Below are 144,179 nucleotides of genomic sequence, written 5' to 3' on the forward strand. Positions count from 1 at the left end.
ACACACACACACACACACACACACACACACACACACACACATGTATTTCAGCTCTGTGTTGAAGTCTCGATTTTGATCGAGGATCCTGGAATGATGTGTGGGCTGGAGACCGAGGCTGTGTGATGGTTGATCTAGGTGGGAGATTGGTTCCAACAGCAGCCATGTGTGTCACAGCATCCCCCGATGGAGACAGGCTGTTCTCCCTCTCCCCCACGCCATCGGCATGTGCTCTCCTTTGCTCTGTGCAGCTTCCAGGCTGGGTGGTCAACCACTGCAGAAGGGGAGGTGGGTCTTCTCTCCTGGTCCACAAAGCAGAGACTGCAGATCCCCTTCTTATCTCCTTTCCCATCTTCTCTACAGGAACCTGTGGGTGTCCGAGTACAAGGACAACTACAGCATTTTCTTGCGGAAGCTGAACCGCTCACCTCAAATCCCCGGTGCAGGGCTGGGCTTGGAGCTGTCCCTTGGGACGGACACAGCCCAGTGAGTGGTGCTACAGGTGGCCATGGTAAGTACCAGGATTACCCATTTTTGTGCTGAGAGCTGATGGGATTTCAGGGACTGAGCTAGTGGGAAAATGTACAAACAGTTGTGAGACCTGGTACGAACTATTTCAAGACCTGAGATAAAATTATAAGAGCTTTACTACTGGAATAATCTTCTGAGTAGCATCATTTGTCCCTGCTCATTGCAAGGTGGGGTAGGACTAGATGACCTTCAAAGGTGCCTTCCAACCCAAACCCTTTTATGATTTTCTGTGCTCCTAGAAAGTGATTTCCCAACCAGATCTTATTAGGGGAATATTTTTTGCCACGAGAGTGCTCAAACACTGGAGACCAGAGAGGTAGGGGAATTGCAGGGAGATGTTCACAAGGTGATGAGACAAAGTCCCAGAAACCTCATCTGAACTGGCCCTGCTGGGTCAGGACAACTACATTATTCTATGATTTTTTGATTTATTTTAGGATGTGTTACCTTTGCTGTTCTATCCTTACAGCTTCTTGGCCCTCCAAGATATTGTCCATCATCCTGGAAGCCTGGAAGCCTCTTCCAAACCCACCACCATATCTACCAAATACCTGGCACAGACCTTTTTAAACAGATGTTATCGTTAAAATCTCCCAAAAACCTGAGCTTTTATCATTGACAGAAAAAGGGTTGGTTTGTTTTTGGTTTTGTGGACAATGCAGGCTACAGAGCTTAAAACACTCAGGCAGTTTCAATTTATGTACTTTAAAGAAAACATACCATTAAACTTTGTCTCATAGCAAGGAGCAGCGTGTGTTAAGCAGCATTGCTTGTGTTAATTTACTCTCTCTATATCCTTGTGTTCTTGCAGGGAAGCTATCCAGGGCAGCTGAGTACCAGCTTTGCAGAGTTTCTTACCCTCCTTCATATTTAACACCTTTTTACAGGGTTTGGCTACCAATTTCAGCTAATGCTGCATAAGCCAGAAGTGAGTTTGATGTGTCTGTTTGGGAGATTTCTAGGATTTCTGGAAGGAGCAAGGCTGCTCCCAGCCTGAAGATGGCAATGAAGAACCACCTATCTGAGACCTGGGAAGGGCTGATGTCCCTGGCCCATTACAACCTTTCTGCTGAGCCCTGTGGCTTTAGTGACCTGGCTCTGTGTCTTCTGAATTGATGCCAAAATTCACTTGGAGTAGATAGTGTAGGGAACTCTCCCTAGCACCTAAAATGTATTGCTTTTAATGAGACATTCTTGTGGCATTCAGCAGTAAGAGATTCTTAATAGATACAGACGAAATATCAAAAGATAATATTAGTGACAACAAAGAACTTATTTTACAGTAATATCAAGCATACCCAGACCTGATGGTGACAGGGATTATATAGGGACTATATATACACAGCAGCACACTTATTGCTACCCCAAGGAGTTTATCGTCAAAGAGAATCACCTCTCCTGCTTCCTTCTACTCCGCAGGTGTTTCAACCCATCACCACTTACCAGTGGCAAATTTGAGCATTAACTTGCCGCAGGGCCTTAGGAAAGTCACCTGCATGGCTGTGTTTCCCTGCAGGCAGAGAAGCTTTGGGGGATTTAGCAAAATTACATCTGGTAAGGCCAAGCTCTAAGCAGGGTATACAGGGAGATACAAGGTTCTGGCATTTCTGCCAAGCTGCCTCCTCTCCCTGCTCCATCATGGAACGTTACTGACCACAGCCCATGGACATTTGGGTGACATACGGTATTTCTTCTGTAGCTAAGTATAGTGGACTAGCGACTGCAGATTTTGTAGGTCAGAAACAATGAAGCTGCCTTTAACTTAAAAATAGGGAAAAATGATACAGCACCAGCTCCTGAGATACAGTTTGTTTTTTTGAAGAATGAGACCATGAGAACAGAGATGTTCTTAACGGGACAAGCACTTTTGCACCACTTAAAATGCATCCCATTGCCTCACTGATAGTTTTCTCTTATGAAAAAATGTCGTTATCCTGCCTTGCTATGCTGGGGAAATGTTCCTCAAATTGATTTTGACATTGCTCCGCTGCAATGGTTTGTTACACTGACAGGGGCTGTGTGTAGATGAATGCTTAGGGCACATATACAAGGCAATTTCAAGTTATCTTCACTAGGAAAAAGTATGTTGCTAAATGCTAATCAAAACAGGCAATGATGGTGGAAACAAATGGCTGAATGAGAATATATGGTTGTGATACACCCTGTCAGGCCCATTAATGAAGATACTCAATCAGGCAGACGGATGCTGGATTTGCTAATGTCGTCCTTTAACTGCGTGCCAGGGAGAAGGAAGGAAGCTGCTGATACTGAAGATAAATGTCCTTCCTGGATATTCTGGCAGGACACTTATTTATGTGCTGTCCAGCTTTGCAGACCAGCCTTAGGGACGAGGCTTTGAAACCTGCACTCGCACGTTTTGGCCCCCGCACCCGGAATCCAGCCTGTTGCATCCCCGTCTCCTGCCATTTCTCTTCCCAGAATGACATTTCTTTTCTTTCATACCTTTGTTTTCCCAGCCCTTGTTGCCTCTTCCCAATATTGGTCTGTCTGATGTTGGCAGTGATCTCTATTAATGATTTTTTTTCCCCTCCAGCTCCCTGCTATGGGAATGAAGATGGCCCCAAGCCAGTTCAAGCACGCAAAAGGGTGGGCAGTGGTCAACACAGTATGAAGTGTGGCTTCAGCAAGCCCTTGCATCACCCCAGGGAGTCACAGCTATGTTGTAACGGGGCACATTCGTGCTACATGCAGATATATCCAAATCACAGCCACAGAGACAGTGTCCCAGTCTCCCCACAGTGCCCCCAGTGATGCTCCCCTTACCTGGTGGATGGAGGCTCTTCACATGAGTGACACAGGCTTAAAACAGGAGGGTGCTGGGGTTGAAAAGAGGTGAGAAGCTCTTAGTAATGCTGGCATTACCTCAAAACCGTCTGTTTTCAGTCCTTTTTCTGCACAGCCCTGAATTACCTGCTTGGGCTCATGGCAGCAGACACCACCAGCCATGAGCTCAACAGGATTGAAAAAGGGGTGAGACATTTGTATTAACATCAGCTTTTACACTAGCAACAAAGTCCAAGGGAAAAAAAATAACAGCACAGAGAAACGAGCTGGATGTGAGTCAGGTTGTGGCTGTTGCAGATCACGAGGTATTTTCCAGGAGCACGTTGCCCCATTATTGCTGTGGTTGACCCTGTGCATATTTCTACAAATCATTTGGTGGTGCCTTGTGTCAGAAACAGAGGAACAGGCTGCTCCGATCCACTAGTTCCCTGGTGGGAAACTTACTGGAGTCACGAGAAGGACAATCCACTTCAGATCCAAGTGATGGCATCACAGAGCAGTCAGAAATGCGTTCACTTTTACGACACTCAGTCGTATCACAAGATGCACAAGCCAGTGAATGCAAATTTTGCAGGTTTCTCTCCCCAACACACAACTTTGAGGAAAATGGGTTTTGGGTAAGGCAGAAGTGATGCTTTTTGTGTGAGTGCCTTAGTGCCATCTCCTGGGTGGAAGGGGAAATTCTCATTTTGGAGGTGCAACGTGTGGTCCGGACACTCTTCGCTGTGTAGGTTCAATCATTTAGCAACTGGGTGTGTGAGTATGGTGCCAGGATACCACACTCTGCCCCATCCCACTACATTGCTAAATAAATATCATCCTCAGGATATATAATGGAGATGTCTGTTCAGGGAAAAGGATGGTCATCATCATAATGAATTTTCAAGTAGCGTTTTCCATCTTTAATTTTGTCTTTTATATTTCCCAGCATGGAAAAACAGACCGAATGCTAAACTCACTTTGTGCATCCTTAATAGGAGAATTAATTCAACAGCATCAGAGGTTAATCCCATGATGACTATTTCTCTGCTTCGAGGCTTTCTAGATCTCTCCGCAAATCACCTCATTGGACATTAGAGGTGTAAAACCTCCTTGTTCAATAGTTTAATGAATTACACAGTGCTGAAAGACAGGCTAAAATATGTCTGTGGCCATACTGGTTCTCACTACAGAACATCTACTTCATCAAGGAGTGACCGAACCCTCAAATGTGGTTGCTGCTGTCTGCAGCTTACAGGGTAACAGGCAGAAATCCCACCGCAACAGATTCCTTGGAAGAGCGCAGTTAAGAAGAACTAGTGGTTTGTGACAGAACAAGGCAAAAATTTTCAGAGGTGTTTGCACAAACATAATTAGAAGCTTAATTTAGCCCAGCAGAGTCAAATCATCAGTGCTTGGGATTTCATTGGTATAACGTGAAATTCACAAAAGAAAAGCACCTGCAGTAACATTGCTTGGGCACCTACACTGCTCTGCAAACAGCATTGCTCACCATTTCTTGGAAGCCTGCAAGGACATTCAAGGGTTGATCCTCAGCCCCATGACCGAGCAATCAACTTTTCCTCCTGTTTCCAAGAAAATTCTTCCCACGGCCACCACCCAACCTGCAATTATGCAATAAATCAGCATGTGCTTAACATTAGACCTTGTAAATAGTCCCACTACCCTGTTTGGCAATTAATAGCGAGAGCAAAACAACTCTGAGCACATCTGTAGTCACACGGCTTCCATGGGCGGAAAAGCAGAGTTCCCATGGGTCACCGTGGAGAAGTCCTTCCCTGAAGAAGATTCCACCAATTCCAATGCAGCATCTCTGAATCACAAGATGAGTGACCTCATGCTTAAAGCTACTAGGTGTTTAAGAGTGTTGTTGAAACATGTTCTTCATGTAATGTTTTATAATGTAGTGGTCATGGAGAAGGTGGGAAATGCTCTTCTTCAGAGGGGGATGAAGTAGCGGGAGTTAACAATGCAAAACCACCATTTGCTGCAGCCAGGTCTCCGTTGGTAAGTCCTGCCCACCGCTCAGCCACCAACCTGAGCAGAAATTATAAGCAAAGGGAAAGAACTTGTCAAACTAACATGTTTCCCCAAACTATGATTTTTGTCAAGGTGTGATGATTAAACAAAGCTTTGGGAGTAGTATAGTTTTAATGAAACTTCCTTGGGCCAATGATGGAGTTCAAAAGAGATGGAGAGAAAGAGAGAGGAGAAGCGAGAAAGACTTATTGTGAAGTAACCGATGGCTTGGCAATCAAAAGCAAAAGCAACTGGCAGCTTCCAATTATCCTAAAATCAAGGCTTTTGCTTTCCAACCAGCCTCATGCCTGTTTCCATGTTGTCTTTCTGTGGCAGCTCAGGTTCTGTTAGTGTTCAGGACCACGTCTGCTGGGCTTGAATGCAGGACTCTACCTTCATAGAAATCTATAAGCACTTAAGTGGTCTTCACCACCTTTATTTGAGCTTGCTCAAATGAAGAGAGGTTCTTTGGTTTGGTTAAAAACTATGTGAATCATCCAGTAGAAAATGAAAGTGAATGTATTGCTGAGATGTAATGACTCCATTTATGGTGTACAGTTCTCCTTGATGCTGCCACAAGACAAAAAGAAATGACTACACGATGATGGCAAGTCCTCTACATGCAACTGCTTGGCCTGTGCTCAGCTTGGAGGCTGGTACCAAGTGCTTTGCCTCAGTTCTCTCTCTTTTGGAAGAAAACACCTGTGGCCGCTGTGGGGCTTGGCACTGGCACCTCTGCACGCTTCGTGGTCAGCTTGAGCATTGCTTGCTGGATTTGCCTCCATCAGATATAAGCCACCCTGGTAAAGCTTTTGGAATTTTTCACTGATTTTTTTAATTTGGAAACAACATGTTCTGCAATACTAATATTTTCATTTTGCCCATATTTTTTCAGTTCTCCTTCGGTGAGATCAAAATGAAATGTTTCAACCAAGGCCTGGGTTGACCACAATGTTTTATTTTTCTCTTTAGCTGCTCAGTCACTGGACTTTGAGAAAATTGTGGTTTGGGTGGCCCAAGCCTTCCCTTTACATTGCAGGTCACACCTGGTGCTGAGGACACATCTCAGGTACTTTGGGATCATATGGTCTTTGTAAGACCTAAGCATTGCCATGCTCCCAGCAAACTGATCTTACATTGAATTAAGCATATCTGAAACATTTTCCTCCACACTTTTTTTTTAACATTATCAAATTGAAATGTGCTCTAATATTTGTGAATTTAGTTCTCATCCTTCCCTGGCCAGCTGGAGACACACAGCTCCATGTGTTACTCAACAGTAAAATGAGATACCAAAGCAATAGGAAAAAGAAATTGATTTTTTTTTTTTCTCTATATAGGCTGTATATCTGGGGAAAATATTCCCATGGATGATACATAGCTCCTGGCTGGGTTGTTGATAATGAGCCAATTAATTAAATAGGTCATCAGGGCAAATGGGCACATCAGAAAGCCCCTGCTGTAACCAACACCTGAGAGTCTTTAAGCCTGGAAATACCCACTGCTCCTACTTTTAATCCTGGATCACAGTATGATATTTCACTGTATTTACCCAAGGAATGTGCATAGAAAAGGCATAAATAAACACAAAAAGTGAAACCAAGCACTGAAGTATTTTATTTCAATCAAGCTCTCTCAAGTGTCATGTAGAAGAACAGATAAAGGTTGAGATTTGCTATCGTGCATAAGTAGCTACACACTCTTCAATTCAGCTATGACACCTTATAGCAAAAAAGTAATTTACCTGGAAGGCCAGGTAAATTGCACCGCATGTGACAGAGAGTGTCCCAAAATCAGGTTGCATTTCTCACCATGGCGTAACCGCTCTTGCACATTCTTGCAGGGACAGGTGGGCTCACGCACCAGGAAAGCTGCACCCAAAGGCCATTTAATTCCTTAGAAAGATTTCCACTTATTTTGAGAGGCTCAGACTTTACAGTACTTAAAGAAAATTAGTGAGAAGAGCCTCCAGCTATGGCTCTTTCCTTGCAGTCCCACAGCTGAAAGGACTTCACCTTCCCCATCACCCTGCCCTGGTGCCTGCAGTGGTCACAGCTCCCTCTGATAAAACCAATAAAACCAGTATAGCTGCTACTAATACCAGCCTGGAGGTTTTATGCCAACTGTGCCTCATGCTAGCTTTGCAAGATGCTGGTGCTATGGTAGGCTTATTTACACGATCCTGCTGCATGGACTGGTGCTGGGTACCAGGTGTGATGGGGCATTAAGGTTGGGATAATAGCAGAACCCTTAAAAATAGGGGCGTTGGCTGACAACAGAGATTCTGGACCTACAAACAACCCCTTGGAGAAGTACAGCCTTGAGAGCTGGGAGAAACTGCTTCAAGCCTAATGAAGAAATGAAAAATTAGTGAAAGAAAAGGAAAATAGTTGAGCAGGAGCTGGTGTGCCTAGAGAATAAGATGCTCTCTGAGTCTATGCAGCACATAGGATTGGGGCAAATGTCAACAGCTGAGGGCTGCATAGAGACTTGGACATCTTATACAAGGGTGAGACCTTAAGCTTGGAGGAGGATGAAGGGCTGATTACAGGGGATGAAGGTCCTTGTGTGGTCACTAGAGCAGGAGCATGCTGCCTGACTCAGGGACTCTGATGTTTCTAGGAGTTTTTGATGTGAGGGAGGATGACGGAGGACATGGTGGGGTGGTACATGTGCCTGAGTCAGATGCTGGTGGTGAAACCCTTTGTTACATCAGTGTATTTATGCCTGTACAGGGCTGCCTTGAAACCCAGCCAGCACACATACCAGGAATGGTAGGTGTTCAGCAGTCATGTTGCTTGCATCAGCTTCCTCTTTGCCTAATACAAAGTAAATGGTTTTTATTCCAAATGGAGCTCTGCAGCCAGCCTGAGAAATACCAGCTCTGATGCTTTGGTTTTACATCCAATTCTCTCTCAGTCCAGCATCGTGTTGGCAGGAGAAACATCAAAGCAGTGTTTCTGCAGTACTTGGAAGTTCTCTAGCTCCATTCCTCTCTGGAGGTCACACTGGAAGAGGTGAGAAATACATGAAAGAGACTATAGGAAGACCACATGGAGTCACTCTCTTGACTAAGAAAGGGCTGGAGGGCTTAGGAGAAGGGGATGGTGGTGCAGATTTGTGGCATGAAGAACAACTTAGAAATCCCCAGGCAGCCAGGAGTAATTGAGGGGTGTAGGACCAGCCCATACTGGTTGGGATTGGGGCACAGGGTGTCAGGTGAGTGCAAGGATGGGGCATTTTGTAGTTTTGAGTGCAAATTGATATAGTTTAAAAGAAGTTTGAGAATAGTCTTTGAGCTGGAATCAGGCTTTCTCCTTTCACTGGTGCCTTTCTAGCTTTTAAGGAGGACCACAGGAAATAAGAAGAACTTGAGGAAAGGCAATACTTAGTCTTTTGGAAAATTATAACTGTCTCCATTTGTTTTTGACCTAGTCTGCTCATCTACCTTCCCCAAGGCAGAGGCAGCTGTCCTTAAAGTCAGCACCATCCTAACCATGCCACCACACAGTGTTTGGTGAAACCCATCTGAATTTTTAAGTGGCTTTGTGGCCAAACCAGGTTTTAATTCCGAACAAACGCTGCATTGAAAGGGACTCTCCCTTTCCCCAAATTTCACCTCTGGGAAGACAGGGGAAAGTTCCCAAGTGTGAGTCCCGCACTCACAGCCATGCAGCTGCTGAGGGAAGAAGGGCTGGATGGATTTGGGATGCTCCTGGGGATGGGGCATTCATGGCAAGACAAAAATCCCAGAGGCTGGACACAAAAATCTCTTGCTGAATCACCTCAGTTCTGCAACGCTGGTGCCTTCCCACAACTGAATTCCCGACTGTTTTGACCACTCTTCTGGGGATGACCAATGCCTGAGTCATCCCCTCATAAAGCTGCTCCTGGGTTTGTGTTTCACATGGTGTAGCAGGCACACTTCCCCACACCTTGAAAGAACCAGAAACTTCTAGATCAACGGACCACCATTGTCATGCACATGCCCCTTGGTTGACTGACAGGTGCCTTGACCAATGAAATGCCTCAGCTGAGAGAATTTTCCAGACCACTACCATAAATGACCACAGCTCAGCTTCAGCTGGGGTATAAATGGAGCTTCTGGGGACACCATTGAGTTGTTTTTTTTTTGGAGCAGTGGGTTTGAAGTGGAAGACTCTTCTCCTCGGACTGGGACACCATCTAAAGAAACTTCTTTAAGGAATGAGACACTTTCTTTGTTGGTGAGTTGTTATATATTATGGGTACCCTTGAGAGTCTTTCTTTTTTTTGTGGGTGAGTAGATGTGCATTTTGAGTCATCATTGTGAAGTTTTGGGGATCCCTTCAGTGTGAATTTGCAACGTAGCAATTGAACTTCCAACTAGTATCAGAATCTGTGTTTCGTAATGTTGTTAGAGTACTGAATGAATGTGGATAAACCATGTTTCCAGATGGTTCTCTGCTAAACAATTCTGGTTAGAATTAAGTCTGTTTGGAGCTTATCACCTGCCTAAATTCATTTTTGGGGCAATTCCATGATATTATACATGGTTACTGCACATCCTATAATGAATGTTCTCCTATTCAACCACTGGTTGGTTTGTTTTTCCCTTAGAGATGGCAGGAACCCACTCCTTTGTCCCTTGCTCACTCAAAACCTTGATCAATATGAGTAATTAATAGTCTTATCTGGAGGATGGCATTAAAAAAATGTATTTCTAGTTGTTGTTTTTGCATTTAAACTGTGGAGAATGGGTTTTAAAGGAATCCTGAAGGCACATTTGTGCTGCTAATTGAGAGGGCCAGGGAAATCCACTGAAACCCTGGACCACCATGGTCCACAGAGCTGAACTGGTGACTTACTCTATTGCTCTCCAAGATGAACCTGCTATAGAGCATTAGCCTTAGTTAATGTGAATGAAAGCCAGTTTTGACTGCTCAGCCTTGTGGCCAGGATTTGGTCTTGACCATTTTTTATTTAGCACTCTGTATGTACACTTGTGTGTATATATGCGTGTGTCTCAACCTAATTGTAGGCACAATACTGTATGTACAGCAAGAATAGCATGTGCACCCTGCACTCCAGATGTTCGGCATCCTAAGTGTCCCAGTTATAGTTCCTCGTACTCAGTCCCTTGTGCATCACACCATACCTCCTGCACCCAGTTACCATCTGCCATTTATCTATCGTGAACCATTCATTAATACAAGTCTTTTATCTCCTTGTGAAGCCCCCAGGAAAACTCCAGTAATTATCAGTTTTGAGAGTTCAATTCAAACTCGTAATGCCATACCCAGATATTTTCTGGCTGCACTCCTTTCTCCGTAACTGTTCCACTTGCTGTGGACCAACCTTTGCTCATCCTGTGATGCTCTATATATTTATTAATACATATGCAACAAGGACAAGCATTTATCTCTTGGGGCCTGCATGTAGTGCCATCATAATTCAGTTTTTCTGGCAGCAAAGATTGCAGAGATCTGAAAATGGATGGTTACACATCTGACACAGCATGGGAAGGAAGCGTATGTAACTGTCAGATCAGAAATGATAAGTGGTGATACTCATTGATGCCAGAAGCATCATGGAGGTCCCTGCACGCCCTTCACCGCCCAATTAGCACTAATTGCATTGCCAGGGTTGGCCACACAGCACAACACGTAGTGACAGCTAAAATCACTTTTATTGTGAAGAAAGCTCAGAGATATTAGCCAGCTGAATATATATCTCTACTGCAAACTCCTGAAACCTGCATTTTTCCTGCAGTTCTGTGGCCAGAAATACAGTGCCCATATGCTGCTGAAGCCTATTATGGGTCAGTGGGCATCTTGCAATTATAAAGTAGGGTAGGCACTTGCTTCAGTCAGTTTATTGTGTCAAGGACAAGATGAAACTTCACGTTTTCATGTTGGAAATAAAATATTACATTCTCAGGGTTTTGATTTGTTTCATGAGGATCTCATGTGGCAAGGGATAACAAGATAATTGGTTTGGTCTAACACTGAGCTGGGAACTACAGCACAGCTCTGACAATAGTATTCTCAGCTTTCTTCTGACCTTCAGATTTTCTTGTTTTACTGCAGAAAAACTTGCTCACAAGCATGGGCCCCTGATGACCACTGACACAGGTGTCTCACCGCTGTGGGGTTTGGAATTCAAATGGTCGTACTGTAGCGGTGATAGTTTGTCAAAGCAGCAGCAGACCAGCAGTTGAGGTCCCATGGGGCACAGCTTGAAAACCAGTATGGCCATAGATCTCACCAGGGTCTTCGGCTTTTATCAGGTATCTCAGGAACGTTTACAGGGCAGGCAGTGGTAGGTGCAATCCTTTGTGCATCCCTGTTCATACTCGTGACTTCCTCCAGGTATTTTGAAGCTGCAGTGAGCACCTTGGCTGTTGCTCGTAAGGCTGATGATAGAATGTGCTGCATACAGCTCTGTAATGTGTATCACAGGCAGGCTGTACATACCATGGAGGAGCAGGTATTCCCCTTTGGAGGGCTCAGAAAGCTGTAGGTCAGTCGTGCTGTGGGGATACGTGTTGTGTTTGTGCAGAGATCTCAGAGCGCCTACAGAAACCCTGTAGACTCCAGCAGATTCCTCCCACAAATTTGTTCATCCACAGCTGACACCCCAGCTGACCATGCTTGGCAGGCACTGTCTGATGTGTTTGCTAAAGAATTCCTTTAGGAAAAAAGGAAAACCTTTTTTCCAGTGTTGAAAATGTGTTTTCTATATGGGTCACTTCCCAAAGAGTTCCAGGGACTTAGAGATCAGTGGCTGTGTCATAAGGGGATTTAGGTACACAAGTCCAAATTACAGCTCTGAAAGCTACCATTAGCCAGTACTAGAAGTCCATGTGTCTCTGTGGGTTTGGTAGGAAGGTCTTTAGAGTTTTGTTTGTCTGACAAAGAGGATCCTGATTCTTCTTCAGGCATGCTCCAAGTCCATCTATAATTCTCATTTAGGGTATTATCCGAATTTTCTCATTTGGGGTTGATGCTCTAAACAAGTCTTTCAAACAATACCTCATTTGAACATGTGCTGAGAAGGCAGAGGCTGAGAGCCGAGTTGGGATGGGGGATGCTTTCCAAACCCTTCTGCTTGGGTGCAGTTCAAACCACATTCCCACCGCTTTTCAGGGCTGGCAGGGACCTGTGGGTCTAGGCACTTTTAAAACACTGTGAAATTGCTGAGTGTTGCAGCAAGGTGCTCTTAGGTGAGGGTGACCAGAAATGCTGAGAGTGTTCATCTCACATCATCGTTCTCTTTTAGGCACTCTTCTGCCTGAGTTTGGTGCCTCCAGCTCCGCTGTAATGCAAGGGGGGAACGGGCCATGTGGGAAACATGATCCAGAGAGAGTGGGAAGGTGGGAAGGGGAAGCTGCTGGACATGCCCATGGGGAGATGCTGATGCCATCTGAAAAACTTACTCCGTTCATTTGTTCTCCAAACCCAGGTTCAACCTGCTATCAGAATAAAAATGAAAACACTTGTTTCTCAGTTTAGAAACAAAAATTCTTCAGGTTTCCCATTTCCCACTGTTTTTGCCGATTGAAAAAAGGTGCCAACAGACCCCATTTAAAGGGATAAAATATGATGAATAACAGGGAACTAAATCTTTAAAAAGCAAACAGGTGCGCTTTTTTTTGTTTCTTAAACACAGAACTGAAGGGGTAAATCTAAAATCTCAGCACTAAGTCAAAACAGGCCATTTTTCATGTGTCAGAGTTAAACAGAAAATGCAGATTGGCTCCAGCTGCAGTTTTTTAATACCACATTTATTCTTGCTATGGATGAAGGTAAATCACAGGAGATGGAACAACTAAGTGTGACGTTGTCACCAGTAACCTATGAATTACACACAGAGAATTGCTGCTTGTTTAATCTCATACTCAAAACCAATCGATACATTCTCTGGGTTGCACTGATGGAAGTTCACAGGCTCTCCTGGGCACCTTGACAGTGTGTTTTGGGTGGGTGTTGCCTCTGCTGCTAATTCCCTCCCTCAGATGACCCACTTCTGCCTCTGCAATTAATTTTCATATCACTGCAGTAACATATTTTCATTATTTTATGTTACACAAGCCAGTGAAGAGGTGCTGCTGGGTATGTCCATCTAAGGAATCTTCCAAAATCTTCCAAGTCTGACATTTTTCTTCTTTGAAAAGATATGAGCCCCGCATTTTCTCTTTATTACTTTCATATAGATTCGGTCTTACAGAAAAGTAATTTTACCGGAGATGAATTTATCTTTATAAAATGTTCCCGTCTTCACTTCAGAGCTGGTTGTTTTTCACCGTACATGATTTATTTTTCAACCAAACTAAAAAGATTTTTGCATTTTAGTGGGATTTTTCATTTTCTAACTAAATATATCAGCAGCCTACGTGCCATCAAGTTTATGAGGATTCAGAAATAAGTTTCCCGTTCCCTGCTACCAAGCACGACAAGCTGGGTTTCAGACTCATCTGCTGACAGGAATGTTTTCTGTAACCTACTGTTGCATTGGTATGGGATTTTGTGTGGTTTTGTGTGTTTTTTGGGGTGAGCACAAAGCAATAAGTAGACTGATGTCTTCTTTTAGACCAACCTCATCAACCACCTCTTCTGGACACCAAATGTCTAAAAACCCTCTCAAGACATTGCACAGAGGAGACTCTGCAGCAATTTATTTTATCAGAGCTTTATTTTTTTCTTATATCTCCTGGCATTTTTTTTGCCAGGCTCATTCTAGTTTTGAAGACCAATCTGTTTCAAACCTATTGTCATTCAAGTGGCGGAGGATGCTGACGCAGATCAGTTACTGAACATGCTCTTACTTTAACAGCCTGGCTGCAAAATCGCATAGATTGGCTTTGCAAGTCACAGAAGCACGGTGCCCACAAATGAAATGCTGCTTATTTTCTTTTTTTTTTTTTTTAAATTACAGCTTTTCCATCAGAGGAACCGGGGCATATGATCAATACATAAATCAACACACTGGGAGGAAGAAATAGAGTTGCAGGGTTCTGCTCTGAGATCTTCAATTTTGTGAGTCATGTAATTCACAAGCGAAAGTTGAAAGTGCTCTTGGGTTTTAACTTGCTGTAAATCATGGGTTGCCAAGCTTTACTGATTGTTGTGTCTCTTACAAAAAGGATATGGAGAAATTTCATATGCAAGGTTCTCCTCCTAATGCATGTTTAATTAGAAATTTAATTGGCTTGAGCTAAGTATTTCTGAACTCTGGCAAAGTAATTGAACATTTAAAGCTCCCTTGGGGCCATTATAACAAGCACTATCCAGAAAAACAGGATTCGTTGTACCAAAAATAAAGGCTTTAACATGACACGATGTAACACCAAGACATGTCAAACAGCCAAAAGGGCGGTGGGCAGGAAAGCCGGGTCTGAACTGGGCACTGTGGGGTGACCCTCGATTATTACAGGATTTCTTTTATTTTGCCAGAAACTCCTTGTTCTGTTTTGTTTTTCTGTTCCCTAACATTTTTTTCTATGCTCTAATTTTTTGGGGGGTGTTGTGGTGTATATTTCTGTAGTATCTTCTTTTCAATGGAGTAGCATTTCCCGAGCAGTCACCTCACTTGAAGGCATTTGAATTGCTCTAATTAGAGCGGCTTTTGAGGACATCTTGTGTTTTGATTACAAAAGGAACAGCACAGGGTACTATCCATTAATGGTCTGTGCAATGTGAACTATATTAAAAAAAAAAAATCAGAAAAAAACATTTTCATATGCCTCTTGGTATTCTGCAGTAATCTAGAAAGACATGTAACAGCCTGACATCTGATGAGACCCATTCCCTGGGAGGGGGCTTTGAGAATTGCAGCATTTTGTATTCGGGGACTTGACTTGTAGCTAAATCTCTGTTGGGTTTTCCCACAAACCTCAGATATTTGGAGACCACCCAGACCAGAGGGATGGGAAGATGCTCCAGAGAGGAGGGCAGAGACCGTGCCTGACAGTCACTTAGAGCCAAAAAGCCAGAGCTCTGCCTAATATAGGGTCTGATTTTAGCACATCAGAAGCCCAAGCCACCCATTGCCTAGTGTTCTTCTGTAGACTCACCCCCAGCTGTAGGAAGGTACTCATCACTCTGTTAATGCGGCAGAGAATTCAAAATGCTTTAAATTCAGCCTCTTACATGAGAAGTGTGTGGTTCCTCCTGTGATGCTTTGTGGACCTGTCGAGCGCTTACAGCATCAGAGCTGAAGCTGGTAGCTTCCTACAGCTGGTTATACAGCTTGTGGAAGTGTTTGTCTGCGGTGATGATTTCAGCTCAGGGTATTTTCCTCGTTTCTGGTACAATGTGGGATTCAGCCTTCAGAGCCAAAGGACTCTGCTTCAGCCATGGTTTTAATGGGTGAGCACCATATTCTGACCATGAGTTTCTGCAGAACACAGAGGTCCTGGTAGGACACCAAGTTGAACATGAGCCAGCAGCGTGCCCTTACAGCCAAGAATCATAGAATGATGGAAGGTGGGAAGCTCTGTATTGTGTATAGACAACGGGATTTGAGTGTAGCACAACCACAGAGCCCATACAGACACTAAATCATACAGGCCTCAACATTGCTCCCCAAAGGATGGGAATAAAATTCATGGAAGAAAGTGGAAAAGGAATTATATTTCTCCTTTTATTACAGAAATCATAACTTTGGCTCTATAATATTGTATCCCAATTTCCCCTGAAGACAGTTCTTTGATGGAAAAATATAACACAGACCCCCTATGTTAAGTACAGAGTTTTCTTAACAGACACACACATATACATCACATCTTTGTTTACTCTGTCTTTGATACATCAGTGATAGAAGCTCAAACACCAGTAGCATGTGAAATGGAAATGGGAGAAAAGTGGATGTTGTCTCATTGAGACAACAAAGGCGTTGGGGCAGAATTAAAGAATTCCAGGCTCTATTAAGATCAGATTGGCAGAGCTGGAGCCAGCCATGAAAAACAGAATAATCAAAAAGTAGTTAAATCAATGTTTCAGTAGTCCAGATCAGGCAGCAGAAAGCAGGTAGATTATTATTGCGAAAGAAGGTCTTTGCGAGTTGTTAGGACTCAGTCTGACACAGCATTAACAGAAATAAATTTCTGGACTTTGTTTGTAAGTTATTGGCTAGATAAAGTAATTCACATTATAGATCCACACAGAGGCAGCACCTGGTGCGCTGCTTTATGTGAATGACTAGGAGAGAATTACTGAGCTGGAGGATAAGGGGGGAAAGAAAAAAGAAACCAAGTACAAGAAAGCATGGAGCCAGTAAAGAAATCTGCTGGTCCCCTGGCAGGGCGACGTTCCATCACAGTTTCAGTTGTCCCCATCAATGATGTTGTATGTTTTTTATTCCGTTCCTCACTTTCTTCATATTTTTTCCTGGAAAGGATAGGGTTTTGTTGAGATGGATTTTTGTCCTGCCCTAAAGAGCCATGTACTCCACTCATAGTAGTTCATCTTCTTAGCAGATTAGATGTCTTATCTTCTATTCAGCATCTTAGTCTACAACTACTTGAAAGGAGGTTGTAGTATGGAGGGTGTTGGTCTCTTCTCCCAAGTAAAAAGTGAGAGGATGAGAGGAAATGGCCTCAAGTTGTGCCAGCGGAGGTTTAGATTGGATATTAGGAAAAATTTCTTCATGGAAAGGGTTGTCGGGCACTGGAACAGGCAGCCCAGGGCAGTGGTGGAGTCGCCATCCTTAGAGGTGTTGAGGAGACACAGAGATGAGGTTCTTAGGGACATGGGTCAGTGTTGGGTTTGGCAGTGTGAGGGTAATGGTTGGACTCAATGATCTTAAAGGTCTTTTCCAACCTCTGATTCTGTTACTTTATATCACAACATATCAGATGAAGTTTCCCTCTTTCCTGCTCCTTCTGAGACCCAGCAGATGCAGTTGTGCAGTGGCAGAGCGCACAGCTGGTCACATCTGGGCATCAGCCGAGGTGCCAGGAGCTGCTGCCGCACATGTGCAATGATTCTTGTAGCCTCCCAAACAGTTTAATTTTTTATCTTCCTTCACTGATCTTGCATTCATCTCCTAGCTCTTGCCATCCAGATTTTATGACAAAGCAAGATTTACACATTTTATTAAAAAAAAGAAAAAAAATCCTTGGAGTATAACATCTAATTTCCAGCACACGCTCCTTTAATATCCCCAGGGTTAACTTACCTTTGGAGCAAAATACCACTGCCACAGTTTGATTTCCCATCGCAGTGAAGCAGCATATTTCTCATCCTTCTAGTTTAAACACATCCTCATTTCTACAAACACTTCCATAGATATTCAGATCAGGTGTGTGTGCTCAGCAAGACTGTGCGCAATTATTTCACACTTTCTAGCGGAACAGCAAGGCTTTGACCTCTCTGTTCAGCCTCCACCCATGGAGCTGCAAAGCATATTACTGCATTAGTTAAGCTTAAAAAGAGAAGTGATGGTATGTTTTTTGTATATAAATGCTCTATGGATTCAGCATCACCAAGTTACTGAAGTTGGTAAAATAATTTTCTATATTGGCAGGGGAATGAAGTTGTACAGCTCTGAAGTATTTTGTAACTGTAAATGTGGTTTTATTGAGAGGTACCATAGCTGGGAAATCCTGTTCTTAATTTTAAAAAGAGGATATTTGCTGCAAAAAATATGTGCGGATGAGGCTGCAAGGTTTATAAATATTTTGAGATCCTTGAGTAAAAATCTGTGTCAAAAAGTGAAATATCAGCCTTGCCAGACAACATTTTATTCTTCAGCTATGAATCACATCTGTAAACAAGTCTCTCCTGGATTTGAGATGAAATGCGCTGGAGAAAAGGTGATTAGTTTGCTGTTGCTGTGCTCTTCGGCATAAGGTAGTCTACATTATGTTTGTATTTATGTCCGTTCCACTTGATGTGGGCAGGCAGTGATAAGATTTGAAAGGAGATATTCAATTAAAGCTAAAAATAAACCATGGTTATATTTGCCAAATGAGAAAAACGAAATGCAGCTGTTTGTAGAGGAGAGTACAATATCTCACTGCAGCATGAGATGGTCTGAGATTTACACCGCTTAGTGCCAAAAAACCCCATCATGCCTATTTTTTTTTTTTACTTTCCACAATTTCTATGAGTGTTTTATAATAATCTACTATGAATGTTCTCTGAAGATCAGGCACCAACATCTTGACGTCACTCAGAAGTCTTTGCTCTGGGTGCGTTGGAAGGAGATGGTGGGGTGGGAGAACACATGTTTTGTGGAAGCACATGCATTTTGTGGGAAAATACACATTTTATGGAAGAACACACATTTCACAGCTCAGCGACCAGCCTTGGCTTGAACTGCCCTGGGGAACACTGTGCATGTGAATGAGACCAAGCGCTGTGCTTCAAGGGATGGGAAATTAAACAGCCAGGAGATGCGTTTTCAAGTGGGATTGTAAAATCGAAATGAGAATGGCTCTTGTTGGAAGATACAGGTCTTGGCAATATAATCTGTACCATGCCAGTGGAAGTTGAGGAAGAACATTTAAGAAACACTGTGGTTCAAAAATACAGTGCTTGCCTCACTACAAAGGGAAAAGATTCTTCAAAGTTCTCCAGGCCTTTCAGAAGTAACTTGGACTTACTTACTTACTTACTTATTTAATTATATATATATATATACACACACACATATATATATAAAAAATATATTTATTTAAGCAAGCTTATCTATAGCAGATTCATTGGGTCTGATGCTGTGGGCCTGACACCCTTCTGGACCCATTTTCTGCTGAGCCAAATGTGCTTATCTTTGACTCTGGGCTGCCCTGGCGCATGAAGCAAGAGGAAATGGCCTTAAGTTGTGCCAGTGGAGGTTTAGATTAGATATTTCAAAACATCTCTTCCCCGAAGGGACTGTCAGGCATTGGAACAGGCTGCCCAGGGCAGCAGTGGAGTCACCATCCCTGGAGGGGTTTAAAAAACATGTAGATGAGGTTCTTAGGGGCATGGTTTAGTGCCAGTGTTAACACTTGGACTTGATGATCTTGAGGCTCTCTTCCAATCAAAATGTTTCTATGATTCTAAGTAGTCCCAGAGCACAGGAGAAGCTTCTGTACTACCCAGTGGGACCCTGATCTTCCAGTGAGGTCTGCAAGAAAGTGAAATGGATTTACTGTGCAGAGCTGTCTGCAGCCACCAGAGAAGGTGCACCCTGGTGAGGATGTCCAGGGTCCCACTGTGGTGTCCTGGAAACCCTCCTCCCCACCACCTGGTCCAGAGCAGGGCTTTCAGGCATCAGCCTCACTCCTGCATGGGAAGTGGCCATGAAGGTGTAATCCAGAGAGGGGTCCACTTTCTGCTGTGGTTTCACAGCCCTTTTTTTAAGATACAAGGCTAAATTTGACTTCCGTGTTAGAACTGGACAGCCTGATTAAGACAAGGCAGCTGCAGAGAAGCATCCAACTCATGTTTCTGGTACAAGTGCAGTTTATGCTCCTGTTCAGCACTCTTCCCCAGGTCTATCAAGGGCAAGAAGTTCAAGTGATGACAGCAGCGGCTCAGTAGGAGCAGATCTGGGCTTTTGTTTCTGTGGCTGCTGCAGTAACAGGGTACATGAGAAGAAAGCCCTTCCCCGGGAATGGTTGTGTCCAAGATGTTGTTCACGGGTGTTGCCAAATGAGGGTGTCTCCTCTTCCACTTGGGCAATGCTCCATTTCTTCTTGTCTTCTGGACTGTGCAAACCATAACATGCTGCACACGGATTGCCATTGAAGGCGGTAGATTGTCTTTTACTGGTTTATCTTCTGCAGTATTTCAAGCACGCAATAATCCCAGATGTCCAGTGAAATCTTCGTCCCATCTTCTCCCAGTTACTCAGCCTAATCCTTGCCAGCCTGTAATCAAGCCAAGCAGCCTTGTGAGACACTAATGTGTTTCGTGGTTGTAGTTTGCTTGCCAGCATTTGTGACATTTGGAAAGACAGTGGTGAGTCATACAAGACAAATGGTTAGTGCCGTCTCTTTTTTTATGTGTGTATATAATTAGATTTTGCAGCACAAGAGAAAACAGCCCCTGTCCAGCTTGTCAGGAAAACAATAAAAAGGGAAAAGAAAATTTTCTTTGGCAACTTTTTTCAGCCTGACAAATTGTTTTGGTGAGAAGTTTCTTAGCTGGCTTTTTTCCCCCAAAGAGTTATGAAATAATTTCAGTGCTGTTACTAGAAATACACAATAGAGCCATGAAACAGGATCATTGGATACAAGTGAAAATAGAGCAGCTAGTCAAATAGATACTGTGTACTGATGAAGTGTGTAGGATATACTGTCTTTTTCCTCTGGTGGTTTTATCTGTGGATTTCAGTGCTCTCCTTCCTCTCGGGACACTGTTTTGTGTATCACTGTGCCCACCAGTGGTCTTTGCTTCCAAGATCAAGGAAAGCCTTTGCTACTCTTTGTGATCTCTGCAGAAAATCTCTGGTGTCTACTCAGTGTAATTTCTGACCAGATTTTTGTTGTTCTCTGTCCCTTCCATCAGGCACGGTCTAATGGTTAACACACAGAACTCAGGGGTTTTGTTTCAGACCATGACACTGAGTCATTCTGTAGGTTTTGGCAAGCGATGGAGGCTTACAAAAGTGTCCACTCATTTCTGGTGACTCAGTTTGAGCATCTTCATACCTCTTGGTCTTGAATTTTCAGAAGATCTTTGAGAACTCAGAGCACACACACAGGACTGAGTTACACAACCCTGCTGCAAAACCAGCCAAGGTATCCCAGACTGGATACTTAGGAATGGAGGTGTCCATAATTAGAGAGCATGTTGGAAAATGTTGGTCTTACTCACTGGGCTTTGGGTAATTCCTCATTAACATAAGGGTAAAAATAACAAGACTCATTCTTGACAATGAGATTTTGTTTGCAAAACACAGTGATCCTCAGGTGAAAGGGCAGTGGTGTAAACAAGGGAAAGGAGCATGCCCATGTTGAAAACCTGACCATCTGATAACTAGGACATGCCCTTTTACAGGCAAAAACATTTTACTTGGAAGAAACATCAGATTTCTGGAGAAATCTCCTACACAAATACAAGGCATCTGCCCAGCAACTACAAAGAGATAAACAAGCCACTTCAGAGATGTGAGCAAGCAATTTCATTATAATATATGGCAGATGGATACACACTTCAATGCCTGCTAACCAAAGTTCCCAGAAAGTCTCCTGATACCTAACAGCTAGTTCTACTGTAAAAATCATGATTGCTTTCATGTAAATGAAAGGATATTTTCCTGCTAGCCTTAAATACCTCTCTTTGAAGTATAGGATATCTTGGGCTTAAGTATGGCTGTTTGATTATCAGTCAGCATGAAAGGACTCTGATTTGACAGTATCAGATGTTTCTCCATGGGATAAAATGCCCAAGGTCTTCTCAAGGTGTGATGAAGATTCAGCTGGAGCTGTTCACTGATGTGTGGAGTGAAGTCTGTGTGTCTGAGCTGAAATGAAGCAGCAACAAACAATTCAAATGTTAAAGCAGAAGAACATTCAGGAGCTGTCACCATTGCAAGTCATGGCCAGTGCTGTGCCATTTCTGTTTCTGAACATGTTTTTGCAGCTTCAAGGCCTCAAACTCTTCTATAGCTCAAGAGGGAATCCGTAATAGAGCAGAATTTTAACACATACCTCCGTGTATTAATTAACTGGCTTCAGTACCTACAGCCCTGCAGTTGAGTAGTTGTGAGATGATTTATGGGGAAGGTGACCACAGCTCCTTTTGGAAACCACTTTTCTTGTTTGTGCCAACGAGAAACTCATGTAGAATAACAGAATGAGGATTTTGAAACTCATTTTTGTAAACAAACAGCTACCAAGGATACACTGTCCTCTGAACATGAGTCACACAGACTGTACTTCAGGAGTTCACCACAAAATAGCCCTCGTCTTTGCTCTGATCTCTGTTGAAGCTGTCCAGTCCTTTTCTTTGTCAGAGGTTACATTTCCATTCTCAACACCAAGAAAGACTGGAGTGGATCAACACTTGGATGGGAGACTTATGCCACATTTTAGAGTTTGGGTTTTGAAGTTTTGAAATTACAATTGCCCTTCTTTCTCTCTAAGTGGGATTGATCCAATGACCCAAAAGTGCCCAATAAGAAAAAATGTTGAGCACTTCCATAAAAATCTCCTGATGCTTACAAACACTTGCTTTGCTGATCTAGCTTGAATTTTGAGAATTGTTTTTCTTATTTCTATCATTCCCTAATTACATATCCATCTTCCTGCCTTCGGTTAACGGGTGATGTGGTAATAAATGTCTGATAAACTCTGTCCCAGGCTCCAGTATTTCCTGTGGATTTCACTAAGAATGCTTTCGGGATTTCTAGTTTCCTTGAAAACGAGGAGGATCCTGCTTTTTCAACAGAACAGCACAGGCTGTAGTTTGGCTGGGACATGCACAAAGACGTGGAGGTATTTGCAGGGTTAAAGTATCAGCAGAAACATTACTGGAAGCCAAAAGTGGAAGGCCAGTGGGACTACCTGCACTATTTACTTGGAGAATATTAATTAGATATGATTGAGACACAAAAAATTAGGAGTGTATATTCCCCTATAGAGGCATTGGAGAAAAATTAGACCACTTTTGGGGTCAGAAGGGCAGGTGGAAGTAGCATAAAACAACTGAGCTAAACGCCTGCAGCAGGCAACAGGACTAATCCCTCGGTGTTCATTTTAGAGGTGAATGTGTCAAGGAAGAAGGATTACAAATCCCAACTGAAAGAGAATATATAAATATATGGTGTCTAATGAGGGAAAATTGAAAGGGAAATTGTCAGATAGAATTCATCAAGGACAAGAAATGTCTCAGACACAACAGCACTGAAGATACTGAAAAAGCACAATCAGTGAGCACAGCAGGTATCGTGTGTCAAAGGAACTTCATTGCTTGAGCTGATGACTAACACCGTTTATACAGAAATCAAGCATCATGCCCCAATGCAACCTGACAGAAAGCACATCTCTGATTCCTAGTGCTGCTAGAAAAGCAGTGGTGAGCAGTCATCTTCTGATCAGAAACCCTGTCAATCAGCAGAGTTATTAAAGAACTATTTAACAGTAGAGACACCTGTTTGTACAGTTTGATACCTGGGTAAATCATAGGATCATTTAAGTTGGAAGAGACCCTCAGGATCATTGAGTCCAACCATAAGCTAACCTAAGTCTAGCACTAAACCATGTCCAAATCAAGACAGACAAGAAGCAAATGTTCATTTTCTTCCTTCTACTTTTTGTTCAGATGCCCTGAGGAAGGTACTGAACCAGGGGCAGCACCATCAGGACAGGCTCTTCCTCAAAAGACAAAATACAAAAATAAACCTGCCACTCCTATGGGCCTGTTTACCCAATGCCATGTGATTTACATAGTGCTACCAACAAAAAGTGTTTCCTTGTGTTCTTCCACTTGTTAACATTTGTCTGCGATCCCTCACCGTTCCTGGGGGTTTTAACAATGTTTTCCAAGTGGGTACCAAAGGTGAATGAAACCTCAAACCATTCCTGAGTATTCCACACCTTGTACCCTCTTATTTGGCCATTGAAAGAGATTTGTTGCAATGTATCTTCAGCTGTACCTTGGTGTCTGCATAAACACAGCTCTAGTACTGTTCAGATTTTCTGAGATCAAGCTGCTTTCAATATGCACAAGACTCTGGAATGTATGTTTCCTATTACTCTCCTTGTTGCCAAGATCACAAAGTCAAATTCCATTTTTTCTCACTCATCCCTTTCCAGATAGCGTGACATATAACATAAACCCAAAATCCCAACAACCTGGGAGCCAGTGTCCTAGAAATTCTTCCTTGACAATATCCTAGAATTGCAATAAATATTGCATTTTGCCATGTTATGCTGGTCCAGGTCACCCAGAGAAGTGGTGGATGAACCATCCCTGGAGACATCCCAGGACAGGCTGGATGGGGCTCTGAGCAACCTGAGCTGGTGAAGATGTCCCTGCTCATGGCAGGGGGGGCACTGGATGAGCTTTGAAGGTCCCTTCCAACACAAACTATTCTGTGATTCTGTTCTGTGTTTTTGACTGTTTGTGACATGCTGACAGGTGATAACGATCACAGATGACATTAAAATGAATGACTGACACAGCATTTGCAGCACTTTGTCCAAACCCCTCCCTCCCTCCCTTTTTTTCTCTCTCTCTTCTCCTTCCTCTCCTTCTTCTTGACCTCATTATGTTTGTAAATACGTAAAGGTTGAGTGTCATGAGGGTGGAGCCAGACTCTCGGTGACAAACGATGGTAGGGCAAGGGGCAGTGGATTCAAACTGGAACACAAAAGGTTCCACTTAAATTTGAGAAGGAAGTTCTTCTCAGTGAGGGTGCCAGAGCCTGGACCAGGCTGCCCAGGGGGGTTGTGGAGTCTCCTACTGTGCAGACATCCAAACCCGCCTGGACACCTTCCTGTGTAACCTCATCTGGGTGTTCCTGCTCCAGCAGGGGGATTGGAGTAGATGATCTTTCGAGGTCCCTTCCAATCCCTGACATTATGTGATTCTTCTCCTTCCTGTTACCTGTCTTCTTTGTCAGGTTTTGGGGGATAAGTGCTGTTACGCTTGAAGAACTGCAGGCCTTTATACTCTCTACTCTGTGAAAACTCCGTCATTGGAGCCTGAGAGCGTTCCGTAGGTTACATGAAGACAAAGAAAAGCCCCAGCGAGGGTGAATCGCGGTGCCCGAGCGAGGCCGATCCGGATCCGGCGTGACCCGTCAGGACCCTGGACAGCGGCAGCGGCTCCCACCGGCCCCGCCTCCCTAATGAGCAATTAGCGCTCATTTAGCGCTCATTTAGAGACAGAGGCGAGGGCTGGCGGGATTTTCGAACTGTATTTGCACTGCGGTTTCAAGTGAGAGAGAGGAGGGGGAAGAAGTGTGCTGTAGGAAGGTTCTGTAAAAAGCAACAGGTAAAGTAGACATTATTTAACATGTCAAGGTTTTTCTCATTTTTGTGATTTTACTCCATATTGTCTATCTAAACATTACTAAAAGAATAGAAAATACTGTGAAAATATAATATGTCATATGATACAATGTAACATATAACATAATGTAACATAACATCTAATGTAGCATAACATAAGAGGTGCATAACTGAGGTGCTGCATTCCACTCATTCTGTGACATGAGTGAAGCCACAGTCCAAAACCGTAGTCTTTGGAAAAAAACGTAGGAAAGGGGAGGGACTTTTTGGTGATGGCAAGCACATGTGCAGAGGTGATGCATTTGGATGTGATTTGGGGGGTTTTTTAGGACAGAAATTGTGGATGAGGTTTCCACACTCCCAGCTTTGTGTGTGAGACTCAGCCAAGCTCACAACCAGTTTTTTATACCTTTTTGTGATTAATTCATTTGCTACCAGACCATTGAGATGAATCAGCTCCTTGAGCAGCCCAAGAGGTGCCAGTCACTGCTCTAAGCCCAGACCTGCAGATGAAGGGAGGACCTCTGCTTTCCAAGCAGGCAATTTAGCCGGGATTTCCTCAGTGAGATGCCTCAACAACCCAGTGACCAGTTTCCAACCTGACCAGCTCTGTTCCAAAGCCCAACAGACACCATCTCATTGCACCGAGCTTGACTCATCCTCCATGGCAAGGCAAAGAGGGGCTGAGCCGTTAACATCTCACCTGTAGGAATCTGTTAGCACTAGCACTGAAGTCTGGGAATTTTTAGTATTTTGTTTAGTTTATGAACAAGACATGCCTTTGGTTTTAGCAACAGGGAATCATAGACTCATAGAATAGTTTGGGTTGGAAGGGACCTTCAGAGCTCATCCAGTGCAACCCCTGCCATGAGCAGGGACATCTTCACCCAGATCAGGTTGCTCAGAGCCCCGTCCAGCCTGGCCTGGGATGTCTCCAGGGATGGTTCATCCACCACCTCTCTGGGCAACCTGGGACAGGGTTTCACCACCCTCAGTGTCAAAAACTTATTGCTCTGGCCTGAATTTCTCCTCCTTTAGTTTAAAACCATCACCCCTTGTCCTATAGCAACATGCCCTGCTAAAAAGTCTGTCCCCATCTTTCTTACCGACCCTTTTTAGGTACTGAAAAGCTGCAATAAGGTCTCCCCGGCGTTAGTCCAACGTCACGCTTATATTATTTGCAGCTGCTGTGTGTTGAGAAGGACGGGTTTGAACGCAGGGAATAAATAAATACAAAGCACCGTTTACGCGGGGATCGCCCGGAGGGATGGAACGCCTCCCGGCTGGGAGCGGGGCGGGGCGGCTCCCCCCTGCCGGTCCCACGGGATCCGGATGCAGCCGCCGCTCCGCTGCCGGTAAGTGCCGCCGGCATCCCCCTCGCCATCCTGGGGCACGTCCTGCGATCCCCCTCCCCGGGCAGGGCTCCCCGCCCCCTCTTCATTCCCCTCTCCAGCGGGCTTCCTCTAGGCAGGTCCTGTACCCACCCCCCGAATAATCCCCTTCTCAGACACTGCCTCCCACCGAGGCAGACCCCTTTCCCGGGCAGGCTCCCCTTTCCCCGGGGGTGGTATTGTGCCCTCCAGCATCATTGGACTTTTGCCCTCTTGGGGGGCTGGGGGTTTTGCCTCCCTGGGGATTGAGGGTTTGCCCCCCAGGGCTTGGGGTTTTTAACCCCCGGTGGGTGGCATTTGGCACCCAGGGCTGGGGTTTTGTACCTTAGGGGTTGGCGTTTTTGCAGCTCGGGGGATTTTTTTGTCCCCTGGGTGTTGGGGTTTGGCAACCCTGACTCAGTCGCCCCCCTAAGGCCAGCGAGCACTCCCACATTTGCAGCGCGGGTTTAACTTTGCCTTGAGTTACACTGCTGCCATCGTGCTTCAGTTCCTCCTCGGAGAAGGGGTTGCAATAGACTTGCTTTTGCTGTGGAAGAGCATGCACTGCGCTGGGAGGGAGATCTCAAAGGTCAAATTGCTTTGCTGTCTCTTAGGTGCGGGTTCAACGTCCTGAATTGGAGCAGAAACTACCATCCCAGAGTCAGGCTGGGAGAAGCTCCATGGGAACCCCACAAACTGCCCTGGGTCCCCGTGACTCTGCTGCTGAGAAAAGCATCATTTACCTGGCTCATCGCTGCTGCTGAGCTGCTTCGAGCTGGTCGGCTGCATTCAAAGATCAGTTTTGAAGGTAAGGGTAGCGCATTTGCTTCTGCTGAGTTTCCAGACCTGGGGCTGGTCGCTTGTCGGAGAGGTTGTAGGAGTTGTTCTGCGCTGATTTGGGGGTGGAAAGAAAACGTTGATACTTGGAGAAACGCTGCTCTTGAGATGGGAAAGTCGGAGGGAGAGAGAGAAGGAAAGTCAGTGCAAAGGCTCTCCTGCTGTGTGGCCTCCTTGAATGCATGTTTTACAGCATCCCCAGGGATGTTCCTTCTCCTTTATCAGCCCACACCAGCCATGCAGAGCAATGCACTGTTTGACAAATTACTGAGCTGCTGCAGTTTCAACTCGTGGCAGAAAGAAGGAGAGAAATGTGTTTTGTGTTCTGGGGCATGCTGTCATACACTTGTTTGTGTTTGGTTTAGTGGAGGTGCAGAGTCTGGCAGCAAATCTATTTCCAATTTTCATAATTCCTCTAAGTGCAGTCAGCCTTGAGATTGCAGAGCTTTTTTTTTCCCTCCTCTGACATCAAAAGGTGCTATTTAGGGATGAAATTAACCTTTTACTTGGGATTTGTCTGCTGAATAAATTAGGTCAAACTTTCTGTACATTAAAGCAAAACTGCTGAAAAGATGGAGCTGCTTTGCTCAGGCTGGCTGAGAGCAGAATCTAGCCCATCGGTTTTTGAAGGGAAGCAAAACTGTAATGTCCAAATAAAAACAATGCAAACCCTAAAGCATCTCAGATCTCCAGGAAACCTGTGATGATCCCACATCGTGGTACAACTGGGTATTAATCCCATTGATTTAAGATGCTTCCTTACAGGAAGAGCTGAAGGACTGATGTTAAAGGATACTGTGGTGTATCAGCAGTGTAACCGCATGAGCTGCTGCAGCTCGTAAGAGAGTTTAAAAGCTCTAGTATTTAAGTTGTGGAAGTACATCCCTGGGAAGAATGGCACATTTCACTTTGTCCCAAAGATTTCTGCAGAGATGTTAAGGTTTTATCATCCCCTACTTTCCTGTATTAATGGTTCTCCAGATGGTTCAGGAATAGCATTTGTTAGCAAGAGAGAAGGTGCTGGCTGCCCAGTCAGAGGTGAAAAGGATGGGAGACACCAAGCTTGGGTGCTCAGCTGTGACACAGGTTGAGCTTCCAGGGACTCTCTGCCTGGGGATCCTTGGAGAGGAGCCAGGAGCAGAGGACCCTGTTGTCTGCACCCTGAATCTGAACCCGAAGTTTCAAGCATCCATCATCCCTTCCTATTGCTGAATTATTTGGGTTTTTGGAGAAATTGTGGAGGTCGAATGAGGAGAGTCTCATTTCCAGCCCCACAATCTCTCCTTGCATTGATGAAAAAATAGCGTGATGCAAGAGAGTTTCTGTGGTGTTTCTTGAGAGAGAACACATTTGTTTGCTGTATTTCTGCTATGGTGTGTTATGCTCCTAGATGTATCTTGCATTAGGCAACCTGCTGGTAGTTTTTTACTTGAAAAGACCCTTTATCCCAGGCTGGTGGCTCAGGTGGTACTTGAGTAGCACAGTGTGCAGAGATGAACTCTTAATAGCTGTGTCCTACTTCTACTTGAAGTTCGAGTGCAGTGTGTGTTCACAGATTGGTACCAGAACAATGCTGTGTAACTAATGATCTGCTTTAATTAGAGTTGTACTAACGCTGATGCGTACTGAACAACTGTGTGAGCACAGTCATTGTTTGCGAGAGAAGGAAGATGTGACTTCTAAACCTTCTGGTTTCAGTGTTACATCTACAGCCCCCAGACAATGAATCCAGCATTCTCATCTGTGAGGTCAAAGGAAAAAAGGAGAAGAAATTTGCATTGAGTAAACCTGATTTTTGCTGTTCATGTCGTAGGAGTCTATATAGCAGCCTACCAGCAGCCGAAGGGGGGGTACTGGAAAGCTGGAGAGGGACTTTTTACAGGGCAAATGGTAACAGGACAAGGGTAATGGCTTTAAACTGAAAAAGGGGAGATTTAGATTAGGTATAAGGAATAAATTCTTCATTGTGTGGGTGGTGAGGCTCTGGAACAGGCTGCCCAGAGAAGCTGTGGATGCCCCATGCCTGGAAGTGTCCAAAGCCAGGTTGGATGGGGCTTTGAGCAACCAGGTCCAGTGGAAGTTGTCGCCCCCATGGCAGGGGGGTTGGAACTAGATAAGCTTTAAGGTCCCTTCCTACCCAAACCATTCTGTGATTCTTGGTGCTGCATGCTCTTCTAGGAGAACACAGGGCTGAGTGGGTGATGTTCATGTGCTTAAACTGGTTTAGGGCCAACTTGGGGTGGAAATCAGAGGCCTGTTTGCAGACTTTGCAGAGGCCCTGGAGATATGAGGACAGCAGCATCTCCCAGAAGCTGTGGGACAGCAGATGACGAGATGAGCTGGAAGATGGACATGGACCATGCAACAGACCTTGTGGTGGCAGGTTCTGTAGCTTGGCTGGCTGTGCGGCCGTGTGTTGTCACCACGTGGTTTTGCCAGCCCGCGGTCGCTGTGCCATCTGTGCGGACCATGCAGGGAGGAGAACAGGCTGAACAATTCTTCTGCCAGAAAATGTGGTTGTATTGAAATCAAACTGTTCCGCAGGAGCTCGTCCAATTTGTTGACACCCTTAGTGGGGCTGTTGGAAAGAATGTCCTAGATTATCCTCTTTCCTGTCAATAACATGAGAGCTGGAGACAGGATTTCTTATTTTATTTTTATGGGGTGTTAACAGGATGTGAAGTGTTGTCCAAGGACCGTTTTCATTAGGACTGATGTATTTAAGACACCCTGTAGGCTTTTAGCAGCATCTGCTCGGGGGCCTGCCATGGAGCTTGGTGTCCAACAAACCTGCTTGTTCTCGTTGCTGGAGGAGTTTCAGGTCTTGGTCAGCAAGTCCCAGCTCTGGTGAGGAGGCACTTTCCTCCTTAATGTTTTCTAGACAGCTTTAATTGTTTTTTTAACTTAAAGTGTGAAATCCAGCAGGTAAATAGAAGTCAGGGGAGGGAGCAGAGGATTTTGAAGGATGAATTTGTGCATGTAATACACAATTACATCCAAGGAAAAAGCCGGTGTTGCTTTTACAAAAGGCAGCCCAGCCTCACAGTTGTGTGGAGGGCTTGGAAGAGGACAGCAAGTGTGCGGATGAGAAGCACCTCAGTGGTGTGGTGTGCCTGGGTTTCTGAAATATTTTCAAAATGGTCCCTCATGGCAAGGGTTTTTAAGGAAACTTAATAGTTCTGAGTTAAGAAGGAGGTTCCTTGTGTGAATAAATAGTTGTCTAAAAGGTGAAATGCAGGAATGTTATGATGTGGAGAAGAGGTCATCAACGTTCTATACAGGGATAGGGGCTGGGATATACGGGCTTCGATAAATCTCTAACTGGAAAACTTGTAAGTCATGAAGTGGTGGTATTTATTTTCAGGCAAAACAAAGTTTAATGAGGACATGAAGGATAAGGCCTGAATTAAAGAACTGCAGAAAAGCTTTTATGAGGTTCAATAAGCATTAAAATGGAAGAAGAAATGCAATGGTGAAGTGATGGAGTTGGGGAAGATGGAGAGAGCCTAATTCCCTCGTTTCATCCTATTTTCCTGTCTAAATCAGTGGTTTCTGAGCTGACTGTTAGTGCTCAGGAATGAGATCTTTGGGTGGTGGTGGGCAGTCCTGTGGAAAGGTCAGCTCAGTGCTAAGTGCCAATCAAAAGCAGCAAACCACGTTAGGGATTGTTATGAAAGGGAAACAGAACAAAACAGAGAACATTGTTATGCCCTTATATAAATCCATATTTAGCTCTTGGAGCTTGTTTGCAGTTTTGGTCCATCTCAGAGGCTCAGAAGAGCAGCAGGGATGGTCCGGTGACCTCAAACACTTCTGTACGAGGAATGAGCAAGGTGGTGAAGTCTCCTCAGCCTGATCAAGAGATGACAAGGGGGTCAGGGGGTGTGACAGAGGTTAAAGAGCCCACCAGTGGCATTGAGACGGTGGATGGGGATTGCGTGCGTGATGTGTCTTCCAATACAAGGAACAGAGGGCACCAAATTAAACTAGCTGGTGACAGGTTGAAAACAAGCAAAAAGAGGTGTTTCTGTGCATGGTGCATCGCTGGGCTGTGGAGGTTGTTGCTGTAGGAGGTCATGGATGCTAAAAGTTTGCATGAGCCAAAGGGGCGCAGGACAACTTCATGACTTACAAGTCCTTGAAAATGACTTTAGAGGTAATTGTGGATCATAGGCTGCTGGAAGGAAAAACAGACATTGGGGAAATTTTGCTACATTCTGGCTTGTTCTTATAACCCTCCTGAGGCAAAGTTTGGCCAGTGTGAGATAAGACATGTTGGACTACGTGGACATTTGTCCTGACCTATTCTCATGCTGCACTCAGTAGTGATGCCCTGGGGATGTGGGATGGACCTCAGGGTGCTGTGGAAGCAGAACCAAGTCTTAGGAGAAGTGCCTGTGTTCAAATATAACAATTTGATATCTGGAAATACTTGTATACTTCTATTTTCCCCACAGATTTCGTCTTTGTGTTTCCATTAGCCAGATGAGTGAATTTTGAACTGCTGGGATTTTCGCAGTGCATCATTCCCACCTTCCCAGGTGCCTGTGACACCTCTCAGTCAAAGTGTGGAAACTGAGCTGTGGACACATGAATTTCCTCGACCGAAAAGTCCCCCATTACGGGGTTGGGAATGTTCTCTCCCCAGAAGGGGACATGAGTCAGAGGTCACTGCTGTACCTGAGATGCCTCAGTTCCTTGCTCTGAGCTCCCTGCATGGTTGCCGGCAGCTCTGTGTGGCCGTGCGGGTGTGGGATGGAGCTTCCCATGCGGTGACAAAAACCTCTTAACTTCAGAGCCTGAAAAGGTCCCAGGACAACCCAGGGCAGAGCACATCCTGAACAGTGGGGTTATGAAAGCAGCCAGCCTGGGCAAAGCAGCCTCACCTGGTCTGTGGGTGCCAAAGGTAACGAGTATAGAATGGTTTGGGGTGGTAAGAACCTTAATGGTCATCTAGCCTCACCCCCTATATTTAGTGTTCATATTTTGTGGACGTGACGTGTTCAGTTTCATGTTCAGTGGGATTCAGCAAAGCTGCTTTAGTTTTTTAATTTTCATTTTCAGTTGCTTTCTTGTTCTCTCTCTGTTCTCAGCGCTTTTTTTTTGTATCGTGCTTCACCTGACGATGCATTTTTTTGTTCACAGGAGGGCTTTTAATTGCCATGAAGGACTTCAGCCAGTGCTGCACATTTATGCTCACCCTCGGGATTTCAGACACTTCTAATGGACTGATAACCATGGGACAGTGATGGCACAGGCACAGCAGGGTGTGTGGATTTTTCTTGAAGTAGATGAAGCAGAAACATTATCTTTGTACTTCCTTGCACAGACCTCCAAGGCGTGTGCATCAAAGTCCTTATAGATTTTATTATATATTTTTTTTCCCTCTCTCTTTCAGATTTTAACAGTGAGAAGATGCTGATGGACAAAAATGAATCTTGGCTCTCTAATTTCTCCTCCGCTGCCTCCTCCTTTGTGAAAGGAGGTGGCCACTTGGCGGGGATCGGTCTCCAAGAGGTGGTCATCGGGCTGATCCTAACGCTCATTGACTTGATCACGCTCCTGGGAAACACTATCGTCTTCATCTGCCCGGTGGTGGAGAAGAGGCTGCGCACCGTCACCTACATGTTTATCATGTCCTTGGCTATGGCAGATTTCCTCGTAGCTTGTCTGGTCATGCCCTTTAGGTAAGAGATGCTCGTAAGTTGGGATGAGAAGGTGGTGTGTCCACGCAATGTCATTTCTTCCAGCTCCGCAGCCATGGGGCTGGCTTAGTTCACATGTTGTGCTTAGGCTGGGCTTTACAAAGAGCTTAATTGTGGGTCGGTGATTATATGTGCTTCTGTGCCTCAGTTTCACTACTCTTTATAACAGATCCTGTTATAATGAACGAAGAGAGACTTTCCCAAGGGTATTTTTCCTCTTGGCTGCTGGTCTGAACGAGATCTCAGCTTTTCAGGTGGCTCCACTGCCATGAGTCCCCTCTTCTAGGACTATCTCTGCATTGCACATGGGGCCAACATGATTGCTAGATGATTTTACACACTCTGGGTGTTTGGGGAGTGCGAGATGCAGATTGCCACTGGTGTGTGAGCATTAAGTGCAATGGCTGCATTGATCCTGCTTGTGTTTCAAAGACAGAGCAAATCACCGAGTATGTTTTCTCCTAATTTTCCTTAGTCGAGAATGACTATTGAAATAGCGGAGTTAAATTCTGTGCCTTTTCTTTTCTGGTAGTTGGAGGGAGAAGCGAAAAAGATCTTTACTAGTATAAGAAAATGGATTATTTCATATTACTGAACTTGAAAGGCTAGTGCAGAGATGTTATTCTTCATATTCTCGGTGAAACACAGAATTTTGATGGTTCCTTCTGGTTCAGACCATGTACAGGTGGAGCTTGTGGGGAAGGCTGGCAACCTTGCACACTAAAACTTTTGCCTGCATAAAGAGACCAGAAGAACTGCAGTGGGATAACAAATGGGATTCGCTGCACTTGGGGGAATTGTTTTTCCCCTATTTATATTCTTGTTTATATTCCTGTTATATTCCTAATGGGCTGCACTGGGCATTGAGAACTGGGCACAGAGGCCATCTCCACTCTCCCTGTGTAAATGTAAGGATTTTGTTTTAGTATAAAAGGGTAATTTAGGCTCTCCCTATATTTAGTGAAGGAAGAGGCACTTCAGAGGCCACTTCTCAGTGCTTGACATTTATATTTACAGGAGCTTCATTACCTGGCTAAAACATAGTAAAACAAATCCATAAAGCAGTTTACTTGTAATTTCTGGCCGTCTAATGCTGTAAAATGGCTGTAGGTTTGTGTAGAGCATGGGGCTGCACGCTGTTTAGTGTTCTTGGAGTGATATAAAGAAGCTGAACTCTTCTTACATTCTGTGCTTAAGTCCTCACAGGACTGCCCACGCTTTCGAATTTGGCACTGAAAGGTATTTTCCCAGCAAGCAATTACAAACTGAGTTATGTCAGGTGAAAAAGCAGTTAATGATGCCCTTTAGAAAATGTTACTGCCAATTCCAATTCTAAGCTCGGTGAATTTTTAAGTTCATGTTCTGAAGCATCCGTCTGTGTTCACCTGTCTCTCCCCTCCACCCGATGCTACAAATATCTGCTTGGATTGCAGCTTAGTTGATGATGATCCAACCTCTCCTACCCTGTCAAAGTTGGTGGGAATGAGGATGGTGACTTAACCAGGAGATTTCTGTTGCTGATGTTGGGGGTTTGGGTTGTTGAGTAGTTTGGGTTGGAAGGGACCTTCAAAGCTCATCCAGTGCCCCCCCTGCCATGAGCAGGGACATCTTCACCAGCTCAGGTTGCTCAGAGCCCCGTCCAGCCTGGCCTGGGATGTCTCCTGGGATGGTTCATCCACCAACTCTCTGGCCAACCTGGGCCAGGCTCTCACCACCCTCACGGTAAAAAATTTCTTCCTCATGTCCAGCCTGAAGCTCCCCTCTTTTAGTTTAAAACCATCATCCCTTGTCCTGTCACAACAGGCCCTGCTAAAAAGTCTGTCCCCATCTTTCTTATTGGCCCTTTTTAAATACTGAAAAGCTGCAATAAGGTCTCCCTGACCACTTGGGCTGCAATTGGGAATGGTGGAGTGTGCAGGGCCTGGGCTGGGCTGCTCTGCAAAACAATCCCCCTGCCCTGCCTGGAGGGGATGCAGAAATGATCCGTGTGCTCCCGTTGACAGTAGCACACACTGTTTATTTTCCCAAGAGAAGCTCCAGTGTTTCCCACCATGTGGAGGAGGTCACTGCAATAGAATGCAGCAGACCATTCCTGCCTTGTAGAAAGAGAAAAACAGTGTGTCAGGCACCAAAGATGAGCTAAAGCAACATTCCTTCTGCTACCTGGCATTTCCCTGGGCTATTTTTCATTCCCTTTCCATGTTCTTGTTAAGCACAGAAATGAGAGTTTTTCATTCCCAGTCCCAAGGGCTCCTCTCTGGGATTGCACAGCATCACCTGCTCTTCATCACACTCATCGTAAAAAGAATTCCTCCTTAGATCTAGAATGAATCTACCATTTTTTAGTTTAAAACGATAACCCTTTGTCCTATCAAAGGATTGTAGAGGGCATTACAAGGGGTTAAGGATTTCCATGAAAACCAAAGGCTTCGCTATGCAGCCAGAGAGGAAAAAAACCCACTTAGGAGAGGGATGTCTTACTTAACGAAAAATAATTATGAATGGAAGCAAAGAGCAGGGCGTGATGGATGCTTTGTGCCTCTCCTGAATGCCCCAGCATCACCTGGTGTGAAGCCGTTGCAGCTCTTGGTGGCCCGTGTGGTGAGGAACGGGCCCTGGCATCTCCACTGGGGGTTGGTTGGCTTTGGGTCCAGATCTGTCCCACCATCTCAACTTTGTACCTGTGTTGCTCTTTTGAATTGCAGTTTGCTCCTCAGTGGGCATGTTGGCACATGCCAAAGAAGAAAATAAATGACGTTAGGAGCCAGTTTGGCTCAGAAAACGAGGTTTTGTGGTAGGAAGGAAAAACAAGGTTGTCGCCTGGTGCTTTAATTTTGTAAGATTTCTGTTGTGTTCCAGGTTTAGCTTGTTTGCAGGAGCAGTTCAGCTGGGCTTAGCTTGTCCCCTGGGTAGTCCGGCCAGCCCTGCCATTTTCAGGCTCAGTATTTCCAGGCTGAATATTTTCAGCTCTTCTTTTCTTTTGCAAGCAGAGGTGACTTCACTTCTGCTCACGCTGTGCGTTCCTTTCATGATTCCTTTTTAACCTGCATCGTTCCCAGGCTGCAGAGACGTTTTGCGTCAGAGACGTGGGAACTGGTATCCAGCACCCTGTGCTGTGAGAACGTCTGCTGGGCGAGGTGCATCCCACCAGATGTGTGCTGATGAGAGCCAGGTACCTGCTCAGCTGGGGTCTGTCTGCAGGGCTGTCCCTGGCAGCAGCATCGTCTGGAAGGGCATGGTGCTCACACCACAGGCTTTGCAGCATCTCTGGAGACAAGGAGGATTTGTGAGGAGTGACACCAAGAAACCCAAGCCCATTGCTGGACCCACACTTCAACTTCTGTGTGTCTCAATTTCCTGTCTAGAAAAAGAGACACAAAACCTTCTGATGTGTGCACAGGGGGACCCTCCATAGGGAGGCCACCCTGGTGTAGGGACAGGTTCTGCTGTAGATTAACATTTTGCTTGAGTTTCTTGCATAGCATCCTGCAATGGAGCTGGTGAGGGGTCTGGCGCACAAGTGTGTTGAGGAGCAGCTGAGGGATCTGGGACTGTTGAGCCTGGAGAAAAGGAGGCTGGGGGGAGACCTTATCGCTGTCTACAACTACCTGAAAGGAGGTTGTAGCATGGAGGGTGTTGGTCTCTTCTCCCAAGTAACAAGCTATAGGGCAAGAGGAAATGGCCTCAAGTTGTGCCAGGGGAGGTTTAAATTGGATATTACGACCATTTCTTCCCAGAAAGGTTTGTGAAGCATTGGAACAGGCTGCCCAGGGCAGTGGTGGAGTCACCATCCCTGCAGGGGTTTAAAAGACACAGAGACGAGGTTCTTAGGGACATGGTTTAGTGCCAGTCTTGGGTTAACAGTTGGACTTGATGATCTTGAGGGTCTCTTACAACCAAAAAGATTCCATGAAAATAAGCTCGTAGAAAATAAAAAGTGAGTCAAACTTCTGCCCAAAAAATGAAATTAAATTATATGATTCTGTAATAAAAAACTGCCAAGGGCTGGAGCCCTTCAGCAGCACTGTACCCACCTACAGCGGTTGTCACGCTCTAAAAAACCCTTCAGGTGTCATTGTAATGAGCTGTTGCTAATGAGGTGCAGAGCAGGGGTTGGTTTGCAGCTCCTGTGACGTGGAGCTGACTCGTGCTGCCCCGGCAGAGCCCGCCTGGCGCAGCAGCCCTGCTCGCACTGTGTTTGACCAGCAAACTGTGAAGTTACAGGATAATTAAAGCTTTGCAGGACTAGGTAGTTATTCAGCCTTTCACATCGAATTCACACACAATGGTTATTTCGGCGGCACCCCGAGAGTGGCAGAAAGCTGGTGGAACAAAGGGGAAGCGAATGGCATCTAACTGAATGCTATAGAAACATGCATCAGCCTTCCTACAGCTGCCATATGTTCCTTCATTCGCTGCTCCCTTCTTACAGGCCCCTCTTGACTTTGTTAGGAAACATTTTGGCATAATGTCTGTCTTTTGCTGCTGTGTTTACCTTGCTGAGGCATTTATGGGCTACATAATGTACAAGCTGCATAGGCCTCCTCCTAGGATTTTTTTTTTAACCCAGGCGTTGAAATCCTTCAGTTTTGAAGCATGAGACCGGATGAAAAGTGAGTTTCTTGGAGGAGGGAGCATCCTCCATGCCCCAGGAATTGAGGATAAATCGTAAAACCTCATGCTTCGTAGGGCACGGGAAAAATTGTAGTAAACAAATCATGCAGGTGTGAATTTGGAGAGGTCAGGGCACAAAGCAGCTCTCTGAAGGCATTCCCTATAACACAGTGCAGGCAAGAAGCGCAGGTTTGGTTTTCTTCAGTCATGTCCCACCTGTGGGTTATTACCTTGGGTTGCACTTTGAGGTTGAATCCCTGCTGTCCAACTGAGCGTCCCTATTCTGCACATCTTTACCACCTCCACGTTAAAATATGATGTTATCTCAGTGGAATCTTGAAGAAACTTTGGGAAGTTTCTTCTCAAATTTAACTGGAACACAAAAGGTTCCACTTAAATTTGAGAAGAAACTTCTTCCCAGTGAGGGTGCCAGAGCCTGGCCCAGGCTGCCCAGGGAGGTTGTGGACTCTCCTACTCTGGAGACATTCAAACCCACCTGGACACCTTCCTGTGTAACCTCATCTGGGTGTTCCTGCTCCGGTGGGGGGATTGGACTGGATGATGTTTCGAGGTCCCTTCCAATCCATAACATTCTGTGATTCTGTGAGATCAGTCCTTCCAGCTTTGGTTTCTCCTCGTTTTCTCTGGCAGTATCATTTACGAGGTGACGGGGATGTGGTTGTTCGGGAAGCTGTTCTGCAAAGTCTGGATCTCCTTCGACGTCATGTTCTGCACCGCGTCCATCGTCACATTGTGCTTCATTAGCCTGGACAGATACTGCTCCGTGGTGACCCCGTACCACTACTCCAAAAGGATGTCCCGTGGCAGGTGAGTGGAATCATTCCTCACTTTGGGTCCCTCCCCATTGTCACTTGGGCCATGGCCTGTATTGACTTGGGACCAGATGAGCTATTGGAAGGTGCTCCCCAAAAGCAGAGTGATGTGGGAGAAGGATCTTTGCACCATTTAAAACTCTGCAGATTTTTTTAATGTGGGGCAGGAGAAAAGGAGAAGGCAGCTGAGCTGGGTTGATGGTGCTCCTGGGAAAGCGCTTCTTGAGCTAAGGATGGGATGCAAAATGGGGTAGAAGCCAGTGGTGTGGGCTGATTTGTGCCTACAGCTTCTTCCCTTTGCAGGCATTTCATGGGAATGTCCCCAAGGCATAGGGGAAATGACACTCAGAAGCATGCATGTAGCAGTAGTCTTCCCCCTTGTAAGCTCACAAGGCTTTCTGAAATAGTATTTCTGGTGAAAATGCAGAGAAAACAGTGAGTTGCTTAAGCTCCTGTCATGGTTTCACTTGAAACATTGAGATGAGGACCGCAGGGTGGGGAAAGCTGTTGGAGGGTGGGCAGGGAGGATGCTGCAGCTGCTTTACAAGGCGGGTTCAGGCTTGTAGCAGGATGACCATGAGCCAGCACTGTGCCCTTGTGGCCAGGAAGGCCAATGGTACCTGGGGTGGATTAGAAGGTGGGTGGTTAGTAGGTCGAGAGAGGTTCTCCTGCCCCTCTACTCTGCCCTGGTGAGACCACATCTGGAATATTGTGTCCAGCTCTGGCGCCTCAGTTCCAGAAGGACAGGGAACTGCTGGAGAGAGTCCAGCGCAGGGCAACAAAGATGCTGAAGGGAGTGGAGCATCTCCCGTGTGAGGAAAGGCTGAGGGAGCTCGGGCTCTTTAGCTTGGAGAGGAGGAGACTGGGGTGTGACCTCATTAATGTTTATAAATATGTAAAGGGTGAGTGTCATGAGGATGGAGCCAGGCTCTTCTCGGTGACAACCAATGATAGGACAAGGGGTAACGGGTTCAAACTGGAACACAGGAGGTTCCACTTAAATTAGAGAAGAAACTTCTTCTCAGTGAGGGTGCCAGAGCCTGGCCCAGGCTGCCCAGGAAGGTTGTGGAGTCTCCTACTCTGGAGGCATTCCAACCCGCCTGGACACCTTCCTGTAACCTTATCTGGCTGTTCCTGCTCCGGCAGGGGGATTGCACTGGATGAGCTTTTGAGGTCCCTTCCAATCCTTGACATTCTGTGATTCTTTTGGGGATGTTTATGATTTATGGAGCGCAGGCAGTTACCGAAACAAGGGGGCTGCACAGCACACCATGTCGCGGAGCAAACGCCGCAATGGTCTGAGGATCTGGTGTCCATCAGCTCCACCTCTGTTGCTCCTCAGAGGATGGCCAGATGTTAAAGCTGACACAAAACAGAAAAATCTACATGCTGTTGTTTCAAATATTAACAAAAATCCTCTGTAAAAGCTTTCCTCCTCACTTTTTCGGGCAGCTCAGAGCACCCCTTACACTGACCCAGATTCCGAAAACCACAGACTCCATCACCCAGTCGTTAGAGATGCTTACGTATGAACTTGTTCCACCGCAGCTTTTTTGCTGCTTGGACGCTTGTCCAAGCGCTGTGGGACTGCAGAGCAGTGCTGTCCCACTGGGTTACCCTGGGGATTGAATCATACTGGGTGTTCTCAACTCAAAATAACTCAGATCCTCTCCCGGTCTCTTTTGCAGATGCATCGTGATGACCTGCATGGTCTGGGTTTACTCCTCCCTCATTTCCTTCCTTCCCGTCATGCAAGGCTGGAACGAGATCCCCGGGGTGGACTTCGATGCAGGCAGAGAATGCATCTTTGTCACCAACTGGATTTTTGCCATCGTGGCTTCTGCTCTGGCGTTTTTTGTGCCCTTCATGGTCATGTGCAGCATGTATTTCTTCATCTACCGCGCTTCACGGCTGAAAGCCACTCGTATCGTGTCTCAGACCCTGGAGATTCACTACCACCCCAACAGCAAGCGGCAGAACCATCTCCAGCTGGAGAACAAGGCCACGCGGACCATCAGCATCATCATTTCGGTCTTTGTGCTGTGCTGGCTGCCGTACTTTGTCCTGAACGTCTGGCTCGCTGCCAGAGGTACTGACTCCACCAGCACGGTCTTGGTTGATGCCTTCAAGATCATCACCTGGTTAGGGTATTGCAACTCCACCATCAACCCAATGCTCTACGCTTTCCTGAACCGGGACTTCCAACGGGCCCTGAAGAAGCTGCTTGTTTGCAGGCACAGGTCTCAGGTGGACATTGGAGAAGACATGGTTTCCATAGCCACGTTTTCCAAGACTGCTCCGGACCTAGAATACAGCGTTGTGGTGCCAGTGCCCAACGGTGCCCTGAAGGGCAAACCCAAGTAGGAGGGATGCAGAATCAGTGGCTGGAGGTGGTGATACAGAAAGTGCCAGAGCACATCTGCACAGAAAAATAATGGGTAGGAAAATAGGGGAAGGAAGGCCTGGAACTGTTCCAGCTCAGGGCATACGACAAAGATACATTTCTTCATCTTCCACAGCTTTACAAAAGAGGAACTTTGATATTTTAGGGGCAATTTGTTATAACTAATGGAGCTAATTCTTTCCTGGGTAATTATTTTTTAATGAGCACTTCCTAAGACAAATTTAATCAGTATGATAATGTGAACTCGTCTTTTTGTACAACCCGGTGATCTACAACTTAAATTGAGACAGTATTTCTTTCTTATCAAGCCACTGTAGCCCTCATTTTGCGGCTTACATTACAAATCTGACCAGCTTTAATAAGTCCGTGTGTGTCAGTCTGTGTACGGGAGCTGGCAAGAGGGATGTGGCCAAAGAGCAGAGGCTACTTCTTCACAAAGGCAGCACATGGCCCAGCACAGCCTGGGCTCTTGCTCAGGGTTCAACTCACTCGCTCCTGAAATACTGAGGGGTTCAGAGAGATTGAAACTATAGGATGAGTTCACCAGCAGACAGGAACGGGCAGGAGAAATGCTCCATGTGCTTAGACAGTGTGGCTGCCGTTTGTGAGATCTAAGATAATGGCTTCAGTGGCTTTCTGTGAATTATCTGTGAGTTTTCTTATTGATTCTGGAAGGGAATATTCTCTGTGTCAGACCCCAGGAGGTGAGCCAGACTTGCTGAAACGTTTCTCTGTAACACCAAGAGCACCGAATGCCCAGGGAGATACAGGTGACCAACACCAGCCAAACAGTGGATGTGAAGAGGAATTATTATGTGTGTGTTTCACACTTGTGATGTCCACACCATGATGCTGTGAGTGTAGCTATGGAGTCCTGCTGGACCACAGAACCATAAAAGCCATGATGATAAGTGGGAATACTTATTTTTGCTACTCTCAGGCGTTGCCTGGACTTCAAACAGCACCGGCTCCCCACAGGAGGGACATGAAGGATTATCCTGAAAAGGCAGGATTGCGCCCAAACATCTCTGCAGCATCATAATGGTGAGTAAAAGCAGGAGCTGAGCCCCCAGGACCACAGCATTTCTGTAGCAGCATCACATGAGGGCTGGTGGCTTGACAAGAGCCGTCGCTTCCCCCAGCACGATTCTGGTGGGATCTCATACTGCTTTACAGGGGACAGTCACTGCACTCAGAGTCTGATCCTCTGGGAACATGAAACACTTCAAGGATGGTTTTTAAAATGGCTTTTTCTGACTGCTCAGTTACCCACCTGGGACAGGCGAGGCTTCTGCAGCCTGGGAAGCGGCACAAACCCAGCAGAAAGATACTCAGGCTCACATATAGTGTTAAAACAACTGGAGTGAGGCACCTGGAGTGGTGTAGAATGTCACTTTGTTAATACAAAAGGAGGGTTTAGTGAAAGACCAGAGTCATTTTGCTCTTCCAGCTCAAAGACTGCAGAGAACTGTCTTCAGAGGTGTAACAAAAAGCAAGTAGCTGCTACCTGGAGCGGCTCAGCTACTGAAGACACTGGTACAGGGGTCAGAAGTTTTCTCTCGAGAGCTTGGGATAAGGAACAGCGCTGACCTGGGGCTGCAAGCACTGGGAGTCCTGTCATTTCTCATGGTGTCGGTTGGGTCTCCCAGCTCTTACGACTCCAATAACATGGAAGAGGTAAGGAGAATAATTACACAATCCTGCCTTTATTCTGGGGGAAACAGCTCAGTCCAGTGGGCACAAAGGTGGATGGGGCAGGATAATTGTTTGTGACACCCCCCAGCTCATTTGGATAAAACAGGGCAAAGAACTGTGTTTCAGCCTCTGCAAAAAAAAAAAAAAAGTTGTCAGGAGGGTACATACTGATTTCTATGGCCACAGGAAGACCTGAGACAGTCTGATAGCTGATTTCTAGATGTTGATAAACTGAAAGAAAGCAAATTAACTTCTCTGTGAGCCATCAGGTGTTCCTGCCACCAGGGCCATCATGTGAAGATCTCGCAGACAAGGGGGAAAGCTACTGTGATTTTTTGGTACAGAGCTGAGAAAAGCCTGTCTGTGTCCCTGTCCCTTCCAGGACGTGAGAACAGAGCAAAGGCACATTAGACCAAAGGTCTTTGGTTTTTCAGTCACGGTTGACCATGGCTTGAAGAGTTGACTGAAGTACATAGAATTATAGAACAGTTTGTGTTGGAAGGGACCTTCAAAGCTCATCCAGTGCCACCCCTGCCCTGAGCAGGGACATCTCACCTGAATCAGGTTGCTCAGAGCCCCGTCCAGCCTGGCCTGGGATGTCTCCAGGGATGGTTCATCCACCACCTCTCTGGCCAGCCTGGGCCAGTGTTTTACCACCCTCAGTGGCAAAAACTTCTTCCTCATGTCCAGCCTGAATCTCCCCTCTTTTAGTTTAAAACCATCACCCCTTGTCCTTTTGCAACAGATCCTGCTGAAAAGTCTGTCCCCATCCTTTTTATCAGCCACTTTTAAGCACTGAAATGCTGAAATAAGGTCTCCCCAGAGCCTTCTCTTCTCCAGGCTGAACAACCCACCTCTCTCAGTCTGTCCTCCCAGCAGAGCCATTCCATACATCCAGCAGAAGGACAGGGATGGAACAGGGAAATATAGTATAATTAAACTTGACTTAAGGAGAACAACAGGCTAGGTGCTTCTGGGCAGTCTGGTTCTGAAGAGCTGGTAAAACAGCCCTGGAGCTGATGGGGGTGTTGAAGCCCAGGTGAATGTTTCATGGCACAGAGAAGTGTCCTCTTCTCTCACTGGTGGGGCAGAGCAAGTAGAGCTGCGAGAGGCAGGGAAAGAAGTGCTGAGCTGAGAGGAAAACCTCTGCGATGAGGGAAAAGAATTCTGTATTCAAACCATGGAGCAAAAAGGAGCAAAGACAGGGCCAACACACTCCAGCATCCAGGGCTGAGAGAAGCAAAAACTGAGGCAGAGCTGAGCCTGTCCAGGTGCTTTTGTAGCTGGGGATGCGCCACACAGGGTGGGGTTTGTACATGCCTTTGAGAGCAAGTGTAGCATCCCAGAATACACACACACAGCCCTGGTGTGAACGTGTATGCTGGTTTTGGTACCGAAATGCCACAGGGCCCTTGGAAAAGGCAACTAACGCCCAGCACAGCTACACAGCAACTTACAAATACCTTACTTTTCATTTCCTGCACTCCACCTGTCATCACTGCACTGGCAGGGAAGCCAGAGAGGCTTCAAATGTGGCCACAGAACTGTGCGTTTAGAGCTGATGCTGAGGAAAATCCAAGGGAAGAGAACACGCTTAACTCTCTTCTGTTTTAACCCAGCTCAGCTTGATGAAGTTCTGCTTCTGACCAACTATTCACTGCAGCATCCGGGCTTCAACTGGCTGAGCCAGTATCTAGGAGAGTTATCGAACAGCACGAGGAAGACAATCTTTGTAATTCACTTCTGCCTTATCATAAAGCTGCAGAGTGTCAGCTGCTTTAATTGCTCATCATAGTGTCACGTCTCAGTCCAGACGGATTTGAATCCAGCATCCGTTTAAGAAACTGATTTCAGAGGCTACGACTTTAAAAATATAAGCCTGTAAAATAAGAAAATGCATTAAGCAAAAGCAGTTCTGATAGCCTAAGAACTATCCCTTCTGGGTTTCCCTCTTTGTTAACAGTTGAGAGATTGCGTCCATAATCCGCTCAGTTCACAAGAGCTCCGTTCCCTTCTTTTCTCAGGTAATATCTCACTTCCGAGCAGCATATTTATCTTTACATGCACTGGGGCAAGTATGTGACAGGGAAGCAAAGCAAGTGACAGAAATGCAGTACTCATCCTCCTGTTCCAACTTCTGCCACCCACAGCATGCACCGGTGGAGCTTTTGAACAGAAACAACTGCTATTTGGGTTTTTTTTTTTTAATAAATAAAAAAAGTTTATTAAATCATTTAGACTTGAAAGAAGTCACAATAATTAATGCACTCAACAATTATAGCAAGTGCACTCTGTACACCACCAACCCAAATGGATTGATTCTGTATTTTATAAATAAAAAATAACGTATTTACAATGAGAAATAAAAGCATGGCATTAGGCAGTTAAATTAGCAGATTACACAAATGCCTACCAGTTGATTTTTCAAAAAGTACAAATCTACAAGATTACATACGACACGTATGACTTCATTAGGCTTAAATTTTCAGAATCACAACATTTTCGTACATAATTTTTACTATGGCTCTTCCAAACGCTGCCTATAAAACTCCCCTTTTTATGGCAAAAAGCTCCTTTTCCTTCTCTACAAGTTTATCTGTATAAAATGCATTCCCTAAGATCTACTATAGTGCAGAAGTATGAAATGATTTCCCCTAATGCCTGGCTATGGAGAGTGACAGTATGTACAACTGTGGTACTTTTTTGCTTTAAAAATAGTGCATATTCTCTGTTTACCCACCAGGGACAAAATGGGAGTCATCATTCATTTCAAAATCATCTTCATTTCACCAAAGAGCAAGTGATCCGGATGGATACTCACTAGGTTTAGAGACTGTAAGTTGCTCTATAAAAATACAGTATTTTAATTCTATTTACACGTTACAGATCTCTCACTTACCCAGCAAGCTGACATTTACAAGCTTCAAAAAAAAAAAACCTCAACAAACCCCCCCAAAAAAGGATAATGGAGCACAACAGTGGTAAGCACAGTAGCTGGATGCATCCGCCTGGGAGAGCTAAGGTAAGAAAAATGGAATGTGACAAGTGTGGTTACTGGCTTTCGTTGGCTGTCAAAGTAAACAAAAATCTGCCCAACACGTCTTATACATTAAACATGGCAAAAAAGGTTAAAGTAAACTGTTTCCAAGATAGACATTCTGCATTGTAGGATCCTTCTGCTGAACAATCCCTGTAAAACCTGCCGAGTGGAAGAAGTGATCCTGAGGATAATTATTTGCTTGGTTGTCTCGAGTGCTTGTTTCCTGATAAACTCATTGTCCGTGACCTCTGCCTAAGCACTGGTTTTGCTGGGAGTTCCAAGTCTTCAAATACAGGATTTTCTATGATTGCTGCAGCCTCTGGCCTTTCAGTGGGACTTGGAGAGAGCATGTCCTTCACCATGGTGTACTGAAAGAAAACACAACATGCTACATGAACCAAGCCGTAAATTCTTCCTTATTTCATGTTCTGATTTCAATTGGGCTGTATGAACGAATGGAAAACGTCCCCCCAGTTGCTTTCTGAGTAATTGGGTATTAGGGCTTTGGCAGACTAGTGGGAAGTGCATTAAACATTTGAAAATGAATATCTGAAAGTACATCCCATAAACTGTCTTTACTGACAAGGATTACAGTCAATTTGGAAAATCAAATCTGACCCAAGATTCAATAGAATTATAAAACTTTTACATTAATTTACAATCAAAAGAATTTAAAAACATATGACATATCATTTATGAGTAATTTTTAGCTTCATGTTTAAGCCATGCCGTAATTTTTCACAGTGAATTACAGGTTTTCCTTTAAATATACAGCGGTTTGAACATTTGTTTCAAATTTAATCAGAATTAATGTCCTGCTCCAGCTGAGCGCAGCACATCACATTCCCCCGGGCAGCCTGCAGCTGTAAAGCGAGAAACCCTGGGCTTAGCTGCTGAAACTACCATAAAAACCTGAAAGCATCTCAGCTTTTATACTGGTGAGGTTTTGTACATCACCTCCCCTTTATCTGCAATCATATCACTTTAAAGATGGGACAAAAACCCAGCACAATTTGCTCATGTGGCTCCTCCCATGTGAGAGATGCAGTTCCTGGAGTGAGATCCTACCTGTACCTCCCCTTTACCCATCCACAACTCTGCACTTTGTGAATAGGGATTTGTAGCAAGAAATCATGTTAAGATACAGGTGAGACGAATGAAAAAGTGATTTCTGGCAATACCGTGTCGTTACTGGAGCTAAACTGTGGCAAAACTATCATCATCCACGTTATTGTAATGTTATAACTTTGAAATGTAGAAAAGCACAGGGATAGAGAAATACATCGTAATAAGCTTTTCCCCTACTCAATTTTTATCTACAAAGCAATTGGAAAGCAAATTTAAAAAGCTACAATAATTAAAGAAAAAGCTACAATTAATAGTGTCAGATATACTTACCTCATGTGCATATTTCTGAGTGAACAATGGTGGAAACTTCAGATTTCTAACATCACTTAATGTCTGCAAAAAATATTAAGAAAAACATGTAACTTTTCCAGAATACCATTCTTCAGTAGTATTGCTCTATTATTCTTCAAAATATATGCAAACAAATCAGCCTGATGGAAAACAACTTAGTTTAAAGACTTCTTTAGCGGTCAAAAATCACAACAGATGTAAACAGGGAAGTTGCCGCTTCCCTGGGTGTGCATCCTGCACTAAAAATCGTGTTACTGAATTGTGATTCTGATCTTTACAGTTTTAAATCAGCCAGAGACACAAACTCGTGCTTTCTCACTTCGGCTCAATGAAGTCAGTAAATCCCCACACTGCCCATAGTCCCCAAGATCATCTACACCAGCATCAAGACACATGAACGGGCTCCGTCTTAACAACATAAGCACTGGTCTCTTTTTGATGTTTATGGACTAAGGAGCAGATTTATCAGCAGACTGGGAAGCGGTTAATGTCTATTTCTGTGTCCTTGCAGGCACCTGTCTCCTTCAGTACTTCTTCCATAACCAACCCACCGGCTCCATCTAGTGACAATAATTTTCCCCATGTTCAGCCATGCAATTATTTGCAGCAGCCTATCTTGTCAATTTAGGTTCTATAATTTCCAGCAACCCGCTTTTGCATGGTTTTAGCGCATAAAGGCAATATTCAGCACTTAATTTCTTTTAGGAAGGATCTCCTTTTGCAAAAGTTTGAATGCAGAGTATAAGAATTCTGAAGTGAATATTCAATTCATTATGACTTCACCGAAAGTAAAAACTGGCCAGTTAACAGTGATGGGCAATAGTCAAACTCCTGTTCAAGAGGAGTTTCAAATAATCGTTCTCCTTCTCTACCAATTCAGTCTAGTGATCTGTTTTCAAATACCTAATTTGGAAATAAATTGCACAGCCACAGACCAATGCCAACAGCCTGAGACAGGGGAGGTCTCACACTCCTCCTCTGTGGATTTTTCCAGCCCTTTGTCACAGATTCCTGGAGTTTGCTGGGCTACCTGCTCAGGCGGAGCATGTTTTGCTCCAGCAAATAGTGCTAATGCTTGGCTGATGCCAATGAAAACCTCAGTGTAACAACTCAGAAATAACTACTAGAGTAGCTAAACTCCACAACTTGGCAATAAAGGGGTAATGGGTCTTTCTGATTTAATCAAAGAGTGCAATGACAGTGATAATCACGGCAAATTAAGGCACTGCCTTTACCCTCTTATGAAGCAGAACATCAGAATTAGATGCCATTTAGGATTCACTCAGATTACTTGCCTTGCTTCTATACTCATGACAGAACTTAGAAGAGCAAAGCGTGAAGTCACTGTTGCAAGAGATCCTGAGAATCCCGGATAGCTCTTTACTGGGTATGTGACTCACTAAAAATGATTTTATTTAGGGAAATTGAAACTGGGCTTCAAGTTAAGCACCATCATTCCTCCTCTAGACTATTCTCTTTTGTACCAGGAAAAGCCAGAGCATTTTAAGCAAGAGAATGTGACACCAGCATAGGTCAACATTTTGTCAGGCTGCATTCAAGGTGTGGTTCAAGCTGCCTTTTAAATCTCTGCTAAAATCAATCCAGAATTCAAACACCCAAAGCCTATTTAAATGATAATTACAGCTTACGATGACTTTCTGTCCTGCATAGGTTGCTGGTCACCATATACAAGAGGAAAAACCTTTCTGGCCACAGCCCCTGTTCTCTCTGAACTTGTTCCTGAGCAAGATGGATCTCATACACATTTTAACAGCGAGGATGAGTTATTATAGACGGTCAAACCTCCCAAATTCCCAGCTGATGCAATGAAAGTCATCGATTACTGGGAAGATTTTGCTTGAAGCTGAGCAAGACACAACTAAAAGTTACTATAGGAAACGCAATTTTTCACTAAGCGCTTTGGGTGAAAAAGCATTGCAGATGCAAACGAGGGAAGAAATGATACAAATGCACAGCATGGTTCCAATTCCTGAATGAAAAACAAGCTGGTAGGCTTAAAGTCACAAGCTATATTTGTTGCTTGAGTTCTTGGATAGCCTAGTTCAATAGTTTCTCTTACTTGGCTTGACAACAGAGGAGCTTTGCAAAGAAATTAAGGCCTCAATTCAACTGCACACATTAGGAAGACTGCAATTTATTTTCCGTGATTCAGGGGGTCTGTACAAGGCTGATAAAGAAGTTGTGCTCCTAATTGCAAGACTTTTTCAAAATGGAGAAGAGCCTATTTGCAAGTGTTTCACGAAGCAAACAGCTATTTTAAACAAATGATCAAACTGAGGATAATCCGATACCGTACATACCCTGACCCTCTCCATCTGTGTGCTGAAAGGATAAAGCAGCTCAAAGAGAATCAGTCCCAAAGAAAAGATATCCACTTTGTGCGAATAGGTGTTCCCACAGATCTGAAAATGCAAAATTAGCGTTAGGTAAATCAAGCTACTCACTGTATGGAATTATGTACAATGTGAACAACCCCCTTCCAAGTCAACATATGGAAGGATTAGCCCCATGCAGAGCTGAAAACTCCAGGACAGACACACTGGCACATTTCAAATGAACCTGGGTGAGCACAGCCCTGTTCATCAGCTCCTCTTTGCAGACCCAACTGTAATATGAAACGTTTCCTTTTACTTAAACATCATGCAAAATAGTGCGTCCTTGCTCAATTAACTTGAATATTACAGAGTTATCTTTCTACTATATTAAAATCAAATTAATGCACACAAGTACACATAATCATCCACTTTTTTGCTATAACTAATATTAATTTTGGAATGCAATTTAGTTCAAAATTCTACTTTGATGAGAAAGAATTTAAGTCACTTGATTGCAACAATTTATTAGAAAGAGTGCCTGATCTTTGAGCTCCTGGGAATTCAGGTGTCTTCCAGGCACCACCAAATGCAGCTTTAGAGCAGAGAGCACAAACCTGTTCTGGGCTCATGTAGAGTTTGGTGCCTACTTGTCCTGTGTGCCTGGCGTAGGCTGGCATTGGGGTCAGTACTGATTCCTCCTCCTCATCTTGGTCCATAGCGGTTACCAGTCCAAAATCCCCAACCTTTACAATGTCGTCCATTGTGAAAAATATATTGGAAGGCTAAGAGAACAAACAGGTGAAAAGAAAAAAAAGTATGTAAGTAATAAACAAGTCTCTGTGTTTCAGCAGATACAACACTTCATTCTAATTCACAGAACATGTGCTGTTGAGGCTAAAAATGCTCATTAAACACCCAGTTAGCAGAACCAGCTAAGAATCTTGGCTATTCAAGAAAAAGGAATTAATTCTGCATTAGTCTCCCTTCCTGAAACTCAGACTGCTCATTTTTTGTCTTCCAGGAGAGGTTTACTAACACTACACAGGTCTGCTGAGTAACATACAAAAAAGCCATCAGCTGTGGGGAACAGCACAGATAGTTCTCCAGCTCTCCATCACATGGCAAATTCACACCAGATCCTGGAGTTCTAACTCTTAGCCTTTTTTAATCTAATCTCCGAGCGCTAAACTCGTTTGCAATATTATTAACCAGCACGTACCGTGTCATTTTAAGTTATCGATACACTGGAAGTCTGGGAACAAGGTCTGCTTTTGGTTGCTATTGTGCAATGTAGTTTGTTTTGGATACAAGCTTAAGAACTTTGCAGTTCACAAAAGCAACAACGGTGATGATCTGGCTTAACCTCCTTTAGCTTGTTTGCCAGGTAGCACCATCCGTGGCTTAACCTACTGATAAAGGAGAGTGGAGCTGAGGTGTCCCCTTGCTAATGTTAAATATTTCAGGTGGCTTCTCAAGAGACTTGTGGCTGAAAGAATAAATAGCACATGCCAAATGAATGCTTATTTCTTTGCAACATGACTGCTGCAAATAAAAACAGGCACAAATTCGGGAAGGACAGACTGATCCTGCAAGGGGGGAGAAGCAGCAGGATTGTGTATGGGGAAGGGGCTCAGGATTGGTAGGTGGTGCTGGGCAAGCTCCTTTCAATGCTCCTGGAACCTTTAAGGCTGGTAGAACATGGTCCATGTTTTGTTGACATAAACCCTGGAACAGGAGGAGTCAGATACAGAGCAAAATTGTTCCACAAGATCAAAGGACTGCAAAGGCGAACTATTTCAAAGTCCATCCAACTTCTCCGTTAAAGACAAAGCCACTCTGTGCAAGAGAGAAACTAGACAGGACTTTTTTCAAGCTGAGATAAGCACTACAGAAATAGATATAACTTGTTAGTTCCACAGCGCCCACATCCTGCCTCTAAAACGGCCTCTGAGCCAGGTTTTATCTCCCGATATATTTTCCTGTAATAAATGTCACACCCTTCAGAGTCACAGCTCATCTAGTGCACAAAAGCTCCAGCCCTGTAAAACTATTGTGTCTTCAGGCTCTCCCTGAAGCATCAACACAGCATCCACCCTCTGACTGCACACACGCATGGTTAATAAGCTTTTTATCTGAATTATAACGTTCAAGGCACAAACGTCTCTATGGGGGATTTGTATCCTGTTTTCTTGATCTCCACTGCCCTCCTCCTGCAACAAACGCACAACAAGTCAACAAGATCCATCTTGCTTCATGGACCAAAACTCTTCTTGACAGAATGTTTTATTTCTTGTACTTCTCTGGTTGAAAACAGATCTCTGAATGGGCTGGTGTATCGTTTCTACAAAAAAAGGAGAATGGACCCTCTGCTATTGCAAACTGCCAGCAAAAATAAGCAACCAAGACCCCACTGGGAAAGAGGAAGCCTAAAGCAGATACACACAATTTTGGTTTAAATTAGAAAAATACAGCCACCCTCTAGTTTAGTTCTATTGCCACCTGCACAAAGAAATTTCTCTCCAGATTCTTCAGTCAGGGTAAGAATTCCCATTTTTTCACAGGTATGAATAAGCTACTGACACATCTGGAAGACTGCTGTTTAATTCAATTAATTCTGCAAAGTGTATCCAAGACTGTTCAGGCAGTTCTACGAAACTCAATTTCTTTTGAGCTGTCAAGCATGACCGACAGCTTATCCTGGGAATAACAGTAAATTCACTTGACAGACAGACTTCTGTTTCTGTACTTCATTTTCTTCAGAAGAATTTGAACTGTGACCTATTCACTTGCCTCCCCAAACTCCTGCTGTCTTGTCATTACAATATCTCTGATTAGCAGGAGCCTAATTAATGCATCTCAGTGTGCACTGTTCATTTAAATATTTAAAAGATCTGCCTGAATCTTTCAATATGCATGCAGACAAACTTAATTTCAGAAGTCAGTGAGTTGGTGGTGGTGCCAATAGGAGCAAGAACTGCCTCCAGCAAAGACAAAACAGCTTTGCAGGTTATTTGCTTATTAGTGCTGGCAAGAAATTAGGGTTGCATGGCCAATCTCTTGGACAAATTACAAAATTAGGTGAGATGTGTTCCAAGGAGCTTCTGAAAACTATAGAAGAAACAATTAAATACACTGGCTCTTGTTTTGACCAAATTAACACATAACAGACAAATAAAGTTCCAGGATCTAAGAATAACATCTATACACGCATGGGAAGTTTTCTGAAACAGAAGTTGCTCATTCAGGGAGACCCTTTCCAAATTGTTCCAAAATAAAATCTCTTCTTCAAATTGCTGCCAGTACTGAACTTTTAAAATGCTCCAACAAAATGCTGCACAACTGCTGAGACTAACACAGTTTAAAGTTAAAGTCTACATAAGCTTACTGAACAGTGATCTCAGCACTGACTGCAGAGTCCCAACTGACAGTATTGTTAAAGCAAGTTATTAATTAACATGCCTAGCAACACATCACTATAGACGTTTAATTACATCTCTGTTCAGTTTCTCAAGGACTACAGATTTTTCAGATAACTGGTTCAAGGTAATTGTGTAATGCTGATGGGGAAAGAAAATACTTGGGTGGGCTCGTGAGTTTTTTAACTTTGATGTATCCTGTCAGTGTTACTGAATCTGAATCCCCTCTTACTGCCACATCTGAGGTGGCTTTTCTTTCTACTGATACCAAATCATTACCATCTGAGAAGCTACAGCAAAGGTTATAATCATTTCAGTATTTACTCCGCTGAGGTGGGTATTAATGCAAAGAGAATCAGGAACTGCCTCTTTACCGTTTGGCAAAAGCAATCCCTTTCTCAGAGCTTATTGTAAGACTAACTTCAGCTGGGCTCTTTAATTAAATTCTGGCATTTGGTAGCACATTGTAGTGCTAAATGTTCCAGGAAGATTAGGCACTAAGGCAGGACCATAAGCAAAATAAAAGACGATGTACAAAAAGTTACTCCTGACTTCAGCTACATTAAATGGCAGAGGTTTAAACCACCTTTCCCAGTCTTAACGGGCTGTTGTCAGACATTAAAAAGATGATGAATCCTTCAGAAAGCCGCATTGACTCAGAATTCAACTCCGGGACAGTTCACATTTCAATCCCAGAGCAGCAATACTTAATTTTTATTTCCTCTAACCAGGAGTAACATTGCTGCTCTTACACAGTATTGCTATAGAAAGAAGAAGGAAAATACCAGAATTAGAATCACAGAATCACTTTGGTTGGAAAAGACCCTTAAGATCATCGAGTCCAACTGTAAACCTAACGCTGCCAATTACCTGCTTCACTTGAAACAGTACAACAAGCTCCAAATTAGTTTTCTTTGCCACACAGCTCTGCAATGAATGATGCTGTGTAAAGAACCTTAATTAAAAATGCCATCAAGCAAATGCAGCTGATCTGTGTCAGGTACAAGAACTCTTGCTGTACGAAAGACACTAATTGCAATAGTGAATGATTAATGTTGATTTCCTGCAGTGCTGCACCACCAGATTATTGTACAGACGTTAACTTGGGTTTTTAATACCCATGCTGAGGTCACTGATAACAGTCAATAATTTTAGCAGGATTTGTCTCTCATGCCGTATTACTCCCACATAGGAAAAAAATTTACCTGTATCCACACACTCATGACCTGTCAGTTTAATACAGAACTTCACACTGAGCTTAACAGCCTGGCACTATTATGAGCAGTCAAAGGGCAACAAAGATGATTAAGGGAGTGGAGCATCTCCCTTATGAGGAAAGGCTGAGGGAGTTGGGGCTCTGGAGCTTGGAGGAGACTGAGGGGGGGACCTCATTAATGTTTACAGATATATAAAGGGTGAGTGTCAGGAGGATGGAGCCAGGCTCTTCTCGGTGACAACCAATGATAGGACAAGGGGTAATGGGTTCAAACTGGAACACAAGAGGTTCCACTTAAATTTGAGAAGAAACTTCTTAGTGAGGGTGACAGAACACTGGAACAGGCTGCCAAGGGGGGTTGTGGAGTCTTCTACTCTGGGTCATTCAAAACCCGCCTGGACACCCTCCTGTGTAACCTCATCTGGGTGTTCCTGCTCCAGCAGGGGGATGGGACTGGATGAGCTTTTGAGGTCCCATCCAATCCCTGACATTCTGTGATCCTGTGAAATTTGGAATTGCTAGTTTAAGTTTCTCATGCAGTGGAAGGACAGCTGCCCTGTGTTGCCATTTGAGTCAGTCCATGTATTTCAGGAATGTCACAGAACCAGAGACTTCTGTATGACACTCTGGTCACAGATCATTCAAGTTACAATAGCTCCAAAGAGAATCTCATAGTACTAAACCAGGAAACATTTGCCTATGGGACACAGCCACTGAGATACCCAGTTAGAACCAGAATTTGCGAAGTTCAGGCACTCAAGTGATGATCATGCCAATAGATCAATAAAAAAACAAAAACTCAACACATTTGTTACAGTAAGCTATGGATACAAACCTTGAGATCCCTGTGCATTAATCCTTTGCTATGCAGAAAGTCAACTGCTTCAGCTATCTGCAGAAATATCTGCAGACACTCTGTCCTTTCCCTCTCCTCTATCATGCATCTTCTGCTCATCCAGTCTTTGAGGTTCTCTTTCCGGCAGAGCTGCATCTGGATATAAAGATACACCTTTGGAGAGGTGGGCTTGACTTTTTCTGTAGTATTTTTAGAAAGGTCCAGGCTTAAACTTGTTGGCCTTGGTGGAGAAACAGAGAGAGGGCTTCCTGAAGCAGATGTCTTGTTATCAGATTCCTTTGTAATTTTTGCCTTATCCTCAGAAAGACTTTCATCATGTGAAACATCAATTTTATCTTCCTTACTAGAAACATTTCCACAACCAGAATCCTCAAAGACAATAGAAGAGGAGGTCCCTTCCCTCAGGTGTATGACAGGAACAGCTGAACAAATTTCCAAGGAGCGACCCAGCTCATTTTTGTTGACAGCACTGTCTTCTCCATCACAGCCCGTAAGGACACTCTCCTGAAGGTTTAATAGTGGATCTTCTGACTGCTGTAAGTCCCTGTTGTCCGTGGTAGAAAATTCCAGAGGAGAAAACTGGCTTCCAGATGAATCGGACTGACCACAAGGTATTCCCACAGACCTTACCCTCTCCGATGAAGTGGCAATAACTTCAATGTGCTCCTTCGTGGAAAAGGGCTCCGTTCTGATCTTAAACGATGGAACGTCCATCGGACTGGGAGAACTGAGCGGCCAATCAGTGCTAGAAAAACAAAATTGAGAGATCGATAGTACAGAACTTCATTCCACTACAAGTGCATTTTCAGAAGCCCAGGTTTCAACAAGTGCTACCTCTGAGAACTGTGTCAGACCTTAACGATAAATAACTACCCAAGCGTGGGAATTACTAATAATGATGATTTAGCATCCCTTTTTTTTAGCCAGGATAATATTTTCTCATTGAGACAAGAGTGTTGATAAGGGAAAACTTAGCAAGCTCTACTGCCTGGATTCCCAATGTGCAATCAGACTAATCTTCAGCTTGAAAAACATCAGTCCTTTAGAACATGCATTGCAATGACTATTTAAAGCACCTTGGAAGAATTACAGCTGTGAAATGTTAATTTGGTGCCTGAAATATAAAGGTCGCTGTATTCTAAAAATTGTTAGGCATGTTAAGATGTTATTATGAGACCGCTAAATAGTCTTGTATTAGGCTTCATTCATTAAATGCTAACATACACCCGCTTTTCCTTTAACATCCTCTAACTCCTTTATCTAAATTTTCCATTTTTAACCGACTTTGACCACGCTTTATAAATCACCACTCTGATTATCCCTCACAGATTTATGTTGAAATAAATGAATCAAACCATGGGAGTACTGGATCAGATCCATCTAAATCAAAACAAAAAAAGGAAAGCAGTGGAAAGGAACAGAAAGCACAGAGATGCCAAAGTTTAAAATCGAATCACAGCAGCAATGCTCCAGCTTCCAACCACCGAAAGATTCAATTACAGAAGTTAAATTAATAACTACAAGACATTTCCTAAGCTGAAAGAAGGACCTTAACACAATAGAGGACCCAAAAATCTGTGTGATACATGACGTATCTGTACATTGTTCAACTGAAAAGTTGACGGACTAAGTTAATAACCATCTCTTTCCTACAGTCTTTCCATCTCCCTGGGTCATCTACCAGTTCTCCAGTTCTGTTGATGTACAACCCCAAATTCAATTGTTAAGTTACCTTTCATCTTTCAACCACTGTTCATCCATCTTTTCCTGCCATCTCTCGGGTGGAGCTTCCAGCCATGCATTGAAATACCGAACGATACCTGGATGCTCAAGTTTAGCTAGCGCCTTGACTTCCCGCATCACCTTTTCACGGGCCAGCTCCCTAGGGTTTGGGGTGAGGAGAAGAAAAACAGGGACACGGTCACATAGAGCAACAGCATAGCATAGAAAATTCTGCAAAGGAATTTAATCAAAGATAGCCTGGTAGTATTGGTCATCACGCCAAAAGACAGATATGTCTTAAATCCCCCAGAGTAACTCCTTTAGGTTAGAAGTGCGGGGGCTCAGTATGTGCTCATAGCAGCTAAGTATTTAGTCATCCTTTTTCAAATAATTACGGGCAGCAAAACTGAGAAGAAAAGGTTCATCTTGCTCTCAAGTGCTTACAAGGATAGAAAAGAAGACCACTAAACAGCAATATTCTACAGGGATGTAGAAGACACTGACACAAAATACAGTAATACCTTAGTATTTCTTTTTTAATTGGCATAATATAAGGAGAACGCATAAAGACTATCTCAGTTCTATGGACAGGAAGGCAGGTAGCCTGCTATCTTATTGAAGTAAATAATCTCTCTTCGTAAGACCATAGCTGGATCAAATGAAGTCAGATGGTTTTATCTACTGGGTTTTAATATGCTTGGGAAAGAAGAATTCAGGCTACCTTAAATTTCCGAACAAAACCTTTTTTATGTTAAATAGTCACACTTATTTAACATATTAAAAAAATAGTAATTCTAGATAGCTTTACCCCCTCCCTCTACTGGCCTGCCTGTTGCTGTTCTAACTTGAGATTTCCAGAAGCAGTGTCTCCCATCTCCCACTAAAAGGAAGTGCTGCAAGCTCTGTGTGGGGTAATTCAGCAGCGTGGCTTGACCACCTATGACTGAAAGAAAAGGTAGGGCTTGTGGGACCAGGAAATTAAACAAATGGACAAATGGGAGTCAGAAAAGCTGGTGAGGGAGAGAGAAAAGGAAGAGAAGGTGGAGTAGGAAAGGTGAGGAGAGGAAGGAGAGAAGCAAATTAACAGCGCTACAAGTAACTGGTCCTGTTATCAAAGGCTCTATTCATCAAGGAAATGAAGGAGTTCCCATGTAGCTGCAGTGTCCTCACGAGGGTCCTGCTATGCAAGTATTTTAGCCAAGCAGTTCACCCTTCTGCTGTGATTACATATGCCAAATTCTTGATGCCAAAGCTAAATCAGCCCCCCACCATTAAAAAGTATCTCATTCATCCTGCTGTAATATCTGGGAAACCAGTTCAGGAACAGATGGTTCAGTGTAGGACGGAATCCCACCATTCATTCTTCTATATCTCACACAACTCATTCCTTACCTGTTAGGTAAACGGATCCTTTTAATAGCATAGTTGCAGTCGTCCACTTTATTTCTGGCTTCAAAAACTACTCCAAAACCTCCACGACCCAGACACTGAATTGGTTCAAAATCTGTCAGATATCTAGAAGGAGAAGGGTGTGAGGAAGGGACAGGAGAATGGAGGGAGGATAGAGGAGAAAAATGCATTAGTACAGATAGAAAAACAAAGTCATTTTTTACTAGAAGTGAAATATCTCTGTACAGGCAAAACATGCAAACAACTCGAAGCATTTCTTGTCTTTTTTCCCTGCTCACCCACAAAGGCAATTAGGGGGTCACCTGTTTATGAAATGGATAGTTGGTGATTACGCATTTATTCAGTGTCTGTCTCAACCCAGCAAGATCCACATGACAAACTGAAGAAGTTTTTCGGAAGATCGGGCTGCATGTTTACTGGATCATGGACCATACGTATGTAACCTAAGCTTCTATACCCAAACTAGGTGGTGACAGGTATTTCCTGAATCATGATTTGCCTTTAACCCCACCCCAAATAACCATTTCTGCAAACAGTCATTCTAAACATCCCCTCCGAAACACCACTGTTTTTAAATCTCACTACCTGTCATATTCTTCATTTTAAATACTCTAGTTCTTACTTTCAGTGAGTTACAAATGTATAGGAAATGCTCACATCTCTCCAGAGTATCACGCCATATCCCTAATACACCCTTCTGTCTTAACCAAATCCTTCCTAACAGCAGCAAAGGTTTATTCAAAATCTAAACTGCTTATTCTGCAGAGCATATAAAACATCAGCTGTTTCCATCTGCAATTGCCTTTCTCTGCTTTAATCCATGAACACAGAAGCAGAGGGAGTAAACACTTATTAAGATCTTCAAGAATCAAGCTTCCATTTAATGTATCAGAAGGAAACATGAGAGCAACATTCCTGATCACAGGGATCTTGTAGACTCTCTGGGATTGCTTAGACTAATCATAACTGCACTCTCCCATCGCTAACAGGTGACAGGGCTCTTTGTGTCAGTTACCAATTATCCTGTGAAGTCAGAAGAACAAGACTAGGGCAGGTAAGAACAAATGAGCATCTACTCTTCCCTCCAGATAGTTTGAGTTGTCACGCTAAAAACCCCATACATGTTGTGCTGAACTGAGCTCACCTTGACACGTATCCAGAGCTCTTGGCGTCGCTCCAGCCGCTGTCTTTAACGTCTCCACAAGCGGGCTCGTATTTACTGTCGGTCTGACACTGCGTTTCAGACTCCTTCCGCAGCTAACGGGGGTTACCAAACCAAGAACAAAAAACCAAAAATTTCAGCTCCCTGTGTACTTGAGACGAGTTTGTACCCCTAGATACAGCACTGAATAATTTCAGTGTAATATCTTGGATATGTTTGAAGCAGCCTAATCTGCTTGCAAAAGCAGTTAAGCAAATTGTATGCAGCAGCTGACAGCCTTCACAGATAGATTAAACAACAAATTTAGGCTTTGGATGCTGTTATCTCGTTAAATTGATTGCAGGCTCAAAACCAAAAGAAAAGGTTAGAATAATACCTTCTGTATTTAGGATTCAGAAAAAAAATACTTACTCTGCCATAAGGATGGGGATGGAAAAGTTTGCGTACGATGAAAGTTGTGGCCACAATGCAAAATACAATGGTGCCAACAATTTCTTTCCACCAGTGAAGGAGAAGAACAGGATCTTTTTTGCGAATGTTCTTGTAATTTGTATCATCAAAAAATCTAACAGTGATCTGCGTGCTACGTTTATTTCTCTCTCTCTTGTAGTAGGGTAAGTAATAACCGTTATCTGTGTATAAAAGACACAAAGAGGCATCAATTTACTTGCAGGTAACTACAAAACAATTTTGTCTTCTCATTAACAGGTTTCCTCAACAATGAGCATTTTTGTTTGAATGCCCCATGGTTTTAAATGGCATATAAGCAAATTCAGTTAATCAAGGTTGTGAACTTCCCAGTAACCAGGTCTCCCATCAGAGTTTACCACCTCAGAAGGCCTGACCATTGATAGCTTTAAACCAGAATATTTTCCATATGGAAAACGTTATTGTGCCAAGCTGAGTCACCAGCACTGTTAGCGAATGCTGAAAAAATTCATTCACAAGTTTTTTCCACTTGGCCTGACAATCAGTGGCAATAGGAGTACACCTCTGCGGTAGCAATTTCTGGCACCCTGAAGTGTTTTGTGTGGCATTAATTGTACATACACCACAATTTGGAAATCCTAGTTTGGGCAATAATTTCCTAGTTCATAAAAGAACACACATATTTAACATCAAAAAAATGGCCACTTATTGAATTTCACATGGGTAAACCTGGCGATTCAAAACACTTCAAAATTTGGAGCTTTTACCTACCATATGGGCACTGCAGAACGGAAAGTGCTCCATTGCTGTACTCTTCATGAGAATATTTGTCATTGCTGAGACACTTGTCGAACTCATCAGACCCCACCAACACTGGAGTCCTGGAAGGAGAATCTAAACATAGAAAAGACACAATTTTCTGAGCTGAATGGTTATAAAAATCTATTCTTGTATGAAATTCGTGAGAACTCCAGTTGCACAATCTTAGAAAATGTCTGTTGGACCAAACCATGAGAAACAAAATGAATACAAGGAACATTAAGAAGGGTATTGTGAGGTAACTGTTAACAATTCCACCCCCTCTGCCAAAATAATAGTTTTGGACAACTCAATTCACTCATATTCACATCACTGCAAAAAACTTCTTCCTCTTTTTGTAGAAAAATATCTTTTTTTAATGGAATTTCATTTATTATTAAAAAGAACCTGTAAAATCCATAGTAAAAGAAAGCAGACTTTAAATGAGAAAAAATAAACAATTGATAAAGCACAAAGATAGTTCCTGAACTGACTCACAACTGCAAACACTAGACTAGTTTGGTAGATACTGGAAATCAGAATGATGTCCTGTCTTTTCAGAGTTAGGACAGTAAACGAAACTCGGAATTGTTACTTACGAATTAAAGGTTTCCATTTGATTTTGGGAAGAGGAATAATTGCATTATCGTTCCTGGATTCCAGAGCCTTTGGGTTGGTTGGGAATTTCTCGGAAATTCTGACTGATGACTGAAGATACAGCTGGCCTCTGTACATACCTGAGTAATAAACCATAGAGCATATTAGCCTTAAGAATTAGTTCTCCACCCCTAGCATAAAATTGCCCAGTTAAAATACATGGTTAACAACATTTTTGAAAGTATTTCTTTATATTCTGAGAATCTGAGATACTGACTCCCATTGCTAGGCTGGAGCAGGCTCATTTCTTCCAAGCATTATTCTTTATTTGTGTAACCACTAACAGGAACTGTACAAGGTGTAAAGACTTACAGAAATAGGCTAAGGCAATGAAGTCTTAGAAAACCCAAGCATGTTTGCCTCCCAGAGACAGACAGACAGACAGACAGCTGAGAGGAAGGAGGACCTGGGACTGCTCTATTTCAAATTGTCGCAAACTACAACAAATAAATTCTGACAGCTGGATGAGAACTCAGTCACATAAAATCTTAACTGAAATTTCTTCATGGTAAGTTACTGTAATCAATGTAGAAGAAAAACTGAATGGCACAAATGAGCAGGCTGGAGGCAGATATTCCTCACTGTACACTGAGCAATACGACTGCCTTGTTAGCTATGAACAGCTTTAAAAGTTTCAAGATGTTAATCATCTCCAATGTACTGAAACTACAAAGCAGGGAATATGAAAGGATTCATAGTTTTGAAATGTTTGGTTTTTTTTTTTAAAAAAAAAAAATAATCTTTTAACTATGCCTGTTTAGGATAAACTGCCATAGATATTAATTCTGATATACCTTCTGTAATTGTCAGAATTTCTAAGATGGGTACACAGAACTCTGACTTTGAATGACAACAGCAAAGATGACCAGAGCAGGCTGAGAAGAGACGAGAAAACATCTCTACCTTTTCAAAGTCATTACATCAGAGGAGGTGCCTTTCTGGAGACAGATACATACATATATATATATATATATATATATATCTCTACACACACAGAGATGTATGTATGTGTGTATATATATTAGGGAAGCCTCAATTTAGGGGCTTTATAAAGCAACGTGGGTTAAATTTAATAGCCTACATTATGCAGAATATCAGACTGGACATATCACAGCTCCACTTAACTATAATTCACCAATACAGAAAGATCTGCTTTACTGCAACCTCAACAGTTTAAAGGAGAACATTTACTACAGAAAATGCTGCAGTTGGTGTCTCACCCAAATACACACTGGATTCCGTGGCCCCTCTGGCAGCTTCCACAAGATCTTCTTCATCTTCCAATACTTCATTGTTTGCAGTGTAACTTGTGTCATCAAACAGACTGATTGGAATTACTTTGCCATCCTTAACCAGCCACGCAGAAGCGATTGGAGTGCAAAACTGAAGAAGAGAGAGGTAACTGCAAAATTAATGTTGTGTCAACTATATATTATACAAGAATAATGCTAAACAATGTGCTTAAATTCTTGTTCCAGTTTTTGTAACAGATGGAGTGGCTCAAAGTCAGAACTTTAGTTAAAACAATTACAAGCAGATGTGTGTTTCTTTACAAAGACAGCACCTGAAACCCAAGAAGAAGAGACATGATCTATGATGCTGCAAAACTTCTACTTTTGTACCATTTCCCTACCTGGTATTCCCATTCCAGATGTCCTCCTCGTCTGTTAAAAGCCATCACCTTCCAGTCAGCTACTGAGACCTTTATCACTGTATCTTTCATCATAGCTTCCTGCTCATCCACATCTGAAATAATTTTTGTTTCTTCTTTGTTCATATTTGATTTAAAATTGCTCTCAATATATCCTGCTCTAGTTTCAATATCTGGGATGTAGCGCAGCTCGAAATGACCAACGCTGAAATTCCACCTCAAAGAAAAAGAGAAAAAAATTTATAGAAACAACATATATTCCAAGTAAGTCCTAAATCCTCTGCCCAGAAGATTCTTAAACTGAATTACTTATACTTGGCCCATATTTTCACAGTGAGCTCTCATACTGTCAGGCGAACACAACTATACCAGAAGGGGGAGTGCTAATTCCAAAAAAAAAAAATTGAGAAATCTTGTCCAACATGATGGCCAGCACTGTGCCCTTGAGGCCAGGAAGGCCAATGGTACCTGGGGTGGATTAGAAGGGGGGTGGTCAGTAGGTCAGAGAGGTTCTCCTGCCCCTCTACTCTGCCCTGGTGAGACCACACCTGGAATATTGTGTCCAGTTATGGCCCCTCAGTTCCAGAAGGACAGGGAACTGCTGGAGAGAGTCCAGCACAGGGCAACAAAGATGATTAAAGGAGTGGAGCATCTCCCGTGTGAGGAAAGGCTGAGGGAGCTTGGAGCTTGGAGAAGAGGAGACTGAGGGGTGACCTGATTAATGTTTACAGATATATAAAGGGTGAGTGTCAGGAGGATGGAGCCAGGCTCTTCTCGGTGACAACCAATGATAGGACAAGGGGTAATGGGTTCAAACTGGAACACAAGAGGTTACACTTAAATTTGAGAAGAAACTTCTTCCCAGTGAGGATAACAGAACACTGGACCAGGCTGCCCAGGGGGGTTGTGGAGTCTCCTTCTCTGCAGACATTCAAACCCGCCTGGACACCTTCCTGTGTAACCTCATCTGGGTGTTCCTGCTCTGACAGGGGCATTGGACTGGATGAGCTTTTGAGGTTCCTTCCAATCCCTGACATTCTGTGATTCTGTGATTCTGGGTGAGCTGAGAAAACAGCTGGTAAAGTAGGGTCAATGGCATTAAAGATTTAGTGTATGGAGAGAGCAATTAAAATCATCAAATAGTACAGCTGGGTCTGTCTAGTAGGAAAACACCATGTAGCTGATGAAAGCAACAAATATAAAGAATTTAGGATGCAGCATTGTACAGAAGCTATTTCTCTTCATCAATAAAGCGGGATTTAATGAGAAATGTAAGGTTTTCAAGCTGAGGGAGGGACAGTACTTTTTTTTTTGTTTTAATTCCACACACAAACTAACACAGGTTCTCTTTGACAGGTACTTCATGAAACCAGGACTGCTCACATCCCATAGGTTAACACCGAAAAAAGACAGCTGTGTAAAGATCACAGAGTTGTCTTGCACAGCCAAAGGATCTTTCATTTTTTAAGCCAACAAATTAGGGCAGGAACTGAGAATTATTTTCAGAAAGAGAATAATTCTTCTTTTTTCCATTATATAGCCCAGTGCTTTAGAGAAGATACAGATGGGAAAGGACGGCGAGTTTGTGTATTCCAAGAAGGGGGAAAATATTTCTGAAACTATATGTTTGGCTACCCAAAGTTCCTTAGAACCAGTCTGGCCACAACCAGGAGCCCAAACTGCCTCCTTATGAAATATTATTTTTTATGGTAAAATTTTGGCATATTCTGTATATTCTGTTAATTTATTAAAAGCTTTTCTGGATTAAAAACCCAGAGCTATCCTCTAAACTCCCTAGTAACAATACTGTGCCAGCAGTAAAGCGCCTGTTTGTGCCAACAGGTGCACGGGATGTCACACTATGTTTTTGAGAAAGATGTACGAAAGAAAAAGCGTGTTTTTATGACATATCTCTCCCTGCCAACATCAGTCTCCAAGAACCACAGAACCCAAGATTTCTCTTTTCAGACACCTGATTTGCCAATCTATTGGGGTTCTAATTAAATTATCTCTAATAAACTACAAATGCACAACCTGTCATATCCTGCTGCAGACAGAAGAGGGAGCAGGGGAACAGGGAATTACTAGTTCTCCACTAGATTTTTGGGCAGTTACCGTATTTGTGTATGGCAAGAAGCTTTTCATATCTGTATTTTATGAAGTGAGTTTGGGTTTTTTTTTTAGTAGAATATACGTCTTTATTATTACAGAAATCTTGAAGTATTAAAACTTCAACGTGACAGCATTAAAAGTCACAGACTGAACCAGTTTTGCCAGCTTCATTATGAAATGAACAAAGCGGATTTAAAAATGCGACTTCTGAAAAATAAGACTGAAGACGTTTTAAAATATCATTTAAGCTAAAAACATAAAAGCTAAAGCTAAAAACAAAGTAAAAACATGAAAAGCTAAAAACATAAAGGAAAAAAAAAGTGAAACAGTGACTATTACTATGAGTAGGTAAAGAAGGTAAAAGTGAATCAGCTGGTCACATAACAAGACTTTTAAAGTGTCTCCTTTTGTACAAAGAATCAACAGTTGGAACAAACATTAGGGACATTTTCCTCGTGCAGTGGAGCAGTGACAAACTCTTTTGACGTATGCAAGGACAAGGAAAGTAATTTTCATTTGTTTTGAAGGGAAAAAATATGTGCTCATATATTTTCTGTTTAATCATCTATAAAACTGCAGCTCAGGACATTTTTCAAAGGCACTGAAGAGCAAAGGGGTTAGATCTCGGTGCATTCCTGTGGTTAGCAATCTAAACTCCCTCATGCAACTCCTAGTCTAATGATAGAAAAAAGAAGGTCGAATCCTTAAAACATTAGCTATTAAGAACTTCTCCCTCCTGGATTGTTTCTGACCAATTCTTACACTTACTTTTCATTGCCGCTGCGCGGGCCAACAGCACGGACTGTTTTCTGGGTCCGGTGTAACAGGAGCGTCTCCTCCTGCTCTGTTTCATCGTCATCCCACCGGCGACAGCCCATGGCTGAGCAGATGTACTTCACCTAAGGGACAAGGCAAGAGACTCACGCATGCTTCAAAATTCTGAAGAACTTCAAGACAAATACATGTAATTGACAGCAATATTCAAAGCTAACAGTCCTTACAGCACATTTTTGGCACGCAGGCAATTCAGAGCTCTGAGATTTTAGATGCTCAACTTGAGAGATGTTGAAAAGCCTGTTTTAGGAGATAAGGGCTTTTCAGAACTACAATTTTCAAAAGATTCTACTAAGTCTACAGTTTTGGCTATTTTGACTACCTTTTGACTATATTTTGCATATATTTCTACTTCTAATAGAAAGAAATCTTAGCTCTTTCTTTTCCCACTATTTCTATGGACATGAAAAAAAACATTCTTAGATGACCCACAACATAATTCTGCTTTTGTGCCGTATTTGTCTCAGCATAACTCTATTAGCTTCAAATGACACATTATTGATCTATATAAAACACTGCAGAGCCTTCCCCCTTTGCCTTGGCAGCTATTAAAGGGAAAACAAGACCTTATTCAACTCTCACAGTCACGCAGACTTTGCAACACTCCCAATCTCAAACGGACTTGGGATTTTATGGGCAACTGTATTTTGAAAAGGGCGTTGAACACACTGTCAGGAAGTCTGAATTGACATCTTAGTGCCAGAGACAACAGGCTGCCCCGACTCTTAACAAGGACCAGTCAGGCACAATTTCCTGTATAAGGCACCTTTGTTACCATGAGCATAAGCCAGGAATCAAAGCAGAAACTGAAATTTCCACTTTCTGCACACTGGGGGAGGAGCGGTCTGTCAGTGCACAGTGCCCTCTGCTATCAGTGGGGGAATCAAAATGATTTCATGAACTCTTGGTTTGGGTCTATGCTGTTTATCACTAGGGATCACTCTGTGTCGTGCCATAGAATTGTTGTGCATTAAACTGGATGGTCAAAGTGGAAAAGCCAATTTTGTGCAAAACAAGCATTGGAAGTTTAGAATTTTAAAACTGAATCTATTTTTAAACTTGTTTTAAAACACACCCTTTCTGATTTAGCAGATGTCTGTTCTTCACTACACAAAGTATCTACAAGCATTTTAATGACATCCGACCTTAAGTATGGGGAGGGAGATGTCAATTCTAGGACTCGGAATAATGCAATTAATTCCTGTGCTTTTTCTAGACTTTTTTCCTTCTGTGTTTTTTTTCCAAGATATACAACTTTAAACCAATGGATTTCAGAAGAAAAATACCTTCTGAACTAGCCAGATAGCAAGTAGTTTTCAATTTAACTTTTGCATATGACTTCAAAATTTAAGGAGAACTTCTTCTAAGAGATAGTAAACTTTTCCATATGCTGAATGTTTTTCTGGTTTTCAACAGCTATTCATCATTAGCTGTGAAAAATCTGCAACGAGCTGTGAAACAAGTGTGTCACCTAAAGCTTTCTTTGACATGCAGTAAGAAAAACAGCAAAGTTTACTCCAAGCAGAGCTATAGGATAAAGCTGAACTCCTCTCCCAGCTTGGTAGAAAGGGGTCATCCCTCTTTTTACCCTCTGGTCACAAAACTGCTGACCACATTCTGCTCTTTGGTGCCATGCAGCAGGTGTATACTTGAGCTGTACTGCAGTTTAAATCTCCAGAGCAACCTATTTGCTCGAAACACACCTACACAAGGCAACTTTTCAGGCTCTTACCTTCCCTGAGTATGAGCTCAGCCCATAGGTCGTCAAAGATTTCCCTCCAACTAAGACAACGTCCTCGCCAAATTTGTAGGACGATTCGAGAAGGGATTCAACTGTGAAAGGAACTGCTTCCATGCTCTCTCGATCCCGATCCCACTGGAAAAGGTCCCCATCCAAGGAAGGGATTATCATCTTATTTCCAAACACCTACAATAATTGAATTGAAGGTTAGCTACCTTTTAACCACATTTTCATCAAAACATGCAGATCACAAATGGAAACAGAAACACTGTATAAGCAAGTACAGTGCATTATATTCCAGTGTGCTGTTTTGTATCCCAGAGTCTTATTTTTCAAAGTTATACTGAAGACAGAGAACTTTCAGGCATTCAAATGCATATTTCTTGCTTAAAAAACAGTTCAGCGTGCGACACTTCTTCTACTTTAAACAAAACATTTTAAAGCTCAGTTAGTTGATAGATGAGCATTCATCCAGACTGTAGAAAATATGATCTGGGGAGAAGCACTGAAGAGACAGTCACTGGTTAAAGTGCAAATTTTGCAGATTATCTGTGATAATTTCAAGGGAAAGTTCTACTTCATGGTTTTCTTTTGGTTTGTTTTTCCAGAGGCAGTTTACTGCTAAACACAGAACCAATCATTCTCTCTAGATCAGAAAACTGAATCTGGTTTTAAAAGAAAAGCTGAGGCTGTATGTGAACAATTTTACAGTTAATGACTACTCCAGAACATCCATCCTCCTGGAAAACAGAGAGAACAATTATCATTAAGAGCTCACATTTCACCTTTACTTTTCCAGACAGTTAAAATCTAAATTCTCCTCCCCAGAATTTCTCAAGTATACCGTTCCTTTAAAACTTGCCTGATTTTTCTTGCACAAGTCAGAAAAAAATCTTCACCAGGTTCATTTCATCCATTACACTGAGATTTTCAAGGGGATCCTAGTTCGGAAGTATGAGTCATTGTCAATGAGTACTAAGGGACTTATTAAGAAACTCATTATGAGCATGACAGACCACAACTAATACTGTGGAGCCACAGTGGCTGTGCCCATCAAGAACACTGAGAAACTGTAATCCACATAATCTTAGTTTTTGAGGATATGGATTAACATGGAAGATTTTAATTATTTTTCAGAACCTCTGTCCATTTGGGCAATATCCTACAACATAATTACATTAAATTCGGATACTTTACACATTAGGATTTAAAGACTGCTTCTGTTACATGTATCTTAGTCACTTTAAACAAAATACTCCTGCTCACATTCTGAAGCACAGACGTGTATTACGGAGCCACACAAAAGATCCAGAGGGTTTCTGGTTATTATTTCTGGAACTACTGTGAGGATCTAAAACCACATCTTGTGCATGATTAAAATTCTCTCTAAGATGCGATTTTTTTATTCCTCTAACTGGGTCACAGATGAGCAAACAGCACTAAGCAAAGTTGGGATTCACCTAAACAGGGAGGGAAAGACAGATCTTGTAAATGTGTGCATGTCTAGACTAATACCTTTTCTTACACTGTTTGACATACCTCCTTCAAAGAGAAAATTCAGGTGACTTAACTAACAATGCTGGTGACTGTATTTAAGATCCCTAAAGGATCCAACACCGATGCTTTCTGGCTTTGATAAGCCTCATGATGACTGACAATTAAAATTAAAACTCCTCTCAGGTGCATAATGTGTAATTGAAAAGATGGTAAAAACAAACCCCTGAGAGTAGCTGCAAAGTTCTTTACAAAGCAAAATGAGGTATGTTCTTTCCCTCCCAGATATTTACCTTATGGCAAAAAAGGCCAAGCATCCTCAAAGAGACACTGCATGAGATCTGTGACGCCAAAGAAATGTTGCATTATGGCTACCACTAGGGAGGAAAAATACACACACAGGGCTCTATACACATGCTTACAGAAATGAACCAGCAAAAATGTGTGCAGGGAGTGGTCATTTGGAGAAAAATAAAGCAAAGAAATAAGGTTTAAATAAACATTCCTATTTGAGAGGAGCCTTGTGATCTTAAGAAACAAAGGTATGCAGATTTTGGAAAATACCATTTTAAAAAGATGTCAGCGCCAAAGCTGCAGCTGTAACTATGTTGGAGTATCTTGTTAAAACATCCAACACAGAAGAGTAATATCATAAAGTGTTTTTGTATTATATTCTTTCAGAAATGCATAATAATTTTGACAACAACTTTTAGCCTGTGCAGCTGTTACTTTGCATTAATAAATCCTCTGGAAGGTTTCTTCCTGCACATGGTCCAGATACCTGCAAATAGTTTGGAGGCCTATGCTCACCTCCAGCAACATGAGATATTTCCTATAAAAATAAGAGATATTTCATATATAAATAAGAATGAACAGCAAAGGTTCTTTTTATAAGCAGCTTTCTAATTATACAAAAGCCAAACCAGCTCCTGTACCTGTTTCAGCACACAGAGCCCAAGCCCAGCAAACCAAGTCACCAACTGACCAAGTCAGATCCTGAAGAAATTCTACTGGCCATCAATCAGCTAAATTCACATAATGTGGTTAAACTGGACGTGTGCCAGTGGCAGCTGGACCTGCAAGTTCAGACTTTCAGATATGCTTGCTGGAAGCCACAACCACGATGGCTTTGTGACATGGTGTGGTCCAAGGGCTGCAGAGCACCCCATCAGTTTGTGAGGAGACCAGTGCCAAGTACCCAGGAATGGCTGCTGAACAAGGGGGACTCCTGGTGGGTAACTGCGAGCTCTGGGGACATGTTCTTCATCCCGAAGCTCTTGCTCCTGGACCCGAGTAGGATATTTTCCACTAGCAAACAACAGGCAACACGTTGGCAATTTCTGGGAACCACACACCGAAATTCCCAACACACATGAAGCTCACTCAGCAACACACACTTGTGTACTCCCAAGATACGGGTCAAATCAGGGCATGGTTTGTATGCCTCCAAAAATTCCCCAATGGTGGGGTGCTGACTGCTCCTCTGTTAAAACCTTGGTCCCCATGAGCTGCAGAGGACAGATGAGAACATTCCAGCCAGCTCTGCTGATCACCTGCCCGTGCTCCCAACCTTGAGGGTGCCTACACGTGACATTGGGAAAGAAAGGCTGAGAAAAGACACAACTGCTGCGGGCGAACACACCGGGAGAGGGAACGCAGGCAGCGAAGCTGCACTGAAGGACACGGCCAGAGTACGAGAAGATGCGGTTAAACTCACCATTAGTGCAAGTGAGACATTTCGGCTACTAGCCATCACAAACCTGGTATTACACAACAGAGATCAGAGGAAAAAAACAATCACCTTATTTTAGGATTAATCTATCTATAAATAGTGACCAACTCTCTTTAGTGACCGATGACAGAACCCAAGGAAACCGCAGGAAGATGTGCCACGGGAGGTTTTGGTTAGACATCAGGAAAAGGTTCTTCACCCAGAGGCGCTGGACACTGGAACAGGCTCCCCAGGGAGGTGTCACAGCCCCACGCCTGACATTATTCAAGAAGAGACTGGATAACATCCTCAGACACACGGTGTGAACTATGGGGTTGTCACATGCAGGGACAGGAGCTGGGTTCAAAGATCATTGTGGGTCCCTTCCAACTCAGGACATTCTGTGATTCTATGATAAATGGGACTAGATGACATGGTGCTCACAAGGGACCATCACAATGGGGATCACCACAAAGGTCTGCTGTTAATAACACAGCTTTATTTGAAGAATGGGGCAGGTATACAAACCTGCACACTTGCAAACACACGTAACAAAAGGTGTTTGTGGGCACTTGTGCTGACATTTTTAAAAGAGCAGTTTAGCCAGAGGACATTAATAATAACTCCTATCTGAGTTATGCAGCTCATTCTCTAGCACATCAGAAGCAGCAAAGGGACTTTCCTTGAAAGTACCAGCAACCAGCATCGGCATGCAGCTCAGGTAAAGGAATGACATCACCCTGTATCTCAAAAGCATTACCTCATCTCCTAATCCAAGGAGTGAGTCACCCAGGCAGTCAGCTGCAAATCTCTTGGCACAGAAAATGTAGGTTACCAGGATGCACTTACACATTCCTCTGATCTGTCAATGTAAATAGCTATTTGTTCAGCTTCACTGGTCAGCAATATGGCACATAATTGTTAAGTGGCTTGTCTTTCAGAAGTAACACTTAAAAAAAAAGAAAAAAAAACCCAACACATTAACTATCGAGCCCTAAATGAGACGCTGCTCTTTTGCTCATTAAGAGTTGGAAGCTGAAGTTCTCCATTGGCTGAGTGCAGCCCTATCAGCGGCGCTGGCTGCTCAATCTCCAGGCCGACGGGTGAGGTAATGCAGTTTCTAAAAAGCCTTCACAAAAAAAAAAAAGAAAAAGGCAAAAAAAGCATAACGATCCGAAATGGCATATGCTATCAGGGAATTTGCTGTCTAGACTTTTTACTGGAAAGGAGGGCAGAGCACGCGAGGTTCCGTGGCAGGTTGATCGGTGCAGGAAGCTGTTGATTTATAGCAGTGGCAGAAAAAAACAAACAAACGTGTAAACAGAGATCAAAACAAGCTGAAGTGCTAAAGCTTCCATGAGCTGCTTAACAGTAAGCGTGACAATCGTTTGCCACGGCTAACGCTCTGTATCATATGAAGCAGAAATCAAGCCTGCTCACGTGCGGGCACATCTGAGACAAGTCTGGTGCCAAAACAGTCAATATTATTGTTTTCAGATGGGCTGAACTTTACAATAACTCCAAGGAAATAACTAAGCGCAGGTAAAATGTTCTCCTTAGAACAGGAAGTGTTATGTCTTTATGTTTTTCTAACACTTAAGCTTGTGTTTTTCAAATCTTACTCATCATAAACTGCGAGAGCTTCATTGCAGTTAAGACTAACCTGTATGATCTTAAATGATAAGGGCACCAATTGTTTTCCTCTGTTATTATCTCTACAATAGGATCACTGTAACAAACAGGATCAAAGCTAATACCAGGCATGTTGCTAAGAAAGCTACTTCTCAGTAAGAACTATGTCTTTTAAGCCCTTTAAAATTAATCTAGGCAACATATTAAAAGCCACATATTGCAGCTTCACTCTAAAGGGTAGGAACAACAATCTGCACAAACAAATCTGGGAAAGAGAAGGCAATATTTGTATATTCCACATGTTGTGGGTTTGTTTTGTTTTAATTCAGAGGCATACAGGAATACAGGTCTTTGCACAGATGCACTAGTTTGTGACTTCCTTCCCATATGAGAGGTTATTTCTCCTCTTCAGCTTGTATTTCAGGATGTTGATTCAACTGTTTTCCCTTCAGCTACCTGCAGAAATCCTGAAGCACAGGGTACTACAAGGATAACAGCATACTGTTACTAACAGGCAGACCCTAATCAAACAGGAATTCACTGAGATGAAGGGGCCAGCTAGAGCCTAGGAGATATTTTTCTCCAAACTTCCTGCAAGGCTCATAACATCACCTCCTCTTCCTTAAGAAGAGAACAAAGACCCAGGCACTAGTACAATCTTTTGAAAAACAAAAGCTGTTGAGTTAAGCTATTCCAATGCCTAAAGCACTGGTAAAAGAGCAAAGAGTTCTTCAGAGCATACAGTGCTGTTTAACCAGCCAAGGAAGAAAAATTGATTGCAAAGGGGAGTCCATGATTTACATCAGTAAAATGACCTTCTAAAACATGTTCAAGGGCAACAAGGAAGCTGAAGGAGGAAATACCAACAGAGGAGGCTGTCTTGTCTAGCCAAACTTTCCTTCTTGTAAATGACATCACCTTCTAATCTCAGCACCACCCCTGTTTACAGACCACGCACCTGTTCTCAACTACCTCCTGCTGCTGTTAACCAGGCTATGTTCTGGGACCGTCCTCAAGACCAGGACCGTGAGAAAGGCTGCACTTGGACATCTGATGGATGAATTGGTATTTTATGCAGCCAGGATTACGTGGCCTTCCTCCTCCAAAGAGGTAAGAGCCAGCCTGTGCTCGAGTGGCACATCAGAGACGCCATGGAAATGGGTTTAGTGACACGCTGAAAGGACACGCAGGCTCCACACAGCATTAGGAGCTGTACATGCGTTTCAAACCTCACGATTTTGTACAGCTCATCCGGAAATAGAAATTCATGGGATTTGCCAAGTGACCCACATTAAGATCCATATGACACAAGTTTTATCTATTACGGCCTTTCTTCTCCTTCCACCATCCCCCACACTCTACGAGCTGCTAATACTGCATTTTTCATTGGTTAGAACAGACTGGGCCAAATCATAAACATGATATTCTTGGCCATGTATTTTGTGTATGGTGAGCACATGAAGTGATGCTGTAACTCTGTGTTGGATGAGTACTAGACAGCTCATTTGAAAACTTTTTTTCTCTCTCATCAAAGTAACACCTGCAACATCCTTCCAACAGCTTTATTAAATTACTATAGATGGTATCTCCGTTGCAATTCTACACTTCAGATTTTAAAATCTGATCAGTTGCAAGCTCCCAGGGTCCCAACAAAACTGTGTGTTACACAAATAGCGACAGATGAGAGCAGCACAGTAGCTTGAGAATTATACTCTCATTTCCAGTGTCAAGGGCACAGTATCTTGTTTGGTTTGAGTTTGCCATTGAAAGAATTAGTCCTACTCTGTCCTCTGCCCTCCCTTGAGCAGCCATGCAGGGATACAGAGGAACTGCAGTCTGTTCACGAGACCACTCTGGCTTCAGAAGAGATCAGGTCTCCAATACTGTTTACTGTGCAATCACACAGATCTTTCTTCTGAAGAGGAGCAAACTAAAATATCGCTGTTACTTTAATCATAGTCAAACAAGACTTGGGGTTTTGACTACAGAGATGCCATCCTGCTTTGCTGCCATGGTAACAGACTTTTAAAAATTGTTCTCCTTAACAATAAGGAGAAAAAAAATGCACGGTGCTTAACGAAAGACTTTATTTTGACATTATTCCATCCTCCTCTTAATGTGGCAAGTTTTATTAATAAAAGAAAAGACTGCAACAGTCTTCTGGAACTTAAGAGTACTCCATTCTGAGACAAAGCGGAGCTGCTGCTACTGAGCCCATCACCGAGCTCCTTAAAACTAATAGCACATAAGGGAGAAGATTAGTGAAGAAAATGAAAACTACCCAAAACCTTGCCTCTACAGAAACAGGTCCTATACAGAAGCTCATTAACCACCATGTCAAATTTTGTACTGTTCCACTATTGGGCTGTTTTAAGACAATGTTTTAAACCTACCACCACCTCTAACACCCAACAAAGCTCTTTTGCAGACCACACGGGTTCCTGTAGCATCACCTGGAAGCTCAGCAAGATGCTTCTCTTCAGAGAAGGGGCAATAGCAGATGCCCATGTCACTGCACGGGTCCAGGATTTAAGCTGATCTCTGCGAGACCTTGTGTGTTTCTTGCCCTGGTCCTGCCTGGACAGGGTGGGGTTTTTTTTCAGATAAGGACAGAGTGTCTGTGTGTCTTGAAAAATTAAATCACAGAGCAACTCCCACAGGAAAGCAGAGCCCAGTACAGGAGAACAGAACGTGGCAAATGCACAGTTCTCCTCTTCAAGGATGCAAAAAAGTAGACTGCACAAAACATGCAGTCACTCTGACAGAAAGATTAGGAGTTACCTGCATATGGAGAACAAAGTTCAGAAGAAATTCAGCAATGAGATGTCAGCAGCTGTGCTGCTACAGGAATGATTTGCTAAACTGTCCAAAATGCTTAACGCGTGAAACAGGCACTTTCTTTTACAGATAAAGATATCGGCTGAAAGTTCACATCACTTTGTTTTGGGCTGCTGAGTTCCAAATATCTAAGTTATCCATTCCCTGTTCTGAAACAGGTATTTGCCTAGGCATTATGAGAGTTGATCCATTTTAATATCTGTTAACACTAGAACTGCTTAATGGCAATACAAAACATGCAGTGTACCATATGTAATTAAATTACAAGCTGCTATATAAAGATAACTAAAGAACAGAGGCAGCAAGCTGATGGTAAACATCTTTTCCATTATTTGCAGCAATGCATTTTTGACCATGTCTGTGACAGGTGAAAATCTGTGATAAACGTTAGCCCAGAGTGACACCGAGAAACTTTCCTGGCTTTATTCGAGGCAGAGCATCACTTGTGAGGAGTGGGGTCAAGAGCTCTGATATCACACAAGCCACAAGATCTCGTTTTGTAGCTTCCCCCGTGTCTCATAACAGAAGCTGTCATCCCCCCAAACATCCTTACAGTACGAATTACAGGACACATGTCAGCACTTTATCAGAGCTTTATCGGTGCTAATGACATCATGTGTCGGCATGAAAGCAACCAAGCTGCAGTTATCGAAGTCTTTGGTTTTTTTTTAATTGAACAAGACATTGAGCTAAGATGGCTGTTTTGAAGCTGTGCAGTCTCGATAAACACATAAGACCACTTGTCTAAGCAATAGCCCTACTTGTCACCCCAATAAAAATCATGATGCTGCATCACATTAACCACTAACTCAGCTCAGGCATCTGCCAGCAATTCCCTTTCTCCACAGGTTTACCGCTTCACATTTAAAAGTTTAGTTGCATTTCCCAGAAAAGCACAACTTCCAGCTATCCAAATATTTTCAAACAATCAGTTTTTTGCCAATGACTTTTTGTCCACTAAACATCATTAGAAGTTTGTTTTCAGGAGAACTAGAAATTCTCTTTTTCATTTACCCAAGAAAGCAAAGATCTGTACTCAGAAATCCACGGATCTCTCCAGCAAGTTTCCCAAGCGTGTCACCTCTTCAGGGCTGTGCACACCGTGCATGTTTCCAGCAACAGAAATGAAAAGAACTGCTTGTGCAATCAGGAATGATAATACATCTATGTAGTTAAAGAGCAGTCACATCTATTCTTTTCTTGCAAAACACAGGCTCCACTCTCCTTGATAGCCCTAATAAACCTTCTCTGCTTCAATTGCAATTAGAATTTATCTTCCTTTGAAGTACAATTCTGGACACTCACTTCTTATTCATTATGAGCTTTTCCAGGACCATTTAAGACACTAATATCTCTCTCTCTACCCGCAGGCAGCACAGGATCACATTTCCTTCCCCTGCAGAGGAATCGAGATGGCAGCTGATTACCTGTCATAGGTTCCCATAGAACACAGTATTCTCAGTTTTCAACTGATCACCTCTGACCTTCAACAAAACTCTAATTATCATTCCCCGCATCTTGTATTTCATTTAGTACAGTTTAATTCCATTTCTACTATAGAAAACCTATACGATGGAGAACTGGATGATGCCCCAGCCTTCCTCTGCAGGAATGATACCACAGCTATCAGAGTATCTGGTGGTCATACGTCCTTCTCAGTAGCAAACAAAAATAAGGATCAGCTACAGGACACAAGGAACTGTGCTAGTACACTCCTCCATACAACTCAAATCATATCACCTTACCTGCAAGGCAACAGGTTTTCCCCAGACTGGTCACCTCAAAAACAAGTCACTTGATTTACACTGCAACTGCTTGAACAGAGTGGTAATTTGGGGCTTTACATCTGGTCATAACATCACAGCTAGAAAGTAATTTTCCAGCATTAATAGAAATCTTTAAAATTTTATCCTTCACTTCCTTGTGTAAAACTTTGCTTTAGAAAGCTTTACACATGCTCAAAGGCGTAATAGCTTAAGGCACAAAGACTCTTCCAAGTGCTAAGCAGGAAAAGATGCTTCTGTTGCTGTTGTGTCCCATGGCAGATGTTTTGAGATACACAGATACACCAAAAGTTAAGATAAACACTAGTGAGCTGGCCAGACCCATTCATTTTTAAGCAGAATCCAGAGAGAAAGCCATTTTCTCAGAACATTTGTGTAATTTGAAACTAATCTGTGTTTTGTTTTATCCAGTGACTGTTAGAGTCAGAACAGAATTATACAGGTTTAATAGAAATTCATAATAATCAGCACTTTATTCAACAGCTACTATAATAACCTTTAAAGTGCGAAGCTGTGGACCAAACAAAAACCTCTTTTTCATTCAGGCTAATCAGATGCTGCTGCAGGGCTGCCGTAAGTGGTGAGTGTGACTTTCCTAAAACTGATGTCACAAGATTTCTCTTTCAAAGAGACACTTAAGTTATTGACCCTCTCCTAACCTCTGGGAGGGCACATAAAAGAATCCAGAAACCAAAATTCAAGCCCCCCAGAGGGTGTTTTGACCTCCTGTCTTGCCCTGACCCACTTCAGTGGGGGTTCTGCAATTTCTTCTCCACCAAAGCCTAAGAAGCCCAAGGATGAAAGTTAGTAAATTTTTTCTTTGCCTTCAATGCAAATAATCTTCAGCTGACTTCAGTTTAAACTTCTTTGCATCTCCACATTTCTCTGGAAGAAAAAACATAATACTGGGATACTCCACAAAAATACACCACTTTGCGTCAAAAAAAGATCACACAGATGTCTAAGTTTGCTGGAAAACTTATTTTATGCGGCTTTCACAAGAAGAAAGTGGCAAGAATTTAATAGATATACAATGGAATTCAAAGATTCTGAGAGACTTTAGAGGGATAAGGATGTTGACAGATTTTGAGACAGGACATAACCCAATTATTTCATTTTTCCAGGATACAGTGGTATGTTTACTGTGACTGCTATAAATGTCATCCGTGTGAACTAAAACTCATTTTGTCCCATGATCCCCCATCTCTCAAACAAGGAATTAAGGTGCTTACTTAGGAATTAGTCTGTACCAGTCAAATCATGAGCCAATGCAGTTGCTTTTATCAAGCACATCCCAGCGCAGGCTCTGCCCAGAGCACTGGAAGCAGTATGGCAGGAGCTGAGTTCCCTGCAGTGCTCCCGACAGTGCAAAGAAAAATCGTGAATGTCATTTTAAGCTGTTGCTCTCAGATTGCCACCATCACATATCCCACTTATTTTCTCCTTTCAACCATCATCTATCAGCTTTTTCACTGGCAAGTTATTTTAAAATAAAGGCATGTCCACACTTTTATTTCTCTCATATAATAGCTCCTCATAAAAGAAAGACAGAAGCCCATTAGGTAATTTATTATAGTATAAAGCTATGCAGGTAAGAGGACGCGTCACCCTCGTTAGTAAATGACAACAGTCTCGTAATGATGTGCTGTGAACCATTTCCACTGCTTAAGGGGCAGTTCTCTATTTTCACTGTGGTTAAGCATCATTATGAACAGTCCAAGTCTCCCCAAAGTACTCTCTTCTGCCTAAGTACAGATTATGTATTCACTACAAAGCTGATTTTTAAAGAATAAATTAAAGTGTTTTCATTAAAAGCAAGATCCATTTCAGAAAAGTTGTGATTCAATGACTTTATCCTGAACTCCAACAAGGAATCTTTATATGCAAGTAACAACAAATCTTGGAGTTGTAAACATACAGCTTGGATAAAGAAGGGCTTTTCATTTTAACACAATGGATAGGAAAATAAAGCTTTTAAATTCCTATGCACAAGGCTGAAATGCAGAGTCTTACCTTCCCAGCACTGGTACCCTGACCATGATTGTTTATGTTGGAGCTTAGAGCTGAGGAACTAATGTTACCATTTTAGTTACCCAGACACACAATTAGTAGTTCAGCAGCCCTTCCTTTCTAATTGATCTGTTCACATGACAAATTATGAACATCTCACTTGTCAGTGTCTTAAGCAGCAGTTTCAAGATCTGAAGTGTTTGACAGAGCTGCTGGAACATTTGAAATTTTACTACCTCACTTTCCTAATTAACACACGAGCTCCAGGCAGCCAAGTTGACATTTCACAGTTAGGCAAAGGAAGTAACTACTGTTCTATTAAACACTGAAAGTTTGAAGACCTAATGTCTGCTCTTAAAACACACTTGGAAACTGAATTGATGCTTTCACACCAGGACCTGGAACTACGGTTCATTGCACTCTCACCCAAGACAGTTAAAATAAACTCAAAACAATAAAGACACAGCAGCACACCACACTGTCCTCACTCTGAAAGAACACAGATCTTCAACACTGCAAGTGTAACGCAAAGAGTTTCTCATCTGCCATTTCTTGCAAGATGTAGGCGAACAAATTACATAATGGTACTGGTTTATGATGAAGATAATAATGTGGTTGCAACCACAGAGACCTTTTTTACCTCAAAAATGTTGGAAGAGGAAAAAAAAGCCTCAACAGTTAGTTTGAGAGACCCAAACTGAACATGCCCCATGCCCAAATCAGAGAGGTAATACTGCAGAAGTGGGGAGACAAGAGACTCTGAGACTTTCATGAATTTAATATTTTGACCCAAACCAGAATTGTTTCAACAATTTTAATGAGGTAAATTACTCAAGTAGCATCCAGATTCACTGTATGAAGTCTTCAGCTGGTACTGACAGCAGATGAAACACTTAAATATTTATTTTAAACATTTAAATATTTAAACCTTTAAATGTAGCTTATTTTAAGTATTCATTGCTTTTGTTTCTTGCTAATTTCTGTCTTAACAGCATTTGTTTACATGACAGTAAGTCTAAAGAGGCCGATATTCACAACCTTTAACAGCTTCTAAAAGGCCAGAACAAAGTTTTACTTCCAAAATTAGTTCTCTTGTAGGCTCTGCATCTTCACTGATAAAATACATTAGTGTCTTTGGCCACAGTTGTAGAAATGCAACAATCTGAAAGCCGGTCTGAAAACTACCTATATGCATAACAAATGCTCCTTAAAAGTGTATTTTTATGGTTCTCACAACCTACTAACTCGTAGCCTCAAAAGGGAATTAAATATTGTATGGGGAAACCACAGGTTTTGTTGTCTAAGCACCAACATTTCGTTTCTGCAGTCACACCACACTGGAAAAAGATCAATACTCTGGACAAATCAGTTGCGTGACAAAATCTAGATTTGCAAAACCACTGCTACAGTATTAAATACTTGCATTCTTGAAATATTTTTAAAACTGGGCTCATGTCTTAATTTGTACTGAAAATGAAGTTAATATTTGCATGTATTTCAAATGTGTGTTTCATAGCTGATTGTTCTGTTTTCACAGTGGTTATTAGAAACAATGCACAGCAACAGAACAATATTTTAAGTATCTAGTATTGAAAACATATGTGAAGGACCACAGTTTATAACTGGCACCTTCCTCTTCACAGTTTTCATATTCTTTTAAATTCTGTTGCAGAACATATTTTTAAGAAAGTTCTTTCCTACAGTGTTTTGTCTTAAATATAACAATACATCTTAAACACAAAATGATATCTGAACAAGACTCCAGAAGTTGCATCCGTCAATAAAATTCTCTCTCCGAAACAAAGGAACATGAGTTAACATTCACGTTACTTTTGAAATCTGAGATACTCATTACTAGCTCTCACACACTACCACAGCAACAGATCCAGTCTTTCCTTAGACTTCTTTCTACCAAAACAGATGTCATGTAAACCAGACATCAACAAAGAACCAGAAGCAAGATGCTCGCACTGAATACCCCCAAATTCAACTTCTCCAACACTCATCACGCATGATACAGGACTGGTCATCAAATCCAACCATCCCTATAGTGAAGGACCATGTGCTTTGTCATCACCACAAACTGCCTCTTAATTGGTATATTTATTCCTCTTAATTCTAGGAGAGAATGACTCATGGATCTCACTTCTTCAGTGCAGGAAAAAGAAAAGCAAAAAACTTTCTTCTAATTTCTAACCTAAAGTTTATTCAAACTGATGGTGGAAATAGCACCAAACAAGAAATTTAACTCTTTAGATTTCCTTCTTACAGTTCATCAAGAAGTGATGCAACTCTTTTCCACTCAGGAGTTTAGAGTGACCTTCAGCGCTCTCTTTCATTGCTAGCACATTCTGTTTCATAGGCAGCCTGCTTATCTAGTATAAAAAAATAATCTTTTGTTCATTTATTAAGTCACAAGGACTTTTGCTTTGCTTGAGGGACAGAAAAAAAAAAGCCAACACTTGCCCAAACATACTCTAGTAATACAAAGCAGATGATCCTTTCATTTACTTGAAACTCCAAGTAACTTGTTTTTAATCAGCAATTGCATACAATTCCCAAACTCAGTTACATCATCTAGTTTGATAGTTATCACATACGTCAATTGCAAGACTAAAATGCTGACACACTCTAGTTTGAAATGGCAACATGATGTAAACACTCCAAAAAAAAGTTTGAGAATGGCTATCAAACTTTATCCAGACTAAGTTTGCAGCATTGTTTAACATCTCGCAAGTATGGAGGAAATTGCACTCATTTTATTATAGGAAATTCTGGTTTTAGAGATTTAGTCAGGTTAAGCCTTACCTCTGGTTTACTGAGACTGGATGACACAAGAGAACCCGATCCCACATCCAGATCCCACTGTTTTCTCCCACTGTTTTCTGGATCCAGTGCAGCAATTCGTCCGTCCAAAGTGCTGATAATCACTAGAGATCTGCAAGTTGGAAGCATTCACAGTCAAAACTGCAGCCATATGGAGTTTATCTATTAGCTGTTTTCTATATTTAACACAGTGCAACTCCAGCTTAAGTCTATATATTTTGCAAACTATCAATTTAACTTAGTAGCTCTACCTAGACCAACAAGAGAGAGAGTAGAAAAGCTGAAGTCTCTGCCTGGATGTCATGAACTAATTTACATGCTGTAAGACACTTTCAGAGTTTGGTTTCAGGGGAAGATACTTGACGTTTTGTTCCCACATGCAGGTGTTACTGTTTCAACACTGGATGAGATAATCTTTTGAGATATTTATGTGAACAGCACAGACCCTATTTTTTCTAGCCCCTCCATACTGGTCTTTAATACGTCCTTTCAAACCAGCCAAAACCTGAAACAATTAAGCCATCAAATCAGTCTATAATAAATATCAAATCACAACTAAGTTTTCAATACCTCTGGATGAAACACTGAAATCCTGGAGATTTGACAAGTCTTAGGATAAAAACAAGACTCATGTAAGGCACACACGGGACACTGGAAACCAGCTCCAATGTCTGCAGATAAACCATGCAAACTGCCTTACCCATCCTAGGCTCTCAGTAGTCTGTCTGGGGATGGGTGGCAGTGGCAGGCTAGCTGTTGATTTCTACAGCACCCGAAGCTCATTGATTTTAGTAAATCTGGTTTCCTACACAGCAGTACATGAGGATAAACATTTCTGATTGGGCTAGGATTCATTAATTAAAAAAAAATAAAAAGACATACAAGCAAGCAAAAAAAAAACAAACCCTGAACAACACTGAGACAAAACACATTTGTGAAGGGCTTTTTTTCCTTGAAGATGGTTTCACTCTGACCTGAAAAAGCCAGGATGTGTTGGCAGTTTTGGCTTGCGGCAGGCTCACCGAACTTCAAAGGCTGTGGGAGGAGAGCTCCATCGCTTTACAGACTGCTCACACTGAGGGGGGCTGGATCTAGTGACCCAGAAGGGCCTTTATAGACACCGCTTTCCATGAGAATAAGGAACTGTGCAAATAAACGTGATGGGGAGATTAACCGTTTTGGGTGGAGTTGAAAGGACCAGGATGGGGGGGGGGGTAACACACAGATATATGAATCATTACTTTAAACAATAAGGAACACTAAAATATTGTGTAGAACTGAAGCCAAATATATCAACTTGTTGAAAGTTACCAATGTAGTAAGCTGAAGTTTAGAAAGGAAAGGATGAGGGCTCTAATTTGTCTTTAAAGAGGGAAAAACTAAAATCCTGATCTTAAAAATATGTTTGAGGATGGTGACTTATTGCACCACCTGTTACAAAGGTCAAGAAAAACACTGCACATAGAAATAACGCACACACTTTCAAAGGACTGTACACTGTACCTTTAATAAATAGAAAATTAAGTACATCTTTAACTTGTACCAAAAATAACATAGCATCTCCCATGTGAAGGTGGCCAACCATCACATTCCTCCAAAAGCTTAGTTTGAAACACTGTTAGAAAAAAAAAAACAATTGTGCAAATATTTGAACAGTCGAATACATGTGTTTTTATAAGCTGAGTACATATCATTATTCCAACTGTACAGAAACGAAGACCAGGTTAATAATAAACCTGAATGGAGGAGACTCTCTGTTCTCAAGCCCCGCACACAAGTGCTCACACACTAAGGGCCCTGGACACCCACTTAACAGAATCCGTTTGCTTATGGCAAAACAATGTATCCGAAGCCCTCTAGCATTGCATAAAAATATTATTCCAAGTGGGTCTATTTAAATTTTATGTTGATCCAGCTGACAACTAGATTACAAAAAAAAGGTAGGAGTGTAGCTAGAACAGAGAGAATTTTGGCAGTAAAACTGTAAAGAAGAAAATGTCTAAAAATCGCACTGTGAAATGTTTCCTCCCCATTTACTCCCATTGTTTTCCTTTATCTAACTCTTCCCGCTCAATTTCTCCCTGAGGTAATAAGTGCTTTATGCCTTTGCATCTTACTTTTCTGTATCATCTTTCCCCATCAGCTGCAAACCTCAACCTTCCCCAAGAGTTTTCTCACTATTTAAGCCTCGCTGCCACCAACCAAGATGGCAATTTTGGAATCTGTACCTGCACCATCATCTCCATTCACCCAAATTGGGATGTAACTGCACTTAAGTTTTAAGTTTAGCTGATTAGGAACAGAAGGGAATAAAAAATGCCTTCAGAAGGAACCTTTTTACCAATAGCACACACTGAGACGCTGGTTTAACCAACTGCTACTGCACACGCTAAAACTCCTCACTTCTCTCACATGCAATGGTACTTTTTTATTAGTCCCCTTGGCCACCAGCTCTATAATGGACTTTGTTTCACAAACTTCACCTTATGAGCAAACACTTTGATGAGACATAGGAACAGGACTGGCTTGGCTGTACAAGAAAAACATTCATTTCTCCCTGCTTTTTTAATGACTAACTCGTTTTGAACTAAATTGTAATGTTTCTGGTCCCATCTTCATCTTGCTCTTCAACAATAATCTTGCCTTTATTACTCTTGTAATAAAATCCTTTGTTATTTGCTCTGTTTCTCTATACATTAGCATCTTAATACCTGTTCTCCCCATCTCTGACTGACTCCAGTGAGTTAAAATCCTGTCAGTTGAACTCTAATTGGTATAAGATCTGCAATTGTGCCCTACACCCATGCTGGAGTTATACACTCATTATCAGATTTTCATTTTTTCAAGTTTCCTCCCTTTCCCTGTGAGATTCCACTGCTTGCAGCTTTGTGTACCCAGAGTATGAAATGGTGATGAGATCTTCCCATCTTTCAGGTAGTCTAATCAAGCACTAGATTAACACATTCTGATAAAAGCAATCTAGACAATCACTTCAAGGAACTATTTCAGAGCTTAAAAACAGGCAGGCAACTTGCTTTTTGTAATCCTCAGTGCTATTGTAAGTTTATTGTAGTGTATTATGCCCAATTCTTACAGCAAATTCTTACAAACACCAGTAGAATATGGCCACAATTCAAGAATAAAGAGCCATCCTTTCAGCCATCCCTCTGCAGCCCTTTGGTGACTTAAGTATTTAGGACTGAAACTGCAACTCTATTGCATTAAACTGAAATAGCGATATTCTCGATGTGTCCTTGGGAAACTTAATTGACAAGTTGCAAGGAAAAGGAATCCCTGTGTTGGCTTCTATTTTGGTTAAGCCTGATAAAACTGTTATTCTCTGCAAAATCATACCTTATCACTGGCTTTATCAATACCACCTCCTGGCTGGGGTAAAGCTTAAGGCCTACCTTAACCGAAGCAAACAGCTTCCAAAAACATACAGGTTTTCCAAGAACACTACCAAACTAGACCCCAATTCTGCATACCAACCCCCACAAAACATTATCCAACTCAAGGTCAAATGTAAAAAGGTTAAAAGTCACAAATATAATGCCAAGGAAGAGAGGAGGATAAAGAAAACCAGCACGAAGGCTGCAAACTCCTGAAATAGCGAGACATTGGTTGAAAGTAAATCACAGACTGTACCATGGAGTGAATCACATCACACAGATACTAGAGAAGGAAAAACAAAACAAAAAACAAACAAACCAACCAACCAACCCCAAACTAGAATTGCAATAGTCTCCACAAACTTGGACCAGACCAACAACAATACACAAAGGAATCACTCCAAACTAGGCAGTTACTTTAATCACAGGATCCATCAACCAGGCATCTGAAAAATGAACATCAATAAAATGATGAAGATGCCTACATACTTCACCTTGCCTCTAGCTGCTGCTCCAGAACATATGAATCAAGCGATGGAAGAGAAGAAAATCCCTTTGGGCCCTTACAGATGGCAAGGGGCCAGTAGAACATGGCACATATGAAGATGTCTGTAACCACAGCAGCTGGCATAAACTAAGCCAATACTATATAGTCAGATTTTATTTGCACTTTGTCAATATGAAAGTACATCTGGACACACTTCCCTTCCCCAACCATCTACAAACAGCCTCCACAGTTAAAGTTTTCTTGCCGTTTCCTGTCTTTTTTCACTCACAGACATAAGTTTGTTACTGAAGTGCAGTAATGTTCCCCACCGAAACTATGGAAAATATCTACTACAAACTTCCACACACATTGACAAAAGGCCAGTCCTGGGCCTTAAAAGCATTGTTGATATCCCATCATGAACACAGTCCACTTTTTGAGATCAGGTGGCCTGAGCAAAGCTCTGTTCTAATCTACAGAAGCGATGGCATCTAATCCACCTACAAACAGAAGAAAAGGGCTAAGATTGCAAGGGAAGATGTAAACAGGATAGAGGAAGAACACTTACTTAGCTCATCTCTGTACCCTTTCACTGTGCAAAAACTTTGTATTTATTAAAATAAGTTGCTTTTGTTAGAAAAAGCAGAACTTATGATCATTTTGATACATTTACCATTATTCCTGTTTCAGTTTTAAAACGAAAACAAAACAACTCCAACACCCTCAACCCTCAAAAGATATTGCAGATAAACCTGTTTGCCAAACTTGAACTCTAAACAGCTATTCCAGTATCAAAGTCTGCATGTTTGGATGTAAAGAGCACAGGAATTCACTAACCCTCACATCATCTTCTAGGAAATTAAAAAAATCCTCAAAACTATGATGATCATATTCATTTGCCTACAGCAAAAATAGTTGGGTTTTTTTTTGTTTTTTTGTTTGTTTTGTATTTTTTCCAGATTATAGTGACCCGTTATATTACAGGAATATTTTATTGCTGAAGAACAATTAGCTGAGGTGGCTAGAAATCTCACAAATACAGATAAAAAAAGAAATGCAGGCAAATCTGTGGCCAGGCAGACATTCTATTTTTATTTCATGACAGCAAATCCGTTCCTATGCACTAATCAATTAGAGAACAGCTACATTTAATCTCATGCTTAAATTACTAAATTCAGCATCTTTAGTGTATTTTACTTAGCTCTAGTAGTCAAACAGAAAATTATTTTTTAAATATTTTCTGGACTAAATAAACAAAGGTGTTATTAAAAATTGAATACAGCAGAACTGTCATAAACTAGGTAGGATTTTGATGACCTGATACACAAAAGAATGATCCTGTTGCTAAATGGGAAATAAATTTTCCTCAAAGAAAACAGGATGCCAACTTATCAGCCAGTTTCATGTTCTAACTGAATGCTCGAGTACACTAATGAAAAGCTTTGGGCTTTTCACTTTTAGAACAGGTTCTCAAATATAGTAGTCATTTAGTCATGCTCTTCTTCCTTTAAACTCTGGCTGTGGTTTATCACCTCATCTTCCTCAGCCAATTCAGAAACAGACTGGAAACAGCTCAGTAACATTTCTGCACTTGAGTCATTCATTAAAAACTCCCTTTTGCCAAAGCTTCTTACCACATGTAGTTATTAAGTATTTTATTTCCCCTTGTTATATTCTGAAACTTGTTTGGCAATTTGTCTCGCATGTTTGGTTTCCCTTCAAGCACACACCGGTGTCTGTGTTTAACAGACAATTAAGTAAACAGGAGAAATGCACTTTCTTCAAAAGAAAAAGATGTCAGAAAGGGATACTGTGCTCTGAACAACTGTGAGTTGCAGGTGTTGGAAAGAGTTTAGACTACAGACACGGCGCTTTTGGGTCTCCTTCCCGCAGGCACTGCCACCCAGTAATAAGTCAAGGAAGGGACTGAGACCTGGTATTACCAGCGTAAGCAGACTGGCCAGATGTCACATAGCGTGACATCCAGAAGCTTATTTGTCTAAGAATTAAGGCAGCCTTTCTCCCTACTAACAACTATAGAAAAGAACAAGTGCCTTGCGATGGTGAGGTCTCAAAGGGACCCTAGTGATGTGAGGTCCTGAAGTATCCCCAGTGATGGGGAGGTCCCAAAGTTACCCCAGGGACGGGGAAGTCCCAAAGTGACCTTTCCTTACTGCCACAGCCTCTCCCTCGGTCCAGCCTGTCCATCACCATAGTGCTATTCCCAGCCCCATTCCAGGACTCATCCCTTCACCCTTCACCTCTGCTCCCACCTTCCAGTACCTCCCTGTGTGTCCCCACATTCCAACTCCACACAGCAGCTTGCAGCACCCTTGTTTCTCCACACACCCCCTTCCCAATTCACCGCTCCCTCTATAAACAACCCACAGCCCAACTCTCCCGCCGGCTTCCCCCGCTCTTCCCACTACTGCATGACCCCTTTCCCCCGCACCAGCCCCCTCCCCAGCTGCTGATCCCCAGCCTGGACACCCCCTCCCCACCACAGAATCATAGAATGTTAGGGACTAGAAGGGACCTCTAAAGATCATCCAGTCCAATCCCCCCGCCGGAGCAGGAACACCCAGATGAGGTTACACAGGAAGGTGTCCAGGCAGGTTTGAATGTCTGCAGAGAAGGAGACTCCACAACCCGCCTGGGCAGCCTGTTCCAGGCTCTGTCACCCTCACTGAGAAGTTTCTTCTCATATTTAAGTGGAACCTTTTGTGTTCCAGTTTGTACCCATTGCCCCTTGTCCTATCATTGGTTGTCACCAAGAAGAGCCTGGCTCCATCCTTGTGACACTCACCCTTTACATACTTATAAACATTAATGAGGTCACCCCTCAGTCTCCTCTTCTCCAAGCTAAAGAGCCCCAGCTCCCTCAGCCTTTCCTCACACGGGAGATGCTCCACTCCCTTCAGCATCCTTGTTGCCCTGCGCTGGACTCTCTCCAGCAGTTCCCTGTCCTTCTGGAACTGAGGGGCCCAGAACCGGACACAATATTGCAGCACCCTCAGACACCGACCCTGCTCACTGCTCCCCTCTCCCCCAGGTCATTGAGCCCCATTCCGGGTACCGGCCCCCGCCAAGTGCCCCCAAACCAAGCGCTGACCCTTCCCCAGCATCTCCGCACACTGACCTCCCCACCCAGACGGCTGAGACTCCCTCAGCAGCCCCAGGAACTGAGTCCCGCACCGCACTCCCCTCAGCAGTCCCAGACCCTGACCCTCAGCCCAGTCACCGACCCGACCCCCCCGCCCACCTGCCGCCGGGTCGGGCCTCTCCGCTCTCCTCAGGCTCCTGCTCGCCGGGCGCCGCGGTGGCCACTCCGGCCTCATCGTCCTCCACCGTCACGTCAGCGGGACCGGCCGGCAAAGCGGCGGGAGCGGCGGCCGCCCCCAAACCGAAAGCGGCCTCCACGGCCGCGGCATCGCGCAGCGGCGGCGGCTCCGGGCCGCCCGCCGTCACCCCGAACAGAACCAGCAACGTGAAGGCGGCCAGAGCGCTGCGGCACCGCGGCCCCCGCATGGAGGGGCCCCGGCTCGCCCGCCGCCGGCCGTTAGGACATGAACGCTGTCGCCACCGCCGCCAACGCCGCCACAGAATGGGCGCCCGCCGCGCGCCGCAGCCCTCCCCGCGGCGCCCCGCCCCGCCGCGCGCCCCGCCCGTCCGCCACGTACCGGCACTCCGCGCGAAACGGCCCCCGGCACCTCCGCCCGCCCCTTCGCGGCGGGCTGGGCGCTCATTGGGACGGAGCCACGCCGCTCAGGACGTTGGTTCCTTTTGATTGGCGCGGCCGGCGGAGAGGGCGGGACGGAGCGGTGTTTGTCAACAGAGCTGCCGGACCAATTGGAGTCACGCCGCTCTCTCCCCTCCCTCTAGCGCTGCCTCGACCAATCGAAAGCGCATGATTCACCGACCTGCTCTGGGATTGGCGGAGCTGGCGCACCACACGTGCTGCTGACTGGCGCGCCGGGCAGTGTAGCCCCGCCCCTTCCCGGCCGGCCCTGAGCCGCGTTGGAGACGTGGCTGTTCCTCCGTGTCGGCAGGGCGGGGCCAGCGGCGCGTACCACCTGGCGCGCGGGATGGGGGGGGGGATCAGGAGGAGGACGGGGAATGGACTCGTCTGGCGGGAACGGCGGAGGCCGCGCGGCGCTGGGCACCGTTGTGCGTCCCTGGCGGTGTGAGGGAGAGGCCGGTGGAATCACAGAATCACAGAATGTTCGGGATTGGAAGGGACCTCAAAAGATCATCCAGTCCAATCCCCTTGCCTGAAAAAGAACACCTAGATAAGGTTACACAGGAATGTGTACAGGTGGGCCTAATGTCTGCAGAGGAGACTCCACAGCCTCCCTGGGCAGCCTGTTCCAGTCTCTGTCACCCTCACTGGGAAGGAGTTTCTTCTCAAATTTAAGTGGAACCTCTTGTGTTCCAGTTTGAACCCATTACCCCTTGTCCTATCATTGGTTGTTACCGAGAAGAGCCTGGCTCCATCCTCCTGACACTCACCCTTTACATACTTATAAACATTAATGAGGTCACCCCTCAGTCACCTCTTCTCCTAGCTAAAGAGACTCAGCTCCCTCAGCCTTTCCTCATAAGGGAGATGCTCCACTCCATCATTTTCGTTGCTCTGCACTGGACTCTCTCCAGCAGTTCCCTGGAGGCAGGAACACGCACACATACACCCACACTGGCACATACTGGCCTGGCTGAGGTGCCCGTAGCAGCCACCCTGCTCCAGAGGCCGGCGGTGCCTCAGGCACATACTCCAGGTGTTGCCCCGTGTGTTCAGAACAGGCATGGCGGGATCAGCCGCTCCCCTCAGGAGCTTGTTCCCCAGCCCACAGCAGCCCCGGCTGGCCTGGCGTTGCGAGGGTGAGCTTGGCTGGGTAGGTACATACACAACACAGTGACCTGTGGGCCCAGGAGCAGTTGCAAGCGTCACGGCAGCCTTGGAGGCATCTTATGGTACAAGTGTGATGGCGAGCGGCTGAGGGAACTGGGGGCTGTTCAGCCTGGAGAACAGGAGGCTGAGGAGAGACCTTATCACTGTCTGCAACTGCCTGAAAGAGGGTGTTGGTCTCTTCTCCTAAGTAGCAAGTGATAGGACAAGAGGAAATGGCCTCAGGTTGTGCCGGGGGAGGTTTAGATTGGATATTAGGAAAGATTTATTCCCAGAAAGGGTTGTCAGGCATTGGAACAGGCTGCCCAGGGCAGTGGTGGAGTCACCATCCCTGAAGGGGTTTAAAAGATGTTTAGACGAGGCTGTTAGGAACATGGTTTAGTGCTAGAGTTAGGTTAGGTTATGGTTGGACTCAATGATCCTGAGGGTCTCTTCCAACTGAAATGATTTTATGATTCAACTCATGTTTCCTCTACTTATTCACAGATTTTGATCATCAAGCAGGTCACCTCTGCGTCCTTCCAGGGCCACTTTTCCTCCTTCCAGCAGTTATCGTTATCTCCTTTGCTCTGAGGAGCAGGAGCTGATGCTCCTTCAGCTCCGTGCCCCACACTGGCTGCTGCCCACACAACTGTGTGCCTACGGCCTGACAAGGATCCTGCCATGGCTTGCGATACTACTGTGAGTTTTTCTGTGTCAGGTATGTAGTTTATCAAGATTATCTTCTTTGTAACAGACCAATTCACTTACAAACTCTTGAAGTCTCATTGTGAGGCATTGCCTTCAGCCCTTACATTACAGTTTTCTGTCCCTCCCCTTTTCCAGTTTTTTTCGGTATTGAATTTCAGAACACAGATATTGGGGTCCTGTGTTATCTGTATCCAGGGGTAGGAAAGGCTCTCGTGCATCACTTGGTGTGCCTCCCCTTGGCATCAGGGCAAAGGCAGACTGTAAGCCATTAGAAAGCACACAGCACAATGCTTTTATTTTCTGTGTACATGTACATACCTGAGATATGTGGCTTTGCATCTGTTTTATGAGGCAGTCCCTATATCTGGACCCAGTTTACCATGTTTTGAACAAGGGCCCTTGTCATCCTGATTGTACCACTCTGCTGACGTGAATGTCATCTGCAAATTGCATTAGGAGTGATTTTGTATTTACTTCCAAATGACTAATGAAAATATTGATTATGTACATATGTAGTATAGCACACATTATCCTGGAGGGATCTCATTAGAAGCAGCCTTATTCAGTAATGATTTATAACTGGCTAAAAAAAAATCTATGTGGCCAGTGTTTATGTATGTTTAACTGATGCTTTATTACCCTTTATTTTTCATTAAAATATTGTGCAGTTGTAAGTAAAAATCCTTTAAGATGTTTATTACACCTTCCAGAGGAAATTGGATTATTTGTTGTCTTCTTGAAGCATGAAATGAGATTTCTATTAGACGTCTGACTGGTGTTAGTAATTCTTCAATCTGAGTCACATAGCGACTTTTTTGGTATTTAGCCAGGAACTGTTCTTACATCTGCACTTACTACATATCGTACAACTGTGTTTTCTAAAGACATATATGAACCTGGTACTTTTTTAGCTTTCCAGAATTTCCCCAGTAGCTGTTTCAGAGCCACAGTCATCCCTGGAAGACAAGAACATATAATGGACTGAAATTTATCACAACACTGTTAAGCAATCCACCCACATATCTTCTTGCTTCTTTACAAACATAGATCATAAATGTTCAATGAACACTCCTGCATTGTTATTGACATTTTAATCATGTCCATCTAGTAATGGGCCTGTACCATCACAAGGGTTTTCTGGGATTTAACCTTGCCAGCTATGGATTTCCTTTGATGTGCTTCACTTCCAATAACTGCTCTGCTTCTCATAACTTCTTATTTATACCAACACTTTTTTATTTCCTGCTTTCCCCATTTTGGCTATTTATTCTTCATTTTTAATCAGTAATAAAACAGGAATTGTCAATGTATTTTCTCTCTTGATTTTGAAATTGTGGCTTTATGATTGCTCAGTGAACTCTTTTTGAGGAGCTTGTATTTGTAATTTTTAGACTTCTACCTAGATTTTTCTTCCTGCTTGCACTCTATTTTCTTATGAGTTGGAAAAATAGCTCTTTCAAAGCACCAGCTCTATGCAAAGTCAGGGCATGAACACAGCTCCCCAGACAACCACTGAACTGCAATCCAGAGATTTTTTTTTTACTTACTTAATTATATCAAAGTCCGAGTTTACTTCGTGCCACATGTCAAATGGCTCATGTCATTTTTAGTAACTTAAATGACATTTTATTATCGTACCCATATGGTCTTGTGTTAATATTTGCTTTATTTAGATAACTCCTCTCTCTTGAGTGTTTACCCATTCATATGTTTGTGAAAAATGCAGTTGTGATTCGTGCTAAGATGTTTAATGTTTACAGGTATAACCAAATGAGGCACGGACTCTGAACTTGGAAAAGGGAAAGGTGGTTAAGTTCTATGTAAAAAGTTATGAAACTTGTTTAGGAAGTTATATTGATAGAGGGAACTAACATTTTAAGGGTTAAGCAACTATATAATAAGGGTCTACTAACAAGCTAACATTTTAAACCACATAATTCATATCTAGTTTAGAGCTGTATGTAACTAATTGTGCTAAAAAAAAAAAAAGCAGGACTTCATTAAATGCTGAGATAAGAAGTTTTACAGCACCAGCTGCAACCTTGAGGAGACAAGATAGCCAAGATTTACAGCCAGTCTGGTTTCAGTCGGTTCGGTAGCTTGGGTTCCAGCCACTTCCTCCTAATGAGCCAAAAGTAAAAAGTCCACTGTGACGAAGCTGAAGGAGCCTTCATCCAAAGACCCCTAAAGACCCTTCCTCAAATTCACCACGTGACAATGCGCAGGCGCAACAGGGGAGGGTCAAGGAGGGGAATATGTAAATGGTTATCTGAGACTCATTTTAATAAAAAAGTGGGAAAGGTCATGAATATGTGTAGGTGTTTCTGGGGTCATTATGAATATGTAATACCATACTGTACTTAAGCACACTTCTTATTGTTAAAAGTGTGCGTGTTTGGTGGAGTGAATCCCCCGTACACCCAGCGCTGTTTTGCCTGTGCTCTAATGAACACATGTTTAAAGAATACAATTAAGGAATTGGATTAAACATTGTTTATCCATAGAAAAAGCATAAGTTATTTATTTCATGTTTATAAAGAGTAATCAAATTCCTTCTGTTTTGCCAGGTAAGCCATGCCAAAGGCTTTTATTCCTACACTTTCAGCTATGGGCTCGCCTGTTCATCTCACTAGCCCTCCCCTGCACCTATTCCCATTTAAATTAATCTGTCTTGCACGGCGATATTTTGAACAGTCATGTTGAAGGGTAACTCTAATATATTTAAATTTTAAGCTCCATTATATTTATAAAATGTATAGACAAACTAGTTCTGTGCCATGCTTTTTACAGTAACTTATCTCTTGTCCCACTCGTCATTCGAAGGACTTAGAGACAGACCCGCAGTAACCACAGAACCCCAGCAAGTTTCAGAATGTCGTCATACTTCACAAGTAGACTTGAACTTTTACCTTTGTGATGGTTCATGAAGGTTTATTCCTCTTAAGGCAAAACAATAACAGCCCTGTGCAAGTGTCCCTATGAGTATTGCCTCATTTTCTTGTATTTCCTTCCCCTCCTGTGCCCCAGATCAGGTCTTCTAATTGCAGCCTTTTACTTTAAGGCGGCTCTAACAGTTTTCATAAGAGTACACATTTGCTTCTAGACTCCTCCTAGATTCTTTACCACTGAGGCATAAGGAATAACAATCATAATGTAAAAAGTTTTACTTTTCTGTTTTGGAAACATTTCTCTAAGGTATGCACAATGTTATTCACAAGTCCTTAAGACCAACATGGCAATACAGCCATATATTTTTTCTCTGTTAAAAATTTGTGCCAACAAAACCAAAACTTCCTGCTTTTTGCAAAGCATGACTCACATTCTCCATTCTGTTTTGACTGACTGACATAAGAGATCTATTTCAATCATATGACAATAACTTTAAATCTGACCAGCCGTTTATGCAGAAATCAAAGCCTGTTCTTGCAGGATGGATGGGTGTTAACAGGAATGGTGGTGTATGTAACTCCACTGAAGACCTGCCTGCTTTTCTTGAATAACTTGCTGTCAGAGCAGCAAGGAGCAGCAGCAAATGCCCAGCGTTGCCACCTCGTGGCTGCCCTGTACTGAGGGCCATTCATAGTCCCCTGCAAAATGATAATTTCATAGAATCATAGAATGGTTTGGGTTGTAAGGGACCTTCAAAGCTCATCCAGTGCCACCCCTGCCATGAGCAGGGACATCTTCACCAGATCAGGTTGCTCAGAGCCCCGTCCAGCCTGGCCTGGGATGTCTCCAGGGATGGTTCATCCACCACCTCTCTGGCCAATCTGGGCCAGTGTCTCACCACCCTCAGTGTCAAAAGTTTCTTCCTCATGTCTGGCCTGAATCTCCCCTCTTTTATTTTAAAACCATCACCCCTTGTCCTATCACAACAGGCCCTGCTAAAATGTCTGTCCCCATCTTTCTTATCGGCTCCTTTTAAGCACTGAAAGGCCACAACAAGGTCTCCCGGAGCTTCTCTTCTCCAGCTGAACACCCCAGCTCTCTCAGCCTGTCCTCCCAGCAGAGCTGTTCCAGCCTCGGATCATTTCTGTGGCTCCTCTGGCCCCTCTCCAACAGGTCCATGTGTGTCCTGTGCTGAGGACCCCAGAGCTGGACACAGGACTCCAGGTGGGGTCTCACCAGAGCAGAGCAGAGGGGCAGAATCACCTCCCTCCACCTGCTGCCCACACTGCTTTTGATACAGCCCAAAATATGACTGGCTTTCTGGGCTGCAAGTGCACGTTGCCAGCTAATGTCTAATTTTGCATCCACTAGTACCCCCTCCCCCAGGAGAATTCAGACCATCAAAATCCCGCATATATTGTAATCCGTATACTAGAGCCCCTGCTGATGTCTTTTCACAAGCAGAACAAAACCAAGCAGTTCTTCATCCAACAGATCAAACCAGAGACAAGCAGTGAAGTTGGTGTTATTGACAGGATAAGAAATTAGGTAGGAAGAATGTCATTGCTGGGACATGACAGTCTTGGAGAGCTACTGCCAACCAGAAAGCGAGTTTATCTGGAAAGATGAGTCAGAAATGCTCAATCTTCCACTTGGTTTCTCCAGTGTATTGGTGAAGTTTTACCTTGATAGGTCTGCTTGTTTTTCAGCTCTTTCATGCCTTATCAAATGAGAGAGACCTACAGTTCATTGGATAAACACATCTGACACCCACAGCCTGCTGTGCCTTCACTGGGATTTCACTCAGGTTAGTATACACTTTTGCAACAGGTTTAAGCTGGGCTAAGTCTGCCACAGAAGATGTTCCTGCAGCCTTCCTGCTCCCAGCTGACTGATCTTGCTGCCTTCCCCAGGAAAGGTCAAGGAGAACTAACTTTGACTTTGTTGATTGCTTTAAATTTCTGAAATAAACAGCTGTCAACACATGGAGGTAGCAGGAAAACTTGGTAAGCAATGAACTGTAGGGTGCAAATGCTTCTTTTTGAGGGCAGTCCTTAGACCAGAACAGCTTAAGCCACTTACAAAACTCCCCTTCAGAGTGATATTACAAGCTTGACTGAGCCACTTCAACCTCACTCACCTGGCAAGAAGAAACTGCTTTTTTTAATGTGTCTGCATGGCAAAGTGAATCAGCGTGGGGTCAGAGGAATGCCAGAGCCGGCATAAACTCCGTCCCCAGCCTGCGAGTGGATGGTGGGTGAAAGGAGTAAAGGGCAGGATCTTCCCTTTTTGTCAACAGCAAGCCGTTATCTCGGCTACTGTGTAATTTCCTAACATGTAATTTCAGCTTCAGATGCAGAATTCAGCACCCAGAATCATGCAGCCACCCGTGCCAGCCTGATGGCCTGAGTTACTCCGCTCATCAGCGCAGCATTTTGCTGGGGTTAACACCTCGCCGTTAACGCACTGTTCGACAAGCAAAATGTCTGTTCAAACAAAGCAGGTTCAAACACCTCCCTCTGTATCAGAGGAGAGGGGATGAGAGCTGGCTGCTGGAGAGGCTTTGACACAGGGCAAACACAGGCTTGCGCAAAAGTACTTTGAGCCATTTGCAAACAGAGCTGTTTGTCACTGAAACATGAAGAAAATCTATTTCTAAAACGTCCAACGCTGCCTTTTTGTGTACAGCCAGAGCTCAGTACACCATAAATGAAAGATTTTTCTTGCCTTCACTGGAAGTCTCCAGCAGATTCAGACAAATTGCTGACAGAAAGCCCTGTTATCTACAAGTGGAAATGTTCGCTTTCCTCCAGGCGCATGCACCGCAAGATGTGTTTTCAAGCCAAAGCCACCAGCCGTTGCTGTGAGGATACAAACATGTTTATCGCCCCATAATTAACTTCTGGACTAAAGCTCCACATTCTGGTGAGATTTGAGAGATACTCATGTGTAAGTTTGGGCTTCCTGAATCAGTGTAAAACCCCAATAACTGTTTTTTGTTTCAGACAGCAAACATTTAGGATGCTGAACGGAATAACCCCAAACCCGGTCAGCTGTTCCTTCAGTTTTACCGTTAATGCATCGTGGAACAACACAGTGCTTAGGTGTGATTCTTTCCAAAATATATATCCCACTAGATGTGCGTATTTACACTTCAAACTGTGTAACTTGCAGGAAGGATCGTTGCCAGCCAGCAGAAAACGCCGAACAACTGTGTAGCAATCATGTGCTGCTCTCAATAGCAAGTCACCTGCTCAGTAGAGAAAGGTGAGGCCTTACCAGGCTGAGATAAGCCTGGGCAGTGAAAATCCAGGCTTTGTTGAAATAGCACCCCATTGTTCAAAGACCTGTGTGTCGACCCAGGGAAAACAAAAGGAAACGTTTCTAGCCCTTAAAAATTGCAGCGGAATCACAGAGGTTGGCAACAAAACAAGTCAGTCATGCACAGGATTTTAAAAAATGGCCGACAGCGGCTTTTCTGTTGTGCAAATAAAATATATTCTGTACACATTGTGGTCTGACCTTGGAGTGCGTAGTAAGGGGTAAATACCCGCAATTCTCATCCTTCTTGGTGGGACTAGAGCCTGGAGAGAAACTGAGATGCCTGTGTCTGGTCTTAATGTGGCTCCCAGGACTGAAAATGCTGGTGCTGAGGTACCTGAAGGAAATTTGTGTGTCTCTCACATTTTTCAGAAATGGTTTCAGCAGATGCCAACCCAGGATAGAGGGGGAAAATACATGGCCAAAAAAAGAAAGTCTCTGTGTGGTCCCTGGCAGAAATCTTCGGGTTTTGCCTGGACCCTCCTTCAAGGTGGGATAAGGTCTAATAAGTGCTGGTTGATAACAGCAAGTCAGGGGATGAGTGTCTTGTCACATCCCTGTTCCAACTTGCAAGTCGCGTGACACCATTGCTCCCAGTTGGGGCAGGGCCCACTCGCCAGTCCTTAACCCCCAACACACAAAGTTTGAGTAAAACTTCTTAAAAGCTCTGGAAGCCCACCCAGAGCTGCAGTGACACCCCTGTGCTCATCTCATTGCCTGGCGCTGTGCAGGGGCTCCCCCTACTCCTCTCTGTCCCTCCTCCAGCACTTCCAGGTGGAACATTTCACAGAACCACACAGAATCACAGACTGGTTGGGGTTAGAAGTGACCTCTGGAGATCATAGAGTCCAACCCACCTGCTAAAGCAGGTTCACCAGAGCAGATCACACAGGAATGTGTCCAGGTGGGTTTGAATGTCTCCAGAGAATTAGACTCCACAACCTCTCTGGGCAGCCTGTTCCAGGGCTCTGGCACCTCACAGTAAAGACGTTTCTCCTCATATTCAGATGGAACCTCCTGTGCTTCAGTCTGTGCCCATTGCCCCTCATCCTATCGTTGGGCACCAGTGAAAGGAGTCTGGTCCATCCTCTTGACACCCACCCTGGGGATATTTATGAACATTGATGAGATCCCCTCTCAGCTTCTCTTCTCCAGGCTGAACAGACCCAGCTCTCTCAGTCTCTCCTCATAAGAAAGGTGCTCCAGACCCCTCATCATCTTTATAGCTCTCCGCTGGACCCCCTCCAGTAATTCCTTGTCCTTCTCAAACTGGGGAGCCCAGAACCGGATGCAGTTCTCCAGCTGCGGCCTCACCAGGGCAGAGCAGAGGGGAAGGAACCTCCCTGGACCTGCTGGTCCCCATTCCTCCGCACTTTATGGGAAAACCTCATCCCTGTCAAACGTGATACATCGGTATATACACAAGTATAAACATCATTAAACAAGTTGTTCCGCGGTTGCGGGCGCCGCGGGCACCCCGAACCCCATCGTGCATCCTGGGAGCTGTAGTTCGCAGCTCACAGCACTACAAGTCCCAGCCTGCCGGCGGAGGAGGAGGAGGAGGAGGCGGGAGGGAGCCGGCTCGGCCCAGGCCTGCAGCCCGTACGGGTGAGCCCCCCGGGGGCGGGCCGCGGCGGCATGCGGCTCCCCGGCCGGCTCGGCCCGCTCCGCAGCTCGGCCCTGGCTGCCCGGCCGCCGGGGAGGCTCCGGGCGGGGCGGGCGGCGGGGAGGCGCGCCCTGACCCGCGGGCGGCTCGGCGGCACCATGGCAGAGGAGGCCAAGAGGCTGGCAGCCTGCGCGGCCGTGGACAAGCACGTCCAGGTGAGACAGCCCGGACCCCAGCCCTGCCCGGAGCGGAGCCCACCGGTGTGCGGGGGGCTGGGACGGATCCCGGGGTGCACGGAGTGGCCATGGGGTGCGGGGACCCCCGCAGTGCACGGAGCACCGGTGGGGTGCACGGAGCCTCCCCCTGCACGGAGAAGCCCCGGGGTGCGCGGACACCCCGATGCAGAATTGCCCCGGTGTGCTGGGAGCCCCCAATGCACGGAGCGGCCATGGGGTGCACGGGACTTCCAATGCATGGACGGGCTCTGAAGTGCCAGTACACAGAGTGGCCGTGGGGTGCTGGGACCCCCCAGTGCATGGCCGTGCTTCGGGGTGCACAAACTCCTCCAGTGCACGGAGCCGCCCTGGGGTGCAGGGACGCCCCTGGTACTCGGAGCGGCTGTGGAGTGCACAGAGCCTCCCGGTGCATGGACAAGACTTCGGGTTGCATGAACTCCTCCAATGCACGGAGCAGCCTTGGGGTGCATGGATTCCCCAGTACAGGGAGCAGCCACGGGGTGCACAGAGCCTCCCAGTGCATGAACGAGCTTCGGGGTACATGGAGCAGCCCTGGGTGCATGGACAGGTTGTGGGGTGCATGGATACCTCCAGTGCATGGAGCAGCCCCGGTGCATGGATGGGTTTGTGGGCTGCACGGACTGATCGCTGCCCCCAAAGCACAACTGGACCCGAAGTGCAAGGGGGGACTGTGGCATGCATGGACGGGTCCTGCGGAGCCTTTTCCTCCTTCGCTTTTGATTGCTCTTCTTTAGCATGGAGAGAAGAGAGAAAACTATTTTTCTCCTCCGGTCTCCGTGCTTGCCCAGCCTGTGCCTCCCAAGCAGCAGCTCAGCGTGGTGCACCCCGAGTTTGGGATAATGTCTTGCACTTTAAACTTTCACCATGCACCCTCCTGTGAGCTGGGCTGTGGTGGGAGTTCAGGCTAACAGTGTGTCCTGCTGCTTTCTCCAACTTTGGGGTGCCCTGCACCCTATTTCTAAGCAGCCAAGCAAGGAGCAACAGCCCCTAACCAGGGGGTCATGTCCTGTCCCCTGCAGGGAGGGAAATGGGGCAAGAGGCTTTGATCAACCCCTTGAAGGGCAGATCGGACTGGAGCAGCTTGAGTTTTGGCACAGCCTGATTGTGAATGCTTGGAAGATCAACGGTTAAAGTCACGCAGGGGTTTATCGCAGTGTTTGCTGTGCAAGCCCTTTTGCAACAGCGGTGATGAAACCGGTGTAGAGTTGCTGCCAAGGAGGTAGATGTTAGCAGTCAGGGCGGGAAAATTCCCTTTTCTTTCCTGCTTTCCCTCACTGGGTTGGCATCTTTAGGTTCAGTTGCTGATGGCTTCCCTGATGTCCCGTAAATGTTTCACTTGTTTTGCAGCCTCTTCTTCCTCTGGGAAGCCTGTACCTGCCTGGAGCGTGCACAGCCAGGTGCTGAGACCTACCCCAGGCCAATGCACTCAAAAGCGGTCTGTGGGGTGGGGGATGGACCAGCAATTGCATAAAAATCCCCTTTCTTACCCAAAACAAGCCCCAAAGTTGCACATTAAGGGGTTGCAGGAGGAAGGACTTGTGCCATAAGGGGCAGGTTATTGGAGCTATTTAAGTGAAAGAGGCAGCAGGTGGAGTAATATTGCAATGCTTGTCATGGAAATTGGCTTGAAGCCCTGGTGAAGAAGCAGGTTAGAGTCACAGAGTTAGATGGTCTCAGCTATCAGAGAAAACCCATCTCCCCGTCCCTTTGCCCTGTCAGGGTGCAGCCGCTGTTGGTAACGGTTACTTTTGTGTTTGGCTGTTAGAACTATCGCTGTTAACAGAAGGAGCAGTGTAATCTCTGAAAGCGAAGCTGCAGACTGCTTTCCTTCCATGGTGGGCATGTGTGGGAGACGCCACAGCCTTCATAGTTTGGTTTTGCTGGACAAATCTCTTCAGCTTAACTGTGCCATAAATCCAGGTCACTGGGGGCTTGGTACCGGTACTAGATCAGGCTCCTTGCTTGGCTTCCTCCTTCACACGCATCTCCAACTGTGCCAGCACAGCAGCTCCTCCTGCAGCAGATGTAAACCTGGGGGTGGGCAGCGGGGATTAGGACAGAGAACTTTCAATTTTTTTTAATTAAAGCCATATTGGTGTGTTTAACTGCAGCACTTGTCCGTGAGCTGTGGGAGCGGAGTTCCCCGGTCCTGAAGAGGACACCAAGATGACCAAGCTCAGAAGCCACAGGCTGTGGAGCAGTGATGGCTCGGAGGAGCGGGGCTGGCACAGGGCTTGGGGCTTTAGAGCCATAAGCTGCTTGGGTAGAGCTGGCTTTGTGTTTATACAACACCTCAAGGGCAGGTCCTGTTAGCAACTACCTTAGAAATGAAAAGATACGCGACAGCCAGATGTCCTGTTATTCCAGAGGGCTGAGAATTAATAGGAGGAAACTTAGGCTTCGCACTGTATTTATCTCCTGCTCTTTGTCCATGTAAATCCTAGCCTTGGAAACTTACATTGGACCAGCCAGCCGGTGTGGTGCTGCTGATACCCACTCAATGTCCATTGCTTTGTCGGCATCTCCAACGTTGGGGACCATCCCTCAGCCCCTGGGTTAGCAGGGACAACACTCTGGTCATTGCTGTCTCTGCACATGGAGTCCATATGTGGGTCTTCAGCTGTGCTGTGGTTCAGTGCCTTGGTTTTAGTTGCTGGGATTTTAGTAAAAAACCTGTGATGTCGGTGCTACAAGCTGGACCTGCCTCTTGCACGCTGATCTTGTGCTCTGCTTCTGGCCAACATTCACCCTGCCCCTGTTCTTAAAAGTGGATGATTTTTGGCTGGTTTTGCCCCTGCTCTGGCTGGGGTTGGAGCTGAGGAGGGGGAGGTGGGAGCTGCCATAAGGCGGGAGTGTGACAGCACTGGTTTAGACTGGCCTAAACTGGTTTTCTGTGAAACCCACTTAAGCCAAGGTCTTGCCACTCCCTAAGGGAAGGTGTTTCACATTTTATTGCCATCATGGGCTGGGATGAGCTCTTCCTACTTCACCGCAATGGAGTGACTGATGGTGAAGCTTTCCCCACCCCTTTAGGGTGTCCAGCTGCTCCAAGAAGCTGTCCCAGCCTCTAGAAATGAGGGCAAAGAGAAGAAACTGCCTCTTCCCAGGTCAAAACAAGTCTTTTGGGATCACTGTGTCCTGCCAGGCTCCGTGCAGCTCTGCTTGTCCCTTCTTTGGCTCTGCCTGCCGGGCAGGTGAAACGGAGAAACCTCGGGATCTATTGGGTTTCTGCTGGCAACGTTGCAGGCGTGCAGCTGCGATCTGCTGCTCTCCCCGTCTTTTTGCAAAGTCACAGTGATTAGTGAGGACTGGGATATAAGCCACGTCTCTGGTTGTACACTGGGTTTTGGAGAACTTTTGCTTTTTAAGCTTTTAACCTGAAGAAACAAGGCAAATCATTAATCTTAGGGGAGCGTGACCTGAGCTTCACCTTTCAAGGCAAAGTGGCGTGCCAGTAAGATTTCAGCTGGTTGAAATGCTGCAGGTGTGGCTTTTTCCACAGCTGCTGAATTCTGGATTTGCTGCACATGGATAAAGAGCTCCAGAATTGTCTAATGCCCAAGAGATAACACACAACAGCGCTGTGCCTCCATCTCTGGCTAGCTTGAATTCTTTCTCATCTGAAGTCTCTGTGATGATACTGGGCCTCCTTAAGTCAATTTAAGCTTTGGATCCCATCCAAAGAAGGGGAAGTATGTTGGAGATTGGAAGTGTGCAAGAGGCTGCAGGGAGCTCTTGGTGGGCGGGAGATTGAGCTGATAATAAACAGAGATTTCCATCGCAGAGCATCCTCTTGGGGAGGTAACACCATCGCACTCATCCAGCCCCGGCCTGCAGCACCATTTAGAAGTGTGTCTGTGTTACGGATGAGACGGTAGCGATGCTGCTTAAACCAGACCATGAGCAGAGAAAGACCAGGGCTGAGCTGTGGTTAAAACGTGATCCTGTTCAGGCTCACCCATCTTTCAAGTGTGTTGCTGGACTCTCATATAGGCAGTTGTATACTCTGTTTTGAAGAGTGGTTTTTATTGTACTCTAGGAACGGCTGCTGTGCTCTTTGCTTTGCCTGCCGGTGCATCCGCACTGTTTACTAACAGTACCCTTGGCAGCAAACCCATTGCTTTTACCGTGCGGCTTCCTCGGGAGATGTTATCTTGAGGTTGTTTCAGCTTCTTCCTCTGTGGTATTGTCTGAAGCTCCCAGCTTTCCAGCAGGAGAGGGTGCACGGAGTGCCAGCAACCAGCAGCGAGTGTGTATCCAACACCCTGAGAGTCAGACTGTGGTTGTATTTAGCAAGCACGTCATTTGAGGAGAGGGCAAAATGCTTAAAAACCTTTAACTGTAGATAGTGATCGTGCCCTGGTTGGCACGGTGTGGTCCCTTCCTTGCCTGCAGCATGCTAAGACATGTGTTGGTGTGCATCTCCAGACAAGGATCCCCTTGCGTGTGTTTGTAATTTTGTGTCTGCTGGGAAAAGCGGACAGCCCTTCTGCTGAGCCCCCAGTAACAGCTCCACTCTGTCTCTTATTGATTTGCAGAACAATCAAGTTCTTGGGATTGGAAGCGGTTCTACGATTGTCCATGCAGTGCACCGATTAGGTAAGGTGCTCCCCTTCGTGTGCCTCCCACCGCAGAAAGTCCCCTTGTCCAGCTGTCCCAACTACTTGAAAAAACATGCTGAATCTTCTGGATGCTGACTTAGAGCTGAAACGTCGGGTCTGTTCATCGACTGCTGAGTCCTCATTGAAGCCAAAGGTTAAAACTGGGTCTTGTGCTCCAAGTTTATTGCAGGGAGTAATGATTTGCCACCTGTTTTCCCCATACAGCCAGAAAAAGCTCTTTACTGGCACCCACCACAAACTGGAGCTAAACCTCTTGGTTTTGTTCCAGTCCTGACTTGCTTTGTGGCTTTGGGCCATGCAGCTGCTCCGCTTCCATTAACCCATTTGTATGAGGCTGAGCTGCTTCCTCACATCCTCATTATTCACGCTGAGGGCTCTGCTGAGGGGTAATGAAAATGAAGAATGTGAAATCATGCTGTATTTTGTTTTATACCCTACAGCTAAGTTTATCTGCTTGCCCCAGGTGCAAGGTGTGATTCAGGTGTGATTACTCAAGGTGTGATTCAGAAAATTTCAGCCAAATACTCAAGTGAGGCAGATGCCTTTTTGCAAAGAGGGTGTGAGGATAATTATCCTCACACCTCATTACAGAGGAAGTTCCCTTCCCAAGGCACTCTCAGCCCCGGGACAGATCTGCTGGTGATGTACCTGGTCCTGCTTGGCTGTCCTTGGACGCAGAATAATCTGCTGGTGAAGTACCTGGTCCTGCTTGGCCATCCTTGGATGCAGAACAGAGCAGCTGGGTCTGGAGTGCAGCATCAGCCTCATTATTCATGGGGGTTTTGTTCAGACAGAGAGGGACTGAGGTCTGAACACAGTGCTGTGCTTTGCTTTGCAGGGAAACAGCAAAAATCAAGCTGTGCCAGCCCCTTGGCACCCACATTGCCCCATGCTCTGTGTGCAATACACTTATTTCTTTTGTCTGGGAGCTGGTTGGGGAGCTGTGGTTCAGCTTTTGGGGTTGATCACAGTATCTCAGCCGCTGCTGACTCTAAGGCAGAATCATTCTCTAAATAAATAGGTGTAGTATTTGAAGTGCATTGCCTGTTCCCGGATGCAAAGTCTGACTTTTCACGTCTGCTGAATGCGGGCTGTAACAACATACAGACTCATGTGTTGCATCAGAGGTTCCATCTGAATATGAGGAGAAACTTATTGACTTTGAGGTGCCAGAGCCCTGGAACAGGCTGCCCAGAGAGGCTGTGGAGTCTCCTTCTCTGCAGACATTCAAACCTGCCTGGACACCTTCCTGTGTGATCTGCTCTGGTGAACCTGCGTTAGCAGGTGGGTTGGACTGGATGATCTCCAGAGGTCCCTTCAACCCCAACCAGTGTGTGATTCTGTCTTGCATCTTCAGTCCTTCCAGCAGCAGCTTTACCATGAGGCACGTAGCCTGTGTGTTTGCTCTGGTGCTGTTGCTGACTCTTGGGCTGTTGGCTCATGCCTGAGTGTCATAATTACTAAAACAACATTTTGTCCATAATAGTATCTTAGTAATAGATTTTAGTCATTTGAGGTTAACCCGAGGCAGGAAATATTTCCTTCCATTTAATGGAATACTGGATTTTATTAGTCCTTTCCCTGCCATATATTTAAATGTTCTGTAATAAATGAATATGATGTCCCCAAGGCAACAAGCCAGAAAACCTTTCAGACAGCTGCTGGAGCTCTCTGTTTACCAGGAATACAGCAAAAACCCGTCTAATGGAGTGAGAGAGGGAAGCGGGGCTCATTTCCCAGGTGACGGTTTGCTGACGAGGCTCCTCTGCTGCTGGAGACACAAAGGTTAATGGCTCATGATGTCTTGGGCTGAGCCGGGGTGGGTGTTTAAACATTTCTGACCGTAGAAAACTGAGCCTCAGCCTGTGCAGGGTGGCACCTGTTTGCGTTTTGAGCGTGACTGAGTTATTTGCAAGCCGAGCAAGTAATTGCAGTGATTCAAAGGGGCTGCTCTGAACAGAGATTTCTTAAAGTGAAAGTTGGAGTGTTGTTTTTTCCCTTCTGCAACGAACAAACTGAGGCTTCTGCCTTTTTTCTTTCTCTTCTCTCTGCAGCCGAGCGGGTTAGACAGGAGAACCTGACGATTGTCTGCATCCCTACATCTTTTCAGGTAAGTGCTTTCCTCCTTTGCTTTCTGCTATTTCCAACACTCACACAAGGGATCTTCCCTTGGGTTGTGGGAGGTAACCGTGCCACTCTTTGGACTCGTTCACGGTGCAAGTTTACCTAAAGCAGTGGTGATGCAGCCTGCAGACGGACCTCACAGAGCTGGTGGTGACGCTTCTGTGTTACCCTGAGTGGAGTTTCAGGGATGCTGCAGTGCTGGGAAGAGTGTCTGGAGCCAGTGTGGTGATGCTGGTTATGTCAGTGTTGGTGTGTGGCTTGCTCTGCATCCTGCTTGCAGAAAAATGCTGTTTAGTGGTGAACCAGACTTCTTGGAGACAGTCTATCAAGCCCTGAAAGCTGTAAAAACCCTTTTGCAAGCAATAGCAAGTTCATGTGTTTTCAGGAGGAACTTGAAATGCATCAGCTGGCTTTTATAAGAAATTGCAGAAGAGAAATCAGCATAATCTTTGCTATGCGGCTTTCGCAGGGATCGGTTCATACCAAGCTGGCTGTGGAGAGGTTTGCAGGGAGGAGAAAGTGTCTTGGTGGTGAAACACAGAGCTGCTGGGGAAGCTCCTGAGCTGCTTCCATGCCCTCAGGCAACTGGCTTTGGTCTCTCTGCCTCTGTTCCCCAGGGTGGGAATGCGCTGGAGAGGAGCAGCTGCCACCTTGTCCCCTTCAGGCAGGGAGAGGTGACATCACCCGTCCATGGGGACAGGGACCACATGGCAATGCCGTGGTCTGGGAACTGGGCATGTGTCCTTCTCACAGTCCTGCTGAGGACCTTGGGATTGTACATTTGTCACAACCATTTCACTACAAGGACAGTTGGGCAGCGAGGCGGGTGCCAGGGGGGCTGCGCAGAGTCCGTCCTTTGAGGTTTTCAGGACCTGGGTGGGTAAAGCCTTGAGCAGCCTGGTAGCTGACGCTGCTTTGAGCTGGATGTTGGGTAGAGACCAACCTGAATCATCCTAAAATCTTATGAAAACTTAAAACCCTGCAGATGTTCTTGAAGTGTAAGCATGGGGCAATGGGACTCTCTCTTTTCCCAGCTGTTGCAAACAACCAGTGACCGACTAGGGTATAATACAAACTGCTGCAAAGGCCAACAAGTAAAAACTAGTTTTTTGTTTGGTTGGTTTTGTTTGTTTGTTGTTTTTTTGGTTTCTTGTTTTTTCTTTTTTAACCTTTATCAGAACTTCTGTTGCATATATAGACTGTGATGAGAGTCTGTCTTTAATCTGTCTGAAATGATCCCCGTCCTGAGATGCCACATCCCATTTTAACCTAGGAAAAGTGGAAAGCCATGAGGCCAGATATGAGGAAGAAATGTTTTGCAATGAAGGTGGTAAACTACTCACCCAGGTTGGCCAGAGAGGTGGTGGATGCCCCATCCCTGGAGACATCCCAGGCCAGGCTGGACGGGGCTCTGAGCAACCTGAGCTGGTGAAGATGTCCCTGCTCATGGCAGGGGTGCCACTGGGTGACCTTTGCATGTCCCTTCCAACCCAAAGTATTCTATGATCTATGATTCTATGAAAAGTGCTCCGAGTTCAGTCATTAAATCTTACAGAAAACATTGATAAAGCTCTTGCAGTGAATGTGGGCTGGAGCCTGTCCAGCTACAATCCCGCAGACACGGGGCTGCCTCGCATCTTTTGCAGCCTCTTGAACTTCAGTTCCAAGTGAAGCCTTCCCAGGTCAGCAAAACAGCATCTTATTTTCACTACGTACAGGTGTAGATGGCTGCCCGAGCTCACTGGCAAGGAAGAGTTGCTTTCAGTGGGTTTTTATTCTCCTCCCTTCCCTGTTTGTCAGGTTGGGTTATTCCATCACCATCAATAAAGCTAGAGCCGGGGTAAGTATCTGTCCCTTGGCTTTTGTGTTGTTTCTTCTTGTCACCCGGCTGTGTGCCAAGAGCACGGAGCGAGACAATTCTTGGCAAGTTCTCTGCAGTTACTGCTGCTTTTCCCCCGGTTGTGGGAGCTCTGCTTTTGATTCCTGCTGGTCTGCTCCCATCGCCTGGCGGGCAGAGAGCCTGGAGAAAGCCACCTCCATGCACACCGCTGCCTGTGAGCCTCTTCAGGGTCTGTCCTGCATGTGCAGCACAGTGTTTTCTCAATGCTTTCAGTTCCCAGATCCCTGAAATCTCTTTATACGGACACCGTGCGACAAATGTAAACCCATCGATTTTTATTCTGTTTATTTTATGAGTCCTTAGGGCAATCCTAGTGCACAGATCAAGGGCCTACGGGTGTTAAAACTGCATGCTATGAAATGCCATAATCGATTCAATCATATCTCATTGCCAGGGTTACCACCTGCTAGTTATTCTTCATGTTTCTGGGATGCCAGTACATGGTGACTGATGCACTTTAGTGCGTAAAATTGGGGGGAATCAGTTGATTTCAGGCTGTCGCACTGGGGTTTTTTGGACTAGCTACAACATGGTGGGAAATTCAAAATGAAACAGTGTCTGTTCGAAGAGCGAGTCTCACTCAGGTGATGATTGGTAGCATGGAAAATTCAACCAGTTCAAGGTTCTCTAGGCTTGAACTCTTGTTTAAACTGACTGACCCAGTGGAGGGTAAATCCAAGTGCTCTGTATTATATTGCCAGTAGAGGGAAATACACAACCACTTCAGTAAAAGTAAAATTGGAGCCACCAAACGGCTGTTTCAGGTGGCTTCCCACACTTTTTCAAGAGTTGTGCTTTTTGTTTTTTGCTTTTGTTTCTTTCCAATACAATAAATATTTTCATTGTTAGTCCCCTATTGCTATGGTGTAAATATTTCATTTGCTTACACCCATTTTTCAGCCGAAGAAAATCGGAGGGGCTGGATAGGTGCAAAGGAGGGTGGTGTCCAAGCTGAAACAACACAGGACTCAAAACTACTGTATCTGCCATAATGCTTACATACAAGTGATTCCCACCAAGCCGATGGTGTCTCCTGCTATTTAGTACAGGGAGGCCTGAACCCAGGAGTCCTGTTGTACCATATGAGTTGGTTTTTAGTTCAAATCGGCAGCAGGGTTTTCTTTTGATTAAAATAATCTGGTCTGGAAGCATCATTTTCTCCTTGCCATGAGTTGCCACTGCTGGCTGCAGCTTCTCCACCAGCTCGGGGTGAAGCGGTGGAGCTCTCCCAGGGAGGCTCCATCCTCGCTGCAGCCGAGGGAATGTCACCATGAGTCCTTTTTATTTTCCTGCCGCTAGTAAATGATGTTTGTTGTCTTCTTGGTGCGCAGGCTCGTCAGCTGATCCTGCAGAATGGCTTAACGCTAAGTGACTTGGACCGACATCCAGAGGTAAATGGGACTGCGGAGGTGAGACCTCACCCGACCTTCCTCTAACCTGGTCCTTCATAAAGCATCAAGCTCCTTTGTCCGCCTCTGAGGACAAGAATTTAGGCAGCCATGGTGCTTAACATGAGTGAAAACTAGCTTAGCCTTTTTTTTCCCCTATGCCTTAGTCTTGTCTTAGTGCTTGTCACTTTAGATGACCATAGGCTGCTAAGCTGTGTTTCCTCCAGGTGTTTGGCATCTCTTCCAGGCTGAGGCTTGCTGGCCTGGCTCAGGGATATTGTGTTGCTGAACTGTCTCTGGGATTTTCCCCAGGAGCTCCCTGCTTGTGTGCTGGTCCTTAAGTGACACTAGGGGCTAAAGTGATGTGCTTTGCAGGCCAGTGGTTGGTTTTTGTTTTTCTTTCTCCTGCTCTCACATGCCTGTGGTTTAGCAAGGGCTGGTATCCTTGGGTGGCTGCTCAGATGCTTGTTTCTGGTCAGGCTGTGGCATCAAAGTGGTCCCAGCTCTAGTGGCATTTCTGGCTGCTGCCTGGGACCTGACACCCCACCAAGATGCTGCACAGGAGGGGTTTCCACACCAAATTTCTCTTCCTACAGCTCGACGTTGCCATCGATGGAGCGGATGAAGTGGACTCTGACCTCAACCTTATCAAAGGTGGCGGGTGAGCCTTGCTGTCTGTCTGTCTGTCTGTGCATGGTGCTGGTGGCATCTGAGCACCTTTTCTGGCTGTGGGTATCTCCGAGGAGGGCTGGAGGGACTGGGGACAAGGACAAGGAGGGCAAACTGATGGGGCTGACATGGGAAAACGCAGCACCAAACCAGCAAGAACATGACAGACAGGACTGGGCTTTAGGACCATCAGGCACATGGAGGAGCAGTCTGTTTTGCTGATTTTTATATTATTCTTTTTTTCCCCTTGCAGTGGTTGCTTGACGCAGGAGAAGATAGTTGCAGGATATGCAAAATGCTTCATTGTTATTGCTGATTACAGGTGAAAATATTACTATTCATTATGCTTCTCTGTCTCATGGAAGGATTCATATGGTTCTGTATGAGGCCATTATTGTCCTTCCAGCAGGTCAGGGGAGCAGGAATAGGTGGAAATGATCCTGACTTCCAATGTTCCAGCAATTCAGTTTAGCTTATCTCTTAATTTTCAACTCATCAGACCTGCTTAGGAGTCAGCAGAGCTTGTGGGGAAAAGGCTGCTCCACTCTTGAACTCAGTGATTGTCAGCGCAGGATAAATTTCCCCTTCTGTACGTACAGCCACAGGGCTATGGAAGAAACAACTCGTGTTCTGCTTGTCCAAATCATGTCAAAACACAGGGCTTATGAGTGAATAGAGCATAGCGCATTAAACTGCTTCTTCCTACACATGTGCACGTGTGAACTGACCACTGTGCCCTCCAGGGTGTTGTGCTTGAGGGGTTTGCAAGAGGTATTGTGATCTGTGTGTTATGTTAATGGTGTTAGAAATGCAATGCTTGATGCTAATCCCACCTACAACTGTCCTCAGGAAAAAATCAAGGAGCCTCGGGGAGCAATGGAAGAAGGGGATTCCTATTGAAGTCATCCCCATGGCTTACGTCCCCGTCACCAGAGCCCTGACCAAAAACTTTGGAGGTGTCGTGGAGCTGCGAATGGCTGTTAGCAAAGCGGTACGTGTCCCTGATAGCCCCTCATCTCCCCAGGAGCCACATGAATGTGGGAAAACGGAAGACCTTTCTGGCCTTTCATCTAATTAAATCTGGGCTTTCACTCTCATGAGTGGTGTCTTGTTTAATTCCTTCTAATTGTACTTTGATTAGTGAACTGTGTGTTTAGGTGTTCAGGCTGCTTGTGGAAAGGCTCTCTGCCTTATGTCTCCTAAAGCAAATATCCCTGAGCAGGGAGAGGAGGGATACCAGCTCAGGTTGGAGGTGTTCAGCCTGGAGAAGAGAAGCTCCAGGGAGACCTTATTGCAGCCTTTCAATGCTTAGAAAGGGCTGATAAGAAAGATGGGGACAGACTTTTTAGCAGGGCCTGTTGTGATAGGACAAGGGGTGATGGTTTTAAAGTAAAGGAGGGGAGATTCAGACTAGATATAAGGAAGAAATGTTTGGCACTGAGAGTGGTGAAACACTGGCTCAGGTTGGCCAGAGAGGTGGTGGATGAACCATCCCTGGAGACATCCCAGGCCAGGCTGGACGGGGCTCTGAGCAACCTGGCTGGAAAGTGCCTGGCAGAAAGGGATCTAGGGGTGTTGATTGACAGTGGCTGAACATGAGCCAGCGTGTGCCCAGGTGGCCAAAAAGGCCAACAGCATCCTAGCTTGTATCAGGAATAGTGTGGCCAGCAGGACAGAAGGAGTGATTGTGCCACTGTACTCGGCACTGGGGAGGCCCCACCTTGAATCCTGTGTTCAGTTTTGGGCCCCTCATCATAAGAAGGACATTGAGGTACTAGAGAGAGTACAGAGAAGGTGACAAAGCCAGTGAGGGGTCTGGAGCACAAGTGTGATGGGGAGCAGCTGAGGGACCTGGGCAGTTCAGCCTGGAGAAAAGGAGGATGAGGGGAGACCTTATCACTGTCTACAACTGCCTGAAAGGAGGTTGGAGCATGGAGGGTGTTGGTCTCTTCTCCCAAGTAACAAGTTATAGGACGAGAAGAAATGGCCTCAAGTTGCACCAGGGGAGGTTTAGATTGGATACTAGGAAAAAATTCCTCATGGAAAGGGTTGTCAGGCATTGGAACAGGCTGCTCAGGGAAGTGGTGGAGTCACCATCCCTGGAGGGGCTTAAAAGATGTGTAGATGAGGTTCTTAAGGACATGGTTTAGTGCCAGAGTAAGGTTATGGTTGGACTCGAAGAGACCTGAGGGTCTCTTCCAGCCAAAATAATTCTATGATTCTATGGTTGATGATGTCCCTGCTCATGGCAGGTGTTGGACTAGATGAGCTTTGAAGGCCCCTTCAACCCAAGCTATTAGATGATTCTATGAATTCTTCAACTCCAGAACTTCCCCAAGACATCTGTCAGGACACTCTTATCACTGGAATGGAGGGGTCTTATTTTGGCTTCAATTGCCTATGATAGTCTTTTTAGGACTTGAAAGTAGCCTTGCTCTTGTGATAAACATCCCCTCTTTCAGTGATGAAATTGCATTGTTTTCAGCTTCTGCGTGATTTATCTGTACACACGAGAATGAGGAACGAGCCTTGGCTGATGGTTTTACTTACAGTTTATTGTGAAGTGCCCTGATTTACTTGAATGATAACTCTCTCCAAACCATTGTAGCGGGGATGGCTGGTTCTGGTGAGAGGCTGTGACAGACCCTGGCTGTGCTCAGTAGACAAGGAGCTCATAGTGCTGATAAATGTGTTTGATTCCCAGGGCCCTGTGGTGACGGACAATGGGAACTTCATCCTGGACTGGAAGTTTGACAAGGTTCATGAATGGAGTGAGGTGAACACCGCTATAAAAATGATACCAGGTACTGTCAGTGATTTTTAGAAAAGCAAAAGCTGGCTGAGGCTTGGGCTGTGCTACATAGCCCTGACTGTGGGAGCTCTCCCACGGATAAGAGGAAACGCGTATATGCTTGCTGCCCTCTTATGGGTCCCTTCATTTGGTTTTACTTCTGAGATCTATCAGCTGAATTAGTACAACTGTACCTAAGTGTCCTTCCCGTATGGTGGTGAAAACCTGGGAGGGTGCTGGATGACTTCTGACACTATTACACATGCCAATCCTGTGCACTTCCTTACTTTCCTTGTGCCTGTTTAGAGATGTGCTTTGAATAGATGTGCTGGGGGATTGGACTAGATGATCTTTGAGGTCCCTTCCAATCCCTAACATTCTGTGATTCTGTGTTTCTGTGACTCTGGAGCCAGGGTTTGCACTGGATTACGGTGTTTTCCAGAAGCTGCATACAGCTCTGCATCCCATTACCATTGTTTACTCCTCCAGGCTCCCCTTGCTGTGAGGGCACAGCGTATCTTACCTATTGTTGTAGCTATTGCCGTGCAGGAGAGAAGCAGTGGCTGATCACACTGTTTGTGAAGAAAACACCCTCTGTGCAAGGATTCCTGCCTTGCAGGAGACCTGCTGCCCAGGCCAGAGCTGCTTCTGGAGGATTCAGGTCTGCCCAGGGGCAGTGGCACTCTATGGGCTTCAGTGAAGCTCAGACACACCTGAGTATCTTGTCTGGTTGTCTTGGCAAAGTCTGCTCTTGAATATGTATTGTTGTATCTTTTAACTTTGAGTTTATCCCAGATAATCTGCCTGTTCTTGTAGTCCATAAGCGAACTGCCTTCGCTGATTGTTTGTGCATTGTTAAAGTGCATAGGAACAGGTTGGGATCCTGTTGCACAAACCTCGATGTTCACACAAAGCAGAAACGTATTGTCCTGGCACCACGACTAAAACACAAGGGCAGGCAGAGGCCATGGGTGAAGGCTGGGTGAAGAGTCACTAGTAATTTGTAGTTCCTTCTCTTTGGTGGCTTTGCTACCCTCAGTGCTGCTTATAGGGCTGATTTACGGAAAATACACCCATTTTCTTTTTTCCTGCTCTAGGAGCAAACTGCTGGGATGCTACTTCTACCTTGGTTCATCCTGGTGTCTGCTGTCTGAATAACTACCTGGTGCTTGCTTGCAGCCAGCAGTAGATAGCAGGTTCTGATCTTCAGCAGGAGCAGTTCCAAATGAGCCAGTGACCAATCTAGATGAACTGGTGACCACAGCTGGTCCAGACTGTCCCTGGTGCAGGGCTCTGCATCCTAAAGTGGTTGCTGCCCACGGCTCTACAAATATCTGTATTGTTAGAGCTGGTTTTGTGCAAGAGAGAAACAATGGCTGGTCATACTGTTTGTAAACAAAACAGCCTCTCTGCAATGACTTCTTCCTTGCTCTCTTTTGGTTGAGAGATGAACAGTACATGATGGGACACGTTCCATCCTGTTGGTGTGGAGATGGTCTCAGCACCATTTGCTGCTCAAAAATGGGCTTGCAAAGGGGAGAAAAGCATGTTCACTGCCCAGAAGGGGATGAGCAGAGCTGTTAAAGCCTAAATACAGTGGTCACAGCAGGGCTCTGGCCGCCATGCACTTGTGGTAGCCCTTGCCCTTCATTTCTGTCCAACTTTCTGGCCTCTGGCTGTGGCTTGGGGATCACTGTGAAGTTAGGAGCACCCTGTAATTAAATGCAACCAAAAGTACATTTGCAAATGGGCTACAAATTGCAGAGGTAGAATCAGATCTGCTGAGACTTAATCTTTGAACAAGCGTTATCCAGGTGTTCCCTAACAGGATTACTTTTCAGATGCATTTAAAGGCAAAATGAGTAAGCCTGTGGCTGCATGTAGCTTCCTCTTGCTCCTGTGGGCCGGCAGGTGGCTGAAAATGCCACGCTCATGATTGTCTTTGTGTAATCATAGAGTCATTTTAGTTGGAACCCTCAAGATACAGTCCAACCATTAACCCAACACTGGCACTAAACCAGACCCTTCACCAGCTTCGTTGCCCTTCTCTGAACTCCCTCCAGCACCTCAATGGTGGTGGCGAGGTGGTGTGAACTTTGCGGGGAGCTGTGGGTTGTTTCTCACTGGAGATGGTTTCCTCTGGGGGTGGCCACATGGAGAAGACTTCCTAGAGGCTCCCTGTGCAGCTGATGCAACATCACCCACAGAATCCCAGAATGTCGGGATTGGAAGGGACCTCAAAAGCTCATCCAGTCCAATCCCCCCGCTGGAGCAGGAACACCCAGATGAGGTTACACAGGAAGGTGTCCAGGCAGGTTTGAATGTCTGCAGAGGAGGAGACTCCACAACCCCACTGGGCAGCCTGTTCCAGGCTCTGCCACCCTCACTGGGAAGAAGTTTCTTCTCAAATTTAAGTGGAACCTCCTGTGTTCCAGTTTATACCCATTACCCCTTGTCCTATCATTGGTTGGCACCTAGAAGAGCCTATACTCCATCCTCATGGCACTCACTCTTTACATATTTGTAAACATTAATGAGGTCACCCCTCAATCTCCTCCAAGCTCAAGAGCCCCAGCTCCCTCAGCCTTTCTTCATAAGGGAGATGCTCCACTCCCTTAATCATCTTTGTTGCCCTTTGCTGGACTCTCTCCAGCAGTTCCCTGTCCTTCTGGAACTGAGGGGCCAGAACTGGACACAATATTGCAGATCAGACCCAGGTCGGACGCCTCTCTCCAAACACCTGTTGGAGGCTTTAGCACCTTTTAATGAACAAAACCACGGTCAGAGCAGCGGATTCAAGCAATGGGCTGGCTCTGGGGTGGCCCTGGCATTAACCAGCACGTTGAACTCTCGTTCCCCAGGTGTGGTGGAGACGGGGCTGTTCATCGGCATGGCGGAGGTGGTGTACTTCGGCATGGAGGACGGCTCGGTCAGCGTGCGGGAGAAGCAGCCGCGCTGACGCCGGCACGACACCCGCTCCGCGTCACCTTCGGCCAGTTCAGTTCAGCTGTCGTAACGGTGCCAACCTGACGTTTTGCCTTAACGAGCAGCGGTTATCGCAGCAGACGGATGGGAAGTTGATCAGAATCTGCTGACGTGATACTGAATGTCTTTTTTTAAAAAACAAAAAATTATATTCTATTTCTATATATATATATATTTTTACTTTTCAGGAATGTTGTCTTTTTTTAAAGAACCATTTAAACAAATTGCTTTAACGTTTTTATTTTATTTTATTTTCTAAGAAATACTTACCAAAAATTAATACTCCTTGTTTTGTCTTTTGGATTTTTTTTCCTTTTTTTCAAACAGAACTTGAACCCTTCTGGTTGCTCATAGTGCTTAGTGATTGAGGTCAGAAACACAATCCTAATGCATCATTCCTAACCACACTGGCTGGGAGGGTGACGTACGTAAACAGGAGCACATCCAGTCGGGACCTGCTGATGCCTTATTTGGAACCTTTTTGGTTCGGTATTTTATGCCTTTTATTTTTCTACACCACTGGTTTTTAATAGTTCAGGATGTGTTGTTGTCCTCTGTGCACTTGACAATTCTCTGAGCCTGGGATGGTCTTTACATCCCTCTGTCTGGGACATTAATAAGGGCCTTTTCTGGGTCTCTGTTCATCCTTTGAGCCAAATTCTGCTCTCTGTTAATTCAGTACCTCTGATTAAATTCTGTTCCTGTAGCTGGAGATGTTGGGGACTTTGTCCTTGTAAACCAAGAGCAGAACTGGGTCCTTGATGAAGCTTCCAAAAGCATATTTGAGCAGCTTAGGGCAGCGTGGAATACTGTTCAGTGGCATATTGTTTAATTTGGAATGAAGGTTAATTATCACTTCTGGGAGCTGGTTGATTTGTGGAAGAGTAGAGCAGAATGCACAGGAAAACCGAGTCTTCCTGCCTAAATTTTCCACATGTAGCAGGAGAGAGACACTCGTTCAATATCTTGTTCTCGGTGTATAGGTGCTTTGCATGGTTCTGGTGTCAAAATGCAAGCCCTCTCTTTGTGTTGTAGACACTGAAATAAAGAGTTGTTATACCAGATTTGGTGGCAATTTGGTTCTTCAAGTAACCGTTTCGTGGACAACGGGGCAGATCGTTGTCAGACCAACTTCTGCTGTAGTTTTCCCCTTACAAGGGCGCTTCATCCCAGTTGAATTCACCCTTCTGCATTTGATTCCTTTTGCTTAAGGTAAATACGTTATATTATTTTAAATTAACCAGCGCTTGTTAGCTGCAGTGCTTGCCTCGAGACTGTCTTAAATTTGCATGTCTAAACCCTATGCATCTAAATACAGCTCTTTTTTTTTTTTTTAACGAGCTATTTTTATGCCTTTAAATCTTCCCCTTCCTGCACATCTATTAATTCTGAATCACTTGTATTGAGCAAACTGGCTGCCATCCAGCCAACAACTTGCTGGAAACACTGGAATATCTCTTCCCGCAAACCTGATGCTGCAGAGTTGTTTGCAGAGCCCCCGTTCTTGCCATGGGCTGTTTCCAGATCCATCTTGGGCTCCTAATGTAATCCTAGATAAACAGGGAGCAATCGAGCAAAGCTTTGTGCCCAAGCGCCTTCTCGCTCAGCATGCTTCTGGAAATGAGATTAGCAGGAGCAGAATGTTGCTGTTGACTCTTCTTTTCTCTTTCTGAAATCAAACAGCTCCTTCTCAAAAAGCCACTAAAACCATTACTGCGCCATTACTTGCTGGCCCTGGACCAGATGTGATCTCATTCAGCTTTGTGCTTAGCAGGGGCTTGTTAAAGCCAAGCCTGAAGGTGGTAGGTCTGATTTTTGAGCTTCTCCCAGTGCTTGGGATGCAGGTAGCACTGGTGGGTGCTTTTGTAACAGGTGCCCCTCCTGGGGTGGGACTTTGAGTGGGTCTTGGGCTGTGAGTTATGGGTAAAGAGTTCACTGGACTACAGAGGTGGAATTAAAATCTCTGGATGGAATTAAAATCCCCGAGTGCTGGAGAAAATGTGGTGTCTGCACCAGTTCCGGAGGCTTTGTGCAGATTTTCTTTGTGCAGACTTTCTTTGTGCAGACTCACAGTATCACAGTATGTTTGGGATTGGAAGGGACCTCAAAAGATCACCTAGTCCAATCCCCCTGCTGGAGCAGGAACACCTAGGTGAGGTCGCACAGGAACATGTCCAGGCAGGTTTTGAATGTCTCCAGATAAGTTTTTTCTCAAATTTAAGTGGAACCTCTTGTGTTCCAGCTTGATCCCCCAGCTCAGATTTGCAGAGTCAGTAGATGGGTTTTTGAGTTAAGGAGCTCTTAAAGGTCTGGTCCTTTCCCTCAGAGTCTGCCAGGCTCCCTGACCGGTCATGACCATCCGCATCTCCATCTGCCAGCATGAGTGGGGCGCTTTTAGATGTGGTGCTGGCAGTCCATCCCCTCCCGGGTGGCTTTGGCGTGCCGTGGCTCTGCCCTGTCACCGACACAGCCTTCCTGCAGAGCCATGAGAATTTTTGATGAAAAATCAAGTGTACAGGCAGCAGAGGCCTTTATAATCCCTGGTCCTTGCTTTTCTAGACTATCATTTTTATCATTATGTGTGTTTTTTTGGGGAGAGAACGGTTTGAAGGTGAGCATGCCATGGCAGAACTTCAGCTAAGGGCAGGTACTGCAGGTACCCATGATTTCCCCAGCTAGGGGCAGTGCCAGCTCTCGGGCTTGTTTAATTTGATTTTAACACCTTGGCTAGTTTGCACTTTGGCATTTGCTTTGGACTTTCATTTTTCAAGGTGCTCTTCAAAAGAGCCTTTCAGAAGCCTTTAGAAACGCGGCTGCCACCTCTATCCCACCCTGCTCCCTTGCAGCTTGAGAAGAAGAACCGGGATGTATTTTTAGAAGCTAGCATTAGAAAAACAAAATACCAAAGCAGGTGGAAGGAGGTGTCCTTTGAAAGCCCAGGACAGGATGGTTGCGGCTACTTCAGGTGTGTTTCTGCAGCGGGTACCATTACCTGATGCTGACCATGGCGAGACGATGCGGTCCAGCCCCTTCACGCCAACCCTGGCATCGCCTTCTGGATCCTGCACAGCGGGTGATGCTCAACTGATTCACCATTAGTGCTGAATTATGGATTAACTTGGCCCTGGAGAAAACAAACATTTCAAGAGCGAGCAACAACAGCACTAAAATTAATGAGCAAGAGAGGTAATGAAATGCTAGTCCCATTCAAAAAAAAAAAAAAGCTGTATATATATAGTAAGGGAGTGCTTCAGATTCAATTTAATTAACCTTTGGTTAATAGGTTAACTAATTAAGCTGAATTAATTACACTAGCTAGAAAGAAAATAAGTGCTTAGTTAAAGCGAATCACCTGGTTCCACGTTATAAAGCAACTATTACTTTCTGTCGGGTTTTTATTATTGGCACTGTAGGATGGGATTTATGATCTGACATAATTATTGTTCTGAGAAATGTGACATAAAAAGAGATGAAAATAATTAAGCAGGCAGCATAGAGGATATGTGCTGTGTGTATTAAACCAAACTATTAGAGCCAAAGTGATAAGGAGAAAATAAGCATATTAGAACCAGTGATAAAAATTAGCTGTAATGAATATTAGTGAGCTGTAATGAGCGTTAACATATTTTAAAAATAAAGCCAGATTCATTTTGTAGCCAGGTGGATTTAACCAAAAATTGTATAGTGACGTTGACTTTGGTCCAGCTACACCACAAAGAAGGAGAAAAAGGGAAAATCTTCATTTTCAAAGTGATTTTTCAAATTTATCAAGCCTTGTTAATCCTTGAAAACTTTGCAGTTTTATTTTACTCAGTACGTCAGCAAAACGGTGATGCGTTTCAGCTTGAAGATGAATTTAAAGGTGCATAAACTGCCATTTTTTGGTACCTAAAACGTCTTTCCCCTTCCAGTAACTTTAATGGGAGTTGTACCATCTCTGTATATCCATAATCCATTGGGACCAGAAGAGTTTAAGAGCCCCTATATAATTACAGAACTTGACAGATCAGCGATTTCAATGTCTTGAGTCTCGTATGGGATTTATCTCCTGACAGGGCGCTATAAATTACCACAAAGTTCCCTAATGAAGATTTTTCTATAGAAGAGTCTTCGTAACCTCATCTCTATAGGAAAACCAATACCAGATATTTATTGTTTTCAGTTCACTAGACTTTCCTGTTTGTGTTTTTACAACTAATGACACAAACATCTTTTAAACCTACTTTATTACACTTGCAGCCTTATGAAAGCAATGTCAGGTTATCAAAGTAAATACAGTGAGCAAAACAGTAAAGGATCGGTGACCTGGCTTTTACTATAAGAAATTACATAATGTACTTTTTAAAAGAAAAAAAAAGACTGTACAATAATGTCTTATTGTAAGATAGGATTTCTAACAAAATCAGTCATGTTGGAAAGTTAAATGCTGCTGATTCTTTATGTTATTTCTGGAAGTCAGAAGCAGCAAGATGAAGTTCAGTGCAATCAAAAAAGTAGCTATTAAGCCAACCATCTCATATGTGTAAAACTCCCTACACTTTAATATCCAAGTTAACTTGGGGTCTTGAATTAGGAGTATTCTTAATCATGCTAAATTCAAACTTCAATTCACGCTGTATTGTTAAAAATGTGTGCACATAAATTTGATCATGCAAGAAAGAATCACAGAAGCTAAAATGCCCACTATCTGGAACAGTCCTTTTATTGTGCTCCGAACTCTAAATTCCCTCATGGTGGTCTTCCAGTACAAGATTAATCAAAAAATATACTAACATCAAGTATTGTTTCTACTTACCAGTGTGTCACAGGTTTGTATAATCTCTTACTGAAGCTATTACTGAAATGCCTCATAGATCAAAATCATTAATTAAACATTAATTCCCTTAAAAGATTTCCAAAGGCTTAATTTCAGCAACGTGTAAGTTATTTGCCTGCCACAGTGCACCATCTTATTGTAATCAGTGTTTAATAACCTGTACAGTTTAATCCCAACGTAACGTAGTTGGCAATGACAAATTCAATTGAAAAAACCCGCTGTTAATCTAGATAGTACACAGTGATGCTTTTCTGACTATTTTAATTCCTTGCTGAAAAAAGACAGTCTTGCTTTCCATTAATCCTTGCGTGAGTTGTTTTTTTACATTTATATATAGTTTAGTGAGGGCTGGACCAGATCAGCGAGGAGTCAAATCCAACAGTTCATAACTAATGTACCAAAATCTTGTATAATTGAAGAGCAAACAGCTTTTTATCATTTCTCTCTACTGAGATGGTCAGGTGGCCTCAGGATATGATATGGTCATGGTGAACAGCATCTACAGGTCCTTCAGAGTTATTAATATCTCATAAACAGTGACCTTTCTATCTGAGTGTTAAATAAAGGTTATACTGGAAAATAAATTGGGGAATAGTGATCAGGAATATAGAGAATTGTCTCCATTATTACCTAACTGGTGTGGAAATGCTTTTAATGAAGGAGGAGTAATGCTGGTGACCTTCAGGATATGAGCGTGGTCGTAGTCTATAATTCATAAAGAAGATTCTTCCATCCTTATTTGAGAGCTCAAGTGCCTCGTGTTGACTCTGGCCAGGGTTTTGAGGTCCGCACTGCACGTTTTGCTGAGGCTCTACGTGTTCCCTGTGAATTTGCTGCTGTGATTAGCCCTGGCTGTCTACAGCCTCTTCAAATGCCTGATCACACAAGACCCCTCCCTGGGCTCTTGTGGGCAAGAGGCTTTCCAACAGCCCATGACCACGACTGCTCCCTCACTTGATCTTTGGAAGCTTGTCAAAGGGTTGTTGTGGGAGCAGATGATGTTCTTGCACAGAGGTCCATGTGTCCCATGGATCTACCAAGGTTTGGGCCATGGATCTACCAAGGTTTGGGAGGAACACTTGGGCTGGAAGGATTCACCCTAGAACTACTGGTGAGTCCACTCTGCAGATAGTCCACTTAATTTTTACTTTAGTGGAATATTTGAAACCCAAGGTGGCTTTTGGTCATTTGCACCACCTGGGAACCAGAGAAGTACAGTCAGTGCAAAAGATGCTTCACAAATTATTTTGTTTTGAATGTGGTGTTAATCCCTTATTTACTTAGCTGTATCTCTTGGGTATTGGGAGTGGAAGTGGGATGGCTTTTTACTAAAAAAAATGTTTTTTCCACCCGAATAGTAATGATTCCTTTTATTGTTGTGTCTCTGTGTGATAGCCATCACTGCCCAGGGAACTGCTTGAGTCACCATCCCTGGCGGTGTTTAAAAGACACGTAGATGAGGTTCTTAGGGATATGTTTTAGAGGTGGACTTGACAGTGTTAGGTTAACACTTGGATTCGATGATCTTAAAGATCTTTTCCAACCAAAATGATTCTATGATTCTATGATTCTATGGTTCTGATTCATACTCCATGAGGCTCTGCTCCACGCTCCCCAGCCTGGCTGCTGCCTCCTTCCCTCACCCTGTCCACAGGGACACCAGCTCACAGGACACGTTGGGTTGACACATTGGTACCTCTGGTGCCCAGAGGTTCCCTGTGGGCTTCAATTCCAGTTCCTTGGACCAACACCGTGGCCTCACCAGCAGCCAGGTTGGCCAAGGGCTGTCACTTCCCAGCACTATGGACTGGTTTATACCTTTTAAAGCAAGTCAGCACAAAACTTCTCGCAGATTGAACACCATTAGTTGTAGAAGAATCGTTAGAAAAATCTCTCCTTTCGGGACTGTACAGCTGGAGGTGACAGCAATATTTGCCACATGTTAGTCAAAATAACATCAAAACTCTGTTCATGGGTTTGATGTTTTTTATCTATCCTGCCTGGCAAATTCCCCCCCTTTACTTTTTTTCAATTAAATTAATTTTAGATCCTGTAGAGAAGATAAAAAAGGGTATGATGTTTATTTCCTGGAAGTCAGATGGACACGTTTTTAAGCTCCCAGGCAGGCAGCATTTCACATGGGGGATCATATGCCATTTCCATATGTGCTTTAACACAGCACTTATACTCGGCTTCATAAAAGTGCTGCAGTCACAAAGTGTGAGCTCATGTAGCTTATTTCAGTCATCCACATTGGGAACATTTTGGTTATAAAGGAAAAAATAAGCCTCATTCAGTCAATGACCACTTAGAAAACCTGAACATTTCTGGAGCGAAGAATACTAAAAGTTCAGAAAATAAGACTGAAAAACCTGATAGTCTTCAATTGACTAATTTAGGAGAAGTATTTAAGATGCAACCAGTGTGAGAGTCCACATTATGCAGTTAATCTGTGGTGGATGGCTGCCTTCCCCAAGAAAATTCAGTGGAGAAATTCATGCCCCAGGGCCTGTATTTACTGCTTGAGGAGTAAGTTAGATATTTTAGGGATGTCATTATTTATAGGATCAATATTGCTATTTAGCCAGACGGCTGGCCAAGCACGGACAAATATTGTCTGCTATAATACATTTATCCATTCATCGATCTATCTCCGCACACGTTTTGCTGATCAAACAGACAGCTTATAGCAGGACCGGGAGCAACTTATTCCTAGTTTTATCACATCAGTAACAGGATTTGTCTCACATAAATTGCCACTCAAAAGCTACGTGAGCAGTTAGCTCAAGCAAATGTGGACCCCTATGGAAAGAGCCAAATGGAGTCACCCCATCTATTTTAGGCAGGACCCATCACCTGGCAGCACCAACTCCATATAAATGCAACCCACATCCCCTCCTGCTTCTCAACATCAGAGAATCATGACAACACTTTAGCAAAATATTGCATTGTTGAAAGCAGAAAATGCAATTTCAGTATTTGAAGAGGATGGATAAAAAATTTTCCCAAATTCAGAATATTCAGTGAAGAAGAGAGTTTTTTTCAGATCTACTCCACAAAATACGGAGGTACTTCATGTCAGTCCAAGCTATTGATCACTTGCTAGGAAAGTGTGATCTACTAAAAGGTTTATGTTGATGAGAGGGTGATGACCCACAGTTCCTCACCTCCACACAAAGCAGGAACAACTCCAGTGACACAGGTGAAGCTAACAAAGAAATCAGTGTTAGCTACAAATGGCTCCAAAGATGGAGAAGGAAGATGTTCCAAAATTTCGAGTGAGATGTGGTTTTAAAAATCTAGGCAATTAATAGAAAAAAACCTGATGTGACACATTTACTGGACTTATTCTGGGAGGATTCATGAGCTGGAAGGTGCCAGAAAACCTGGGTGGGAGTGGGAGATGCTTTCTGGAAGCAGCCAGGGCACAGCAGAAATGTGACAGCAGATTTTTGCAGAGTAAGATCATAGAATAGTTTGAGTTGGAAGGGACCTTCAAAGCTCACTTAGTGCCACCCCTGCCATGAGCAGGGACATCTTCACCAGCTCAGGTTGCTCAGAGCCCCGTCCAGCCTGGCCTGGGATGTCTCCAAGGATGGTTCATCCACCACCTCTCTGGCCAACCTGGGTCAGGCTCTCACCACCCTCAGTGTCAAAAATTCTTCCTGATGTCTAGGCATGAGAGTAACACACTCAAATTTACATTGTTTACCTCCCCATCAGATGGACGGGGAGATGTGTCTGTGCTGGGAATGGGGCTGCTTGCCAGGCAGCCAGTCACTCCCTGCAGTCAGCGCTTGTCACCATATCCATCCTGCCATCACCTTCACCACCCATGAAGGTCTGATTTAATGCACTTGAATGCCAGCAGCCAGGTTGCTAAAGAGCATTGCTGGGTTGTGACCAAACCTGACCCGCCATGGGCTTGGATTTTTTTTTGCGATACAGTTCCAAGAAGACAAAAGAGCTGAGAGCTCTCAGTTTTCACCTGGCAGTGCTAGTTGTGACCCCCGTTGATAAACAGATGGTTTGAAACTATCCTGTTTTTCTGGAAACAGGCAAAGGCTCTCCAAATATATGCAATGGTTTGGGAGCTCAGTCTGTGCAGTGGAAGCAAAACAGACAGTGAACCTTAGGTGTCTTGAAGATGGTCACCTAGGGCATCTCTGGTCCAGCTCCATCCCTCCATGCCCAAAGGATGTGCTGATCCAAGTGGCCCAGCTTGTCCAATATGCAGACAGAAAGAAGTCTCACACAGTGCTTCTCCATGCTGACATGGGGCAGGAGATGGGATATATCTATAGCTACAAGTATTAATGTTTTCATCCGCTAGATTGACTTAGGAAAAGCTGGGCTACATATGGAGGATAGGAGAGGGAAAAAAAAGCTTGTTATTCCATTATTCTATTCTTCCTATATAACCTACACAGGGTTAATTATGGGCTGAGTTTCTTTTCCCTCTGGACATGAAGGGCAGTTAGCACCAGGCTTGGGCGAGCTGTGATTTGGTATTATCTCAAAAGAAAGCATCGCTGAGCCTAAAAAAAAATCAGCTCATTTAGCTAAGCGTGTAAGCCTGAGTATATCTATTGGCCTCAGTTGGTTTTAGTCTGCATCTGAAGTCAGCCATCCAAAAAAAGCACTGCTTTAAAGTGCAGAAGAGGAATTTGACTAAAGCCTCTGTAATAAACAAACTTATGACAGGCAAGTGGCACAAATTAGGTGAACGTAGACAAACAGGGTGAGAACCATCCAGCCAAGGTTTGAGATAGACAAGGCAGTTCAGACACATTCCTGGTTCCCATTACAGTCTGCCAGTGAAGACCTGTGGTCCATCTCCTTCCCTGCAGTCCACCTCCTCCTCTGTGGTCCACCCCAACGTGGAGGAAGCAGACCCAGCATGGCAGAAGGTCACTGTGGACAAGCAGGGGACACCAAGCTGATCTGGAAGGCAACAGGCAAGAGCACAGGAGATGGATATGGGGAACTTGAGACAAGGGGAATATATTCCAGTTTGTGTGGGTGAAGGTGTTGGGTGGATCTCCAGTGAGCAGAGAACTCTGTCCCTGCAGCTAGGACCCTTGGTGGCTTTGCGAGGCTGTAGGGAGCAGGGGTCAGTCTCTTCTCCTGAGTGACAAGTGATGAGAGGAGATGGTCTCAAGTTGTGCCAGGAGAGGTTCAGATTGGAAATTAGGAAAAATTTCTTCATGGAAATGGTTGTTAGGCATTGGAACAGGCTGCCCAGGGAAGTGGTGGAGTCACCAGCCCTGGAGGGGTTTAAAAGACTCATAGATAAGGTTCTTAGGGACATGGTTTAGTGCTAGAGTTGGGTTAATGGATGGACTCAATGATCTTGGGGGTGTCTTCCAACCAAAAGGATTCTATGATTCTATATTGTACAAATTCAGCATAGCAAAAATACACCCCATCAAACACATCCAGTGCTTTCTGTAACGTGCAGTTGTTCTGAAGATATATTTACTTTTTTTTTAAATTTTAAAATTATTTTTAGTCTTTTTTTTTTTTTTTTCCCTTCAGGGAATGCTTTAATAGCAATTTCACAGGAATCCAGTTTTGGTTTTGTTTGCAATAAATGTTGCATTGAAGTGAAAAAGGAATCCACAGGAGCCATTACCAGTCACCACAGTGTGAATAAGTGAATTAATTATCTTCAGCTTTGTTATTATTTTCATGTGCATAATGATGACACAGGCTTGTGCACTGACTGCAGTGTGTTTAGAGGAGGAAGAAAAAATCTCCGAAGGCCGGTGGGAGATGATCAGTTTGAGGTTCCCTCTGAAAAAGGTGGATGTTTGTTTTGTGGTAACCTCAGCGCTAAGTCCTGAGGACGAACAGGTCCCTACAGATGACACCAGAGGAGACAGAAATCAGACTGCCCTGGGAAGGGGGAGGAATATTCTTCCCCCAGCCCTCACATGGGCTAAAGCAACTGTGTTCGCTCCATTGTGCTGCAATAATTTGCCTCTCTGCCACAAATCCCTAAAACAGGGCAAAGATACTGCCAACCTCTGTAGCAGTTTGGCACTATAATTAGCTCTCTTTGACAAAAAAACATCCCCCAGTTCAGACTAATTATGTTCAGTTGGTGTTATTGTTATTTTTTAACTATTTCAGTAGGTCTTCACGACTTCTAGGACCAACAAGCATCAATAACCACAGCAAGGCAGGGAAAAATTTAATGAAATATAACAAGGGCAAGTGTAGAGTCTTGCATCTGTGTAGGAACAACCCCAGGTTCCAGTATAAGTTGGGGAATGACCTATTAGAGAGCAGCGTAGGGGAAAGGGACCTGGGGTCCTGGGGACAGCAGGGTGACCATGAGCCAGCACTGGGCCCTTGTGGCCAGGAAGGCCAATGGTACCTGGGGTGGATTAGAAGGGGGGTGGTCAGTAGGTCAGAGAGGTTCTCCTGCCCCTCTACTCTGCCCTGGGGAGACCACACCTGGAATATTGTGTCCAGTTGTGGCCCCTCAGTTCCAGCAGGACAGGGAACTGCTGGAGAGAGTCCAGCGCAGGGCAACAAAGACGATGAAGGGAGTGGAGCATCTGCCGTGTGAGGAAAGGCTGAGGGAGCTGGGGCTCTTGAGCTTGGAGGAGACTGAGGGGTGACCTCCTTAATGTTTACAAATACATAAAGAGTGAGTGTCAGGAGGATGGAGCCAGGCTCTTCTCGGTGACAACCGGTGGTCAGCCAAGGGGCAATGGGTTCAAACTGGAACACAAAAGGTTCCACTTAAATTTGAGAAGGAACTTCTTCCCAGTGAGGGTGGCAGAGCCTGGAACAGGCTGCCCAGGGAGGTTGTGGAGTCTCCTTCTCTGCAGACATTCAAACCCGCCTGGACACCTTCCTGTGTAACCTCATCTGGGTGTTCCTGCTCCGGTGGGGGGATTGGACTGGATGAGCTTTCGAGGTGCCTTCCAACCCCTGACATTCTGTGATTCTGTGAAGAATGCAAATGCCATGTGGTAACTCTAGAGAAAGCACAGAAAAGTTGCTACCAACACCAAAATTATCAGAATAAATGAGAAAAGCAAATCCTTGTGGTCACTTTGCCTTCCTGACCAGCAAAGTTTTTTGTGTCCCTCTCCCACCTTCTTCTCCTCCCTGATTTTCTTCTATAGCTTGAAATGTTCAGGGAGGTCCTGCAGGTTTGATATTTTTCTTCAAACTGAAGAAGCTGCGGAGTCTTTTTGTGCCTGAAACTAGAGGATTTCAGAAGCACATGAGTTCTTTGCTCAAGAAAAGTCTGTCCTGAAGTATCTTGCAATTCCTGAGGAAAACAAAATAATTTTGCTTGGTCGCAAGGTCGTTGCTTTTGCACTTCAGGTAAATCTGAAAAGGTCCTTCAGCTGTCAGGGCCATTCAGTAAAACAGCCCTGGGAGTAAAGTCGAACAGTGAAAGAGTTGTGACATCTAGTGGTGCTTGTGGTTATTGCAGTAAAGAGAAAAAGACATATAAACATATATATATACACGCTATGACCAAGAGGACAAGACTTCATAACCAACCTGCATTTTTCCTTGTGTGTCTCAATTAGCAATTAAAACGACTTCACTGCTGGTTTTCCAAATTTAACAGCAAGTATGAGAAATGAGGATTAGAACCCACGGATCTAGTTTAGACAGTCGTCTACATTCAATTTTTAAGAACTAATCCTGAAGGAAAGAATTTCAGTGGAACATTAACTTGGCCCTGCACAGGGACATTGCTGAGTCAGCAAGATTTCAGCGAAAGGACAAAACTCAAAGGAAAATCTTCACTTTATGCCAAGAAGTTGGGTACTCTTCACGTTGTCAGTTAGTTTTGCAAGGACAAAGGTGACTTCAGCAGAAAAAAAAACGCTCTCATTTGAGCAAAATACCTTTTTCTTTGGGTGCAAGACAAATTCTCCCATGGGATATGTATATATTTTATTCTGGGATTGCTAAGTCTCCAGAAAAACAATGGACAGTACTTCTACTCTTGACAATTCCCCAATGCCTGAAAACAAAAGCAATTTTAGTATGAAAAAGTTCAACAGATGTTTGTGAAGCTGCTGGGATTTCCAGCCTGTGCAGGTGACTTGTCTCGCTGCTGCAGATGATCTGATGGCATCCAATAAAAGACAGGAAAAAGGTGTCATTTGTCATCTCAACATTTCTGAAGGTTTCAACGTATATTCTGAATTAAGTAACAGTGGCAGCTGAGCTTTGCTTTGTGCTTTCATACCGGAATTGTGTCCCCAGGGGAGGGAGGTGAACATCAGTGAAACTGAGGGAATGTCCCCATGAGGCTGCTGGAGAGAGAGGTTTAACAGTTAATAAAAGCCACTAGTTCCTGCTCCAGGACCACACAGTCCCGCCAAATGGTCATCCTGAAGTTGTCCTGGCGATCTGCCCATGAAATAGCAGATGACAAAAATGATGGAGGAAAAAGATGGAATTAGCTGGATCTACTGTTTCCCCTGGTGACGGAGCTTGTTTCCTGTGACCTCCAGGGACACAGGACCAGACCTGATCTGTCACAGGCTATATTAGATTTAATTAGGTTGAGACTTTCTTTGATGTGGCTTTTGGGTGCTCAGAGGGAGCTTGTTCCCTCTCCTTAACCCCTCTCTTGTTTCCCTGATGCTGATTTTCAGAAGCACGGCTTTCTTAAACCCCACTGGTATAAAAAATGAAAATTGCTCCATGCCTAATTACGCAGGGGCAGAGGAACTGAAGTGTTTCAGGGCTGCTGAGGTCAAAGGGGAGGTGCTGATTTCATACCCCATTTCTGTCCCTTAAACATCAGGGTTGTATCAACTTTAAGCTTAGCTCACACTGATCTGCACCCCATGACCCTAAGGCCTTAAAAACCAGCTTGGCCTTCAGGGAAGGAGAGTTACCCTGCTCCAACACCAGGAGAACCCAGTGCAGGGTTGTTAAGAGTGAGATTTACCCCAAATTGCTGCTTTCCTTTAGTGAAAGCATCTCATCTACAGATCTGCTCCATTCCTGGTGAATGGCAAGGCAACCTGATCATCTGGAATAGCAGGTGTCCAAGACATGAACATTTCCCAGAGCCATGGGGCAGCCCCAGGTCTGACCCTTGTGTTTTTCATAGAATCATAGAATAGTTTGGGTTGGAAGGGACCTTCAAAGCTCATCCAGTGCCACCCCTGCCATGAGCAGGGACATCTTCACCAGATCAGGTTGCTCAGAGCCCCGTCCAGCCTGGCCTGGGATGTCTCCAGGGATGGTTCATCCACCACCCCTCTGGCCAGTCTGGGCCAGGGTTTCACCACCCTCACTGTAAAAATTTTCTTCCTCATGTTCATCCTGAATCTCCCCTCCTTTGGTTTAAAACCATTACCCCTTGTCCCATCACAACAGGCCCTGCTGAAAAGTCTGTCCCCATCTTTCTTAACGGCCCCTTTTAGGTACAGAAAGGCCACAGTAAGGTCTCCCCAGAGCTTCTCTTCTCCAGCTGAACACCCCAACTCTCTCAGCCCGTCCTCCCAGCAGAGCTGTTCCAGCCTCGGGTCATCTTGGTGGCCGGGTTTTAATAAATCAGATCTGGTGCTGGGCTGCCCAGTCTCCAGGAGAAGAAAGGCAGCGGGACATGTACGGCTGCAGCTCAGTGAACTGCTACCAAAGCCCATCAAATGTCAAGCTTTTCTTTAAGACCTGGAGTTGCTGAAGCATTTCTGGCAAAATTTACTGAATAAAATGAGTCAGCTCCGATAAGCCCCTGATACGTGACAGAGCCAGACTTGCTTCAGATCACACAGCAAAGGGGAAAAAATAAGTGTTTAGGTGAAGATGACCGCATGTCTTTGGCAGCATTTTCCTTCCTGGAAAAGCCATGATGGACCTGAAAGTGTCCGTCTGGGGCTGGTGGGGTGCAGGTACCAGTTAGGTGTCCATCCTTGGGGACTTACCCTCAACTTCTGCTGTTGACATTGTGACCACAATTGGTGCCAAGCTGAAATGTGACCCCTCTGTCTGTGAAGCACCATAGAAATGTCAGGCTCTTTAGAAATATGGCTCTGCTTAGGGAAGAAGGGATCAGTGTTTGTCTGCTTATTTATTTTCATTTGACACTAATAATTCTGAAAAAAAAGTCTATATTAACAGCAATACCACAAAAGTTTGCATGATGTTTCAGAAGTAGAGAACAGAATTATTTTAATTTATATTCTGAGAGCAGTACGGGGATTGCACAGAAAAGGACCAAGTGAGATGACACCAACCCCTGTCCTCCCTTCTTTGCTGTAAACTCTCAACTGGTCCTTATCTGTGCTCTCTGGAGTTAGACCAGAAGTCCCACTAAGCTCATTTCTAACTAATTCCTTGGCAGAAGCTCTCAGCCATAGCTCTGTTATTACAAAATCACATGCTACAGGGAAGAAATAAAGCCAGTTAAAGCACAAGTGTTGTTAATCCCTCCAGAGGGAATCCTTACCTCTGATTTTCTCGGTGCTCTTTACAAAGAAAAGGAGAGCAGTGGTCCAGCTCCTCATGGCGACTCTCCCAGGGCTGAGATGCTGGGACTATTTTTTTGCTTATATTCTCTAAATTAAAGCATAGGAAACCACAAATGAGTCTGGGTTTGGAAGGGTCAGCACCCTTATTTGAAGGAGGCTGGATACAAGCAAGGCCAGGGTTCAGCTTCATGGCTGGATCCCTGCCTTGACCCAAAGGAGATGGGAAGAATGATCAGTTTATTTGCACATTCTTCCAGTGACAAGGGATGATGCTGCTGCTAAAGCTAACGTGATGCATACAGATTTCAAGCTGCAGAATTGTTTTGCTGAGGGTAGGAATGGGAGACAGCGGCAAAACATCAGCTGGTGTGAGGAGTGTAGGTCCAAAGTCATCGCTGATGTGAGTAAGGGCTAAACCAGCTGAAGAGCTTGTCCTTGGTTTAGCAATCCCCTAAATACTGCTAAATTCCTGCTAAACCCTCTGGCATTTGTCAAAGGGATGTCTTTTAGCTCTAGCCAGCACCAGGAGACAAAACTGCTTCTGATTCTGAGTAGGAAATCTGGGGTACATTTTATGCCATTAACTATCCACCCACAAAGTCCATTTTGTGGCTTTACCAACCGTGTTGTATGTACAGCTGCTAGGCTGGATACAATCATATGTTTTTTAATATAACTGAGTTTTGCATAGGGATCAAATGTGTGACTCCTGCTGTCATCCCGAAGGATTTCTGCTTGGTGTGAAGTTCACCACAAAGTTTGTGGCATAGGGTGGTGAGAAGCTGGGTGGGAAATGATGGAGCCGGCACCAAAATATCCTTGGAGAGAGCTGCAAACAGACTTTCTATCCTTGCTACACAGAAGGGAAATGCTACTTCTTATTTCCCATTGAATATGCAATCACTATTTGGAAAACTCTGAGGTTTACTGTCTTTCTGTCGTGATCAGGGCGCACATCCTGTCACAGAGAGGTCTGCAGGAACATGACATTCCCGACCCGCACTTTCTTCAGCTTGGGGATAAGTGCTGGCAGTCCAGACACTTCGTATTGCCAGGAAGTTGTGCTGTAGTGAACACTGAAGACTTTGGGGGGCAATAAGCTTGTTTGAGTTTTGAGCTTCCTTTTTGGGAAATGGCAGGAGATTGATGGAGTCCTACAAGCACCCACACGAATCAACGTTACAGAAAAAGGTGGCAGGAGGAAGGACTGGACGAGAGCAAAGAAGGCGGCATCCTGCTTTCTACCGCTCTTTTGTGATAACAATTAACAGAAACACGACTGTATTGATAGGCCAGCTATGGAAACAGCGTCTCCTGAAGCTGTTGGTCAGATGTAAGGCTCAAATCCCTGAGAAACCAGTGGCAGCATTTAACCTCGGGCTGTGCCAGCACATACCCTGTGATACAGCCTGGCACCTGGATTCCCCCAGTGATCATTTCACACTGTCACTCTCTAGCAAAGCAGTAACAGGGCACAAAGTTGGAACTGAACTTTTCCTCAACCACCACATTCACCTGCCTGTCCCTGCTGCTCTTATTGAGCAACACATTTCACTGGGTTTGACGTACTTTTGGGTGGGAGTCAGGTCCAGCTTCAAATACCTCCTGCAGATACACCCACCATGGGCTGCCTTCATGTGGGGGGGTTTCCAAGCTCTTGTTGCAACCAGTGGAGATCCTCCAGCACTGCGGGGGCTCCAAGAGAGCAATTCCAGCCTCTCCTTGCAACAGACACCCATAGACAGCACAGGAACTGCTCTCTTGTCTCTCCTGACTCCATGGATTATGTCTCCGTTGGCACAACGAGAGGTGGGATCAGTACACACATACACACCTGCCACGCAGACACCTTCAGGTGGTTGAATCTGGACCTGAATTTCAGCCTTAGCTGCATATTGTTCAGACAGCAAAGACTTGGGTGTCTAAATCATAGATCATAGAGTAGTTTGGGTTGGAAGCTCATCCTTTCCAACCCCTGCCATGAGCAGGGACATCTTCACCAGCTCAGGTTGCTCAGAGCCCCGTCCAGCCTGGCCTGGGATGTCTCCAGGGATGGGGCATCCACCACCTCTCTGAGCAACCTGGGCCAGTGTCTCACCACCCTGTGTCAAAAATTTCTTCCTCGTGCCCAGCCTGAATCTATCGTCTTTTAGTTTAAAATCATCACCCCTTGTCCTATCAAATATAGGTGTCTAGTGCCATGTTGGGTGCCTGAGGGTATCTGAGACCCCCAGAGAGGACTGGCAAGCAGGATACAGGACTTAGGGGAAAGCCAGGCTCTCCCAGAGAGGCAGAAGGATGCAGGACAGGGTGCTGCAGAGCGGCTCAAGCTGCACTAGATGCCCATCCACAAGCAAATGACATGAGCTGCAGTTTGGACATGTCTCCTATGTCACTTGTGCCACAATCAAGGTCAGTATGAAACCCAGAAGTGGAGATACAAGGATTCATACATGGAAATGTGTGTATGTAAAGGGGAATGCTGTGTGAGGTCAGGGCTGATTTCCTCATGGGGATGAGGAAGGCTGAGGCTGGCAGGCACTTGCTGTGTCCATCAAGGCCTCGTGGAGAAGAGACACAGGGCGGTTGGTGCAGGTGACAACTGTATCTTGGTGTTTCTAAGTGCCATTCCCTGGAGCACACTCAGTTTTTATTCTGTGGTATAATATCAAACCTGGACTCAGGGGTACAAACGGGACACTGAAAATCCTGGATGTCTCAAGTGTTTTTTTCTGCTCTTAGTACTAGTAAATCCAGACATTTAAGGGCTCGGTGATTTATTCGTATTGCACATTTTTGGCTGATGATGCAAGTAAACAAAGCATTAGCAATGACTCCTCTTATGGAGAAGAAACCAAGGCTGGGAGAGATTGAGAGACCAACCCAGATGCAACTGCAGCCAAGCACCACTCCCAGGCCCCTCAGCTGCCCAGCCTGTGTCTAAAAGAAGAAAAACATTTTACCATTAGTTTTAAGGAAGTACCAAAAGAAATCTCATTTTGTGTATGCATCTCCCTTTCATCTAAAGATCTATAAAAGGGAAATTGTTAGCCCTGTGCTTTTGTCTTCTGCTAGAGCTGGAACCCCTGGGGTAGGTAAACATTAACACAAGGTTCCTTTGGGCTTTTTACTGGCAAAGGGTCATATCCTCTGCAGAGTGATAGTAAGCAGAAATTCCCATGTTTAACATCAGGAAGATCTGCTTTCAAACAGGATTAAAGCCCAACTATGAGTAAGAATGCAAGAAAAAAGTTTTCACCAGAATTCACTTTGTCCCTGTGTGTGTGATTTTCATAAGGTTCAGCTCCAGGATCTGTGTTGCTCTTAAAACGAAGGTGATTATATAAAAAAGCATTAGGGAGAGACTCCACCCCTTATCTGACCTTTGGGCTTTCTGCAATGCTCGAAAAGCATTGTTCTTAGATTAAATCCCCAAATCTTTCTTAATCCTTTGGCTACCCCACTAGAACTGGGTCTGCCCTGAACTTTGTAAGGCAGCCCCTGTCATCACTGCATGAGCGTTGCTAAATGCTGTGTTGTTTCACCCCGGGCTGAATGGCTTCTTTCCAGGCAGGTGATTAATTCAGATAAATTAATGTTAGTGGGACACAGTGTTCTCTGACATGAACCAAACCACTGCATTAAAACAAAGGAAAACAGGTTTATTTTTTCTCAGTTCCATGTATGGCCAACTATAAATTGGACAGCTGGTTTCTGTACCTTGAGACTTTTACTGCTAGGGTGATAATGACTTGCATCAATATTAAGATTCAAAAGACTCTACATGTATTCAGGTTTTGAACACAAATGACTAAAGAGGTGTTTCTACTACTGAGATTTCTGAGATTTGAAGAAAAACAAAAACAACAACAACAACAAAACTAAGCCAACAACCCAAACCATCATCTTACACAATCCTACCCCAAACCACAAAAAATCGCACTTGTCCTTATTTTGTTGTACTGTTTGACTTCATGCCTGGGTTATTTTAAGTGCATTTGATATCCAGCAGATGGACTTCTGACACTACATGGCTGAAGAGAAAAAGGAGAGAAAAAACAACCCACTGTACGATTTATTTGGGGTCAAAGGCTCCAGATCTCCCTGTGACAGGGCTGGGACTCTTCTCTGACCCTGGGCAGTGGGACAGTCCTGCCTGTCAAGGCCCCTACGAACCAAAGCGAGGGGGATCACTTAGGAACAGTTGGGGTTTTTACTTTTATTTTCGGTCTCCTGCTATACAGTCTCACTCATTTATGTTGTGTGTTATTTTGTAGATCAGCTTCTCTCTCTCTTCCTCCTGAAAATACAGTTTTGTGGAGAAACTGCTAAAAGCAGAATATTCCCTTATACAGAATGTTAATACAGTGGCCTCTAACTCAAATTCTATAATCCCCAGAAGAGTCTTAGTGAAAGCCTCACGTCAAGGAAAAATTGATTTGGAAATGGATCCAGGTATAAATCTTTTAGTAGTGAGCGGGTTACATATAAAATCAGTGTGTGCGTCCTCCTAAGGGGATCGTATGTACCTCGTAAGAAATTGAACATTTGGATGCTTCAGTTATTTATTATGGCCTCAGTTTTATGGACGTGAAATGAATGAAATAATCAGGACAAAATCAGAACGTGGCTTTGCATGTTTACCTTTGTCCTAAAGGAATAGTTTGCCCCTTCTCGCCCCCCCTCCCACAGATTTATATATGTGCTGATTCTGAAGGCGGCTGGTGGCGTATGTGGCAAACTGACCTGTGTCTGAAGCAAGTGAATTGAGCTGCAGTTTGGACATGTCTCCTATGTCACTTGTGCCACAATCAAGGTCAGTATGAAACCCAGAAGTGGAGATACAAGGATTCATACATGGAAATGTGTGTATGTAAAGGGGAATGCTGTGTGAGGTCAGGGCTGATTTCCTCATGGGGATGAGGAAGGCTGAGGCTGGCAGGCACTTGCTGTGTCCATCAAGGCCTCGTGAAGAAGAGACACAGGGCGGTTGGTGCAGGTGACAACTGTATCTTGGTGTTTCTAAGTGCCATTCCCTGGAGCACACTCAGTTTTTATTCTGTGGTATAATATCAAACCTGGACTCTGGGGTACAAACAGGACACTGAAAAACCTGGATGTCTAAAGTGTTTTTTCTGCTCTTAGTACTAGTAAATCCAGACATTTAAGGGCTCGGTGATTTATTTTTATCACACTTTTTTGGCTGATGATGCAAGTAAACGAAGCATTAGCAATGACACAGACACAGGTGTGACTGTGTGTCTGAAGCTCAGACACAGGTGTGTAAGTGTAAGCATTTTTTGTGTGTAAGTCAAAGCATTTTAAAACCCCTTCTGGGAAGCCTCATTGTAGAGTTCGGTGGTTTCTTGTGGCACCAACCTAAGGTCAATCTACTCAGGGCTGCAAGAACTGCACGTTTTTAAATAAATGAGTTGACTTGACAGCTTTCCCTGATTTTTCTAATTTGCCTACAAGTCCCAGGTACAGACACACCCTCTGTTTGCTCTGGAGGTGCCTCTCCCATAATCTCTGTCCCTGACAAATGCTCTTGTTGTGAATGTTTGCCGAAACTCCCTCGTCAAAAAACAGGAGCTGAGCCTTTCTTGTGGTTCATTAACCATTTTCTCTTGCAGAACAAATGCCCCCCTGAAGTCCAGCAGAAAGAAAATGCTGCTGTTAAGAATCTCTGTAGGGAGGAAAGAAAACACTAATTATTCTTTCAGAACTGTGTTGTTTGATTTATTCAAATACACTCATTTTCCTGGCCCAGGATCAGTCAGGTGAATAAACTGTCCATGATGAACAAGAAAGGATTGTGAATTCTCTATTTTTTATTTTTTTAAACAATTTTCACAGACTGTCCTGAGTTGGAAGGGACCCACACGGATCATTGAGTCCAACTCCTGTCCCTGCACAGGACAACCCCACAGTTCACACCGTGTGTCTGAGGATGTTGTCCAGTCTCTTCTTGAACACTGTCAGGCTTGGGGCTGTGACACCTCCCTGGGGAGCCTGTTCAGTGTCCAGGACCTCTGGGTGAAGAACCTTTTTCTGAGGAGAGACATTAGGAATATCACGGCGCGGTCCCTCAGGACTACAACACCCACAATGCCCCGCGGGGCCTCTTCCGCCCCGCCCCGCCATCTCATATTTAATAGGCTACCCTTGGGGGGGGCCCTCGGGATTGAGCCAATCGGCTCGCGGGGCTGCCCGTAGCCGCGCCGGGTTGGGCAGTGCTCAGGCGCCGCGCAGGGCCGCCCGCCCGCCGCGATCCGCCGGGCCGGTGTCATTGCCGAAGAGGACGATGTCCGGCTGCAGCCGCGCCGCCGCCCGCCCGCTGGGCCGCTTCCTCCGCCGTGAGTACCGGGCCGCCGGCACCACCCCCGCGCCGGGCCGCGGGCGCTGCGGGGCCCTCTCCCCGCTGCCTGGCAACCGCGCTCCGCCGTGGCCTGCGCTCCCCGCTCTAGGCCGCGGGGCCTGGGGAGGCCGCTCTGCCGGGGCCCAGCCTGCGCCCGCCACGGGCCTGCGGCGGGGCAAGGTCACCCGGGGACGGGGCAGCTGTACCCCGGGGTGTTGCCAGGCCTCTGGGGGACGCGAGCAAACCGCTCTGCCCGGCCTCGGCCTGCTGGCGGGGCTGGGGCCCGGTGCTGTTTTCCGGTATCGGTGGCTCCACTTCCACAGCGTGAGGTGATACCGTAAAAACGGCCGAGTGACAGACTCTTAACACCCCGTTCTGAGATTCTGAGCCACCACTGTGCCCTTGTGGCCAGGAAGGCCAATGGCATCCTGGGGTGTATTAGAAGGGGGGTGGTCAGTAGGTCAGAGAGGTTCTCCTGCCCCTCTACTCTGCCCTGGTGAGACCACATCTGGAATATTGTGTCCAGTTCTGGCCCCTCAGCTCCAGCAGGACAGGGAACTGCTGGAGAGAGTCCAGTGTAGGGCAACAAAGATGATGAAAGGAGTGGAGCATCTCCCGTGTGAGGAAAGGCTGAGGGAGCTGGGGCTCTGGAGCTTGGAGAAGAGGAGACTGAGGGGTGACCTCATTAATGTTCACAGATATATAAAGGGTGAGTGTCAGGAGGATGGAGCCAGGCTCTTCTCAGTGACAACCAATGATAGGACAAGGGGCAATGGGTTCAAACTGGAACACAAGAGGTTCCACTTAAATTAGAGAAGAAACTTCTTCCCAGTGAGAGTGGCAGAGCCTGGCCCAGGCTGCCCAGGGAGGTTGTGGAGTCTCCTTCTCTGCAGACATTCCAACCCGCCTGGACACCTTCCTGTGTAACCTCATCTGGGTGTTCCTGCTCTGGCGGGGGGATTGGACTGGATGAGCTTTCGAGGTCCCTTTCAATCCCTGACGCTCTGTGATTTTAAAAGTAGCATTTCATAATCAGTGCTGGGGCTGGACAGGGTTGTCCCTCCATAGGTCTGCTGCCAACCAGTTGGTCATACATGGCTTGTATTGACAGAACCATCACATATTCATTACAGTTCTTGACAACCATGAACATATTCCACGCCTATTCTAACACAAGCTATCTGTTTACGTAATGCTAAGTAACATTCGCATGGTTCTCAGTTACTTCTCAGTTATCTGTCTTAAAGGAATATGTCGTAAATCTATGTCAATTTTAAGAATAGGGTATGATTACTAAGTACAAAGATTCTATGGTTACAAGGTTGGTTAATCTTTAAAGGTTGCTACCTTAATGTTCTCCTAAACTATGAGTTCTATAATTTCTTAAAATACGGTCTAATAATTAGGAATACAGGTATCACAGGGAAGATGGAAGCTCCTTTGGGAGGTGCACAGTGGTACAGGGCACACGTGGCTGCAAGGAAAACTATTTTTAAAAGTTAAAGAAGATTAAGAAATTTCCTGGAGGGGAGAGGTTGAGAGGGGATCTCATCAATATTTAGAAATATCTCAAGGTAGGTGTCAAGAGGATGGACCAGACTCCTTTCAGTGGTGCCCAATAACAGGCTGAGGGGCAATGGGCACAGACTGAAGCACAGGAGGTTCCATCTGAATATGAGGAAAAAGTTCTTTACTTTGAGGTGCCAGAGCCCTGGACCAGGCTGCCCAGAGAGGCTGTGGAGTCTCCTTCTCTGGAGACATTCAGACCCGCCTGGACACCTTCCTGTGTGATCTGCTCTGGTGAACCTGCTTTAGCAGGTGGGTTGGACTGCATGATCTCCAGAGGTCCTTTCCTACCCCAAACAGTCTGGGATTTTGTGGTCAGACCCAGAAAAGTTGTTCTCTTCATTGTATCACTGGAAATACTCAAAACTTGACAAGACCCGGAAGAAGCTGATAGAGTTGGATTTCGTCACTTTGTGGTGGTTTGGACTAGAGACCTCTTGAGACCTCTAAATTGTCCTGTGATTTCAACACGAGTTGCTAAAGTTGTTTTTGTTGTAAAGAATAATATTAGCCTTTAATTATGGTGAACACAAGCAGTCTGAGACTAATACTTCAGCTTGAAACTCTTTATATGTGCTGTTCTGAAGACCATACAAAAAAATAAAGTGCCTCTTTTTTACTTTTCAGTGTGGTTTTTTATGCAGTTAATGCTGCATCTTTTGCTGACGTCAGTATGGGTATGCCCAGGCATAAGAGCAGTTTCTTGTAACCTAAACTGGGGAATTGGTCCATTAGTCTTTCTTCTTGCAGCTGAGGATGAATGGACAAACTTAAACCTACTTTATTTCACTGAATTTTTAGTCTCAGTGTGGTGCTAACTCGCAGGTCAGGATGTAATAATGTGACCCCACAACATTTTAAGCTGGTCTGAGTTGTTCCTATGGCACACCTACCGTCCCCCCAGGTATCCATTCTTACCTCTTGTTCCGTAACCAGGAGCAGAAAACTCTGTATTTTTTCTGTACTGTTAAATTTATGCCAGTTCAGCTCTTTGAAGTGTCTCCCCTGAGCCCAATGAGAATTGGTTCTGATGGAGAGGAACAGATGGGACGGTAGCACCTCCACTTCAGGTTAATTTGTACCCCCAGCAAAGCTACTCTTGGGTGCAGTTTTACATGTTAAAAACCCACATTGATCGCTTTACAAAGAGCAATAAGAGATTCAGCAAAGAGTGATTAAGATCATTTTGGTGTGTGGAGAAGAAGTGGTGTAAATGGCTCAAGAAATGTTCTGTTCTAAACAGTTCATGAAGTCATTTAAAGAAAAATCCTGCAAGACAAAATAGTTCCTTATTGCAATTTCTTTGCTTGATTTGATGCTCTTTATAAAACGGTAAGACAGCTAAAATCTTAAATTTGGACTTTGCCTGTTTTCATAACAAATAATTAACATTTGCTTCTCTTAGTGGTGATTAAAAACCATGAGTTTCTAGTGTGTTTGTTGCACAAGCGATGCAATATGTGGTTTTTTTCGGTGAAGCAAAGACGCAGGGTGTGGATCCCTAAGGTTCAGTTCAGGAAGTTGTGAAAACGTGGGATGAAATATGTCAATGAATGGTAAGTGCTTGCTCAAAGATCAGCTCAGAGCGCCGTTTGTGTATGGACGCAGGTCAAGAAAGACTTATATCAGTGTGTACCGCACTTTGAAGAGAGTCTGTTCTGTTCTGGGCATGTTAGAAGGCTTTGCAGAGCCCTTAGATGAAAAGATTATGGTAAATAATGTGAGTAACTTTAAAAAGAATTTCTGCGGAAATAAGAATTCAAACTGAAGAATTACGTAGTTGTTTTCATGTCAACAGTGAGGAGGGAGAAAACTCGCACACCTTTATCTGTGCATGTTCTTAGTGGAGTTTACACGGGGAAAACCAGTTTGTTGGCATACAAGAAATAGTTGATTTGGACTGAGAAAATGTGCTTGTTTCTTTTACGTTTTCAATGCAATTTCAATATTGTAAAGTCAATGAGATGCTTCACTTTGTTTCAGCCTCTTAAATTCAGGAGAAAGCTTTTCTTTAAATGCCATCATGTCTCCTGTGGTTCCCCATAGTGTAATGTCCATCACCATGAGTGGGGTTTTTTGATTAGGAAAGAGAGGTGTGTTGAAATAACTGAGATTTTTATGGATGTCGTTTGCCTATTAGTCCTAGTTCTGGTTTAATTTGGTTGGTGTAGTGTAGTCATTGCATCTGTTCTTTACAGCCTGATTAATTTACTTAATTCCTTAAGTCCTGAGCCATCTTAATAGGTTGGAGTTTTCCATAAATAAGAGGAATTTGGCAAGGGAAGGGGGAGAGAAGAGAGGCTGGGGAGTGACACTTAGAAATCCTCTGAGCCCATAATCCTCTTAAACAATGGAGTAAAATATTTTGAGCAATCCCTCAATAGCATGGAAACTTCTTTATCAATAAGGATCATCTTCTACTAATGTAAGTGATATCTTTCAGGGTGAATTTGCGGAGAAAATTCTCCAGTTCTGTGTGTGTGAATATATATGTGCGGCTTGATAACGAAGACTAAAACCTAGTGAAGAACTAGGATGGGAAGCTGCATGTGGAGGAGTATGGTAATGTTGAGCTTCTAGTCAGTAAACTCTGAAACTTATTGCAGGGTTTCGGTCTTTGACAAACTTAAAATGCATATACTCCTCTATAAGGTAAGAAGCTATCCAGAGCTGTTTCTGTTTTGTCCTCTTCAGGCCGTGCCTTTGTAGGCAGAGGAAGGAGATTGTACGTGTTTAATTTGCATTTTTATGACTAAATCTGGAAAGCATTTCTCAGAAACAAACTGAAGATCTGTAACTGACGGAAAATAAGGGAGAGGGGAATGTGCGTGTGTGGAAAAAACACTTAGTGTTTTAAGTAGTGCTTTTTGTACCTCAGTGCTTCCTTGAGTTTCCCTGCACTGGCCTCCGCTTTCCCCATTTTTATTGTCACCCATATGATTTCTGAGGCTTTCTTCTTTCCTTACACAGATAATAGAAAGAAAAAGGAGTATCTTCCTTCATCTCCAAGTTCTCTGGCTATTTCAAGGAGTAATGGAGGAAGAATTTCACCTATTACTTGTCAGTGTTCTGGCTACATAGGTATCTGCTCAGGTCCTAGAGAGGAATCTGCTCTTTCACCTTGCTTTTATATTGTGCTCATTTTGTGAGCATCCTCAGATGCTACCTTAACTACCAAACTCATCTTTTTTTGTCTGGGATAAATGTGGGTAAGAGGAAGGCACTTTGATTGGATTTCTTTCCATGGGTCTAGGAAATCTTGCAAGAAGTTCTGAAAATAACTTTTCAGCTTTTTATAGTTTGAGTGAGGAAGAGATTTAGCCCTTAGTATCTGTCCTGTCAGCTGGCTTGCACAACCCAAATAAGCTGGGAAAATATAGCTTGGGTTGAGTCATTTTAGATGAGATTTGTGCTGGGAGGTGCTGCTCAAGAGGTGCCTGAAAGCTCAGTGCAAACAGTATTTACATTTCATGTGTGCTTTAAAATACCTTGCAAACGGGTCAGTTTTCTTTGTAACATGTAAATTTGTGTTTGGACTTATTGAAATAAGTGTATTTTTCCAGGCGAGCTTTTTAGTTGTAATACCCAAGTGAGCTTAAAGGTTACAAATTGTGAGTTTTCTGTTAAGAAGTAAATGTAACTTACTTTGTTACTCAGACTGCAGTTGAGTTCTGAGCTCAGCTGGGCCCTTGTTCCATGGAAATGCAAGAATAACTCCCAGCAGCATGTGTGTCGGAGGTAATTCTGTCCCTTTGTTTCTAGTAAAGTTTCTTGTCTGTAAAACAACTGATGTTTTATATACAGGCTTGTGCCCCTCTGCTCGATTTAGAGCTTCCTTTTCAAGCCTACCCTGCAACAGCAGAGTTTTGGTATTTGAGTGCTCTTCATAACTACTTGGTTGTCCTATACAATGGACAAAACAGCTTCTTCCCACAGTATGTTTCTTTAGCTACATAGATGCTAAAGTACTGGGAACCCCAAATAAATGCATCTTTTTATTTGCATAACTTTTTTTTTTTAACCATGAAATACACAGAACAGGCCAGAGATAGGGCAGAAGTGAAAGGGATTGCCTGGGAAAGATTATGCAGTTTTAAATACTCTTTTCAAAAGGTCTATTATGTTATGTTAGACCTCTGATCATACAAAATAAAGCAGTTCACTGTGCTTTCAGTAAGATTTGGGTTTAATAAGACTTGTCCTTATGCTTTAGGGCTTCATCTGGACCTTTGTAACTTGGCTTGTAATTTAGACATGTGCATTAAAATAGCATCACCAATGAGTTTGGCTTTTACTGGTTCACAGCTGAATCCTGGTAACCAGAAGAGCAAATCATGTTGCTTTTTTTGTTTTTGTCCTGTCTTCTTGAGAATATACATTTATACTCAGCTACCCTGATTTGTTCTAGTAAAAGCAATTGCCTGAACCACGCTGGAAGTTGTGCAGCAGTGGCTGCTGGTGAATGAAGGTCCTGGGTGGAAATTGAGACTTGGATTCTATTTCTGGCTCTTACCTGCTGTGAACTTGGATGTGCCATTTTGATTTTCCACCTGTTTCCTTCTCATCTTATCTGTCTTAACTATTTAAACTGCCAGCTGTTTGCACCCAGGACTTTCTGGTTGTGCCACATGTAGTGGAACCTCATCTCAACCAATGCTTCTGCTGCTCCTGCTGTGCTGATAACCAGGGGCAAACTTTTCTGCTTCAAACAGGGCCATGGGGAGAAATTTAGAGCTGCATTATATTAGAAACCCACCAAAGCTCATACTACTCCAGCTCAGAAAGTACAAGGTGATTTTTAAATTTTTTAATATATTTTTTTTCAAAATATATCTCTCCCCAGACATGTACCCATGTTAAGCTGCTTCTCTTTGAAGACAGCAAACAGCTCAAGCCTACGGCTTCTTTGAACCAGCTGCATTTTCTCTGGACCAGGGCTCTTCAGTCATGTAAGAAGCACATACAGTTTCATGAGTAAATCTGTACAAAACTTGGAATTTAAGCTGGTTTGTAGTTATCAGCGAATAAAAATAAATATTGATAACTTGGAAAATGCTCAGAAGCTTCTTATCCTTGAAAAATATATCTATATAGCCTTCTCAAAACTGA

The 144,179-nt window shown here is 44.3% G+C and overlaps 4 protein-coding genes across 4 annotated transcripts in view; 3 read left to right on the forward strand and 1 right to left on the reverse strand.

Annotated features, from left to right (window-relative positions):
* Positions 1 to 7,995: 7,995 nt before the first annotated feature.
* On the forward strand, positions 7,996 to 41,005 carry LOC309439517 (histamine H2 receptor-like; the record flags this gene model as incomplete). Its single annotated transcript, XM_082052184.1, is given in 7 exon segments — positions 7,996 to 8,126; positions 32,635 to 32,683; positions 32,685 to 32,729; positions 32,731 to 32,758; positions 32,888 to 33,176; positions 38,460 to 38,636; positions 40,330 to 41,005. Coding segments are annotated over 7 exon segments (1,395 nt in total).
* Positions 41,006 to 44,944: 3,939 nt separating this feature from the next.
* EIF2AK3 (eukaryotic translation initiation factor 2 alpha kinase 3) lies at positions 44,945 to 89,353 on the reverse strand. The gene is made up of 17 exons (XM_082051423.1): positions 88,976 to 89,353; positions 81,817 to 81,946; positions 67,531 to 67,725; positions 65,733 to 65,863; positions 62,835 to 63,069; positions 62,422 to 62,584; positions 61,144 to 61,281; positions 60,518 to 60,640; positions 59,729 to 59,949; positions 59,300 to 59,412; positions 58,138 to 58,260; positions 56,756 to 56,905; positions 55,003 to 55,768; positions 50,150 to 50,317; positions 49,521 to 49,622; positions 47,179 to 47,241; positions 44,945 to 46,148 (listed from the first exon to the last, which is right to left on the reverse strand). The coding sequence occupies exons 1-17, from the start codon at positions 89,239 to 89,241 to the stop codon at positions 45,972 to 45,974; spliced, it is 3,264 nt and encodes a 1,087-aa protein (XP_081907549.1). The 5' UTR covers positions 89,242 to 89,353; the 3' UTR covers positions 44,945 to 45,971.
* Positions 89,354 to 99,068: 9,715 nt separating this feature from the next.
* Positions 99,069 to 116,925, forward strand: RPIA (ribose 5-phosphate isomerase A). The gene is made up of 9 exons (XM_082052008.1): positions 99,069 to 99,340; positions 103,921 to 103,981; positions 106,059 to 106,114; positions 109,360 to 109,419; positions 110,013 to 110,077; positions 110,339 to 110,407; positions 110,935 to 111,076; positions 112,790 to 112,889; positions 115,738 to 116,925. The coding sequence occupies exons 1-9, from the start codon at positions 99,158 to 99,160 to the stop codon at positions 115,833 to 115,835; spliced, it is 834 nt and encodes a 277-aa protein (XP_081908134.1). The 5' UTR covers positions 99,069 to 99,157; the 3' UTR covers positions 115,836 to 116,925.
* Positions 116,926 to 137,344: 20,419 nt separating this feature from the next.
* The window catches only part of SUCLG1 (succinate-CoA ligase GDP/ADP-forming subunit alpha), a 20,657-nt gene continuing 13,822 nt past the window's right edge, over positions 137,345 to 144,179 (forward strand). Inside the window, exon 1 of the mRNA XM_082051424.1 lies at positions 137,345 to 137,502. Within this exon, the coding sequence (XP_081907550.1) occupies positions 137,451 to 137,502 (52 nt within the window). The 5' untranslated portion in view covers positions 137,345 to 137,450. The remainder of the gene's footprint in view (positions 137,503 to 144,179) is intronic.

The sequence above is a fragment of the Streptopelia decaocto genome (assembly GCF_964273445.1).
Source record: "Streptopelia decaocto genome assembly, chromosome: 4".
NCBI lineage: Eukaryota > Metazoa > Chordata > Aves > Columbiformes > Columbidae > Streptopelia > Streptopelia decaocto.

Coding starts and splice junctions, on each gene's coding strand:
- RPIA (XM_082052008.1), top strand. CDS start 99,158: ATGCGGCTCCCCGGCCGGCTCGGCCCGCTCCGCAGCTCGGCCCTGGCT. Junction 99,341..103,920: donor CCGTGGACAAGCACGTCCAG/GTGAGACAGCCC, acceptor ATTGATTTGCAG/AACAATCAAGTTCTTGGGAT. Junction 110,078..110,338: donor AACCTTATCAAAGGTGGCGG/GTGAGCCTTGCT, acceptor TTCCCCTTGCAG/TGGTTGCTTGACGCAGGAGA.
- EIF2AK3 (XM_082051423.1), bottom strand. CDS start 89,241: ATGCGGGGGCCGCGGTGCCGCAGCGCTCTGGCCGCCTTCACGTTGCTG. Junction 67,726..81,816: donor CCAGTCTCAGTAAACCAGAG/GTAAGGCTTAAC, acceptor CAATTATTGTAG/GTGTTTGGAAATAAGATGAT. Junction 58,261..59,299: donor AGCTCTGGATACGTGTCAAG/GTGAGCTCAGTT, acceptor TTCTCCTTCTAG/ATATCTGACAGATTTTGAAC.